The following is a 132,461-nucleotide window of genomic DNA, read 5'->3' on the forward strand; positions in this document are numbered from 1 at the left end:
GGTACACTTTTTCCTCTTTTTTATTTCAAAAATAGACATAAAATTTTCCTTTTTGCAGAACATTTTAAAAATTGAGTTGTAATAAATAAAATTCACCCATTTAAGTATACATTTCGATGAATTTTGACAAGTGCATACTGACACATAACCACTATCAATGTCAGATATAGAACATTTCCATCAACCTCCAAAATTCCTTCATGGCCGTTTTAGTCAACACCTCCCTTGCATCTCCAGCCCCTGGTCAACACTGATCAGTCTTCTGTACTTGGTGATTTGCCTATCACTGTTGTCAGATTAGAGGAATTACAGAGTACTGAGCTTTTAGTTTGACTTCTTTCACCTTGAATGAGGTATCTGAGATTCACCTGTGCTATGCTGTTGTGTCCTAGGTGCATCGTGCTGAATTCCCACGCATGCTTTAGACCTCCTCCACAAGTCTCCTTGCCTCTTCCCAGGCTGGCAACTCCCAGTTCTGTTAGGTTTCCCTCTTGGGCAACGTGACACTACCATCTTCATATTGTTCCACTATACTTAACACACTATAGAAAAAACTGTTTACTTATCTGCTTGTCTTCCTCACTAGGTTGTGTTCTTTGAGTGTAGATCAGGGAGAAAAAACTAGAAAGATCCGGCATAGCTGGTAATATCTGAAGAGAGCAGATTGCATGAGACTCAGGAGAAGGCCCAGGCAGCGAGAGTGCAGCCCGGCAGACCCTGTGCTAGCCTGAGGTCTAGGGGCAAGTACGAAGAAGATCCTCTCTGGCTTTGCCTTCTGTCCCGAGCCTCGGCTTCAGTCACTGATTGCTTGCTGGCTGTTTCCACCTAGCTACCCTGACGCCCTTCAGATGCAGACAAATCCCTTTACTCCCAAAGCAGTGCGCCCTCTAGCAGCCCCACTTCTGTAAACGGCGCCAGGATTTTCGGCTGCTGCTGGTTACTCAAGCTTGAAACTTTGGCTCTTCCCATTTCTTCCCCCCTTGCCTGCCCAGAGGATTCTCCCTGGCTAATGCTCTTCCAGTCTCTTCCTTTCCATTCTCTCAGTCGCCAGCATGGTCCTTGTCCTGAGATGTTCCCACTGACTGTGGGTAACTGACTCCTCTTATCTGTTTCCTTTCCCTCTAATCAATCCTGTGTTTCCTCCTCATATTCATGAATGCACTGAACTATTGAAGACACTGGGATAACTTGCTTAACTTTATTTAATCAGTTGTTTCCCAGACTTTTAAACTGTGGATCTCCCCTTCTTTTTTGGTGGTACACTTATTAATAACCCAATGAACAAGCCTTCTAAAAAATAGTCTTTGGGAATGTGATGCATCAGATGAAGTCAAAATGTATTGGTTTGACACTTTCCCTTATATCTTGCTCCAATTTCATCTCTCGTTATTCCTTTGTATTTGGTGTTCTTGACTGTACTACGCACATGCACTGTCTGTGCAACTATGTTCTCCATGACAGAGGAGTATCATCTCCGGGCTTCTGGCTTATTTACTGGTTTATCTTATTATGTTTAAGCCTCAGCCAAATGTCAACTCTTCCTTCAAGGACACCTGACTCTTCAGTCCCCCAAAGTTATCTTTTCATGGACTCGTGTGTTACTCAGTATGTGTACCACTTGTGTGTCACGCCTAGAAGAGGCACCTTCAATATGGGGACTGTTTTGTCTCTACCAGGGCTGGTAGTTCTCTCCCACTAACCCAACCTGAGCTCAGTTTTTGTGGGACTGCACACCTCTAAGTTTCAGTCACATCCTCCATCAGTAGGGTCTGTTCTCCTTTTGTATGGCAGTCCCTGGCCAGCCCACTGTATCCTAGCTCTGCCATTTTCTGTGTCCCCAAGGATGTGTGACTGTTTCTGGTTCCTTCCACAGCACAGCACTCAGGAGCTACAAGAAGCTTAAGTGCCAACTCCCCGCCCCCACTTCTTCCTGCTAGAGGTCCTCACATCTGCTGGCCTCTGCCCACAGGGAGGATATTCCCAGAATTCTAAGCAGGGATTGGGGCACACATCCTTATGCATCTGGCTTCATCCATAACCTCTTTAACTCCCCTCCCCAGTTTCTGGCATTTCAACTCAGACTGCGTGAGAAGCAGATGCCAAGCTACTTGCTGACATCTTACTCCTCTTCCTTCCCACTTTCCAGGCCAGAGTGCCCTGCTTTCTTCCTCTTCATATCAGGAGGCATTTTCTCTGCCTTGTCTCCTTCTTCTCCCCAAAGCATCTGCCAACCCTTCCCTGATTCCATGAAAACGGAATGACATCTGGAGGACATACTCTTTGTGAAAGAGAAGAATTTTTAAAACACTATCAGTTTAATATTTTTGAAATATTAATGTGTAACATATGTGGCAGTGTTATATAAATTATAAAGCTTGCAAAAATATAAGGGGGCATAATATTATTAACAATTATTTGGAGAAATTGAATGTGGAGAGAAAACATTGAAGGTGGCTTTGCCTTTTGCCCAAGTCCATTCAGGGCTCAGTCAGGACATCGGGGTGATCTGGGAGAACCCCAAGTCCATTGTCCAATGCCCTGCGAAGTCCCAACAGCGGCCACACTGATGTCACTTGGAGGCAGAGGCCGGTGAGCCCGTGTGGCTACTGTCAGCCTCATGGGACCTGTGAAAAGATGCCTCTCGCCATTACGAACTTGTTTATAAATTTCTCATGCCCCAGGCCTAGGGCCTGCCAAGGATAACGCTGAATGTTTCTGTTTTGAGAGCTCCAAACTCAAGAGTCAGAGCGAGTGTCTTGATCCCTTGGCTCTATCACTAAAACAAAGCAGTTCTCCCTGTTACAGGGACATTCTGCGAAGTCTGACTGCAGATCTGTCCCCAGCAAAAACGCCCCCACCACCACCACCAAAAAGACAAAAGGAAAAACACAACACCAGATCTCTCCCCAGCATCTCGTGTCTCATTACTGAATCACCAAAGCCAAAAAGTCAAATGCCTAAGCAAAAAGGAGATTTGGGCCAAAATACCCTCCGGAGCCAAAGCTCAAGTTTCTGAAGAAACAGATTTCTTTCTAAAATTAACATCTTTCCAAATGAGATCACGGTCTGTAAAGCATTTACCGTCACAGGCCAAGAAAACAGGACCAGCATGAATGTGCGTGTTTACTGAAAGACGGTCAGCTCTTCTCAAAAACCAACCAAAAATTCCTAGGGCCAAGAGGATTTGGATAGACCTTCCTCACATAAGAACTCCCAAAAAAGAAGACTCAGAAAGGTCTCAAGCACATTCTTAATTAGCATTCAAGTCTGGCAGCCACCTGACCATTTCGTCATCTTTTGATTAACGAACTCAAACATTCACCAAGTTTGAGAACACGCCAGGCAACGCGCTAGGAATGCAACAGTGAGCAAGAGAGGCCGCTCCTCCAGAGTGTCCGGGGCTGAACAGAGCCACGCTGAACACAGCCAGGCCCTCAGACGCCGCGCTGCTGTGGACGCGGGCGCTGGCACTTTCCTGGACTGGCTTCCACGGCTGTTACGTAGCACCCAAGACTTAAATACACCTTAGGCTCCATCTCCACAGAAACAAAGCACCTCATTCTCTCCATCTCAATCCAATAGAAATTCTAGCAGTAAATGAAGTTCCACTGACATCCAGCAGTTTGTTTCTTTGGCGGTTTATCTGGGTGGACATTCCTCTATTTTTGGACACAGACGAAGTTTGGAAACATTTTGGTTGGTCAAACAAATCGCATTCAGGGGCCGAATTCAAAGGTGGTGTGGCCACAGCCCCATCCCCCGCACCTCCAGCAGCAGCGGCACAGGCTGTCACAGGCCTTGGTGGCTTGACAGCAGCCCCTGACCCTGAGCCCACCCGAGCAACCGTTAGAGCTCCAGGGCAGTTCTCAAAGGTCAGAGCCTGCTTCACTCGGGTCTCAGGTAAGGTTTTGCCTTCGTGCCACAATCCTGAGTCTGAGGGTCAATCTGCCTGCTCTGGGCCTGCAACGGGAGGCCTCAGATCCTTGGCCTGTCTCTCCTTGGAGGGCGTCCACTCCACACCATCAAGCTGGAAAAGAGAAGGAGGAGGTCAAGCCCCACCTGCCGAGTCATCTGTGTTCCAGCCTGTGGGTTGTTTGCGGCTGTTTTTAAAACTGGCTGGTGTCGTACAGATTCAGTCGGGGTATCATTTCTCCCAGGCGATAAGGACCTGGAGATTCTGCTATGGGGACTGTTACTCCCTGCCTTCTCAAAAGCCTGAGGAGTTGATCTCCACGCTTTGTTCGTTGCTCTTGACCAAGCCATCATAAGAACTTAAGAGGGAACCCGAGGGGCACCGATAACGAGTTGCAAACGGCCCATCCTTCGAGTTTTGTGACTCCTCACTCACGTCCTGTGTGTGCCATCCTCTGACTCCCTGCCAGAGTCCTTCCTGGTCCAGGACGCCTCCCAATCGCACCCATCAATCTGAGCTCCATCACTCAAAGACCGTTTCAAATGCCATAAGGAAATGCGAGTACGTTTAAGCCTGCTGAAGACTTTAGAGACTGCCTTACGGGGACCTAACAGACGGTGGACTCGACCCGTTAATGCAGAGTAGAGTCAACCTGAAAACACATTTGGTTTGGAAAACATGTCTTATGGTTTGGAGCTAAGTGTCCATGCTTTATGTCGGTGTTCTTGGTACGGAGGAGTATTTCCCAAACTTTGGTCACTAAAATGTTACCCTTACGATTTTTTACTTTATCTATATACAACCTACACTAACAGTTCCTTAAGGTTTTTTTCTTTGCAATTGTTCCCTTTTAACTTACATTTATTTAAAAGGGTGTCTTAGGTAATTTTCTGTTCTTTAAAACGTTTCCAGTTTTTTTAGTTTAGGAAAATTACATCAACGGAAAAGCAGTATCACTTGTTTTATAGGAGGTAATTTTAAAAATAAATATTTTTTAAACAAAACAATATTGTTAATTACAAATTTAAATCACAATAAATAAGTATTTTCATGTTGAAAGGTAAGCAGTGACGAGAAGAAGGCCAGTTCGCAGGGTGGGAGATGAGCCCTTCAGAGAGGACCATGGAGAGGCAGCATTGGCTTAGGGGGGGAGTAGACCAATGGACAGAAGAGAAAGTCCAGAAATAGGTCCACACAGATGGCCAATTTATTTTCAGAAAAGTACCAAGGAAATTGAGCAGGCAAAGAAAGCCTGTTCAGTAGGTTGTGCTGTAATTTACTAGATACCCTTATGGTATTAAAAAAAAAAAAAAAAGCCTTAATCTCAATCCTACCTCATTCTATACACAAATGTAATACAAAATAGATTTTATACCTAAACATACAACCTTAAATTCTGAATCTTCTAAAAGAAAGCAATATCTTTCTGAACTCGAGGTAGGCAAAATTTCTCTAGACATGAAATGAAAACAAAACAAAACAACAATAAAAAAAAATAACCACAAAATGAAACCTGATAAGCTGGACTTCATCAAAATCAACAACTTCTGTTCATAAAAATGCACTTTAAGAGAACGAAGATAAACTACAGACTGGAAGAAAATATTTACAATATATATATAACTGACACAGTTCTCTAAAATATACATTAGACTTCAATCAGTAAGAAAAAGACAAACAATCCGATTTCAAATGAGTAAAAACTTGAGCAGACATTTCACAAAAGAAGATACATAAATGGCCAGGAAGCACAGGACAACTTGCTTGTCATCAGAGACCATCAAATAAAAACCTCAGTGAGGTATCACTTCATACCCACTAGTATAGATAATAATCTAAAAATCAAGCACTACCTTGCATTGAGAAGTGAGGCATCTTTCATATATTACTCATGAAGTGCAAGATACTAGGGTCGCTTTTGGAATAAAGGTGGCAGTTTCTTATAAAGTTAAACATAATTTATCCTATGTCTTAGGCACTCCCCTCCTGGTATGCAACAAAGAGAACTGAAAATCGATGTCCACAACAAGACACATAGAATTTCATATCACTTATACATTCTATACTATTCCATTGTATGTATGTCCTACATGCTGTTTATCCATCAACTATTGAGGGATACATGTGTTGCTTCCACCTTTTGGCTACTGCGAATAAAGCTGCTATGAACAAAGCTGCTAAGAACCACAATAAAGAATAAAACAGCAGTGGGGGACAAAACACACTAAAAAACCTACTGAAGTAGAGAAACTTATCAGTAACGTGGCCTTTCTGGCATCCTGCTGAACACTTTTCCCGGAGGAACTCTGCATGGTTTCAGTGTTATGCTGAAATATAACCCAAATACACCGCACCAAACGGAAAATATCACTTGAAAATAAAATTCTCTCCTTCTTCCCTGTCAGTTTAAATATGTGGTAGAATTAAAGAAACATAATATACAAGTTCTACTTCCCTGTTAAATTCTCAAAATATTACTTTAAAAATTAATGTTAATGAGTTGAAACCCTATAAAAAGCTTCTGCTGTCCCACCCCTTTCTCATACGGTATACACTTAAAATGACACAGCTTCTTAAGCCAAGAAACTTTGGACCAATAGCTGGTACTGAAATGTTCATATAGCTGATTCAGCAAAGTGAATCAGCTATTCGTATATCCCCATGTCCCCTCCCTCTTGCGTCTCCCTCCCACCCTCCCTATCCCGCCCCTCTAGGTGGTCACAAAGCACCGAGCTGACAGCGTGGCAGGAAGTTGAACTGTTAACATTGTGTGTAATGTTAATTCATTTAATTTCTTCAGTGTATGTCTATTAAATATGTGGTACATGCTGGGAAATGTTCTGAGGAGAGAGTAGTGAAACAAAACAGGCAAAATTCATGTTTTCAGGGAGATTATGTTCTAGCGGGGAGCCAATGTTTAATAAAAGAAGAAAGTCCCACGGATCTGCAAGGAGAAAACTCAATGCTTCGAAAAAATAGGCATTTAAGGGCTTCCCTGGTGGCGCAGTGGTTGAGAGTCCGCCTGCTGATGCAGGGGACGCGGGTTCGTGCCCCGGTTCGGGAGGATCCCACATGCCGCGGAGCGGCTGGGCCCGTGAGCCATGGCCGCTGAGCCTGTGCGTCCGGAGCCTGTGCTCCGCAACGGGAGAGGCCACAACAGTGAGAGGCCCGCGTATCACACACACACAAAAAAATAGGCATTTAATTCTGGCCAGACTTGCCAAGGATTTCGGTTTATGCTCATGTATTTCAGTGGACTGACTGTGCAACAAGCCCTTCCCACCCCGGGAACAGCTCAGTAGCTCTTAGCACAGCTACTACCCAATTTACTAAAAACCTGAAACAGTCAGTTTATGATTGCCGCACACAAAATTTTCAACTCTCTGAGTCTTACTAGATAAAATGTAATCGAGCAACATGTAAAGGCAAGACTTTTTGTGATCTTGCTTGCAGTTTGTTTGACATAACTTTTTAAGAGCTCAAAAGTTCAAAACCTTTTCACCAAATCCTTAAAGATGATTGCTGTTTCGGGAGGATGCACCTACCTTAATGCACAGCCTCTGGATATCATGGCTTGATCCTGACCCCTACACAACAGTTTGAGAAGCATGAGTGTAGAGAGAAAACAGTGACCTTTGGAGTCAGGTCAGCCAGGGTCTGAATTCCAGAGATGCTATTTAGTCTGTCCCTAAAGTGGGGATAATGGTGCCTGCCCCTTATATTTATTGTAGGAATTAAATGAGACAGGTGATGCAGGAAAAGTATCTGGCATAGTATCTCGCACATAGTAAGTGCTCAGTAAATATTACCCATCATTTTGTATTATTATTCAACAATGTTCATTATGCTTCCTTCATATAAACAATGGAAGAAATCAAGGGAATGCTGATTTCTCTATGAAGTAGGGTTTTCTAAGAAGGTCTCTTTGAGAGACTACGCAGTTAGACATGTGGCAGAAAAGCTGAAAGAGAAATGTCCCCTCTTCTGACACTCTTCCAACTTGGTGTTGGAAATTTTTGTTCCACTCTTAACTCCATAGTTTTTTCAGTCAACATATTTCCAACCTCATCTTTTTGCCCATCTTTTCCTTCTCCCTCCCTTCACGCGACATATTCACATTTTGTCTCAGATAACTCGGGAACACTCACACAGGACATTGTGTGTTGGGATTAACTCAACTGTGAGAACTGGAGCCCAGGTAGCCCCAGGGAGGAACCAGTGCACCCTCTGAAGAAGCAGAAAACAGATTCCCCACCAGAGGTGAAACAATGTGATTCTGCTGTTTAGCAGGAAGCTGTGGATTCTTTTGAGATAACCTTTGAATTGGGGGCTTACCGTAATCTCTGCTTCTGAGGGGCAAGGCCAATGATTCCCCCCAAAAAAACCTCTCATGGGGACTTTGGGCTGCTTTCCATGTATGTGGTCCTCGTCGTGAGTCTCAGCTGCTTCATCTGCTTCAATTATTTTGTTTACGGTTTTTCTCTATGTTCCTAATCATTGTTTTTGGGAGAAAAAAAGCCACTTCTTTAAGGTAATTTATCCTCATATTCCTAGACTTAACTTGATTGTGGGCTATGAACACAAAGGATTAATTCTTCTCTTTTGAAAAGAATGTTCTTGAATATACACAGTAGAAAATGTAAGTACTCATGTTTCTTCATTAACCTGAATTAGAAATAATGAGTGTAAGAAAAAAGTCAGTGCAGGAATTCTTTATTTTAAAAGGAAAAAGATGTTTCCGAGAGACATCTCACTCTTGACCTTGTAATTTTAGTGGGAGGGATTCATTCAACCCCATAACATTCAACTGCAATTACTGGAAAGCACAGTAGGCTGGACCAGGACTTTATAAACCAGGGTCCTACTCCCAGGCAGTGCCCCAGTGGTGGGTCTTTGCTCGGTTCAAGTAGTTTGTTCCTGCTCTTCTTCTGAAAAATAGAAATGATAAAATGGCTTCAGTGTACTTCCCAGGTTAGCTGGCAGGGGCGGGGCCAGGGGGACGTCAGAGCCTCCAGGGCCGACTTCTCAACAGAGTCGGAGAGAATGTCTGCGGGAAAATGGGTTGCTTTGTCTCCTGCTTTGATTTGGTTTTAGTTATGCTCTTTAGCTGGAAATTTGAAACATCATTAAGAGAGCTCATAAATAGTGGCGTTTGTCAAAGTGGGACATGGTTTTAAAAGCTTGAGAAACACTGAGTTGGGGTTTGTGCTTTGTGTAAGTGTTCTTATACTAACAGCATTCTAAACATTCTCTTAAGTGAATACAACTGTTTTTCTCAAAAATAAAACACAATTCAAATATGTCATACTTTTTAAATGAAGGCCGAGACGCAGTCAAGTAAGCTTTTTAAGATTTCTGTTGGACTGAAAAAGCTTTCTGGGTTTCCTGAGTTAAATCAAGAACTGCTTCGAATTCCTGCTCACTTGGATTACAGGTGTAAATTTACCATATTGCTCTCTCACCTGGGTGGCTTGGGGTGGTCTAGGGGGTGAGAGCATGATTACTCTGCGGGTGAATAAGAGGTCAGAGGGCTCATCACTTGGGATGGGACAGAAAGCTGAGACACCCGCGGGCCTGGGAGGGTGGAGGCAGAGCAGCAACACGTTATCTAGGAGCAGTTGTTACGGTCAGCTCTCACCTTTCCAGACCTCCACTCCCATCTCCTCAGACAGAGGCTGTCCCCTTGCTTATTTTTACAGGATATCCACGGTTATTCGCCCCAGCCCTGTGCCTCTTTAGGAAAGACCCCGTGAAGGACCCTCTCTCCCCGCTTCTCTCTGCCCATCCACACCAGACCCTTCTGCCGGGGCTTTGTGTCCACTTCCACATCCAAGAAATGCCATTATATTCCAGGAACTGCACTAGGCTCTGAGAATACAGTGCTGACCAAAACAAATGAAGTTTACAATTCAGTGGGAGATACAATCGATTACAAAGATAATTTTAAAGAGAGTGTGATATAGATTTGTTTGGGGCTTAAAACAAGGAGAAAGAGACTCTCTCTTTTTCCCTGTTTAACTTGCTGTCAGTGCCGCTGTGGCTCAGATCTGCTGCTTCCTATCCACTCCACTTACACTCCAAGTTCCACCCCCCTCTCACACATACACTTACTGGCAGCTAAGAATAGTATGAAATTTTCAAGGGAATAAACAGTTCCTTAACTCCTAAGTGTTTTCCAAGATTATTTAAAAATCACATCCATAAATGATAATGTGAGACTAGATTCTCTGCCAAGTTACCAGTTCCTCAGTCACAGCCTGGACTCTGTCAGACTTGCTTTATTTATTAATCACTTAACATCTGGAAAGACTCAGTTGTCCCAGTGAACTTGGACACGGCCACCAAGAAACCACCTGACTTCTTTTCCCTCTGCAATAGTTTTAAGATGGTATTATCTTGTTAGTGTGGGTGATACCTCAACAGTGCTGCTGATATTTCAAATCATCCTGCTTCTTTTATCATGATCCGAGAGTGGAAAAGTCATGGGACAGATGACATGATGGTTCAACCCAGACCAACACTTGGGCAAGATGGATCCTGCAACTTCTCCACGGTGAGAATTTCCCAGCCAAGTGACCTTGCCGCTTTTTAGCACTTGTTCCAATTAAGAATCCACAATTATTTTTTTTGAATTAGTTTATTTTTTATTTTTTTGGCTGCGTTGGGTCTTCGTTGCAGTGCACAGACTTTCTCTAGTTGCGGCAAGCGGGGGCTACTCTTCGTTGCGGTGCACGAGCTTCTCACGGCGGTGGCTTCTCTTGTTGCGGAGCATGGGCCCTAGGCGCGCGGGCTCAGTAGTTGTGGCAGGCAGGCTCAGCAGTTGTGTCTCGCAGGCTCTAGAGCACAGGTTCATTAGTTGTGGCGCACGGGCTTAGCTGCTCCACGTCATGTGGGATCTTCCCAGGCTAGGGCTCGAACCTGTGTTCCCTGCATTGGCAGGTGGATTCTCAACCACTGCGCCACCAGGGAAGCCCAAGAATCCACAACTATTTTTTAAACCCCCAATTCCTGGTATGGTCTATTGATTTGTACACACGACAGATAGCATCTCTCCAGAGAAATGTGTGCCTGTTCGAGCGGAAACAAGACAAGTCCACCCAGCACAAGAAAAAGTGAGGAAGCCCAACCTTCCAGCAGGGCTGCCGTCAGCTCCTCATAAGCCACTTCTTGTCACTAGGGTGTTGGTAGCTTAGGGCTTAAAGATTTGCCCTGAGTATACTACTTTTATTTTAATATGAATATCTAGAAATTTTTAAGACCCAACAGAATGAGGCTAGAAGGGATGGAATTTCAGATACCACGTCAGAAAATGCACTTAGTAAGAAATCTTACATCTGCCATCAGTACTCAGGCATGCAAGTAAATGGTTATTCTCACTCTACAAACAGCAACTAAAATAGTTTCTGGAGCCTCCATGAGGCTGAGGGAGTCATGGTAGGGTCTGGCAAAATCAGCCCTACCCACATGCAAATATACAGGTACATTACTCTACCAAGTGGAATTTTAAAAATTTATCCATGTTCCTGCTCCTGGACATCAGTAAAACAGTCAAATGATGATACTGTAAGTGCTCAACCTAACAGTAGGTGCGAAAGCATCCTGTTGTTGGAATATGAATCATAAATACACAATAACAGACTGAACTCCTGGCCTCACACCGCCGCCTCTCTCAGTGTGCAAGCTCTCTGCCATGGGACTCTGCAGTTCCCGCCATTAGAGGCAGGTGTACTGTCTCCACATAGATGTTGGGCTTGGCCCGTGCCTTGCACTGGCCAGGAGGACTGCGGCAGAGGTGATCTTACCAGAAGCTTGACGTGGGGCTCGTCCTCCCATACCTCTGTTGACCCAGCCAGCTGATGGGTGGAGTAAGAGACAGGTGGAGCAGACCCAGACCCACCTGTAACTTGGAACCAACTAAACAGCCCAGATCTATTGACTTTCAGTCAAGAACATGCTAAGGGAAGTGAAGGATTGCTGTTTTAAACAGCAAGTGCTAACTGATAAAAATGCACATAAGTTATTGGTGGTTCTCCAAGGAGTGTACAATTACTGAAGATTGTTTTCTTCTTTGTCTTTTCTGTGTTTTCTAAATCTGCTGCACTTACGTCAATAAATAAGAGTTTCTGTGATCTCCACTGGCCTTAAGTGACTTAGAACTGAGACGGGCACTGAAAACCGTTAGAAGTTTCTCCTGTGCTGTTTCCCAAGGGCCCTGCTGTATTCCCAGAAGACAACCTTTGAAAACATGTGTAGTCACAGAGACATTTTTACTATTTCCACATTTGTACTATTTTCTCAGATTCGATAGCCACAGTCATAAATTGGATGCTTTGTTTTAAGTCCGAATCATGTACCCACCATTAACTGTTGAATTTTGATTCCAAGAGGTATTTTTAGTGCTTACTTAAGAGGTAGAGGGGCAGGTAGAGGAGGTCTTTCAGAGAAAGGCTGGAACCCCAATACAGATTTCCAAAAGGACCCCAGGTTTAAACTTGACGTTTCATGTAACTTACTGTCTTTCTAAACACCAGCAGCAGTTAAAATGTAATTACAAAGAACTACATGTATAATCGCAATAAAAATATGAGCTCTCGAGGAAGAAAATCTAACAAATTATGTGCAAAATTCTTATGGAGAAAATGATATAATTTAATTAAGATTCATTTAAAAGACCTAAATAGAAAATACACAATGTTCATGGGTAGGAAGGCAATATTATCAACATTTTCCATAAAAATGAATTATAAATTTAATTCAATACCAATCAAAATCCCAAGAGGGTCTCTTTGGTGGTCTTTAGTAGGTCAGTTCTCAAATGTATATGACAGAACAGAAGGCCAAGTATAGTTAAGACAAATGCCTCCTAAGGTTAAAAATCTTACCACATGCAAGAGTGTCACATAAAGTCCTAGAGAATCACTTCAATGCATACATTTCTTAATCTTGAAAAGTCAGCATGAAGTAATTTGATCCAAATACTATCAGGAACTTAATCCCACTCCCACCTTGCTTAGAAGCAGGAAACCGCACGTGTGAACTCCTTCATTCTGTTTGCATTGACCGGCAGGATAGCTGGGACCCAGAGGACAGCTGCCGCTACAAATGTGAAGGCCCGCCATGTGGAAGAACCCCGTCCTCAGAAGCCTGGAGTGAGGAAGGATTTTCTAACTACCAGCGCTTACAGCAACTGAGGTGCAGCCTGTGCAGAAAAAGCTGCCTGCAACAGGCAACCTCTCGTCCCCCTCCAGCCATTCACTAAACAACCCATTCAACAACTGTCCATTGAACACCTGCTGTGCACCGACGTAAACCATGTAGATGCACTACAGAACAAAGCAGACGTGCTCTCCACACACGCAACTCACAGTCTACCGCTGAGGACAGCAGTATAAAGAGACAAACGGACACTGATTACATGCTATAATTGTGTGCATATGTAATTACATATGCACACAGTTATATACATTATTTTAGACTTATATATAATGTATAATGTGAGATATAATATATAATTAAATTAAATATATACTTAAATGAATATATAATTGAATATATATATTATATGGCATATAAGAATTATAAAATACATATAATTAAAAACATGAAAAATATCTCAGTGAAACCAGCAGAACCCAACGAGAGTGGGTAACGAACTGGGGCCCTATTCGGGCCGACGTCCAGGAGAAGTGACGAAGTGACGAGGGAGATGACCTTCGGGAGGCGGCGAGTGCCTGGGCAGAGGAAAGAGAATGAATAAAGAAAGGAAAGGGCTGCGAATTCTCAAGGAAAGGAGAGAAGGCCAGTGTGGCTTGAGCTCAGTGGGCAAAGGGCAAGTGGCAGAAGAGGAGGCTGAAGAGGACAGACGCGGCCTCACAGGCTGCAACCATCAGCTTATTACTCTAAGAGTAGAGGGAAACCACTGGAAGGCCTTAGGCAACTAACGATGCTGTCTGAGTTTTGTGGGCTACAGCTGGAGGGTGGCTTTAGCACTGGGCAGGAGTCGAGTAGCAAGAAGACAGGCTCTTATCATTGTCCTTGGGAAACAGTGATGCCCTGGCTCCAGGAAGACATGACGGTGCCTGGTTCCATGGTGGTGACAACTGAGGGGAAGGGCAGGGAAGATAATGGCGATAAGTGTAAAAGGGATGAGTGTAGGGTGACTGACCGATGGCTCGACTGTCTGTTTCGACAACTACGATATACTGTTGCACCATTTGTCTTGTGTCTATTGTTTATTGACGGCTGCGTTATTTTCCAGGCACAGTGCTGGGGTTACAGTGATTTGTGAGATCAATGCACAACAGTAAGGTGCTCCTGGTGAATAGTATAAAGGAAAAGCATGTGACAGCTCGGGAGATGCCCTAGAATATCTAGGATGAAGTAAGATGTGCTGTAGAGCCACTTGCAGGCTGTAAATAGTAATGGAAGACGGCATGGTTATGTTATGGTGACGGTTCTACAACCTGATTCTCCTGAAATCTTACAATGAAGGGTTACCTTTTTTTTTTTTGGCTCTTCCAGTTCTTTCTTTCTTTCTTTTTGTTTTTTGGTTATCTATTTTAAATATAGCACTGTGTGTACATATCATTCCCAAACTAGTCTATCCTTCCCCACCACCCTTCCCCACTGGTAACCGTAAGTTCATTCTCTAAGTCTGTGAGTCTCCTTTGGTTTTGTAGATAAGTTCATTTGTATCACTGCTTTAAAGATTCTGCATATAAGTGATATCACATGATATTTGCCTTTTTCTGTCTGACTTATTTCCCTTAGTATGATAATCTCCAGGTCCATCCATGTTGCTGCAAATGGCTTTATTTCATTTTTTTTATGGCTGAGTAGTATCCCATTGTATATATGTGCCACATCTTCTTTACCCACTCGTCTGTCGATGGGCACTTAGGTTGCTTCCATGTCTTACCTATTGTAAATAATGCTGCAATGAGCATCGGGGTGCATGTATAATTTTGAACAAAGTTTTTATCTGTGTATATGCCTGGTAGTGGGATTGCTGGGTCACATGGTAGCTCTGTTTTTAGTTTTTTAAGGAACCGCCATACTGATCTGCACAGTGTTTGCACCAATTTATGTTCCCACCAACAGTGCAGGGGGGTCCCATGAAGGGTTACCCTTGAACACCAAAGCACAGGGAGTTTCTCTGGGCTGCCTCTGCCTTCCTCAGACACACACTCCCATTCCTTGGCCTCCCAGCTGCCTTTCAATCAAACTTATTAATATGGAAGCAGATAAATGGCTTAAGGTATTATTCTTTCTTGGAGCTCATGGATTTGAAACATGAATTTTTAAACACAAAATATCTTAAAGTTCAAGAGGAACAAATTTATAATAATCGATAATGGTATGACTTCAGAATGTGCGTTACTAGTACATGTATTTGGAGCAGGTCCTGGGGATTATTTCCTAAATACACCTTAGCTAATGCCCTCGTTGTGTGCAGACCTGCCCCACGTACACAGTAGAAGCCCGCAAAAGAAGCAAACTTGCTGGGAAACAGGCGCAGAGTGACTCCACAACAAAAACATGAGGGCTCTGAGCCCCTGGTTCCCCCAAAGTCACTGTTGGCTGCCAGTAACACCTAAACTCACACTCCAAGATACCTCAGTACCTGGGTATTGAAGGAGGGAGAAAGCGGAGCTAATAGGAGGAAAGGTCCAGAGAACAGAAAGTTTATGATAATAAAAAAGCAATTTGAGGGAGTTCCCTGGTGGTCCAGTGGTTAGGCCTCGGTGTTTTCACTGCTGTGGCCCGGGTTCAATACCTGGTCAGGGAACTAGGATCCCACAAGCCACAAGGCACAGCCAAAAGAGCCACAAAGGCAATTTTTCCTCATCAAGGGAGATTTTGCCTTTATATTGTTCGAGATTTTATAAAATATAGCATCCACATGTTATTTGTATGCTTATAGTTAAATAATTAATGAAAGAAAGATAATACTATTGAGGTCCAATCTATCTATTTGCACACGCACACATATATAACAAATAATCATAAATATTTATAAATAATACATATAAAATTTATATATACATTTTTCAGTTCAGCATTTCCTAGATTAACAACACATTCTCTAGTGAATATGAAAATGTTAGCTTATTATACTTGAATTTTTCTTACTGGTTATTTACAAATCATAATCCATTATATATTTCAAAATTTAATTTCTAATTCTGTGCTTACCTTAATGCTTACTGCAATACCAGGGAGGAATTTCCAAATTAGAAAAAATGCCTAAAAAAACTTAAAGGCCCTTCAAGGTTTTTCTTTTGACTGGTTCGAATATGACTTTCATGGTTGAAAAATATTGTTACCTGGACTGCATTATCATTTGTGATCCCTGTGAAATGTCAGTCAGACTAGCTCTTGCTTTGCATTTGAAGCTTTTGGACTGAGTATGGAAGATCTTAGGGCTGAAAGACATACCCTCCAACAGAGTTACACAGAATTACACAGTTTAACACTGTAATGGTCCCTGTTCAAAATCAAAACCTTAGAAACCTTTCTGGTTATAAGTCAGAGTAGTAACTACATTTAGAATTTTCAAGAAGCTTCAGGGGTCTTGAGTGGAAGCAGAACATGTTTCATATAATTTACAAGGTAGGCTCACAGAAAGAAAAAGTGAGAAACACATTCAGAATTGTTTACAATTTGTCCTGACACTGCTTGGTCTTGTTCAGATCCGAAGCTGCAGAGAAATCAAAGCCGTTGCCAGAATTACACTTCCTCACTGTGTATCTGTTTGTGAGAAAAGTTGAGACCGGGAAGAATCCTGGCGGAGCGCTGAAGAGAGGGCACAGGTTGAGGCAGAGGGGGACGGAGCAGCCACCCTCTCTCTGCTCCAGAGACACGACCTGGAATAGGAAAGTCGCGTCTTCTCCTCCGTGAGTGATGTCTGCGCAGCTGTATGGAGGCTCCCCGGAGGTTTCCCTCAGCGAAGTGCCCACAGGATCAATGAACACAAACGGGGTCCTGCAGTGAGTGTACTTGCGTTTTCCTTTTTCTCCATGTGCTTAGGCCTCCAGCGAGTTTGCTTAGATTATCAAAATGAAAGATCTCAGAAGTTAGTTTAGTTTTGGACATGAGTGATTCTTTTGAAAGAGCATTCCTGCTAAATCTGGCTAAGTTAAAGGAGTTTATTACATTTGCTTTCCCTAGGCCACTAGGCTTGCCTAAGCAACGTAAAGCAGCAGAATTTTTTTAATGGGAAAGAACACAATATAACTCTCCTGTGGAGACCAAGTTCCATCCAAACTACTTGGGAACGGTCACATCAGGGCAAGTGACCTTAGGCTTCATGGGATGCCTGTGGATGCTCTTGAATGGGATGGATGTCACCATGGTAACGGGATGCTATGAATCTCATTTGTAAGGGAGTTCATCTACTCCAACTCATGAAACATAAAGCACATCTGGAAAGTTAATTAATGACAGAACTGATGAAGATTTACAAATTTCTTATTGTTTTTGCAAGTAAGCAGCTGAGAATTGTAAATGGTATTTATATTAAACTATAATTTAGTGAGCATTTAGTAGCAGATAACTTTTCAGGAAATTATGTGGAATCTCTTCTTTAACGTCTTACAGCCCTTCTGGCACAATGACCTAACAGTTCTTCTAAAACCACTCAGAAATGCTTTTCGTTTGGGTGCCAAAACTATTATTCACAATGCGGCATGAAATAAAATGCTCACTTTATAGCCACAGTGCAAATGTGAGGCAGTGTTTTCTTCCACAATGACACTGTGATGCTCTGGATATTTGAAGGGCTCCCTGGCTATGGGAGATCACTTTTTTAACTTGGAATAACTGGGGGAGGCCCAATGTATGTTATTTATTTATTTCAAAATTTCTTACTGGCTGGAAAACTAGATACCCAAACTTGTTAAATGTTATGCAAGTAGAAGTGAGTGAGGACTCAAAGCATACTTGATGAGCAAAGCATATGAGCACAGAATGGCCAACAGTAAAGGGATTCAGCTCGTTACAAGGTAGATGCAGGGAAATATGATACTTGAAGTTCCATAATGTGAAAGAGGGACTAGAGGCCCCAGGGCTAAACTAGGACCAGGAAGAGAAAATTCAGGAAGGAATTTTGGCTCACTCAGAACTATCCAAAGGCAGCCTGAGTTTCCTTTGGTTGAAGGCATCAGGTATTTCTTAGCCCTGAAATGGTCAAGAGGAATCTGGCTGAGCACTAAGCAGTTCTGAAGGAGGAGCTTCTCCATGTGAAACTACTCTCCCTGCTGTGCAAGGGACTCTATCTTTCTTAAGGATTTTGATTGGTCAACCAACTTCAAGCTCTATTTCTCTATGAGCTCCTTCCCACCGTGACTGAAGTTTCTCTCATCCTAGAAACAAACATCAACCCCAACCCTGATGTTGCTCACGTCTCCTGTCTCCTCCAGCTGTTGATATTCCGGCCACGCTTCTTGAAAGCATCGTCTAGACTCCGTCTGCATTACTGCACCTGGAACGCACTTCCCAGGCCAGTCATCCTGGTGTGTGTTTGCACTACTCCTCTGAATCTGACCTTGCCAGGATCATGGATGATGGTTTCCATGTCAGCAAATCCGGTGGACACATCTCAGTCCTTGGGCGGGATGATCTCTCGGCAGCTTCTATGGCTCTACCCATTGTTGCTATTCTTACCACCTCCCTGACCATGACTCGGGTCTCGCTTGTCATCTCTTCCCCCTTCAAAGCAGAGGCACAAGATCTGCATCATCACAAGCATCCTCAGGGGCTCCGACGTGAGGGGTCGGAACTGTTATTGATTTATAACAGTTCTTGGAATTCCAGATACTAATCCTTTGTTAATTATGTGTTGCACATATCTGTTCCCATTTTGTGATGTGTTTTCAATTTCCTTAAGGTAACTTGAGTTTCCGTCATCAACAACACTTGCGAGCTCACTTAAGAAATCTTTTACTGTCCAGGTCTGGAAGACACTCATCTGTATTTTCTACTGGTGTCTCCCTGTTTTTCACTTTTTTAACAAAACTGAGCCGTACCACCACATACACAATTTCAGCTGTTTCTCAAGTTGTGCACAACAGCAGCTGACGTGTTAGCTTTACCAAGGTCACTGGCTTTTAAAGCATTTTTCCTAAATGTGGAATGCAATATCTGGATTCAATCATGTGATTTGACATATCCACCTGTGGGTGAGAACCCCGTCTCACAGGGCTCCTTGCAATGCTCTTCTGTCTACTTGAGGAAAGAGCCAGATTCCTTAGAACGGGCATCCTCAAAATGCACGGGGCACATGGGTTCCCGTGGTGTGTCTTGGGAGCGCTTGGTATGGACTTTATTTCCCTTGCCCTAGAAACCTTTTGCTCAGAATTACTAAAACGGAATGATTTTCAATCCCCTCGCTGCTCATGTTCCAAAATCAGCAAAATTCCTTCTTGCTGTGAAGAGCTTTTTAAAATATTAGAAACAAGGCATTATCTTGATTCATCTCAAAACCAAAATTAGTCTACATAGATGCATACCCTAACATTAGTAGTAAGTTTATTACAAAATGCAGGCAACTTGCACTGTGATTCGCAAGGAATAAGTTTGCTTTCAGCTAGTCAAAGCTTTCCATTCTAAAAACAGCACACACATTGCTTTACTCACTTCAACCAGAAAAACAATAAAGGAAAGGAGTCCAACTAAGTATCTGAATCTTCCAAATTCAATGACTGGAAAATGAAGGCAGATGGGTTGCACCTGTGGGTAAAGTATTCCTCAACCAGCAAACCAGGAAATTCCAGGCTGTGTCAATATTCACAAGAGGTAAAAAGCAGGAGTTCAGATGACCGTGCTTCCCAGATCTCAGAAACACTGGTCCTTTCCAAAATCACTTAACACTTTTTGAAGCATATCACAAATGGGAAAAGTGCATGAAACATAGATGTGCAGTCCAATGAACTATCACAAAGCAAACACCACCCATGTAAAAGAATAGGACCTCGAATTTGAGGTTTAATGTCTTTTATCATATTTTGAAAATTCTCAGCAATATTTTTTCAGATTTTTTTCTGCTTCATTCTCTCTCCCCTCTCCTTCTGCAATTACAATTATAGCCATACTAGATTTTTTTCATTATTTCCCCTATGACTCAATCTCTTTTTCTGTATTCCATATTTTTGTTTCTTCATTCTTCATTCTATAAATTTTTTCCTAAACTATCTCCCAATTCCATTAATTGTTTCTTTAGCTCTGTCTCTATTAATCTCATCCATTGAATTTTTAGTTTTGGCTATAGTACTTTTTTGTTCTAGCATTTCCATTTGGTTCTCATGTCTATTTCCATTTTTCTACCAATATACCAGCCTTGTCTTTTATTATCATTTTATTAAGAATGGCTCTTTTAAACTTGTGCATCTGTAGTTATTGTCTATTATTTCTTTCATTTTTTTTCAATCACTTTATTTGTCTCCTTGAGGCAAGGTTTTTTTTACAGATGTATATTTTATATGTATATTTTATTTTAAAAAAACAGAATGTTTAAGACCTAGGATGAAATTGTATTTCTTGGGAAAATTTTGTTTATTTTTAACAGTCAGCTAGGCTAAGAGCTTTAACAATTGCAGATCACCTTAATGTATTTCTAAGGATTGAGAGGACTTGAATCTGGCTTCAGCCCTTGCAGGAGCTGGTATATTTCTGAATTTCTTTTGTACTAGGTAAATCCCTGATACGTCAGGTCCCTCATTTTCTTGGCAGAAGCTGTATTCCAATTTTCATCCCTCTTTCCCTGAAAGGCTATGCTAAGCTTCTGAGCCTTTCACTTGCCTTTTCAGGAATCAGTAAATGTTTCTGTAGGAAAAGCATCTTTGGACTACCTCCTTTTTCCCGATCTTGGCCCCATAACCTTGGTAGCTCTCTGAGGCCTTCAAGCAAACGTTTTTAACTTTGTCCAGCTTTTCTAGTTGTTGTCAGTAGGCTTTTTATGAATTACCTAGTCTACCACTAACAAAAGCGGAATTCCCCCAAAATAACTTTTAAATTTAACTCAGGAAACTTCTAAATGTATTACATGTTGATTATGTTAGTTATAAGCTTCTGCATTAACCACACTGCAGAGGTGAAAATATACGATGGACCTTGCCTTTTGTGACAGAGGTAGTCAATATTCATTTGCCCCTTCGTTTTCAGGAATAGAATATCTGGCTCTTTTGCTGGGTATACGGCCACCCAAAATATAGCCTAATTTTTCGAGGCTTTCTTATAGCTGAGCATGCTTGAGAAACGTTTGGTCAATGGGATGTGTGTGTGATTTGCAGGCCGTGTCCTTAAAGGAAAGAACACGACTTTCTTCATTTCTTCTGCCATGCTGCTGTCTGGAATGGAGAAGCAATGGCTGGAGCTTCTTTCAGTCAGCTTGGATGATGGGACGACCTTGGCGATGGAAGTCCTTTAAGACAACACAACAGAATGGAAGGAGACTGGATCCTTGACACAATAGACCATTGTGCCAATGTTAAAATTGACCATTTCGGGACTTCTGGGATGTTACAGAGAAGTAAAGGTCTGTCTTATTTAAGCTTCTCTTCTTTTCTTTAACTTGTGGCTAGAATGCCCCCAAGGAGCTTATTTACATGCATGAATTAAAAGGAAACCTGATATAAGATAACATGTGATGTGTGACAAATGGGTGATATAAATCATATGTACTATTAAAACTCACAGGAGGCAATTAGGGTCCTGTAAGTTACTTGAAGGTTTAGTAAGAGAGGAAGAATTTCAGTTTCACTTTGAAAGAGGGATAGGATTTATGTATGCAGAAAGGAATGAATCCAGCAATGAGCAGACAAAGGACATATTTATGACCAGGTAGCTGACCAAACTGGTAGAACAAACAACAGGCTTCTAGCTGGGGAATGTGGCTGGAAGAATTGGTTGGTATGTGATTGGACAGACCCTTGAAAACAAGCCAAAATGACTGGATTCTATTTGCTGAAAACTTATAGACAAAGATCAACCCTGATAAATATTTAAGTATTCTGATAACGGAAGTCATCCAAGGACTGGTCCAAGCCATGAGATACCACCCGAGTCACCTTATGCTAGCGTGCTTGGCATTAACACACTCGTCAAGAGTTTAAGAATGGAGATAAAGGATTTCCAGATCGTGGTGTGGAAAACGGGTCATAAGAATCCCTTAGAGCTGAAGAACAGTGAGGAAAACAGTCAGTGGAATCTTTGTCTCAGGGGAGTCAGAAACCAAATCAAAGTTTCTGATGCAGAGCAAAATTATGATAATTTAAACATTTTTTTCTATCCCTCCAACAGGTTTTATCATTACACTGTCAGATGGGAAAAGTATTTGTTACAAAATTTTGATTCTTTTGCCAAGAAGGATATTTCATGAAGGAAAACCCAGCTTGAGAGATGCAGGCAGAGAGCGCTCTGCTTATAAATTTTACTTTGTAGCATAATCTCTGATTACTGGAGGGAACTGTGAAAATGGGGCCAGAAGAAAGCCAACTCTCCATATAAATATGCTAAATAGTTTCCACAGAAAATTTTCTTGCAGACACTTAAAAAAAATTAAAAATTCACTAGGAAGAAGTGGAATGTTTGTGGTTACAAAAAATATGAAAAAAGGCTGGTATTTGTGAAAAGGCCTATTTTGGAAATTACCACATCAACATAGGAAATGCTATTATTTCAATGAATTCGATTTTTCCCTTCCTCCTTAGGGACGACTTTACAGTTACACCCCCAGACCTGTGGGGCTTCGTGTGTTGTGGGGTGTGGGCCTATGTGACGGAACAGAGACCACCGTTATCTTCATGGAATTTTTGACAAGTATACACAATATGAAAATTTTCACTTGGGTTATGAAGGGAATGTAATTTTGAACTCTCTTATGGAAAGCACTACATTTTGAGGTAAACATAAATACCCCATCTTACACTTACTGCCAACTTCTTCAGTAAATCCAGCCAAAGCCGTCCGCCATCAGTTGAGACAGCCCATTTCCACCACAATTCTGCCCTTTTTAGTCCAGTGGATTTAACTGAGACTGTAGCTGCCCAGACGCCGTGCAGTCAGGTGTGGCCGCGTGACGGCTGCCTGCTGATGGGACGTGAGCCGAGGTGATGCGAACACCTGTGCGTCTGGTCCTTCACGCCCAGCCCGCACGCCGCACCCCCCCCAAGTCCAGCGGCTAGTCCAGTTGGAACAAAGCATCAGCTCCACGCTCCCTTTTGCCCAAGCCCCTCACTTAGTGCCATTTGCTCTTCCAGGATCCGGGGCCAGTGGGAGGTTAGCAAGACTTCTCCCAGAGGGAAGGAGGCCCTGGCTCCTCTGTGACACCTTCCTCAGGGAAAAGGAGACATTGAAAAGGTCAGGCCTGCAAAGAGACCACCATCCAGATGCTTTAGCCTTTTCCTGGATATACAGAGTTCTCCAGAGTTATAACAGGATTTCTCCTCTCACTGGGGGACACTAGAGTCTGAAACGGAGGGGGAGGGTAAATCGAACCTAACACAGTAGAAAATGGCTTCATTTACTGAGCTGTATTAATTTCAGCTAATTTCACAAATAAATCTTTTAAAATTGTAAGTACTTGCTATGTTCTCTAGGTCCTACGTTGAACACTGGACATAAAAAGGTGAGTTATGTACAGAGCTGAACTCAAAATAGTAAGGTAGTTCATTACACAGTGTTTGGGGCTTGTTGACCTCACTGGGCGAGGAAGCACGTGTGCTGAGGAAGAGAAGAGACACTCCGGTTCCTCTTTAGAAATCTCTGTTAAGAAGCTGAGGAGAAAGAGCTTGAAGGCAACTAGGTTGAGAGTACATTTGAGAATGTTTTACACTTGTTTGATGTCTTATTTATTCCCCCTGGGATGTAAATTATTTGAGAACATTAACAACCTGAGGTAAAGAGCTAAGAGAGAAAGAAACGCTGAAGCCTCAAGAGAGAAGAATAAAGTGAAAACGATGCCGGTAGGGAGGGGAGGTTATGGATAGGTCAAGATTCCCGAACGAGCTCTGCACACTCCCCGTCCTCCACAGGCCTCTGCGAGACTCGCTCATCAGCCAACTATACATCCTGGGAGTTTACAGCCCTTTTGAGAATTGTAAAAATGGGGAAACTCGGCAAATGGAAAGAACTGTAAATATGGCTGTTCTTTCAAGTTTGGTATCTGTGACCTCTTTCATGTTTACCATTATGGGACGGGTTAGCATAGCATAGGTAGTAAATAGCAATTCATATATTAATCTGGTTTGCCTGGAAAAATTCAAAAGTCAATGAGAACTTTACGAAAATTCTCCTATTTCAAAACCAAATCAGGGACTTCCCTGGTGGTCCAGTGGTAAAGAATCTGCCTTCCAATGCAGGGGACGCAGGTTTGATCCCTGGTCAGGGAAATAAGATCCCATATGCCACGGAGCAACTAAGCCCGCGCGCCACAACTACTGAGTTCACAAGCTTCAACTGGAGAGAAGCCCGTGCACCACAACGAAAGATCCTACACGCCTCAACAAAGATCCCGCGTGCCACAACTAAGACCCGATGCAGCAAATAAAATAAATATTTTTAAAAAATCACATCAATACTTGCTCTATGTGTCCCTGTTTAGGGGACGGCAGCTTGGACACCTTCTACCACAGAAGGTCGACAAAGAAGGGGGAATGTGATTGGAAGATACAAGGAAGGCAAAACTGAAAGAACATCAGGATCTAAACTACAACCCAGGCTAGTCTCCTTCTGAATTTAGTTGGCTGAACAGCCCTTGCATTTCATTCAATTTTCCTAACATAAATTTGTCAGGAGGTCTGTTCTCACTTTATTTCAGCCCATATGGTTTAAATAGAAATAGGATTCTCCTTTTTTTCTACATTTCCATCTAAAAGAAATTCTATTTTTATTCAAGTGAAAATTTACTGGTGATCAGAGTATGCCTGTTCTAAAGAGAGAGTTCATTGCCTAGAGATTCCTTAGGTGGCCTCACCTTGGAGTGGAGTCTTCAGCCACTGTCCGTGTGAGACAGCGGGTTTCTGTCGAGGGGCCTCTGAGCCATCCAGTGCTACTCTGCAGTCAGACTTCATGGGTCACTTCTTTTAAACAATTGGAAATCAAGAGGTCCTGGATTCACAAAACAAAATATTATATTCGGACCACTTGCTTCTTTAAATTTATGTTAACATTGTCTCTATTTTCTGATTCAGCTGTACAGTCAGTTTTCCTTTCAGCAAAAATGCTTTCAAGGGGGATTCTCTGGTGGCACAGGGGTTAAGAATCCACCTGCCAATGCAGGGGACACGGGTTCGAGCCCTGGTCCAGGAAGATCCCACATGCCTCAGAGCAGCTAAACCCGTGCGCCACAACTACTGAAGCCCATGCGCCTAGAGCCCGTGCTCCGCAACAGGAGAAGCCACCGCAATGAGAAGCCCGCGCACCGCAAGGAATAGTAGCCCCTGTTCGCCGCAACTAGAGAAAGCCCGCGCGCAGCAACGGAGACCCAATGCAGCCAAAAATAAATAAATAAATAAAATCTGTATTTAAAAAATCGCACATATAGTCAACAATAACGTCTTGTGTACTTAAAATTTTCTTAAGAGGGTAGGTCCCATGCTAAGTATTCTTACCACAATAAAATTAAAAACTTTAAATGTTATTTTTTTCAACTCAACAGGAATTTCTACCCTTCTCTGTCTTTAAAGTTTTTCAGAGTAAACTCAGCAGCAACACATAGTTTTAGCTTTTTAAAAATATATTCTCAAATCTAAATTTTTAACATTCTCAAATCTAAATTTTTAACTCTATCCTGTGACAGTGAGATTTTGTACAATATCTTAATATGACAATTTCTTTAGTTAACAAACAAGACCTTATTATCATCATTATTAATTTTATAAAATCACTAAGTTTCCTTATCTGCAAGTGAACATGCATTTGCTTGGCGATTCCATGATGAGTGCCTTAAAGAAAAGCAACTGAAATTTTAGGCCAGATTGGTGGGAAAGAAGAGTTACTTAAATATAAACTGTGCCTTTTGGGCCCATTATTCCTGCAGTCTTTTATATTTTACAAGCTCCATAGAATGCCGAGATGTGAAAGTGGCTGAAATGGGATAACACAGGCTGAGGACAAAGACTGTCTTCTCCTCATTGCCCTTCAAAAGCCCTGATGTGTCCTACCCCCAAGGAAGCATCAACATAGGTGTATGTACGCGGAATAGGTAATTGGACCGCAGGAGATGTTTCAATATTGGGGGGAAATCTATTGGTCTTCCCAAATCCCAATATTACTTATTAAAATAGTTTTTTGACCACAACTTACATTTATTCAATTTACTCCGTGCCAGACAAGTTAAAGTTCTTTCACAAGCTCTGATTTATTAGTTCAAGTTGAGTAGGTAGAGTCCTGATGCCACAGAGTTCTCAAGTGTACAGATGGAGACAAGAGCAGAGGTCTTTCATGCTCTACATGAAAAATGAGAGAAATGTAGAGACACCTGAGGTGTTGGGACTGGATGGTGGGAGGGGCCGGGGGAGGTGAAGATGGCGCCCCGTGGGGCAGCGCAGACACAAAGCTCAGCAAAGGGTTTTTCACTCTCCGTCGGTGAAACCAGGTTTATTTATGCAAATGGAGTGAGACCTCAAGGTCTTGTCGGGGGGGTGCACCTCGTGCTCACAAGGACCAAGGAAGCTGAAGTGGCAGACGGTGGGCCACTTTGAGGTTTAAACGCTCTGGGCTCTTTACTGTGCATCTCATATAATAAGCACCTAACAATTACATGCAGATTGAATAAATAAAAAGTAAACAAATCTATGAAAAGACTTAGGAAAATATATATCAAAACATTACAGATATGATCCCTGAAAGATAGAAATGTAGACTGTTTTAATTTTCTTTGAGTCTACCAAGTTTTCTGCAATGAACGTTTATTATTTTCATGATTATGAAAAAAAAAAAGATTTAAAACCAGCATCAACAACAAACTCATCAAGTGAAAGTAGCATCAGGGTAAGAAATGATGGCAGGCAGGGGCACAGAGGAGGCACCGAACACGCCAGACTCTTGAGCACGGGTGTCCTGGGCGTGCGGGGCTCTCAGGGCAGAAGCTCGGGCTGCGAGGTGACTGCTCCTGGCCAGATGCAGCTGCTGGGCGCTCGAAAGTGCAGATGTGCTGTACGTGCAAAATACACACCAGGCTTCAAAGAAAAGATGTAAAGGATTTTATTATGATCATTCCATGCATTTATGCCTTCTTTAATTCTCTCTGCATGTTTTGTAGTTTTCACTGTACAAGTCTTTCACCTCCTTGATCAATTGCTAAGTATTTTATTCTTTTTGATGCTATTGTAAATGGATTATTTTGTAGTCTGGCTACCTAAGTTTCACCTCTGGGTCAGCACATGTCACTTTTTTTGTCAAAGGCCGTGTTTAAGCCCCCTTAGGGAGATTTTTCACCTTTTAACATGTTATGTGTGTGGGGCTTGGAAGCAGCGAACACAGCTCAGAAAGTTTACCTTCTTTGCCTCCTATTCATCCAGACAGCGGTAGCTTGTGTTTTCGCTTTCGGACCTCTCCCGAGAGACACTGCATGAGGCTTGAATGCAGTCTGCTTGCTGCCAGGGTTGACTCGCTATTACTCACAGGTCTGGCTCCCTACGAGTTACCGCTGGGTCAGAACAGCTTACTGTTTGCTCAGTTTGGTCACAAGTCCCTTGTGCCTGTGTGACTCTACCGTGCGTTGATGGTCTGGGTATGGCTGGGAAGTGTTTTCAAGTCTGCTGTTCTTGACGTGTGCACAGCCTCATCGATGCCCAGAGCTGATGTGAGCCCAGCAGAGCCCCTGCTGTCCCTGGTTGTCTCCACGAAACTTCTGGCTGCTCTGCCATTTTGCTTACAGCATGGAGCTACCAGCCCTCTTCTTAGTTTCTCTCTACCAGGATGTGTATAATAGTTGACAAGGCGCTCGGGCGAGGGGCTTCCGGTGAGGTCAGGCCCTCGGGCGGGCCGCAGAGCTCCTCCAGGTCATGTCCTGCCTGCCTTCTGCACCACTGCCGCAGAGTGGTGTGGGGAGGGGGCCCTCTTTTCCTGGAGCGACACCCCTGCTCTACAAGTGGGTGTCAGGAGGGGGGAGGGGGCAGCCCTGACCTTCTTGCTTGGTTGCCCTCCCAGCACGGAGTCTCTGCCCTCGAGTGGGCTGGGGTGCCGATCACGGGGCTCAGCTGCTGGGGAAGAGCTTCCCTCCTACAGACGGGAACTGAGGAGAGGAGAGACTGGTCCCCTCGGCTGCACCTACTTCGGCCACGTGGTGCAGGGGAGGATGAGACCTGGCGGCAGCTCGTCCTTCCTAGGATGAAACCACAGCCCCGGCCCGGGAGCTGGAGGAGGGGGAGCCCATGTGCTTGGCTGAATCTGCCCAGGATGAAGCCTCTGCAACACAGAGCCTGGGCGACGGGAGGAATCGGCCTGGTCATGGCTCAGATGTCTCTACATTAACATGATAAGAAGTAGGCAGAGAAGTTTTGTTTGTTTGTTTGTTTTAACATCTTTATTGGAGTATAATTGCTTTACAGTGGTGTGTTAGTTTCTGCTTTATAACAAAGTGGATCAGTTATACATATACATATGTTCCCATATCTCTTCCCTCTTGCGTCTCCCTCCCTCCCACCCTCCCTATCCCACCCCTCTAGGTGGCCACCAAGCACAGAGGTGATCTCCCTGTGCTATGCAGCAGCTTCCCACTAGCTATCTAATTTACATTTGGTAGTGTGTATGTGTCCCTGCCACTCTCTCACATCGTCCCAGCTTACCCTTCCCCCTCAGTGGTAGGACGGGAATAAAACACAGACCTACTAGAGCATGGACCTGAGGCAGAGAAGTTTTAAATCATCGTGGCCAATGCCAGTTGAGGCTCAATGAGAAATCATGATATGAAGTCACTATAGAGCCTTGTACCTCAGCCACGAGTGCTTTTGCAGAGCTTTAGTAAGCTGGTCTCAATTTTCTAAGCAGATGAGAGTTTTGACAGGCCCCCCAAGAGGCAAGAGGAAACATGCAGGGCAGGGTGGGCTTCCCTCTGGGACAAGCCGAGGCCCCCAGGCAGCTCAGTGCGCACAGGGGTCCCAGACAGCTCGGAGAGGAAAAGCAAAAGAGCCAGAAGTCATGATGACCTGCTCAAAACTCTGCCCACAATTGACTCGAATAAATCAAGAGTCTCCTGCATTCTTGGATGAAAAATCTGCAAACTTTAAGAAGCTAGAATTTCTTCTGTCTGGAAAATAAAATCATAAATCCTGGTCAGGCAGGTCTGTCCACCCACAGGAAGTTCAGAAGCACTTTCTCTGGCTTGGTGTGTAGGAGCTTCTGGCTTAGATGAGGCGTCCAGTAATGTACTGCTTTTTAGGGAAGATGGAAAATAGCAGGGCCCGGGCCCCTTGGTCTATTAATGAGGCCCAGAGAGGTGAAATGATTTGCTGACGATCCCGCAGGTGTGAGGGTCCAGTTCCAGCTCCAGTCCCTCTGTCTGATAGAGGAGGAGCTGGAGGACGCAGCATCCCTCCAGCAGCAATTGGGCCAACAGGCTTGAAAGTGGAGATGTCTGCTCTCCAGCAGAGACTGTGTTGGACTCAGGAGGGCTGGTTGGTAAGAGAGATTTTCCAAGATTCAAGTGAAATTTTAAATCTTAACACATTAGCAAGCCTAGCCTCTCCCATCTCCGCTTACTTTCTTCCTTCAGCTTTAATTTTTTAAACTCACTCCTTTGGGTTAAAGCCTTGGAAGCTGGTATGAAAAGCCAAAAGCAGGTCACCTGAGTGGCTTGCCACTGTGACCACCATTAACAGCTTGATGTTTAATACTTCGTTGGATTGAAGCCCAGTTGAGGAACGTTTGGGAAAAGGCTCCGTGTGAGGAAGACCCAGGCTGGTCAGTCCCCATGGAAGCCCCCCAGGCAGGTGGTGAGGACGCAGGTGGGGAGATAGACCAGGGCTGTTAACAGAAGCAAGACCACCACGAGCAACTGCGAACTCCTGCCGGGGCCTCCCCCTGTGCCTGGCCCCGTTCTTATCTATGCTTCATCTTACTTAGTCTTCACAGCAACCTACGTCAGTGATATTATTATGATCTTCATTTTGCAGCTCAGTACCTCTGCTGCCTTGCACACAGTGATAGCATTGGGATAAACTCAGGTTACGTTCTGGGTCAAAAGCTATGCTCCGCTCCACTGCCAAAGCAAAGCAAACGCGATGATTTTCCCTAACGCCATCTCCATGGATTATTGTCTCCTGGGGGTGATCCTTATACATGACGCTCAACGACATCCCAAGTTGCCGCCAGCCGCGGTGGGTCCTCAAAGTGCAGCAACAATCGACGAGAGGGGGTAGGGAACTGAACGCACCAAGGTATGGGATCAGAAGGGCACAAGCAACTGATGGTTGCAAGGCAAGTTTAATAACAAAGCACAGCCATATATATACACCTAAAGCAGGGAATTTGCTTCCTCACGCCTTATCGGCATCAGTTGATTGATTGGCTTCTCGGCTTTTCCCTCAAAGGCACCAATTTCCCCTCCAGGGTTGCTTTTCCTAGCTTTAGGGAACAACCAGGGACTCCCAGTAACTGAGCAGGTCCCTGGATTTGGGCAAAGGCCATCTCCTTTTTTACGTTCATACCATAAAGTCCAGGATGCATACCAAGGAGAGTACAATCGGGCCCTGAGGCTTATGAGGGTCTTAATGGCGCCTTCCTCAGAGAGCAATGCTCGCCACATTTCCCCCTTTTATTTTTTAAAGCTTGATAATGCAATTTCAACCCATACACCTCCTGACGAAGAGCAGCGAGACGGCCAACAATAAAGTGTAATAAACAAGGTAATGCAATTAACATCAACAATACACATGACCCCACGGTAATCAATCCTGTGAGTTCATTTTGAAACCAATGCATTGGGTTTAACCATTGAAGCTGATCCAAGAGTCCTTGAATTGTTGGGGCCCGTCTTCTTGTAGATGAGCTTCTTGAATTGCTTGTATTTCCGCATTAAGTTTTTTGTATGTCCAAACTAATGTGTCCATCAGTCCATACACTTAAAAAGTGCATTTTTACTTTGTTCCAATCCCAGTCAGTTTCATTATAAGCGTGTTGAGTCACACAAATCCAAGTATATTTTAGCATGGCAAATCAAACACATTTTCAATTTTAAAGCCATAATTTGGTCTCCTAAACCTATGAGAGCATTTTTTAACTCATCAACCCCAGTTTTTAGTTGAGTATCAATATGACTTTGTAATGCTAATGCAATACTGGTATTTTTAGACAATTAACATAATGTGCTTGTTGTACAGTTTTACTTAATGCTAAACCGGCGGTAGCGGCTGTGGCAGTTAAAGCGGCTAAGGCTAATATGCTACATATTAATATTCCAATGAATCGTTTAGGTCTTTTTAAAGCTTCAGATAATTCTAGCCAAGCTTGCATGCTAGTACTATGATACCATGGTTCAGAAATATTTACAGGCAGCATTACATAGGAAGGTTGTTTTAACATCATAACGGAAAAAGTTCCTTTCATAGGCAGAAGGCAAGTCCTAAAAATACAATTCTGACAAGTTATATTATATCCTAAGGAACCAGAAGTAAACTCAATCTGTAAATCTCCTATTAGCAAGGCATATGAGGGTGTAACACAAGTAATAACTGGTTGATAAGAATAAGACAATGCAAACTTCCCCAAATCCCAATGCTTATAAAAAACCAAACTATTATTAGTAACAGAAACTGAAGAAATTAAAATGGTACCATTATTATAATTTAAGGTGCACCAGATTTGAGAATTCAAAATCAGATTGGGGAAAATCAGAAGGAAAAAAGGAGGGAAACTTCAAACTTGTAACAGCTTTAACTACCTTTAAACTATGGCCGGCCAGTAAAGTCCCTTGTCCTCCTACATATACTTCAACACAAAAATAGTATCTTTGACTTTGCAGCTTCTATTAGAGCTCCACTTTCAGCTTTATGATTAGACCCATCTTTGTTACCAGTCTCATTCTTTCCATTTTTGTTATTGTTGCCCTGTGAAATCATTTTTTCTAGAACAGCAAGAAGATGTAAAGCTTTCTCAGCTTGGTAGGTTAATATATACAGGTCTACGAGCAAAAAACACACTGCTTGGGCAAATTTTTCTTCAAAAGGTTCTATGAACTGATAAAGTTTTTCACCAACGGATATGGCTTCTGTATACTGTCAGACATGATACAGAATGACTGCTTGATTGTAATACAACATACTGTTTTCAAGATCATCTAATCCATCCATTTCTTCAACAGCCGAGTGCACCTGATTCTTCAACTGGTTAAGTGTCTGTCTTAAACTATCTGTTGTTGTCTGGTTACTTTTGAAAAACTCAGCTACTGCCGTATTCAAAATTATTTTATAATTGTCTTTGTTTATATCTTGTAGGCAGGCAAGATGTTGCAGACAGACATCATAATTTCCAGCTGTGAAAGCCTGGAAAGCACTGGTGGACAACTCCTTCTCTTGATCAGTGATCTCAGGTCGCTTCTTGGATACTTTTTGTCCCATATTTTTTTACTTCTGACTATTGCCCCGAGTTACTATCAACTTTACTATGTGGCCACACTTTCACTCTTAACTCCGGGGATTCACCTACCGAGATTCAGATGTCCCTCCTGTCAAGTCCCCATTCAGGCGCCACTTGCCACCAGCCGCGGCGGGTCCTCAAAGTGCAGCAACAATCGACGAGAGGGGGTAGGGAACTGAACGCACCAAGGTATGGGATCAGAAGGGCACAAGCAACTGACGGTTGCAAGGCAAGCTTACCAACAAAGCGTAGCCGTATATATACCCCTAAAGCAGGGAATTTGCTTGGTCACGCCTTATCGGCATCAGCTGGTTGATTGGCTTCTTTGCTTAGTCACGCCTTATCGGCATCAGCTGATTGATTGGCTTCTCGGCTTAGTCACGCCTTATCGGCATCAGCTGATTGATTGGCTTCTCGGCTTTTCCCTCAAAGGCACCAATTTCCCCTCCAGGGTTGCTTTTCCTAGCTTTAGGGAACAACCAGGGACTCCCAGTAACTGAGCAGGTCCCTGGAGCGATTTGGGCAAAGGCCATCTCCTTTTTTACGTTCATACCATAAAGTCCAGGATGCAGACTAAGGAGAGTACAATCGGGCCCTGAGGCTTATGAGGGTCTTAATGGCGCCTTCCTCAGAGGGCAATGCTCGCCACACCAAGTTACAGCCAATGCCATAGGAAAGGCAAGGTGAAGGAGTATTTGACAATGTGCAAATCCATCTCCACCGCTAGAAAAGTATACCTAAGTACCAGGCTTAGCATCAGATCCCTGGTTTCATTTAGTAAAGGGTATGGAGCTTTATATGTTCCCTCAAAGTTTATTCCAGGATATGACAATGTCAGTTTCGGAATGGGCAACGGTAAATCTCCCAGGGCCAACAACTGCATCGCTACAGTTTCCAGCCACCCAAACATCTTCTGGAAATTGGCTTGAAAGATGTAAACTTCAGAGCAGTTGCTTGTATTTCCTGGTCTTTTGCCTCTGGTCCAGCTCCCTGCCAGACCTCCTACGATGACGGCTGCGTTCTACACACAGCAGCTTTTTGTGGACTGAACTGAATTCTGTCTGTAAGAGTAAATACAAAACAATTTTTTTTAACATCTCTATTGGAGTATAATTGCTTTACAATGGTGTGTTAGTTTCTGATTTACAGCAAAGTGAATCAGTTATATATATACATATGTCCCCATATCTCTTCCCTCTTGTGTCTCCCTCCCTCCCTCCCTATCCCATCCCTCTAGGTGGTCACAAAGCACCGAGCTGATCTCCCTATGCTATGCGGCTGCTTCCCACTAGCTATCTATTCTACGTTTGGTAATGTGTATATGTCCATGCCACTCTCTCACTTTTTCACAGCTTACCCTTCCCCCTCCCCATATCCTCAAGCCCATGCTCTAGTAGGTCTGTGTCTTTATTCCCGTCTTACCCCTAGGTTCTTCATGACATTTGTTTTTCCTTAGATTCCATATATATGTGTTAACATATGGTATTTGTTTTTCTCTTTCTGACTTACTTCACTCTGTATGACAGGCTCTAGGTCCATCCACCTCACTACAAATAATTCAATTTCGTTTTTTGTATGGCTGAGTAATATTCCATTGTATGTATGTGCCACATCTTCTTTATCCATTCATCTGTCGATGGACACTTAGGTTGCTTCCATGTCCTGGCTGTTGTAAATAGAGCTGCAATGAACATTGTGGTACATGACTCTTTTTGAATGATGGTTTTCTCAGGGTGTATGCCCAGTAGTGGGATTGCTGGGTCATATGGTAGATCTATTTGTAGTTTTTTAATCAAGACAGTATGGTACTCGCACAAAAACAGAAATATAGATCAATGGAACAGGATAGAAAGCCCAGCGATAAACACACACATATGGTCACCTTATCTTTGATAAAGGAAGCAGGAATGTACAGTGGAGAAAGGACAGCCTCTTCAATAAGTGGTGCTGGGAAAACTGGACAGCTACATGTAAAAGTATGAAATTAGAACACTTCCTAACACCATACACAAAAATAAGCTCAATGGATTAAAGATCTAAATGTAAGGCCAGAAACTATCAAACTCTTAGAGGAAAACATAGGCAGAACATGCTATGACATAAATCACAGCAAGATCCTTTTTGACCCACCTCCTAGAGAAATGGAAATCAAAACAAAAATAAACAAATGGGACCTAATGAAACTTAAAAGCTTTTGCACAGCAAAGGAAACCATAAACAAGACCAAAAGACAACCCTCAGAATGGGAGAAAATATTAGCCAATGAAGCAACTGACAAAGGATTAATCTCCAAAATTTACAAGCAGCTCAATAACAAAATAACAAACAACCCAATCCAAAACTGGGCAGAAGAGCTAAATAGACATTTCTCCAAAGAAGATATACAGATTGCCAACAAACACACGGAAGGATGCTCAACATCAGTGATCGTTAGAGAAATGCAAATCAAAACTACAATGAGATATCATCTCACACCGGTCAGAATGGCCATCACCAAAAAATCTAGAAACAATAAATGCTGGAGAGGCTGCGGAGAAAAGGGAACCCTCTTGCACTGCTGGTGGGAATGCGAATTGGTACAGCCACTCTGGAGAAAACAATTTTTTTTTAATTTTTGAAGTGTTTCTCTCTCCTGGAAATATATAAAACTTGAGCTTGGGAGGTCTTCCCAGAGTCCTAACGGTTTCACCTTGTTGTGCGAAGCGCTGGGGGCTCTGAGTGGAAGGAAGAGCCTGAGGGGAGAGAAGCGCAGACCGCGCGCTACACCCCACACACCACCGCCCAGAAATGAGACGTTCAGGAAAGGACTCCATTTGCACCAAAATCTCTTACTGTTTTACATCAGGAGTAGGGAGATATTGCCTGAAATACCTGTGTGCCAAATCTGTGACTTAAGAAAAAGTGATGAAGGTAAAAAGAGGGTTTTTTTGTTTTGTTTTATTTTGTTATGTGGGCCATTTTTAAAGTCTTCATTGAATCTGTTACATCTTCTGGTTTATGTTTTGGTTTTTTGGCCGCGAGGCATGTGGGATCTTAGCTCCCCCACCAGGGACCGAACCCGCACCCCCTGCACTGGAAGGCGAAGTCTGCACCACTGGTCCGCCAGGTCCGTCCCAAAGGGAGTTTATCTTTATTTTCAGCTGTAACTTAGAAGCAATTCTGCTGTCTTGAGCACAGGGTGCATTGGAAACGCTCTCATGACCTCAGCGGCCCCATCTCCAGGACATGCCCACTTCAGACAACCCCAAGCCTCCATCTGGGACCCGGGGCCGGGGAGCCCCAGTGGCACGTGAGAACTGGAGGAGAAAGGCCTTGGCATCGGCGCCCCTTGGATGGCACGACCCGGGGCCCCTCCCAGTCATCCACAGCAATACGCTGCTTATTAATGACCTTCTCCTCCCCGCGGCCCCCCCAGTGACTCAGGGGCCACCTCCCCAATAAACCACTTGCTCACAGTTAGCTGCAGAGTCATTTGTGACACAGAGAAAAAGCTGTAATTTCCTACTGATGGAACAAGAAGGGCGCTGTTAAGAAACAGTGCCTGCTATTTGCTTCAAGAACTGTTTTTGGTTGGCTTTTGTAGTATTTTCACTGTCTCTCAAAGCCACGTGAATGTATAAAAATATTTAAATATTCTTAAAATCCAACTAACTGGCTGCAAAGTATTCAAAAAGTTAAATGTTAGAGTTCTCAGTCCTTCTCCAAGTGGACTTGAGTGGATGCCATGATCTGGGCGGTGAAGCCACTTTCCTGTGACGATAAAAACTGCTGCTTCAAATTTCTGGAACAAAGCACATAAAAGGAGCAAATCTTAAGTACATAAGCCAATGAATTTTACACACACATACAACCCCATGTATCCAACCCCCAGATCAACATATAGAACCTTTGTGACACCCTCACCACTCATGATTCTGACCTCTACCACCATAGTTAGGATCTTCTGTTCTCAAACCTGGTATCGCTGGGCTCACCCTTTCCAGACTCTTGTGTCTGGTTTCCTTCCCTTTCTGGTTTTCCTTTCCTGAAAATTCTTAGGGTGATAAGCTGGCAATGAGCTGTCCTGTGCCTAAGGGATCATAGATGCTGAGCCACTGAGTCCCATCCAAGAGACTTTGCATGAAAACGACATACACGGGGCTCAGCCTGGTCCTACAGCTGTAGAGTCTTTGGTCCTGTCATCTGCGTGACTGCGGTGGGTCATGTGGACGTGCAGGCACAGGTTCCCCGTTGTTGAAAGTTCACAGTTTGTGGCTACTGCGCCTCCCCTACAGACACAGGCTGGGCATCCAGGTGGTGCCCCCGCTCCCCTCCCGTCCCTTCTGTCTGCTCAGAAAACAGCCTCGGTTCCCATTTCCATAGCACCGTGCTGTCCAAACGCAGCCCCATCATGATTTGATTTATTCCCGTGGTGACCTTGGAGACAGATGACGGGCATGACATGGGTGATCGCCACGGTGAAGCTGAGATAAAAGAAGAGCGGGCTCCTGGCCGACGTCAAGCTGAGGGGCCTGGAGGCAGGGCTGGAGAAGGGCTGTGTCTCTGACTCTGGCAGCGTCTCGGCCTTGCTTTTCCCTGCCCCGCGTGTCACCAGGTGGCACCCATTCCTCCGGGCACCGCCCGCCAGGTCACCAGCAGGGGAGCCCCGACGCCACCTCCCCTGCCTCTCAGGGGCTGGGAGAGGCCCCAGGTAGGAGAGGCCACGTGGAGAGACAGAGACGCGGACACAAGAGTGAGAAGCCGCGCGAGAAGTGGCTCCACCGGCCTCGGCCAAGAGGGTCAGACAGCGGCCCCATCCTTCCCGCACTCCTGACCCAGAGTCACGTGCGAAAGAAAGCGGTTGTTTTAATCCCCTAAGTTTTGCAATAGCTTGTTACAGAGCAATAAATAACCAAAACACACCCTGCTGGGGAGGCGTGCTGCCCACCTACGTGCTCTTCTGAGCGCACCATGCAGCAGGGAGCAAACACCCAACCACTGATCTCATCCCAGAAAAGGCACTTAAGATCTCTGCCTGGGGCTCAGCGACATCGTGTCTTCTGCGCTCTTCCCGTCTCGTCTTCAGTGACGTAAACCTCAGGAGTGGACATCGTGGAAGCTGAGAGGGCTTCCGGTCAGGCAGCTGTGGGCTCTGTCAGCTCCTCCAGCAAAGTGAAGACAGAGGCTCGAGCCTCCTTCCTTAGGAGCAGCCGTGCACGTGCGCAGTGAAGGGCTTGGTAAATGACACCCTGGTACCCAACGGCTCTAATTACGGGCCAGTCTTCCCTTTTAACGGCTTCTAGCTTGAGGCCTAAGGATAACATCCCTGGGGCTGCGTCTGAATCAGCGGCTGACCGGAAGCCCTCAAGGAAGGTGCTGGGTTTGTGGTCCCAGCTCACCTGGAGGCCCTGTGTTTGTGGCCCGAGCAGGACCCCTCCCGGAGGATCAGGTGAGGAAAGGGATCATCCGTCAAGTTCCTTTTCCAGCTGCAAGATGCTCTACACCACTAGGGCCTGTTTCGGCTACTTCTGCAGAACAAATTACTTCAATTAGTGCCTTCAAACAAGCACTTTATTTTGCTTTTCCACAAAACTGGGGAGCCAGGAATTCGGCAAGAACGTGGCTGTGCAGTTTTCACTTGGGGCCTTTCCCGTAGTTGTGGCCCAATGTCAGCAGAGGCCGCAGCTGTGCAAGAGCCCTGGGGCCGGACACCCGGGGGGAGCGGGGAGCTCACTTCTGGGAGCACGGCCGGGCACGGAGCAGAGACCCTCATCCCCACGGGTAACTCCTCCCACGGCCTCCCACGCCGGCTCCCCCACTGAGTGTCCCAGGAGAACCAGGTGGAAACCATGGTGACCCAGCTTTTAAAAAGTGAAAAATTCAGAGTTTATTTTTAAGGACAAACTGGCAGACTATATAAAAATACAGCGAATAAAATAAATTTAAAGAGCAAAATTATGTCATGAACTTTAACTTCAAAAACAAGTTACAATTTCACTGGTTATTAAATATACTGTGAAATTATTTCTTCTTGTGTGGAGCTTTGCCAAGCTCATCCAGACCTGCCGTAGATGCGTCACTTCGCTGGGCTATACGTGCCTGGGGTGCAGAGGGAGGGCAGACGAGAGCAAAAGTGACGGGACCAGCTGGGCCTGGTCCCTACAGGGTGATCCTGAGTAGTACTAAGGCAGGAACAGAGAAGAAGGAATTCCAGCGTGGGAAATGGCTCCAGAGAAGCTGTCCCGGTTGGGAGTTCACTACTTTTACTTGGACTGAGCAGAGTGTCGGAGTGAGAAGGTAACAAAAATGAGTAGTGTAGTGGAGAAGTCAGGAGAAGAGGGAGGAGGCCGGTTCCTGGCACTGGGCCACGTGGCTTTGGGGAAACCTTCAAGGAAGAGCCAGCAGGGCTCCCCAGCCCCGTCCCTCCACCACGACCACACCGACCTCCTGAGTCCCCAGCCTTGGTCTCCAGCTCGAGACATGGCACTTTATGTTTCTATTTTCTTAGGAATTAAATTCGAAGAAGATGGCATTAAAACTGCATTATCAAAAGAGCATTTCATAAACAGAACTGTAAGGAAATGGGAAATTAAAAGAAACATTTTCTGGGGCTTCCCTGGTGGTGCAGTGGTTGAGAGTCCGCCTGCCGATGCAGGGGATACGGGTTCGTGCCCCGGTCTGGGAAGATCTCACATGCCGCAGAGCGGCTGGGCCCGTGAGCCATGGCCGCCGGGCCTGCGCGTCCGGAGCCTGTGCTCCGCAACGCGAGAAGCCACAACAGTGAGAGGCCCGCGTACTGCCAAAAAAAAAAAAAAAAAAAAAGAAACATTTTCTTATTCAAAGGGAAGAGAATGAGAGCAGTGAAATTGCATTAATAAAGGTCACGTAGGCCTGCTTCTCCAGATTCTTCAATCTCTTTAATTTGTCCTAACGTACTCCGATTCCCTGTCCAGAAAGTAAGGGCTTGCTACAAGCCTTTTGGGTGACTGTACGCTTTGGCAGCGAAATCAATAATTTAAAATATATATATATATATTCCTCTTCCACCTTAAAAAAAAAAAAGAAAGAAAGAAAGAAAGAAAGAAAGAAAGAGAACAGGTCTACAGTATCTGCGTCGGTGGCTGGCCTGGGCCTTGTCTCCAGCTGAGCGAGTCATGTGGCTTCCGAACGATAATGACCGTCCCTGGATGACTGAGGTTTTCTTGTTCAGCGACCCAGCAGGGGCTCGAGCGTGCAGCCAGGGAACCCTCTCCCCTCCGGGGCGGAGGAGGGGCTGGTCGGCCTGCTGGCGGCGCAGTCCTCAGGCTGCTGCCTGGGCCGGGCTTCCCTCTGGTCCGGGGAGAGCAGAGGCTCAGCTGGTGCAGAGTGAAATCGCCAGGTCCTCCCTTCTGAACCCCAGAAACGAGGGACCTCACGAGGAGGCAGTATGAGGCAGACGTTAGTCACGGGCCCTAAAAATCAGACGCCGGGCCTCACGTCGGGCTTGCCCACCTCACTTCTGTTTCCTGGTCACTGAGGCGGGACCACTAAGGTGGGGCCGAGGGGGTGTCCCAAGACAGTCACCGGAAGCGCCTCACTGTAAACACGAGCCGCCGTGACCCTGCCTCTCGGGCGGGACCGGCCCGGCGGCTGGCAAGGACGCGGTGGAACCTCCGACGGGAGGGGTCGCCCCCGCCCGGCTCCGGCGTCTCCCAGGACCCGGAGCCAGACTGAACGACAGCCCTGGGCTCCCGAGGCCTCGCCCTTCTTCCCGCCCTGCCAGAGGCTGGTCATCCAGCGCCGTCCTGCCCTCCGGGCTTGGCCCCCACATCCCTGCCACGTGGCCTTCCAAGAAGGTTCGACCAGCGGGTCACAGACAGCCACGGCCTAGGAGGCAGGCCTGCGGGGCTGCGAGGCCGCCAAGCATCCCGGCCCGCGGGTCAGGCAGGCCGCCCGCCTCCGGCCCGGGCTGCACACCGGGGCGATCAGCACCCTGGTGGTGCCCAGAAAACACCAGCTGCTGCGGAACCCGCGGGGAAGCTTGCCCGGTGACGACATCACGACGTCCGCCGGTCTCGCACAAGCCGGTTACAGCCGCCCACACGCAGTGCGGGATCGCCTTCCGCCGCCTTCCAGGGAGGCGGAGGCGGCCGCTGGATCGTCCCGCCCGCACGTGCCTTTCGATCTCCTCTCCCGGTTCCCCACGTTCTCGTACTTTACAAGCTGCAGCGAGCGCGCACTGCATAAAGAAACAAAGCAGGATGTGAAGCTCTGAGGACTGAACCCCTTAAAGCAATCAGCTAAAGTGCCCTCAGTTCCAACAAGGCACATTCTCAGGAGAAGCGTGGGTTGCTTTGTGGGTTTAACGGAGCTTCGTTTTCTGCAGTCACATCACGTCCAACTTGGTTGTTGATTCATAAAGACATTTGAGTTAAAGCTCAGTGTTTACTTCATGTATAATCATCTGAGTTGTCTGTGATGGGCTGGGTGAGTTTACCGGAACAAAGCACAAGGACGGCACAGCTTTTCCTGTCTCCCAGCAGACGGTAAACCCTCCGAGGCCCGTGATAAGTCTCCAGCTCTCAGGGTTGTTTCTCCTCAAAGGTCGAGCGCTGCCTTGCACGCACTGGGTACTGACTGGTTGCTAACCAGTTGGACATTCAGGTTTTCTAAATTGCATGAGCCTCCGAAGATGGGCTGCGGGGGGGGGGGGGGGATGTTGCACATCAATATGCAGCAAATACTGCACATTGAAGGCTCGACCCTCACCGTAGCGGGTGGCAGAACTGTGGGTCACGGCCCGCCCCTGACGACTTTTCAACCGGGCTGAGAGGGGCGGAGCTAAAGCAATCCGACAGCTGCGCAGATCGGCGTGTGATTAACTGTCAAAACGAGTGGGACAGACTCCAGCCGTCATCTCTGCTGGACGGTCAGTCAGACCAGGTCCTAACAGTGTGCTCCTCGCTGCCTTGCAGCTTCTGCACAGCTCTAAGGGGCGGTGAGATGGGACAGTGGTGGCGGGGGGACCACGGAGCCCCTGGGTTCTGGAAAAGCCCTTGATCTGGTTCCCCAGCTGTTTACATAAGCAACACTCGTCAGCTGGACACTTGTGCGCTGTGCCCGTAGCTGTGTGTGATTTATGCCTCAGTTTTTAAAAGTAAAGGGAGAGACGGTGTTTTTAAAGTACGGCCACGTGCACCATTTAGTTCAGGCTGGAAACTTGTGCGTTCCCGCCGCACAAAAGCCTTGCTGGCACCTGGCAGTATCCCCGGGGAGTGACTGGCCGCTGCCGCAGTTCTTGTCTCAGGTGAAGGGCTGACACCGGATTGCGGGTTGCAGGTCACATCGCACAGTGAGGTAAGACCCTGCTTTGATAACAGGCTGCTTTCTCTGCTTCCAGGTGTGAGAACAGCCCTGAGCTTTTGTCTTCGAAAGATGCATAATAAAACAAATGATAGTAAAGGAAATTTTTTCCAGCTTTGAAAGCATAGAAGGTAAAACGCCTCATTTTGTTCCATTAAAGACTATAAATAAATAAGAAAACGCAGCTGAATCTAATTGTAAGTATCGGTTTAGCTTGCTTCCAGAGTGTTGGGGGTACCCAGAATAACCTATGCGCCTGTCTACCAGCTCACTGTACAAGCGGGAAGGCTTATGTCCAAGAGGTAAAATGATGATACCATGGTCACGTGGCAGGACCGAGACAAAATTCCTGGATTCCAAGGCCCTTTTTTCTCAGCTACCACGGCTTACTTAGGGATTGGGCAGCTTTGTCCTTAGTGAGAGGGAAGCTTTAAGTAGCCACTAGCAGTACGAGGTCTCTGGAAAGCCCTACATAGTTGTGGACAGTGACTGACAAAATATTCTGTGTTCAGTGTGTGACTTGCAGGACCCTCTCCCCTCCCTTTGCCCAAGTGCATCTGGAATTATGGAAAGGACCTCATAACAGAGATTAGACAATAGGGAAAAAAGACGAAACAACAGCAAATATACAGCAATATTTTAATGAAAGGAACTAGGACCAAACTTTCCGATATTTTTATTAATACCTCTGGTTTTGTGTGTGAAAGGAGTCAGGGATGGAGAATCGTTAGGCGAGAAAATCCTGCACTTTCACATGGTGCTTCACATGCTCCTGGGAGAACACTGGAAACCATCCAAAGGGGCCGTGAGCCATTAATTATCCTCCACCCTGCGCTTGAGAAGAAGCTTTTGAATTCAGTCCCATTTGCCACCTCACTCCCCCGGGTCTCACTTCCGCTGAATGTGCTGTGAAAGACACTTCTTTATTCCGTCTTCTTTTAAACGTGCTCATGTTCCTCTCTTCTCCCTAAAAAAAAAGACGGAAACAAGCCATTCAAGAGGCAGCACCATCTTTCAGATCCTGTGCGTGTGAGGTCTGTCCACGCCGCGGTCGGGGCTGCCCCTGTGAAAGGAACACCAGACGGGGCCCTTCTCAAAACCTTCCAGCCTTTGCCCATGGGGCTCAGCAAATCCCACCCCGCGGTGTGGCCCCCGGGTCCTCCAGATCTGCTCCGCCGCCCCCGGCCCTTCACTGCCCAGTCCCTCATCTCTGCCCTCCGGGTCTCTCCTTTTTCTCCTTCTGGCCCCCCTCTCTGGACCTGTCACCCCGTCGGTGCCCTCTGGGCACCCCCGCCTGTCTCCCCGCCAGCCAGCTGTAAGGGAAGGACCCCCGATCTTGCACAAAGCAGACACGTGACAAGCCGAGGCTCTGCCATGGATGTGGATCTCGGAGTGATGAGCGCCCTCCCGCCCCCCCAGGGCCCTGCGGCAGGGCGCTCGCTGCCCATGCTTCTCCTCTCAGAGAGGAAGGGTCTGAGTTACCAATTCATGTTAGACATGGGTGTTTCAACACCTGTCACCTGCGCCCCAAAGCCGGGGCCTGGCGTAGACCACAGCTTCTCCTCGCAAGAGCTGCTGGCTTTGCCTCTGCAGGTCCCGCCCGGCCTGGTGAGGGAAAGCTGGCCCGGGGGAGTGTCCCCTGGGCCCCCTCATGCCCAGCTCCCCGCTCTGTTGGGTGAGGACCCCGGCCTGGCCTGGCACTAGACTCTGCTTAGATGGGTGGAGGGTCTGCATATTTCCCTCAGCAAGGAAAAACAAGATACTTGCCAAGCCTGGGGGTCAGGGCAGCCTCTCTTGTAGCAGGGACCCTGGAGCTGAGAAGGGAAGAAGGCGAGGTGCTCACCTGGGGCTCGGTGGGACCTCAGATGGCCCAGTCAGAAGGCAAGCGGAGCGAGAAGGGGGTGAGGGTAGGGAGGGGCCCGGCCACCTGTGGCCTTAGATGTACGGTGACTGTGGAATAAGTGCAAAGCAGGACAGGTCTGAGAACGCAAGGGGCACTGGTGACGGTGGTGCTGGGGCAGCGGGCGGGGCAGGCGCGGGCTCAGCTCGTGGTGCGGAAAGGCGTGCAGGCGGGCAGCGTAGAAGGGTGCTGCGCGGGGAGGTGTCGTGCGTGGTCACTGTGCACTTTGAGAGTGGGTTTGGCGGGTGCTCAGCAGCGCCTGTTTCTGCAGACCTCCCCCCACCCTCCGCCCCAGTCACCGCAAAGAGCTCATCATCGGGGCTCTCCTTCGAGCTCTGCAGGGACTCCAGGCTCACGCGCTCTCCTGTCACGGCCCCGACCACCTGCGTGCCCTGCGCGTTGCCTCCCTGGGTCACACCGTCAGCACCCTGACTCCCAGGGTAAGGTCCCCACGTCACTAGATCTTAGCTTTCTAAGCCGATGACGAGTTTCCGTCGAAGGCGGTGCCTCTGCAGTGGCTTTGTGGCCGGTGTCGGGGGGTACGTGTTTACGGTGAGGAACTGCTTGCTGCATCTCAGGGCGCGCTGACACTCACAAGCCCCGCCCTTGCTGCACACACCCCGGGGGGCGGCTCCCCCCGAGACAGCCAGTGGTCCGAGGCCCGCGCCCCCTCCCTCACGCTTGGTCATCCTGGTGGCCAGCGAAAGCCGGTCTGCCTGCAGGCGGCCCCTCGAGCCGCGGAGCCGAGGAAGAGCGGGCGCGGGGCAAGTTCTGCCGGCAGGACGTCAGCTTCCGAAAGGCGGCCCCGCCCCCGACCCAACGTCCTGGGTGGAAGCGGCCCTGAACCCTTGCCGGTCCCTTTACAGAAATACGTGTGACCCAGGCGCCGCGGACGCTCCCCGCCGCGGAGGGGCTTGTGAAAGAAGAGCTGGTGACCAACGGGCGGGCAGGGGAGGCCCTCGGAGCCCGGGCCCCCTGGCGGCCGGCCCAGCCTGGGCAGCACCGTGCGGGGTCACAGAGCACGCGGCGACGAGAGCGCGTCCAGACTGCGCGGCGTGCGTCGTGCGTCGGAAGCCAAGTGGACTTGGAAGGTGCGTAGGAAGCTCTGCTCTGCTCCCCCCCCGCTGGGAACCGTGCGCGTCTGCGCCAGTGCCGGGGATTCGGCCACACGGAGTCAGCGGAGCGCATGCAAGAGGCCCCTACACTCTCCAGGCTCTTAATCTTCAGCTTTTTTCTTTAACTCATCAGCTCTGGAAAGTCCGCCAGCCATGTAAAACGTTAAAGCTACAACTACCGAGACTTTGCTGGTCTTAAAAGTAGAGAATATCTCCTTGCTTTGTCACCTAATCTGCTGATTGGTTAATCTGTTGATCGGTTTTCTCTGAACTTAACCAAATGTTGAGTAAATGTTGGAGTCCATCTGATTTATACTCTGGAAAGTACTTTGAAAGGTAATCCAGTACATTTATGAAAATATCATGCTGTATTCCACCCACCTCTGGCTTCCGTAGGCTTCCAGTTTCTAATTCGGGGTGTGGGGAACTCCGAAGCCATCGCTCCCGCCTACATAGCAAGAAAAAGCGGAACAACCTGGACATCAAAAACTCATCTTAGACACATCAGACAATTGAGGTCAGAGGGCAAACCACTGGCCCCCCAAACGAGAGACAGACCTGCTGATACAGAGAACCACAGCTAACCAGACAAAAGCTCAGGGGCAGACACCTTCGTGGGAACCAGGGCTGGGGTGGGAAAACCTAATCTGTAATTTATTAATTGATGAAGATTCGCTGTGGACAAAGTTGAGAGTGAAAAACTCCGGGGGGTGGGGCCGGCACCAGGGGGGCCTCACACTTTTGTGACTTTTACCTTCAGGAGTGGACCAGGCGCTCACGGTGAAAATCCCTTCGTGCTTCCAGCAGCAGGAAGAAAGAAGGAATGGTTTTTCAGTACTCCAGAGCACCCTGTTCCTAGCAAGGCCTGCCTCTGGGGGAGCTAGTCAACTAGAGCCTGACCGACCTGCAGGCAGGGAAAGACTCCACTCGAGCCCCCTCTGGCCACCCATCCTGCTTAAGGGGAAGAAGAAAACTGAGAAACACTTGTGAAGTTCAGTCCAGGGACATGCGCTTCTGTAAAGACTGAGGCCTCTCACAGGCCTATGAGCCCCCTCCCCACACCTCACCTCTGCCACATCAGTAGGACCCCTGTACAACAGCGGGGAAATACACTGAAAGACCTGCACACCTCAGACCTTTTTAAAAAAAGAAATCTCTAAGGAAAACCAGAGACAACAGAGGAGGAGAAAACCAAGGGCACAAGAGGAAATTTTAGCCTCCAATACCTACAGCTATAGCAAACAGTAAACATAGCCCAACTCCTAGCCAGATGATCCTAAAAACTAATACCAAAGGCCAGTTTACCTTAGTTTTTTTTTTTTGGCGATACGCGGGCCTCTCACTGTTGTGGCCTCTCCCATTGCGGAGCACAGGCTCCGGACGCGCAGGCTCAGCGGCCACGGCTCACGGGCCCAGCCGCTCCGCGGCACGTGGGATCTTCCCAGATCGGGGCACGAACCCGTGTCCCCTGCATCGGCAGGCGGACTCCCAACCACTGCGCCACCAGGGAAGCCCTACCTTAGTTTTTTAACCAAGTACATCATGTCCAACTTTTAACCAAAAAATTACAGGACAAAACTATAAGACAAAAGTCAAAGTTTGAAGAGGCAAAGTAAGTGTCACTGGAATTATCAAACGTAGAAATTAAGACAACTGTGATGAATATGCTAAGGACTCTAAGAGAGAAGAGGACAACACTCAAGAACACACAGGTAATACAAGCAGAGCGTGGAAATTCTGTGAAAGAATCAGAAGGAAAGTCTGGAGAATTAACCACCATTAACAGAAATGAATGTTTTTGATGAGCTCATCAGTAGTCTGGACATGGCTGAGAGGGAATCAGTGAGCTTGAAGAAATGTCCATAAAAATGTGCCCGACTGAAACGCACTGAAGAAAGAGAATGAAAGAGACTGAACAGAAGCTCCAAGAACTGTGGGGCGGGGTTACAGAAGGGGCAACACGCACACGGTGGGAGGGGCAGAAAAAGAAGAGAAGGAAAGAGAGAAATGAACAGGAAATATTTGAAACAGTTAGCACTGAGAAGTTTTCAAAACTAATGATGCACACCAAAGATCCAGGACGCTCAAGAACACCAAGCAGAGCGTGTACCAAAAAAGTCCACACACAGACATAGCATAGTCACCTGCAGAAAATCAAAGACAACGAACAAATCTTGAAAGAAGCCACAGGCAAAAACTCTCTTACATATAGAGCAGCAAAGACAAGAATTACACCCGACACATCTTCAGAAACCATGCAAGGGAAAAAGCTTCCACTGTGGACTCAAATCAAGACAGCAGAGTAGGAGGACACGGAACTCGCCTCCCCCTACAAACACATCCAAAATGCATCTATGTGTGGAACAATTCTCAGTGAAAACTAACTGGAAACCGTACAACCAAGGCTGCAAGAAAGATCCTCATGGAATCAGGTAGGAAGGGAAAAGAAGCGACCAGGCCAGGACCGAGGCCCCCAGAGAGGCTCAGAGGGACAGGCAATTACTCAGGCGGAGACCCTCCCCGGGGCGTGAGCCGATCAAGCCACATATTGAGCACCTCAGTCCTGGGGTCTGACTAAGGAAAGACTGCCCCCTGGCTGCTTGGAAGACCAGTGGGACTAGCGGGAGGGCTGTGGGAGGCCCCGACCCTTGTGAGGAGCTTGTGAGGGGGGACCCGTGCGTGCTGGCTCCTGAAGCCAGGGCCAGCGCGTGGGCAGAGAGGACGTGTAGAAACAGTGGCTAGCTGACCTGCCCAGGCGCGAGCCCCAGCCCGAGCCCAGCGAACACTCCAGCACCGCTTGCCTCGCTGCTTGCCTCCACGCAGCAAGGGCCGCCGCGACCAAGGGAGAAGCCGGGCCAAAAGCCGTGGAGGAAGCTCAAACCCTATGCAGCGTCCGGGCAGGGAGGGCACAGCCATTGCTGGCGTTTGCACAGGCAGTGACCAGCAGCAGACCAGATCGGTGGGCAGACTGCCACAGCCCATGCCCAGACCCTTGCTGAAAACCCACACCAGCCCCTCCTGCTCCAGCACTGCTCCCCGCCGGGCTCCCCTCTGGTGCCAGTGCCGGGAGGCGGAAGAGCATACATTTAAAGGAAACTGAGCCGAGCGAGAACCCCGCCCCGCAGCTGGCCGCAGCCCGAGCCCCTCCCTCTCCAGCCCCACCTCCCACCAAGGGCACAGCTGCCAGCGCGCCCTGAGGGAAAGGGAAGTGGGGAGGGGCAATATAGGGGTGAGGATTAGGGGACACAAACTACTGTGTATAAAATAGAATAAGCAACAAAGATATATTGCACAGCACAGGGAGATATAGCAATTATTTTGTAATGACTTTAAGTGAAGTATAATTTATAAAAATATTGAATCACTATATTGTACACCTGAAACTAATATGATATTTTAACTATACTTCAATTACGGAAAGAAACCATACAAGCAAAAAGAAAGTAGAAGGAACTATTTAAAGTTTTGAAGGAAAAAAAACCCCATCAACCTAGAATTCTGTTTCCAGCAAATTAACTTTCAAAAGTAAAGGAGAAATAAAGACTTTCTCAGACAAGCAAAATTGAAGGAGTTTGTTGGAAACAGTCCTGCCTTGCAAGAAATGTTAACATAAATTCTTCAGAAAAAAGAAAAATTATAGGTTAGAAATCTGAATCTCCATAAAGAAAAGAATAGTGTTAAAGAAGGAACAACTGAAGGTAAAATAAAATCTTTTATTTATTTTTATTTCGAATTGATCTAACAGGTAACAATTTGCTCAAAATAGTAAACGAAACAGTGTATTTTGTTATAGCTGATGGATGAGTAAATTGAATGACAAATTTTAAAGGACAGGATTTATGTGGGATACTTCGTTATAAGGTACCTGTGTTATTTTTGGTTTACTGTTGGTTTTTTTTTTTTTATAACTTTGTGAAATAAAACTTACTCAGCAGGACACTTCTATATTTTAACAGTTTCCCCCAAAGACTTGGTAAAATTTCAAAGTGTTAGAACCAGAGTAGGGCTTGAGAGATTGTCTTGGCCAATTTTCTTATTTTACAGATAGAGACTCCCAGGCCTGAGAGAGAAGGGCCACACGGTAACACCAGTCCCCATCTGGGATGCAAACCCAAAGCTCTTGACTTCAGTGGGCTTTCTTTCCTTGTGTTTTGACTGTCTTCTGGTTACACCTATGCACGGATGTGTCCTCCTTCATAATATAGCATTATTTGAAAGTGGCCTTGAATTAGTTGTAAATGTATATTATATACTCAAGGGCTACCACTAAAAAGTTATTTTAAAATTGTATAATTGACATGCTAAGAGAGGATAAAATGAAACCACATAAAATGTTAAATTAAAACCAGAGAAGAAGAGCGTGGAAGACCAAAAAACAAAAACAAACAAACAAAAACACCCAAAAAAGGCAAGGAATAGAAAACAGTAACAAAAATGGTAGATTAATCCAACTATATCAATAACCACTTTAAATATCAATGATCTTAATATACACCAATTAGAAGGCAGAGATTGTCAGAGTTGATTAAAAAACAAGGCCCGACTGTAGGTTATGTACAAGAAACTCCCTGGTGGCACCGTGCTTAAGAATCCGCCTGCCAGTGATGGGTTCAAGCCCTCGTCCAGGTAGACCCCACATGTCTCAGAGCAGCTAAGCCCGTGTGCCACAACTACTGAGCCTGCGCTCTAGAGCCTGCGAGCCACAACGGCTGAAGCCCGCATGCCTAGATCCTGTGCTCCGCAATAGGAGAAGCCACTGCAGAGAGAAGCCCGCGCACCGCAACAAAGAGCAGCCCCTGCTCGCCGCAACTAGAGAACGCCCATGTGCAGCAATGAAGACCCAACGCAGCCAAAACTAACTAAATAAATAAATTTAAAATAAATAAATACATAAAGATACAGCTAGATTAAAAGGAAAGGAAAGGAGAAAGATATGTCATGCTAACACTAATCAAAAGAAAGCTTGAGTAGCTATTTTAATTTCAGACAAAGCAGACTTCAGAACACGAAAAATTATCGAGAACAAAGAGGGGCATTACATAATCATTAAAGGGTAAATTCTGAAAGAATATATGACAATCCTGAATGTGTATGTGCATAGCAACAAAGCACCAAAATACTTCAGACAAAAACTGATAGAACTGCAAGGCGAAGTAGCTGAATCTGCTATTTCTGTTGGACTTCAATACTCCTCAGCGAGTGGTTGGCAGATCACACAGGCAGGTAAACAGCAGAGACACAGTTGAACTGAACAACACCATCCATCAACTGCATCTAATTGACATTTATAGAATATGCCATTCAACAACAGCAGAATACACATTCTTCTCCAGGTTACGTGGAACATTCACCAAGATAGATCACATTCTGGGCCATAAAACACACTTTAACAAATTTAAAATAATAGAAATCATACAATGTGTGCTCTCAGACCACAGTGAAATTAAACTAGAAATCAGTAACAGAAAGATAGTTGGAAAACCCCCAAATCTGAGGAGATTAAACAACATACTTCTAAATAACATGTGGCTCTAAAAGAAGTTTTGTGAGAAATTTAAAAATATTTTGACCTAAATGAACATAAAATCCAACTAATGAACTTTTCGAGATACAGGGAAAACAGCGCTTAGAGGGAAATTTACAGCATACATTAGAAAAGAAGAAAGCTCTAAAACCGGTCATCTAAGCCTGCACTTTAGGAAACTGGAAAAAGAAGTGCAAATGAAACCCAAAATAAGCACAAGAAAATAAATATAAAAATTAGAGCAAAAATCAAAGAAATGGAATACAGGAAATTGATAGAAAAAAATCAATGAAACCCCAATGCTGTTTTTTTGCAAAGATCAATAAAATTGATAAACTTCTAGGCAAGTTAACTCTGTGAGTTAACTAAGGAGAGAAGACACAAATCACTAATATCAGAAATGAAAGAGTGGCTATCATTATTGATTCCATGGACATTAAAAGGATAACAAATATGTACAACTCTGTGCCCACAAGTTTGATAACTTAGATGAGATTAGCCAATTCCTTGAAAGACACAATCTATCAAAAGTCATATAAAGAGAAATGGATAATCTGAACAGGTCTATAACTATTAAAGACATTGAATCAATAATTAATATACTTCCAATATAAAAGCACCAGGTCCAAATGGGTTGATTGGCTAATTCTACCTATCATTTAAGGAAGACAGTATACAAATATTCTACAATCTCTTCCAGAAAATAGAAGTAGAAGAAGTATTGCTAACTCATTCTATGAGGCCATCATTACCCTAATAACAAAACTAGACAAAGACATCATAAGTAAAGAGAATTATGACTGATATTGCTCATGAACATAAATGCACAAATATTCAACAAAATATTAGCAAATCAAATTCAACAATGTATAAAAAGAATTATGCACCACAAACAAATGAGATTTATTCCAGGTATGCAAAGCTGGTTCAACATTTGAAAATCAATTACTATAACCTTTCACATCAATAGGCCAAAGTAGAAAAATTATATTCCCACATAAAGTAGATGCTGAAAAAGCATTTAACAAACCCAACTCCCATTCATGATGAAAACTCATAACAAAGTAGGAATTGAGGAGATCTTCCTCAATTTAATAAAGAATATCTAGAAAAAAAAACCCTACAGCTAATATTATACTTAATGGTCAGAAACTAGATGCTTTCTTGCTAAGATCAGAAAAAATGTAAGGATGTCCCCTCTCACCCCTCTTATTTAACATCATACTGGAAGTCCTAGCTAATGCAACAAGACAAGAAAAGGTATACAGATTAGGAATGAGGAAATAAAACTGTCTTTTTCACAAGTGACATCATTGTCTATGTAGAAAATCTCAAAGAATCAACAAGAAGAAAAGATCACTTGAAACCAATAAGTGATTACAGCAAAGTTACAGGAAAGAAGCTTAGTATATAAAAGTCAATTGCTTTCTTATATACCAGTAACAAACAATTGAGACTTGAAATTAAAAACACAAAATACCAGTAACATTAGCACAAAAAATCTTGAACTACTTAGATATAAATCTGTGAATCAAACAAATTATGTACAAGATCTATATAAGGAAAACTACTGAATTCGGATGAATGAAACCAAAGGAGAACTAAATATCAGAAAATGGAGTGATATCCTATGTCCATGGGTAGAAAGATCGATATAGTCAAAATGTCAGTTCTTCCCCACTTGATCTATAGATTCACTGCAATCCCAGTTTAAATCCCAGCAAATTATTTTGTGGATATGGACAAACCTATTCTAACATGTATATGGAGAAGCAAAAGACCCAGAATAGCCAACACAATACTGAAAGAGAAGAACCAAATCAGAGGACTAACACCACCAGACTTCACAACTTACAATAAAGCTACAGTGATCAAGACCATGTGATATTGACAAAGTAATTATCAAATAGATCAGTGGAATGGAATAGAGAACCCAGAAATAGACCCTCACAAACACAGTCAACTGATCTTTGACAGAGGAGCACAAACAATTCATGTTAGTCTTTTCAGCAAATGTTGCTGGAACAACTGGACATCCACATGCAAAAAAGTGATTCTAGACACAAATCTTAACACCTTTCACAAAAATTAACTCAAAATGGATCATAGACCTAAATGTGAAATGCAAAACTATAAACTCCTAGGAGATAACATAGGAGAAAATCTTGGTGACCTTGGGTTTGGTGATGACTTTTTAGATGTAACACCAAAAGCACAATTCAGGAAAGAAAAAATTGGTAAGTGGAACTTTATTAAAATTAAAAACTTCTGCTCTGAGAAAGACACTGTTAAGCAAATGAGAAGATAAGCCACAGACTAGGAGACAATATTTGCAAACCACTTATCTGATAAAAGACTAGGATCCAAAATGTACAAAAAATTCTTAAAACTCAGCAATAAGAAAACAAATGACACAATTTTTGAAAATCAATAAAAGATCTGAATACACTTTTCACCAAATTAGATAGACAGATAGCAAATAAGCATATGAAAAAATGTTCCACCTCATATGTCATCAGGGAAATGCAAATGAAAAGAATGAGACACCACTATACAAACATTCGGTGTCCAAAACCCAGAGCACTGACAACAGGCGAGGGTGTGGAGCCGCCGGAACTCTCACCACTGCTGGTGGGAACGCAAATGGTGCAGCCACTCTGGAAGAGTTTGGCGGTTCCTTACAAAACTAAACGTACTCTTGCCATATGATCCAGCGGTTACACCCCCTAGGTTTTCCCAAATGAATTGAGAACTTTTGTCCACATAAAACATGCTCACAAATGTTTTTAGCAGCTTTATTCTTTTTTTTTTTTTTTTGGCAGTATAGTTAATCTACAATGTTGTGTTTGTTTCTGGTGTACAGCACAGTGATTCAGTTATACATACATATATATATTCTTTTTCATATTCTTTTCCATTATATTGATAGTTTCTTGCAAGATATTGATTATAGTTCCCTGTGCTATACAGCAGGACTTTGTTGTTTATCTTAGCAGCTTTATTCACAAGTGGAAGAAATCCAGAGGTCCTTCAGTAAGGGAGTGGATAAATAGACAGTGGTCCATCCAGACACTAGAATATTATTCAGTGCTAAAAATAAATGAGCTGAAAAGCCTCCAAAAGACATGGAGAAAACTTAAATGCATTTTATGAAGCGTAAGTAGCCAGTGTGAAAAGGCGACACACTGAGTCCAGCTTCATGCCATTGTGGAAAAGGCAAACATATGGCGATGGTAACCACAGACTTTAGTTAAGAATAACATTGGCTCATCAGTTTTAACAATGTGCCATATGGTAGAGCAAGATGTTAATAAAGGGAAAATGCGTGTGGAAGGGTGAGGGATATGGGAACTGGGTACTTTCCACTCAGTTTCACTGTGAACACGTAATGCTCTAAAAACTAAAGTCTATTTACAAAACCACAACTTACCAGATGTGTCTCGTACACCACCACCTTGCTTCCTTTCCCCTTGGGAACCCCCGAGGACAGATCTCTCTCCAGATGTTTCTGAAGGCCTCTGGGCCGTGGGCCTGAGAGTTAATGTAACAGACATCGGGACAGCTCAGCCAGTTATGTCAGTGTTTAAGCCCAAAGGCCAACACGGTTATGATCAAGTCCCCCACATCCAAGTTGAGGGGCTAGACCACGAACAGGGTATGCCGGGAGTGTGACCCCGAGGGCCTGTGAACTCCGGTTCAGGACCCACCTCCAGGCTGGTTAGAGAAGGCTCTGGCGGGGCGGGTTCTCAGCAGGAAGTGTCCACTGGGCTCAGCCTCTCCCTTCTCCACAAAGGTTCTGGGGGTACTTTCCCGCCCTCAAACCAAGTGAAGGGGCCTCAAGATCCATTTGGGGAGCTCGGCCTGAGTCCTGTGCGGGCAGAAGGGATGGCTCTGGCTCTGGCCTGGGAGTCTGAAGGCGAGGCCACAGCTGGCAGGCTGCCCAGCTGCCACCGCCCGTTTGGCAAAACAAAGGATGCGCTTTTCTTCTCATTAGCCGGATGCCGGCACTGGGGACCGCCTGAAAGTCTTCTCCTGAGAGGGCCGTCTGCGGAGGGAGGCCGATCCCGACGGAAGGGAAGCCTCTGGGGGCAGCAGGCGCCCTAAGAGGCGTCCTCCCTCTGCATCGAGGGGCTGCGGGACGCTGGGTCAGGAGAGGCCTGAGGAAGTCACAAAAGCAACCCCAGCTGTACCAGTAAGCAGGGCTTTCTGACGCCTCCCACCCCCCCTCTGACCCTGGAGGACGCCCAGCCTGCGGCGGTGAAGGGGGCAGAGGAGACATGCCCCACCTCACACTCACACCGCTGTCCACAGCTCCTAAGCGCAGTTTCGGGGCCTGATGTAGGACTGGGTCGCGGGGAGAGACCTTTTACCTTCCAGGAGGTCGAGAGCTTTGCCATCCCCAGCACTGGGCTTTCTTCGTGTCTGGAAGAAAGACTATCACTAGAAAAGGGCCCAGGACCACCGGGATCTTGCAGGGTTGCAGCTGTAAGGGAGCTTTGCCTGAATGAATCCGTCTCACTGGACAGGTCGGTTAGAGTGGAAAACAGAAGGGGCTGGAAACCACACAGGGCAGATGAGCAGGTCAAGCGGGTCGCTGACCTGTCCTGAGGCCGGAGCCCAGGCTCGGCCTGTGAGCGCCGAGGCAGGCACAGAGCAGGCACTGCGCCAAGAGGGGCCCATCCCCAAGGCAGCACTTCACATCTGTATACTTTTAAAAATGTTTGTGGGGGCTTCCCTGGTGGCGCAGTGGTTGGGAATCTGCCTGCCGATGCAGGGGATGCGGGTTCGTGCCCTGGTCCGGGAAGATCCCACATGCCGCGGAGCGGCTGGGCCCGTGAGCCGTGGCCGCTGAGCCTGCGCGTCCGGAGCCTGTGCTCCGCAACGGGAGACGCCACAACAGTGAGAGGCCCGCAAAAAAAAAAAAAAAGTCTGTGAAGGCTTTGCATGGCTGGCATTTGATTTTATCTTCATAATCATCTTGAGAAGTAGGCCAAGCACATATTAGGAATTCTCCTCCACATCCGGGGCATCTAATTCAGTCTTAGGTGACAAGCCCGTGTGGGACGCCAGCTCTGTGCCGCAGTGTAGCGCGAGCGCTGGGGCCACCGAGGGGCCGGGATGCCCTGTGCCTATAGGAACCAGGACACAGCCAAAGAAGACGTGCTCCAAGTTTTCCTCCAGGAACCCACGAGGCACAAGGCCAGAGTCCAAGCCCAGAAGAGTGCTCCCCTGACCGCCTGCGGGTCCCCCCAGTCACAGCTGTGAGTGGGCAAAGGAATGAAAAGCTCCAGCTCCCCTGGCTTTTTTAGGGGGAGGAAGAAGTAAATTTTTCATTGAGATCTGGTCTCCCAGCTTTCAAAAGACACGAAAAGAGGGACACAGGCAAATGCTGCCTTTCTTCATAGGTACAAGTTAAAAATGTACCTGGGGGTTGTGGGCATGTCCCCTCCTTCCAAGCAGATGTGGTCCCAGAATTACTCATCCAGACAGAGCAGAGGGTCCAGGTGAGCCTCAGAGAGTCTTGTGAGGCTTCCGTCCTCTTTTGGCCAAAGTATAAAGTACCAGCATGGCATTTATTTCTGAAGCGATTTCACTCTCTCCTGATCACGAAGGCCCCAGGCTTCTCTCACTGAATCCGTAGGTTTCCAGGCTTCTGACGTGTGGGGTCAGCTTCCACCATCAGAGATTTTGTTCTCTCCCCTCAGATCTCAGCCTGGAAATCTGGGGAAGCCGCAGGTGTGGGAGAGGAGAGGGGCGAGGGCGTCTAGGCAGGAGGGTGAGGACGGCAACTGACAAGTGCCTCACAGGGTCTGCCCCACCTGGGGCCTCAGAACACAGGCAGGTAGGTGCCGGTGTCCAGGGCCGCGTGGTCCGGGTCAGAAGAGGCCGCAGGAGCAGGAGACAGAAGTGGGGTCCTTGTGACCAGAGCCGGGGCAGGACCCACGTTTCCGCAGGCATCGGCACAGCACGGGCAGGGGGCTGCCACACCTTAGGGGGCCAGTGACAGAGGTCCAGAGACAAGACCACCAGTCCCACCACATCAGGCACCCACAGAGGAGCCCTTCTCCCAGAAGCCCCGAGGACACACAGACCACACTCCCTGCAGGGGGAAGCGGAAAAATTCCTGGAAGAATGGCCATTTACCCAAAAGAAACAGAGTAACCTTTAACTGACAAATAAAAGTACCATCCATCCCAACATCCATTCCGAACAAGGAAAGAACAGTCAGACTATAAAGAACCTTGTGCTGTGCATTCACAGTGTGTTAAAACTTCTACTCTCGTGTAATTCAGATTTTGCTGTCCACTGAGTGAAGATTGTCTTTCGGGGCCCCAGGCCTCCGGAGTGGACCATCTTTCTCACTCTGATGCTCTCAGCACAATCCTTGTCCCTTGGGCTTCTGTCCAGGCGCTCCATCTGATTAAGATGTCTTCTCCCTCCGTTCTGATCTCTTGCTCTTAAGCATTTTTCAATCCCATTTAGACATTCACTCCTCCAAGCTCCTCCCAGGAAAAATGGACTTCTCCTCCCCCTCCCCCTTCTCCCCCCTCCCCTTCAACCCTCCCTCCTTCACCCCTCCTCCCTCCCCCCTCCCCTCTTCCCCACCCATTTGCCTGCATCTTGTTCTTACCACACTTTTTCTCCGTATCACACACCCCCATCTGCTGGACTAGAGCACAGTACTTACACACGCATAAAGAATCTATATTCTCACTGCAACCCGACCCTCAAGGTGAGGAGCAGGTATCGCCATTCTCATGACACAGGCACTTGGCTCAAAGTTCATTGCTTGTCGGGCTCCAAATAGTGAGTAAAAGAAATATTTGTCAAATTGGATCCAGAGTCAATAAGCTTCCAGATCCCAAGCTGCATACCCAGAGTCCAGATCTCACCCCGAGTCCCAATCCTGTCTCTACTACTGTTCCCCACCAGACAGAAAGACAGATGGTAGGTGATAGATGATTAACAGCTGATACATAGAAGACAGACAGAAAACAAAGTTGTTGATGCATCTGTTGGGGGATGAGTGGTCAGAGGGAACACAAATGACCAAGCCAGTGAGGTAAAACTTTAATAGCTGAATCTAAATAAAGGGTGAAAAGATGTCCTTTGTCCTAGTCTTACTTTTCTGTTAGTTTGAAATTATTCCAAATAAAAAGTTAAAACCACAGCAAAATCTCCTGTTTTATTTTTCATTTCCAGCGCTCCTCCTTGTGCTGGATAACAACTGCCTTTTACGCCACACTACCCTTCCGGAGGCTCCGAGGCAGGTGTGGGGTGAGGCCGGGTCCAAGGCCCCTGCAGCCAGCGCCCCCCATGGGCCACCTGTGCAGCAGGGGGAGACACGGGCAGGACTGAGGACCAGCCACCGCGCCAAGTCGGCCCCCACCAAGATGCACTTCACGCGTCTTCTTCTGAGTTTTCATTTGCCCCAACCAACTCCAGTGGCTTCCAAGGCAGCCCACGTGCTCTTCCTGACACCTTCTTGGGGGTCTTTAGGTTGCTTAACAAGGACACAAGTAGGGGCCCGTCTCTGACCCCAAAGTGGGTCCCTCCCGACTCGCTCTCCCGTCCACCTCTCCCTCCGAGTTGTGCGGGGCCCTCACCCGCTGCCGAGCCCAGCACGGGGGTTACGAGGGAGGGGCCGGGGCGCGGGGAGGGGGATCCCGACGGGGGGCGGCGAGGGAGCGGGGCGGGACGTGGGGCGGATACCCGGCGCCGGGACGGAAGGGCGCTCGGGGGCGGGGGGCGCGGGGAGCGCGGGGCGGGGACGGGATACCGCGGGGGCGGGGCGGCCGCCTCGGGGCGCAACCCGGGCGGGGGACTTGTCGGCGGCCGCCGGGCGCCGCGCGAGGACCTCGGGAGGCGGGAGCCGCGTCGCTGTGCACGGGCTGCCCGGCCCATGTCCGTGCTGCGGAGCCGGGATGAGGGCGCCCGCGCTGCTGCCGCCCGCGCTGCTGACCTGCTGCGGCTGGCTGCTCGCCCCAGTGAGTGCGCCCCCAGCCCCGGCCGCCCTGCCCTGCGCGCCGCCCCTCCCCGGAGGGAGCGCCCCTGCGCCCGGCTGCGCTGCGCTCCCGAGTCCGGCCGCGGCGCTGCTCTCGGGGTCCCCACCCGCCCGCCGGGCTCGCGGGAGGGCGCAGGGCCGCCGGGGACGCTCTGGACCCTCCCCGCCCAGCGCGAAGAACCGACTCCCCGCCCGGCCGGTCTGGAGACGGGCTGGGAGGGTGCGTTTGCTCTGTCCCCTCCGCCGTCCCGGTTTCGCTGGGAATAGGATCCAGTTTCTTGCTCGACGCCCTTCCCAGCGGAGCGGGTCTGGCCGCGTCCTCCCGGAGGCTGTGGCCGGCGAGGACGGTTCGCGGGGTCAAGGGACGCCCGAGTCGGGTGGTGGGTAGAACTTGGTCACCTCCGCCGGCCTCACGTTTCCGAGGGAAATTGGAGTTCGCTTTGTCTTTAACTACTTCCCCTTCCATCTCCTAGTACCGTTGCTGCTTTTTGTCTTGCTTAAGTGTGTGTCAGGGAGACGCGATGTAGCTACAGAAAGTTGATTTTTTAAATCATTATTTAAGAGCACCGGCAGAAACGATATGCTGAATAGAAATTTGTTAAATGAGTGCATTTGTAGACTATTTAATTCTCAGGAATTCTTCCTTTTATTTGAAGATCCTTGAAAAAGACCCCACAGAAACTGTGAACCCTATTTCCTGCTTCCCTCTCTGACAGACTGGAGTCATTGTTGGCGTGTGTACATATTCGCATTTTCTATCGCGGCCAGAGCTCCGTCTGTATTGACTCATATCCCCTCTTAAGGTTGTGAAGCTAAGGATGGAGCTATTTAGGGCCAGTTGTAATTGCTGAGGGTATTTCGGGTTCCGGGAGGGCATGAACCTAGCCCACCCTCAGGGTTGCCAAACTCCCTTGTCCAGTGTGAAGGCAAACCAAGTCTTTCCTCCCGCAGAGGGATGCTGCGAGGATAAGAACCCCCCTACTAATTTTAGTGCTTTGAAAGAGCTAGTTAAAAGTACCAGGAATTAGTACAGTTAATGCTGCTTCAACTTCTAGGATGTCCCCAAGTAAGTCATTGCTGGGCATATCCCAAGAATGTCAGATGTCATGGTGTCTTTTAATACCTTAACAGAAATCCATTTTTCTTTTTAAGGCAAAATAATTTCCCTAATTCTGAAATTTAAGCTATTGACTTGTTCAGGTATGAAAAGTACAGCCTGAAACCAGGAGTTTGTACAGTGGTGGCTGCCCAGTGATGAGCCGGGGCGGGGCCGGGGCCGGGGGGTAACCCAAGCTTCAGATCTTTTTAAAAATGAGGGTAAATGTGGCAAAAGTATTCAGCATTAAGTTTCTTCTCTTAATTTTGTTAGGAAATGTTATTCCTGGTTAGAATTCTATTGACTTATTTCAATAGTAGGCTAATTAAACATAGATGGCCATAATATACTCGAGTATGGTTTTCTTTAACAAAAAGTTTGCTCTTACATGAGAGCTGGGGCACAGCTCCAGCCTGAAGCGTGAATATTTGTGGGTGGTGGGAGGTGGCAAAAAAAAAAAGAGAAAGTTGGACCTTTGTGAAAACAGAGACCAGAGAATATTATCTTCCAAGACTGAAGCAGTATGTGGCTTTGTCTTCTGTGCACGTTGATGGACAACGTTCATCACCATCTGGGTCACATCTTTAGCTCCTGTGCTAGAGCCTGGCGTGAAGTCCCCCACACCTCTTGCTCAGTGGGAGCCTCGGTGCTGTGACTCTCGCCCAGGCCTCTCCCTACTCACCCCTCATCTTTTTGAAAAGCTCCTTCAGGGCCTCCCTGGTGGCACAGCGGTTGAGAGTCCGCCTGCCGATGCAGGGGACGCGGCTTCGCATCCCGGTCCGGGAGGATCCCACGTGCCGCGGAGCGGCTGGGCCCGTGAGCCGTGGCCGCTGAGCCTGCGCGTCCGGAGCCTGTGCTCCGCGACGGGAGAGGCCACAACAGTGAGAGGCCTGCGTACCGCAAGAAGGGGGGAAAAAAAAAAAAAAGGCTCCTTCACACCAAATTCTAAAGTTCAGTTTTGAATATGACCTGCAGCCTCTAAAAATAAAGTTATCCTATTAGGGCTTTCCAGTGAACGGAGAGCCTGGCCTTAGATGAAGCACGCTGGCGTCTGGGGTTGTGGGCTTATGAGTAAACATGTATTTACTTTGATTAAATCAAGGGCTATGAAATGGAGGACTCGAATATTGAAAGATTATTGGATTAAAGAGCTCTATGGCCACCAAATTAGTACTAACAACATAAAATGTATTACGTTAGTAAGTTTGTTTTCCTGCCCAGAAAAAAAATTCTATCAGGTTTTCTATTTGTTTACTAATTCCTTTACAAAGTAAATAATGAAGCTTTTTTTCAAATAACCATGCCAAAATATGAACGTGAATGCTTTGAAATGAGTGTTAGTTTGGAAGCAGTTTAGAACTGTGAGGTTTTGAGGGCTTTTATGTAGAAATTTTGCTTGACTTCCCCCTTATCGTGGAATTTTCAGTTATTTCTATTTCTTTTAACCTTGAGCAGGTGAACAGCATTCACCCGGAATGCCGATTTCATCTGGAAATACAGGAGGAAGAAACAAGATGTGCAGAGATTCTAAGGGCTCAAACAGGAAAATACAAAGGTAAGGCAGATGCCTGGCGAGTGAGACTGTGCCCGGGATGGTGTGGATGAGCTGACATGCAAGTAGCACCTCACTCGGAAAACTGGTGTTTAAGGTCACCTGTGCGTTTTAAAAAAAGTCTGCTTCCACTGTTTTTTAATGAACTGCTGGCAAAACTCATAGCATTGTGAGTAACGGGCAGCGGGGTGTGTTTGGGGGGGGGGGCGGAATCATTCACACAGACCTTTTAAAAGAAAGCCTCACCCCTAACAGTAATAGTTTCCAGGGTCTGAGATAATAGCAGCAGTTACTAAAGTAATTTAATGGGCATTGTTACGCTTTGCAAAAGCAACTCCATTTTCCATGGAATGAGTATTTATCCGATTTCTTGCATTTAAAACTCTTAGTTACATCACAGATGATTTTGATCCAGTTAGGAATGGTGGGAATTTATCAGAAATCAAACAGGAAAATGAGACTTTTGCTTTCCTGAAGAACAGACCGGTTATGAGTACAGTGAGCTTGCTGACTTTGTTTCTCTACGTCCCAGAAGCAATGCCGGGATGGCGCTCCCTCACCTTGGGCACCATCTCGTGTCTGTAAAATTTGAAGGTTCTGGGATAACATCCAGATCATAAACAATAGCAAAAACCTCTTGTCCTTCAGTTTTCGTTTTCTCTGTTCTGTGTCATTATTTTGTTCTCTTCAAGAAAAAAAATTAAAATCAAAGTACAACCATGTGTTAAAAGTCTGGTGTCCTGCAGAGGACCTCGGATGGAAAGTCACAGATGTGGGTGTTGTTCTAGACCAGTGCTGCCCAGTAGAAGCAGGATGCAAGCTTCATGGGTGATCTAGAACTTTCTAGTAGCCACGTTAAAATAAGTGAAAAGAAACATGTGATTTTAGTATATTTTATTTATCCAGATATATCTGAATCATGATCATTTTAACTTGTAATCAGTATAAAATATTGATGAGAAATTTTACTTTTTTGCACATTAAGTCTTGGAAACTCAGTGTGCATTTTGCACTGACGGTGCATCACAGTTCGGACCACGCGTTTCAGGTATTCATAGGTGGCCAGCAGCTCTGCTGTGCCCTTTCCTGTGCCTCTGGAGCCTCCACTCCCTCGGCCGAGAATGAAGACTCTGGCCCTAGGGTCCCTTCCAGCCTTCAAGACCTGTGATTCTGCAGTGCACACGAGATCCCGAGAGCCATGTGTCCAAAAGGTCTGCTCGAACTCTGTCCATAGGAAGGCAAGCCAGGTGGCTCAAACATGGCCTGAGGATCTACCCTGTACAAAGCCACGTGTGACCACTAGCCAGCTACTAGGATCCATGAGGCCGGTTCTTGCCAACCAGGGTCTCAGGACAAGACAGTTGTCATGGCCACTGAGGTCTGTTCCCTTCAGAGAAAATTAAGAGACTTAGGGGAGCTAAATGCCGAGAGGAGACAGGCTGAAACCCTTGGGAGCACCTAGGCGGTGGCAGGGGCCAGGTCCAGTCAGCACAGCACACGGTCCGCGAGGCCTCCTGAATGGAGGGGCACTGCCCGCCACATCCGCGGCGGGTGACCCTTGGCCGCTGTTGGGAGACTCCCGAGGGAGGGGCCTCTGCCCCCTCACGCCATTGTTGGGCTCTGAGGCTGCCCATAAGCGGCGTCCGCTCACTGGCATGGGTTGGGGCAGCCGTGAGCAGGACCCCTCCTTCACGTGGGGCGTCTGCGGGGGCCCTGGGCCACAGGCTCCGTGCACACGCAGACACTCCCGAAGCAGGAAGGGAGGAGAGCTTTCCCACTGACATAACGGAAGGCGGACTGAACTGTAGTCGGTTGATGACTTGATAAATCCTCTGCACACAGCCCGCCTGTCCCTCACGTCCACCTGGGAACTGCTCCCCTCCCCTCGCCCCTCTCATAACTGCTGTCTGGGGGGAAATCTCCCGAAATACCATCTTAGTGTTTCTTTCTTGTCACCCTTCACTTCCCATACTCACCAAGAACGTTTTGCTAACAAGACAAAACTGGCACAGCAGGCGGCAGGGAACGCTTAACTTTTAAGCAGTGGAGTTTGGCCGTGACTCTCCCTTGGAGGAGACCCCCTCGCGGTGGGTCAGGGTTGACCGGGCGTCGGGCGGGGCACCTGCACGTTAGTGTCCACAGCTCACCTTGACAGACGCGGCACTTGGAGGAGCAGGGAGGGTCCAAGGAGGCTAGTTCGTCCCTTGTGAGGTAGGGTGTGTGCTCCTTGATCAGGTTTCTGTAATGAAAAGGCTCTTCATCTCTGGTTGGCTGGTGGATGGAATGTTGCCTTAATTAGCTCAAAACAGCGCCCCTTTACCTCTGCTCGTTCCAGGGGCTCGGGTCTGTCCCTGTTCCCCGGCCAGCGGTGCACGAGCGCGGGCTGTGGCGTGTGGCCGGGCAGGGTGACGTTTGGCCGCGGGGACGTAGGGAATGTCCCTCACCACCCACTTGCTGCTGTGGAGAAACGCAAGTGCCGAACTGCCCAGCTCCCTGTTTTCACAGGACGTCAGAAATGCAGACTTTAGGTAGAGTGTTCCAGTTCTTAAAGTTTGCAACTAGTACTTTTGTGTGTGTGTGCGGTACGCGGGCCTCTCACTGCTGTGGCCTCTCCCGCCGCGGAGCACAGGCTCTGGACGCGCAGGCTCGGCGGCCATGGCTCACGGGCCCAGCCGCTCCGCGGCATGTGGGATCTTCCCGGACCGGGGCAGGAACCCGCGTCCCCTGCATCGGCGGGCGGACTCTCAACCACTGCGCCACCGGGGAAGCCCTGCAACTAGTAATTTTTTAAAAGTTCTGCAGGAGCAGGCAGACCTCCTGTGTGGTCGCTGCCTGAGCTGCCAGGTTGCTCTCTGCGTGGCAGCTGGGCCAGGCGGGCACCAGCTGGAGAGCCCCTCATGGTGCAGAGATGGGCCGGGACGTTTAAAACACTCAGTAGGGCTCCCTCGCAGGCTCTGCTGCCTGGTTCAGCGTTCCTCAGGGTGACCTGTGTGTGACCCACACAGACGTGCTAGATAGTGTGGCCGGCACAGCCCGTGAAGATCTTGGCATCAGCTTGAGCAGAAAGAACGTCTTAGGTAAAGGCCATAAAACATCTCCCCTGTTTGGAGCCGTGGGGAAAGATGTCATTCAGTCTTTGCAATGACAAGTATCACTCCTTGGACATTTTCTTATATTGAAGGCTCTTATTTTAATATTAGCTCGACAGCAAAAATACCTGCCCCTGAGCCCTTTCACCTTGTTTGTTTGTTTGTTTGTTTTGCGGTACGCGGGCCTCTCACTGTTGTGGCCTGTCCCGTAGCGGAGCACAGGCTCCGGACGCGCAGGCTCAGTGGCCATGGCTCACGGGCCCAGCCGCTCCGCGGCACGTGGGATCTTCCCGGACCGGGTCACGAACCCGTGTCCCCTGCATCGGCAGGCGGACTGTCAACCACTGCGCCACCAGGGAAGCCCCCCTTTCACCTTTGACCTGTGGCAAGAGCTCGCGGATCGTGGCCGCCCTCGGGAAGGAGGTGGCGCCACGGTAGCCGGCCTGGCGCCCTTGGCTTTCTGTAGAAAGGCAACTCGTGTTCTAAATTCCCGTTTTTCTTTTTCTCTTTGAAATCTGCATGGCTCGAATACCGAGGATATAAATAGTAATGAGTTACCAGAATGAAGGTACTACAGATGAAGCGAGCTAGGAGCTGAGTGAGGGCCTTCTAGCCGGATGGGATGAGGGCCGTTCCAGGGTCAGCCGTGTGCGCCTGCCTCACGGAACTGAAAGTGAGATGAGATATCGAGGGTCTGTAGGAGGTATAAGAAATTGGTGTGAAAGAGCACCAAAGACGCAAAAAAACGAGTTTTCAGTTCTACTGAGATAATTTGTATGAGTCTAGCAAGGAATTCTTTTTATTACATGTTGAATCCAAAACAAATTCAAACAAACCAACACATACATCTAGACAAAACCAATTTTAATTCTAAACCCCTTTAAGGGGTTCACTTTGTAAAAAAGAAGCACTTAGGAGGTTTTTAGAGCTTTGTGAGTTAATACTGATTCATCGCTAAGACTAACTTAATCCTGCCAATGAGGCAGTCAGGCCACGGATGCCTGAAAATATAGCTCAGGGCAGCTCTGTCCCCGCATGGGGGTGCTGACCACGGTGGTAAGCAGTGACTCAGCTCTCCAGCTCTGCCTGGTGTTCCTGCCTGTGCGTGGGTCACATGGGAACTTTCCTGTGACTTCACATCATTTTTGCCCAGATCGGGGCAGGGAGGGGCGGTGGTGGTGGTGGTGGAATGTGGCCTATATGTCGGAAAGACAAGGAGGTGCCCACGTTTCTTGACAGCTCCGCAGTCTGGCCCGGGTCCTGAAGGACCCACGGTCCTGGGCCGTGGCTGAGGCGGGTATGACAGTGAACATTAGCTCAAGACGGGGGCCCCGGGAGGTGCTAGACTACCGAACTTACTTTTCTCTGACGTTTCTCAAACAAAGAATACTGGACTCATTTTGATCCACTTGTCAAGGAGCTGTGGCAGGTTTGGATTTTGCCCCCTTCAAGCTAACAAGTTACCCTGCGCGGTTTCCCGGATGCCTGCAGGAGGCACAGGCCCTGTCAGAGCATCACCGGAGGCATAACCTGCTTCGGGCAGAGCGGGCAGTGTGGTCACGTTCCCACTCCTGTGGGTTCCCTTCTCCCCGGGTCCCTCAGGACCTGTGTGCAGAGGCCCACAGTGCGTTTTTTTCCTGGCTGAGGAGCCCTGAACTTGGGAGACCCCAGTGTCACGAGGAGGCTGCTGGTGTCCTGGCCAAACTTCGCTCCAGAGAAAGATGCATTCTTGGTTATTGAGATCAGCCTGAGGGCCGCACTCTCTGTCTGCCAAGGCTCTTGCGCTACAGACGTCCTCGAAAAGAGTCCGGAGCAAAGCGGCCAGTGCCTTTTCCCAAGACACGCGCATGCAGAGTCCCCAGCTCCAGGAGGGCGACTCTCGGTAGGCGTGGACGTCCTGCTTCTCTCCTGCAGGGCGTGCTGCGGCCTCTGGGCCATAACGCCCCACTCTGTGCTGTCGGTCCCTCTACCGCATTGTCCACTGTCCTTGCAGCCACAGATCCTGCACAGCACTTGGCACTTAAAAAGGTGTCAAATAAGCTTTTGCTGAACAAATTAATGAAAAACTTCATATTAAAACTTGTGGGGCTTCCCTGGTGGCACAGTGGTTGAGAGTCCGCCTGCCGACGCAGGGGACACGGGTTCGAGCCCCGGTCCGGGAAGATCCCACGTGCCACGGGGCGGCTGGGCCCGTGAGCCGTGGCTGCTGGGCCTGCGCGTCCGGAGCCTGTGCTCCGCAACGGGAGAGGCCACAACAGTGAGAGCCCCGCGTACTGCAAATAAATAAATAAATAAATAAAAGTTGTGATATATGCACATAGAAAAAATGCCGTACATACACAGCATTTGTGTCCATCCCTCTTAGAATTCACGTGTGCACAGTGTGTATGTGCGTCCCCCCCCCCATTTCACTGTGCAGATGGAAGCCAGCTCTGGTCTGTACTTTGTTTTTCTTTTTTTTTTTTTAACTGTAGCAATGTATTTGGCAACCGTTCTGATTTGGTTTATACTTTCCTTTTAAGAGCTATGTAGTATTCTAACAGATTTCCTTAGTCTGTCCCAGGCTCCTGGACTTTTAGGTAGCTTACAAGCAATACTCTAGTGACTGCATTTCTTCATGACAATAAAATGTTTCACCAGCAGTTGAGGGTTGACTTCAAGCCACTATGCATGAAATCAGAACATCCTTCTCATATGACCACGGCGAGGGCTTGGGGGCTTGGGGCAGCACGTTGATTTGGTGAGTCCTCCTTGACTTCCTGGCCGTCAGCTTCCTCACGACAAGCCTGGTTCTCCGTGTATCAACAGGAACCGTCAGAGGCGGCCGGTATTCAGCTGCAGGCAGAGGCCCTGCAGTGCAGGACGTTAAATCAGGGCCCAGAGCGCCCCCAGATGTCTGCACCTTAAACATCGCCCTGGCTGTGACCTGCCCTGGGTAGGGCTCCCGCAGCTCAAGAACTGACACTTCAAGGCACCTCTTATCCATCCCAAGGAAGGGTTACTACTGCTTTTCAAGCAATTTCTGACTTCTTACAGCTACTTCCTTCTCTGCAAGGGAAGGTCTGAGGCCTGTGTGAGTGGACACTGAGGGTGAGGCCAGGCCTCTTGGCAGCCCACTGGGCCCCGGTGACAAGGACAGCACGTGCCTCCTGTGTCCCCCCCGGCAAGCCGCTCTGCTCCTGCATGGCCCTGTGCAAGGCACCTGAGCTCACCAAGTTCGGGGGGGTGGGGAGCGTTTGCTTCTGGGGCTTGTTCCAGAGCTTGGAGCTGGTGGGCTGGCCGCGCGGGCAGGTAGGAGAGGGGTGTGTCGGCACACAGAGCAGCTGGGTCCAGCCACCGGGAGGGCTGGGGACGCGAACACGGAATGCGTGGGTGAAGGAAGGAGGGCAGCGTTGACCCGCAGCCTGGAGCCGGGCCCCAGGGGGATTCTGAAAAGCGGGGTGTCTGCTCTGAGCTGTGTTTCGGGACGGTTCACGGAACAGACAGTTCTGAGAGGAGTTGGGGGGGGTCTCACAAGCGGGTCACGTTTCAGCGGGAGGTGACGCAGGCGTGCTCGACGGAAGGGGACGGGAGGCTGGCGGAGCAGAGGCCAGGCTGCAGGGAGAGAGAGGGTGGCTGAGAAAAGTCCCGCGGCCGCATGGCGGTGACGGCAGCCACCCCAGGAGCGCAGGAGAAAGAAGAGCGCACAGGAGGAGCTGGCGGGCGCCTTCAGGAGCTGCGGGGGGAGCGGCCAAGGGCAGACCTGAAGGGCTTGGCCCGCGGGGACAAGGACGGAGGGGACCGAGCGCCCAGCACAGCTCCCGGGGTGGACGGGGCTGGGGGGCCGGCAGGAAGGGACCCAGGGCACTGAGCTGTGGACGTGCCAGGGGCCCCGGGCCCCCAGCCCTGGCACACGGCCTGGGAGGATGGTCCCGCATGAGGCCGGCCGCGGCCAGGAGCTGTGGACGCCACAGCCAGGCGTCCTGCCCCGGGGGGCACGCGCAGCTGTGTGGCTGCTGTACTGTATGAGGATGATCTGTCTTAGCACTGGTAGACGGATGTCCCGGCTCGATCCCGAGACGTCACCCAAGTCCTGCTCATAAACCCACGGAGGGTTATCCTGGGAATAACATGGCAGGACTCCCCACGCATCCAGTCCCAGCCTGTCGGCCGAGTCCACACTTCCCCCCTCGGACGCGGCTCGGCTCTGCCTGCCTGGGCGCTCATGTGGCACCACCAGCAATGGCCCAAGTGGTCACAGACATTGGAGGGCAGGTTGTTGAGAATGTGTACAAAACACAGCAGCAGGCATCTCGATGGGTGAAAGGCGCAGCATCTGCACAAATTTAGTTCCCCATCAGTTTTCCTAAACTGACTCCGTTGCCGGACCTCACCGGGACTCCCGAGGGCCCCCGTTGTACGGATGTCACAAGAGAGGCGTGAAGGTGCCGGGCCCATCTCGGAGGGATCTGTAGTCAGACCCCGACCGCAGGCACTAGGTTCACTCAGCTCAGTTTGGAGGACATTGTGATGTTTGGGGTTTATTGGATTCAACATATTCTTTAGATGGGTTCAAACTGGATCTCTGTATGTTCCTTTGAAAAATCCTTTTGTTCAGTTAACAGCTTTGGTTAGTTCTGGGTTCTGAGTCTTAGTTTAATGTTAGTTCAAGTCCCCAAATATGACTCCCACCGATGGAATCCATCTGAACTGAAGTTAAACTTTGCTACTTCCATATTCAAAGTTCCAAAGTGATTCGATCGAGGTGCCATCTGGTGGCATTGTCCCCCCAGATGGTCTTTCCCAGGCCTTGGTTCATAGTTCGCCTCTAGCCCACCAAGGGTAGGATCGTTGTAGCACCCTCGTTAGAATATTGGGGTGTCCGGGAGTTGTCTGAAGAATGAGTTCCCCGTAAAGTACTCCTTGCAGCCCTCCAAAGGCATTTGGAGTCGCAGCTCTGTCGTGACGCCTGGGTTTGCCCCTGTGTAAAATCCAGGCTCTCATACAGGGGGCCTAGGAAGCAGCATGGCCCTGGGCCTCGGTCCACACCCGAAGGCTTGACCTGCTGTGTGGACTCAGTTACAAGCTGGGGGACGTTGAAGAGCCAGCCCGCCTTGGTGCCCTTGTCGGCCTGTGAACTTGCAGTGTTCCTGCTGCAGGAAGACCTGCTGAGGCCCTCCTGGCCCAGGTGCTGCCTCCATCAGGTACCTCGGGCAGCCTCAGACCAGTGGACGCTCGCTGAACATTTGTTGGAGGGACGAATGCTCGTCACTGCTAGTTTTAAGAGGGCACGGCTGCAGCTGGTCCAGACGCCGTGCCGAGTCTCGAAGAAAGGACAGTCCGCTGTTTGGAAGATGAATTGTTCCATCTCTGTCTGCACGGGCAGGGGGTCGTTATCAAACGCCCTGAGCTTGTTCTGTAAGTTCCTTTTGAGTCCTGATTGCAGTGGCTCCCCTCCCAGCACGTGGCCGGCTTTCACCTGCACTGACTGTCTCTGAGAAGCGCGCGTGCCAGACATAGGCTGTCATTAGTTCTGGTGGGTTGTCACTCTGGGCGTTTCCCCTCAAAAGGCTCCTTTCCACTCCGCTTCTGCCACTAGCGAGTACTGCCATCCTGCCTGACTGCAGCATTTCTAAAAAGGCGTTTGGCTCCGCACCCAGCATGGACGTAGCTCTCCTTATCTCACTACACGTATTTTAAGAATAAATGCTGTAGATGTGCATCCTTAGAGCCACAGAAAGAAAGACTCTCCTCCATTCGGTAGGGTTTGAGCCTCACTGCGAGTGGCGAGATTAGCTGGACTCTGTAAGACGCAGAGAAACGGATATTTGTAATTGGGCACCTGGACAGGAAGCAACAAAGGTGCCCCAAGAGCAAATCCAAAGCTGAGGGCGGGGCTGACGGGGGCGCGGGCCAGTGTTTCGGAGCTTCCAGATCCAGGGGAGGGTTCTCGGCGTCGCGTCACCATCCGCAGAGCTGGGGGTCTGCACCCGCTCAGCATCACGTCTGCGTCCCCAGTGGGTGCTGAGCCGCTGGGCTGCGGCGGCTGGGACGGCGGGGCTCCCTGTGCTGCCGCCGCGGGGTAACGTCCGACGTCGCGGCCCTGTGCCCCCTGAGGTCAGGAAACAGGCCCCCGGGGTCCTTCTTGTGCTGCGTGGCCAGCTCAGACCGCTGGGGAACGGGGACTTGAGCGTCCAGGAATGGGAGTATTTTGAGGGGTGGTCTCAGCAGACAGTCAAAGCAAGGTGGTGGTGAGGCAATGGCGAGATTTCGGCCGTGACTGCAGCTGCCCTTTGAAGGAGCCAAACGCGGGACCGGGGCTGCGGGTAGAAGTTGCCCACGGCCCCATGTTGGCCGTGGGGCATGGGACAAATCTGACCGTGACCGGAGGCCCCAGGGGGATGGCTGCTCACGGCCGCACTGTGCCCAGGGCCCTGGGAGAAGCGAGAGGGTCGGGGCTGCCCGGGCCACCTCTGTGGTCTTTTGAATCCGGGGCGCCCACTGGTCTGGGGAAGCACGTTTGCCGGTGAGAGTCCTCCCGGCCCCAGGGCCTCCGAGGCCGGCTTGTGTACTCACCTGCAGAAAGCAGTAAATCACGTCCCCCTCTGTCAGCCTGAAGCAGGGCCCTCAGGCAGGCAGGCGGGCAGGAGGCCGCCTGTCCGGTGATTCGGGTCAGGACAAACGGCTGCGCTCACAGGGAAGGACCCTTTTGAAAAAGGATTTTTCCCAGCTCCGTTGGTGAGTCGGTCCCTCAAGTTTTCAGTCCTTTAAAGTGATACTAGGCGTGGGGGTGCCGGGAACAGGAGGTGGGTCAGTGGCTTCGAGGGCCACAGTGGAGATAATTCCTTTCTTTAAAACTGTTAAATCAGAGTTTCAGCGCTCAGCGGAGTCCCCGTACGGGGAGGAGAGGCAGGCGGCTGCCCGAAGGTCAACATTCTGGTGGCTGTTATGTCCCTCCACATCCCATGATGCTGTTTGGTCACCTGCTTAAAAGTGACCTCCAGGATCTTGAAAATGAAATTCTTTTTTCCCTTTGCAACTGGCCGGTGGTCTGTAGGGCTGCTGGGCTTCCCCAGGCTTTCCCACCTCCTGGCTTTCGTGCCCTGTGGATGATTCACGCTTGAATCAGCCAGTATTTAGGGTCCAAAATGTCAACTTTTAAAATTCGAACCATTCTTTACATGTATTAATTAGTGTTCTCTGTAAAGAAGAGCTTTTCCTCATCATTTGGGGAAGAACTACAGTTCCTTCTGAAAGAGTGGGATAAAAGTCCAAGCACCTTGGGGGCACCTATTAAGTACTTAATAACTAGAATTCTGATCAGACAATTATTTCATCACTGCTATTTATATCACAAGTAAAGTGGGTGTTGGAACATGTAGCCATTAAAAATGATGGCACACATCACAAAGGACATGAAAAGTACGAGATGTGTATTGTTAAGCGAGAAAGCAAGGAATAGGCCAGCATATAGGATATCCTGTGTTTATGAGAAGGACGTACGTAACGTCTCTGTGTACGTGGTGTATGGGCAGGTGTATAGGATGTCATCGGGCCCTGTAGGGGCAGGAGCCAGACGCCCGTGAGGGGCCAGGAGGAGGCTGCTCTGAGGAGGTGTTTCCCCAGCACTCTCAGCATGGAAGGCAGAGGGGGCGGGGGCAGGACTGTTTGGGGAGAGGGTTTCTTTGGGGAGGGTCCTTGGAATGCTCTGTCTGCTCCCCTGTGGAGGGGAGGGAGGCTCCCCGCCCAGTGAGAGGACTTTCATGTTGCTGGAGGCCACAGGGATATGAGAGGTGGCTGGCAGCCGTCTTGCTGCAGCTGGGCACAGAGGTCCACTGGGTCTCTAATTGTCCTCTGCTCGGGAGGACAGCCACCAGGGCGAGGGCCGAGAGGGGTCGGGGCCGCAGCTCGGGGGAGGCGGCCTCTGGTCCATGGGAAGAGGAGGTGCTGGCTTCCACCACGAGCATCTGTGCCAAGACCCCTGAGTGCCTCCAAGCCCCCTGGAGCCCCGAAAACCACCACCAGCAGATCCAGACCCCAGTCTGCCCTCCACTCCCACTAGCCTGAAATAAGTCAGGTGGAGAAGGCATGTTAACTACGGAGACCAGACTGTGCCTTAGACCAGAGTGGTCAGAAACACGAGAGGCCTCACCTGAGTTTCCTGCAGGACAGAGGCTGTGCCCTGAGCCAGTGGGACGGGCCCAGCTCCGCCTGCAGCACAGACGCCTCTCCAGGTAGTCCATAAACAGGAGCGGGTTCACCCGCCGCTGCAGGCTGCACACGGGCTCCCAGCACGGACCACACCTCCTCGTGCCTGAACTGAGCACTGTGTGAATGCATGGTCCGGGGCGTGTGCTGCTTTCGCAATTTAAGCTCGCAGGCCTGGAAGAGTCTGTCGAATTTTAAGGGTGTCTCAGTGAGGGGCATGCGCATATCGTCCCCTTAGGTACTGAGAAGTTCTAAGTGGACAGAGGCTGGTGTAACAGGATGTGGCGAAGGCTCTGATGTGCGTGTAATGGGTCTCAAGACCTTGTGGGGGTCACTGAGCCTCTTTAGGTGTGGACCCCCGCTGTGAGGCAGCAGCCAGAAGGTCCTTCCCGACTCTGAAGTTCTGCGGTCTTTTTTTCCTTTAAATTTACTTTATTTTATTTTTTACTTTTGGCTGCGTTGGGTGTTTGTTGCCGTGCGCCGGCTTTCTCTAGTTGCGGCGAGCGGGGGCGACTCTTTGTTGCGGTGCGCGGGCTTCTCATCGCGGTGGCTACTCTTGTTGCGGAGCACGGGCTCTAGGCGTGCGGGCTCAGTAGCTGTGGCGCACGGGCTTGGTGGCTCCGCGGCATGTGGGATCTTCCTGGGCGAGAGCTCGAACCCGTGTCCCCTGCATCGGCAGGCAGATTCTTAACCACTGAGCCGTCAGGGAAGCCCCTCTGTGGTCTATTTAATGACCCCCCCAGCTGGCCCTCTGCCCCAGAGTTCTTGTTCACCAGGCAAAGCCCTGGCACGTATTTAAGGGGCTCACGAGGAGAATGACAGGTGGAGTGAGAAAACATGACATTTCTTCTTAAAGCGCTTTTTGCCTGCTCAGAGGTGTCCAGTAGTTAGTGTGGCCTGAGTCACCCCAGACGGAAGCAAGGGAACAAGAGCACCCGTGGCAACAGATCCTGCTCCTGAGGTGCCGCCCAGCCGGCGCGTGGCCTCTCCATCCTCGGCCCAGCGGTGGGCTCTCGGACCCCACGGCGGGGAGAGCAGCCCTCACCAGGGGCTCCGGGCTCAGGGGCCACCAGTGGCTGGGGGCCACTCTCCACCCAGGAGGTGCGGGTGCATCGGCGACGCTCCATCCTGCCCACCCCCAGGCCGGGCCACCCGCCCGGTGCTGCCAGGCGCGGCCGAGGGCGAAAGCGGCCTGGCTGGCCCGGGCCCCGCCGTGTGCCCGTGCCCCACCCAGCCCAGCCCGCAGCACAGAGGCGCTGTGGGCAGGGCTGGGGAGCCTCCGGCAGCTCAGCCAACCTCCGTTCAATGCCTCGTTTACCCGTCTGTGCGATGAGACCGGGGACACGCCAGGCCTGCGAGTTCGGGGGGTGCAATGAGCTCATGAGGGCGGGACCCGGCCCGCTGCTGCTGTGACCGCTCGCCCCGGGAGCAGTGCGCTCCTCAGTGGGCGCGTGGGATGCGCCGGTCAGCGGCACTGCCTTCTGGGTCTGCGGGGGTGCTGGGCGCCGTCGGGTGGAGCGTCCAGGGACACCCGGGCCTCGGCGGCGGCGTGAGACCAGGAGACACCCCGCCGGCCGGCCAGGCCTCCCTGTCCCAAGCAGGCCCCCGATGAGCCGCCCGGTTGGCTCACCAGCACTCACCCGCCCCGCACGGGAGGAAGCCAGGCTTAGCGAGGTCGGGGCTGTGGCCTGGCGAGCTATGGGCTCCGAGCCCACCCTCCTTCCCGTGCCAGGTGGGGCGTGGCTGCCGTGAGCCCCTGAGCGGTTCAGCACCACCTCAGGGAGGAGGGTCAGCCTGGGTCTCTGGCGCAATGGCCTGGGCTGGGGCACGGGAACTTTCTAACGAGTCGCCAGGGGCTGCTGCTCTGGGGCCCCGCCAGCACCCGCACTCGTAATCCTCGAGGTCCTGTCTAGCGCCTGCACCCCAGGACTCTGGGTCTCGGCCCTAGCTGGGTACACTCTGGAACCTCCAAAAATCTTAAAAACCGAGAAATGCTGTCCGGGAGAATCAGACCGGAACCCTGGCTGTGGGTACTAACAGCGGGCCCCGGGGGCGTGCAGGAAGGACCCGGGCACGCCGTCCACTGCTGCTTGGCTGCCCCGTCACCAGCCTGGGCTGAGGGACACTGACCTGCCCTCTGACGGGATCGTCCACGGGGCACACGTGGTGTCTCCGGTCAGGTGAGCCTTGGAGACTGCGTCGTTCCGGTCACGGCAAATTCTATATAGGGAGGGACCAGGGAACAAGAAGTGCCATTTCTCCACTTTCCCTCGAGCAAGGTTATAAAAATAAAAAGCAAATAAAAATCTCCGTACCGAAGGGACTTGGCCTGGAGGGTGTGCTCGTCGAGGTGGGGGAGGCCAGTCGAGCTGAGCTGACCCCAGACTGAGGCCTCTGCGGGGCTCTTCCCGCCGTCGAGTAGCAGCTGCTCTTCAGTGTCCCTCGCCGTCTCCCCTTGTGTCGTCTTCACGCTGACACCGCACTCGGCCGCCTGCCCCGCGGGGTCAGAACCAGAAGACGGGAGAGGAGGTGACGGGCGCTTGTGCCCACCTCGCCGCGCCTGTTCTCAGCTGGTCACAGACACAGGCGTGGCTGAGGCACAGAAGCACCTGGAAACAAGTAAACGGTGACCAGCGCTGTGTCCGCCACGGCCAGGCGGTTGAACGTCCTCTGACGGGACTGGGCTGGGCTTCCCTGGGGCTCCGGCTTCATCACCGGGGGCACAGGAAGTGGGATGGTGAGACCTCCACCCCAGGAGCTGCGGCTTGAGGGGTGTTTACCCGCCCGGCGATGAGGTCCCCCCAGCGCATCACAGAGGAGGACGGATGGCCCGGGTCAGCACCTGCTGTCTGCGGGCTGGGGATCCAATGACCAGCACGGCTCTGGCCTCGGAGCCCGAGAGCACTTCCTGGGCTTCCCTGCAGCTTCTGATTCTGGAAGAAGCTTTGCCACTTACGACTTCAAATTTAAACTAAACTTTTGAATGGAAGGTGTTATTGGTAATGTTAGCTGTTGCCTGGCCTCATACATTAGTGCCAGAAACAGTTTTATTTCTCCTTTTCCTTTCCCCATGCCCCTGCGTCTGCAGCACTTGCCCCACGCCCCGTCTTGAGCAAGGTGACCCAGGGGATGAGGCCTCCCGCCGCTGGATGCCCGGGTGCTGGTCCGCCCACCCTCTCCTCGCAGGCCGGGCCGCAGGAGCGGAGACCCCTCCCTGGAGCTCCTGGTCGCGGTGGGAAGCGCCTCCGTCACACCGTGTCCACCGTCGAGAGTCAAGCCTGCCTGGGTACCTCCGCTGTCCCACTGCTATGCTGTCTCTCTCTCTGTGCGTTGGTGTTGGCAGGGGACTGGATTTGTCTCTTGGTAAAAATGTGGACAGATTGGAGCACGGCCGCTGCTGGGGATGCCCCAGGAACCTCACCCAGAGAGGGCGGGAGACCGCGTCAGTCGTGGTCACAGCCTCACCTGAGACATCAGCCCTGCGTTCGCTGGACGAGTGCTCAGAGCCGTCCTTCGTCTGCTTGCGCACCTGGACTCGGTTCACGCCTCTGGCTCTGCGTCCAGGGCTTTCATCATAAGACACCTTGAACGTGGAAGACTGGAGTGGTAGGAGCACGTCTCCCCAGGTCCCAGGAGGTCACGGAGGGCCAGTGGGGACAGTGGTCTTCCAGGGAGAGGGCGGTGACAGCAAGACGGGTTCTGGCCCCAACCTCGCTCTGCGAACCCATGAGCAGGAAACTCAGTGTTTGTAAAAGCTCTGCTCTAGACAAAGTGTAACACCTAAGCAGTGAGACTCACCTGATTTTCTTGAAAGTGAATTGCTGTTTATATCATTGAAATAATGAGAAAATAAACCCGGGACTCAAAACAACACGTGTGCCATCGTCTGTGAGAGTATGACTTGCCCGGGGATATTTTGGAGAGAGAGTTGGTTTTTCGGGTACAAGTTTCTTTTCCGGGGTGGTCGGTTCCTCCCACTTCATAAGACCGCGTCGGGCCAGGTGAACTGCAGCTGTCTCCTCTGAGTTCCAGAATATTGACAGGCACGTGTTCTATTAGCAGCCTTTCCTGAGCACAGCTCCTCCATGTCCCGAGTATGTTCCATTCAAGTTGCCGTGAAGTTTAAGAAAGGTCTGGAGACTGCATCGTGCGTAAGCCCAGTTTTTCTGAACGTCTTGATCTAGAATGTTCCTTTCAGGGGACTAAGCTGCCTTCCCAAGAGGCACTTAGGAAGCCACCACCGCCGGTTTACGCTGGGCTCCTATGCGCTCTTTTCCTGCGAAGCCTGGCGGTTGGTTCACAGAGGCACCTCGGTCAGGCCCTGGTCGGGGCTCCTCTGCCACCTCCTCTCTGCAGCTTCTGGGACACTTTGCCAAGTTTACAACGTGTCATTGCCTCCCAAGTCTGTTACTCACCCAACTGCTAAATTAAACAGTATGGAAGCTGAGGAGTACAGAAAAAGCACTCGTTTCTGGGAAAACCAATTTGTGTGCTTTGGAAAAACTAAAAAAGTGAGTTGCTAAGCAGCCGTAGGGTTGGAGGTGAGAATGCCGGCTAGGATGGAGTGTGGAAACCTAGCTCTGCGGGAGCCTAAGTCAGCCCACTTTCAGTGCTCTGAAGTTGGAAATCACCGACACAGGTCAGAGTATGATTTACGCAAGAAAAGCAAAGAGGAGCCCAGTCAACAAGCCCACACGCAAAGGAAAGGCTTTGGCTGTGTGTTCTACGTTTAAGTAATAGAAACACACTTTGTGTTTCAATTAATGGAAGATATTTAAGGCATTTAAAAAGCATCTACTGTGCTTTTCAGTTCCCCAAGCCACTGACCCCCACTTTGGATAAGAGACCTCCTCCTCCTTGTTTTGGGTTTTGAAAGACAGAGAAGATTTGTGTGATAAGTGACAAATAAATTTTTACCAAAAATTTCTCATTCTCATTTATAATTTATTCATAAAATATTTCAGGTAATTTATATGGCCATTTTTAGCTGAAAAACCATGACTTGAAGAAAGTTGCTTCTGTTTGGGCTAATTTGCCCCCAGCAATAGTTTATGTACAGTAATGATGGGTTTGTTATTTTCTCTCTTTGCTTTGTTTCTTGATAGTTTGTTAAGAGTGGCTTTTTAGTTTTATTTTTTGCTCATTTTAGCTACAGCTCGAGGGTGACGCTGTCCTGGGATGATGGAAATGTGTGTCTGAGCTGTGAGATGAGAGCCACCGGCCACATGTGGCTACTGGTCATTAGAAGTATGGCCACTGCAGCTGAGGAGCTGAATTTTCAATGGCATTTAATTTCAGTGGATTTAGGCTTAAACTTAAACGGCCACATGTGGTAGCCACATTGCAAAGTGCAGTTCTAGGATTTTTTTCTCTTCTTTATTTTAGCGAATCTGTTTAGTTCACTTTATCTGTCGTTTTAGCTAAAGCGCTAATATATCGTTGAAGCCTGATGGTGACAGCAAGTGCCCGGTAGGTTCCTGGTTTGGGTTGTACACTGTGCTTAACCATTTCTAATAACAGCTACTCCTTGAAACAAATGGTCTTTGCTATGTTAAGGCAGTCTCAGTATTACATTACTCTATTTTGAGCTTTCAAAAATTAGGAATGGCTGCTGAATGTCGTCAAGTAACTTTTCAGTCTATTGATGTGAACAAAATTTTCCTCTTTTCAGACTGAGCCTTGATTTTATTATCACCGTCTCAGATATCTAGGTTGCTACCAGAACGTAACAAAAATAAATTCTCACGCAGACCCTTCTTGCCTCACCCACGACACTTTTTCTCACGCAGCCTAGACTATTCACCACTTTTCAAACAAGCCTTTTCTCCCCAGTGGGTCTTAGCTGCAGCTGAACTCTGTTGGGAGTGACCTCAGCCCGTCGGCCCTCTCCCCTTTCTCCAAGCTGCCCAGCCCCCGCCCCGCCCGCAGAGTCCCATCATGGTCGTGGTTTACGTTATCGTGATCACAGTTGACCCTGTAACAGTCCCAGTCTCCTTTCTGGCGTAGCTCTATGTTATTCCTGGAACTATAGGTTAGTTTTCCACGTCTCTATCAATGATTAGCATCAAACTTTGTAGCACAACAATGGCAAGACACTCTCGCGATGATCTAGTACACAGGGTGGTCACCGAGTGCTGTTCTCGGAGCCGCTCCTGCGCCCTCCATCCCGTGCCAGGCGGCCTGGTTGGTCCGGGGCTCCCGGGTGCTCCTCCAACAGAGCTTCCAGAAACACCCAGCAGGGCAGGGAAGTCTGGAGTTCTCAGAGTTCAGAATTCAAACTCGACGTGATTCTCCCAAACGTAGGCCGCCTGTGCCCTTTAAGGGCGCCCCCATCGCTCACCTCCTGCGGGCTGGGCTCCTGCCCCCTTTGCTCTGCCTGACTCTTTAACGCACATGCATGCTGTCTGTCTTCAGTTTTATGACATCTCTAGGGACTGCCGTTTCAAATTTCTCAACTGCCATTTTCACGAGATTTGGGAAACGGAGGGAGAAGCTCACACGTCCCCAGCTGTCTGTCTCTTGCCCTCGTGGCACAGGCACATGCTGCTCATCCCAGGCCTGCAGGCTGCACTGCCCACCGGGCTGGAGGTTTGTTTCTAGCGACGTCTTTGTCCTTGATGATGCGTTCTAAGTAATTTTTCAAAAAGCAACATTTTCTTTAAATATGTAAGGATGTTAATATAGTATGAATTTATGTACTCAATCTTCGGTAGTTTCATCTTATTTTTAAAAGCCTTTAGAAAGTATTTTCATCTTTTTTAAGGGTTTTCTTTGTTTGTTTTTTTAGCCGCACCACGCGGCGTGCGGGATCTTAGCTCCCCAGCCAGGGATTGAACCCAATCCCCCTGCAGTGGAAGCGCGGAGTCTTAACCACTGGACCGCCAGGGAAGTCCCTATTTTCATCTTTTTTTTTTTTTGCAAAACTTGGTTTGTAGCCAACTTTTCATTACCTGTGTTCTTAGAAGTAAAACATTCCCGTGGTCAAACCAAAAATGCATAACTTGGACTTCCCTGGTGGCGCAGCGGTTGAGAGTCCGCCTGCCGATGCAGGGGACACGGGTTCGAGCCCCGGTCCGGGAAGATCCCACGTGCCGCGGAGCGGCTGGTCCCGTGAGCCGTGGCTGCTGAGCCTGCACGTCCGGAGCCTGTGCTCCGCGACGGGAGAGGCCACAACAGTGAGAGGCCCGCACAGCGCAACAACAACAACAAATGCATAACTCCATTGATGTGTTTGCACAGTTAACATACAGGTGTGGGTGGCGTGTCAGAGAGCAGAACTGTTGTTTCTTTCTTTGTTTGAATTGAGGCTAGCACCCCGCTCCTCCAGTACTGAAGCTTAAATGAAGTATAAAAGTTTAGAGGCCACAAAATATAGTAGAAACACCTTGGACTTGTAATAAAAAATTCCTGGGTTCAAGCGTGGATTCATTTACCATCTGTTTAACGTTGAGAGGCCCCTGGACCATTCAAACCTCAGTGCTCTTTGCCAGTGAGATGATTAATACAGTGTTGGTATGAATTACTGTCGTGGGATGGTTATTAAACCAACTGAGAGATCTGAAAAGTGTTTGAAGCTATAACATTATACAAATTAAGGTTTGATAACTCCATGAGGGTTACCTAAGATTTCACTGCTAATATGTCATCTTGACTGCTGAAATCAACTAAATCTTTTCAAATATTTAAAGTTGCAAATTGTCCTTGAAGTCAGAACCCAGAAACAGACAAGTGTATGTGCATCTAGGGGACCCTTACCTCTAAGACTTACACAATACCCAGTGTTGCCCATTTTATCACATGGGGGGTGGTGGGGGAAGCACTTCAACAGGAAAAAGTAATGATTCTACTACAATTCAAAAGTGCGCAACGCATGCTGGCTTCCTCAGAAACGTTCTACCACAGATCTGCTTATTCCTCCAAAGCTGATTACAATGACCCCATGCCAAGTATATTCTCAAGACTATCGTGGTGCGAGTTTCACAGAAGAATAATTTGCAGGATAATTACCTACTTAACAGGCTTTCTATCTGAGAAGCTTCTGAGCAGATGCGGTCCCACCACCCTGCGCACCCCACGCGTGGCCTGAGGGTGCTGCCCTTGTGCTGGGCAGAGGACCTCGCTCACCCCTGTCTCCCCTCCAGCCTGCAGCGGCGTCTGGGACAACATCACGTGCTGGCTCCCCGCGGACGTCGGCGAGACTGTCACGGTGCCCTGTCCAAAACTGTTCAGCAATTTTTATAGCAAACCAGGTACCGTCATCTGTGTTGTTTCTGAGCTTTGCGGGGGGTGCACACGAGGGGCCGGCTTCTCCATGAAGGCACAAGAAGCAGGGCGTCGGTTTCCTTGGCCCAGTGAGTCAGGGAGCAGCTGTGCTGAGCTGGCCTTACGGACTGGAAGCACAGAAGGCTTCCTGCCAGGTCGTCCACCCTCCAGCACACACGGTGGGACGGACAGGAGACCCTGGGCAGGAGCCAGACACACAGGCGCCCAGCGCAGACGAGGGGCCGCGGCACCAGGCGGGGAGAGAATAGAAACACCTGCCGCACGTGGGCACTCGAAACCCTCAGAGAGCGCCCTCCAGGGTGTCCCTTCCCGGCCGGGAACGCGCTTTCTCCTTCACAGGAATCATCTCCTTTCCTGGACCGACTCTCTGGGTTCTCAGCCCCACCCTTGATCCGGCCCCCTGTCACCTGAACACCTGCAGTCGCAGAGCTTCCAGCCTCAGCAGGTGCTGACCGGGATGGGCCGCCCCCTCCTTCCGGGGCTTGCTCTGCACACAGGCCCTGGAAACCCAGATGTTCGAGAAATAGACCCGTTTTTTATAAAAAGTTGTAGGTGGGAAATTGGGGGTCTCTCCACACGTCGGTGCATGTTGTCATGCAGCCAGCACATTGCTCTGCTGTCCCCATGCGGGTGAGCCCTGGGGGCCACGTGAGGTCCCCCTGAGCCGGGCTAGGAAAGGGGATGTGAACAGGTGGGTGGGAGACTCTACCTCTCTGGGAGGGGAGAGCCGGGGGCCTGGGCACAGTTCCGAGAGCAGGTCTTTGCAAGGGACAGTATCAAGCCATCAGGTGGAGGAGGGCCAGGTTCCAGGACTCGGAGATTTATTCTGTCGAGTTGGAACCTTAGGGCATCGTGGATGCCTTCAAGTTATTAGTGTTCTCTCAGCTGGGGAGAAGGCGCCTATGCTCTGCGTCCAACAACGACAGGGCCAGGAGCCCGTGCCCTCGGCCAGGCAGCCCAGTTCTGAATTCTGCCCCCACCTCTCCAGAAGCCACCTGGCCAGTCCCCAGAGGGCTGCGAGGGCCCTGGCCCGCCCCTGACTCGGAGCCTGAAACGGCCTGCAACGGGAGTACATCCGGTGGGCCGCCCGCAACCTGGAGCCCACCCATCACTCCTGCCTCGGCTCGAGCCAGGACCCTCCTGACAGGGTCTGAGCCCAGGTGGCCGTGCTCAGGGCCAGACGTGTGACTGTGGCCTTTTCAGGACAGTCACACTCAAACATGCACCTCAGGTCCGAGGACAGGAGTGTGCAGTCAGCTTTAGGGAGCTGGGGTGGGGCCACCTGCACCGCTGCGCCGAGGCCTAACACTGCAGCTAAACGGGGGCCACGGTGGGGAGAGGCATGGAGATTGCGGGGGTCCTCACAACAGGGGACCAGACTTCTGAGTCCTAACCTGTGCCCCACTTTTGTTCTCAGGTCCCTCTCTCACCTCCATGACCCGTCCCTCACCTCCCTCACCCCTCCATCACCTCCCTGACCCCTCCCTCACCTCCCTGACCCCTCCCTCACCTTCCTGACCCCTCCATCACCTCCATGACCCCTCCATCACCTCCATGACCCCTCCATCACCTCCATGACCCGTCCCTCACCTCCCTGCCCCTCTCTCATCTCACCTCCCTGACCCCTCCATCACCTCCATGACCCGTCCCTCACCTCCCTGCCCCTCTCTCATCTCACCTCCCTGCCCCCTCCATCACCTCCCTCACCCCTCCCTCACCTCCCCAGCCCCTCTCTTTGCTTTACCGTCTCAGGCAGTTCCTGGAAGCCCGCCTTCCGCTCTTGCCTACGGTTTCACTGAGGAGTGTGAAGCCGGGCAAGTGACAACCCTGGGGCGTCTCGACTTCATAGGACGAGGTTTCTTTAAACATCTCCTTCAGTGTTTGCCATGTAATAAGTGAGGAGTGGCCAGCTCAGCACTCCCTGCCCTTCCACAGAGCTTAGGGAACAGGTCCCAAGAGCAGGTAGGTAGCAGGTGTGCTGTGCAGGTGAGGAGCTGACTGCCCAGTTCTGGAACGGGCACCTCGCTTGTAATCTGCGTAGCTTTGGGCGGGTGACTCCGCTTCTTTAAGCCTCAGGCTTCTCATCTGTACAATGGGATCATCAAAGGGCCTCCTCACGTAGCTGTCCGTATCGCATGAGTTAAATACGGAAGAGCCGGGAGGAGCCGGCGAGCCCTAACGCTGCCGACGCCACGGTGGTTCTTGTTCTTTCTCGTTCCCGGCTCTGACGGGCAGGTCATTCTCTTCTGTGGGCCTCAGTCTCCCTTCTGTAAGGTGTGGCAGGGGAGCCAGACCTCAGCAGCCTTGCCCCTTTCAGGGCTCTGTCTTGCCCACTGCACTGCAGTGCCCGTGTCCGAGCCGCCCGCCGGCCCCCCGGGAGCTGGAGCGGGAGGTTTCGGGTCTGGAATCAGAGAACCCAGGGGATGGTGGTGTCGGAGTGAGGCTGGGCCGGGAGAGCCCAGGTGATGTTTTCCTGGGGCTTTGCTGAAGCCGACCCAACCCACTCCCTCTCCAGTGGGCTGGGGCCTGGACGCCCCGGGCTCTCCCCACAGGGAGCAGAGCGGCTGATGCTCACCTCTTCCCCAGGGTGCACGCACACTGTGTTCTTGGTCTCACCTGAGGCATCAGTCAGAGCAGGTGGACAGGTGGGCCGCCCTGGGGTAGAAGAAATGAGGGATTTTTAATCACAGAGCTCAGTTGTTACCCTCAGAGCCTCACTTTTCCATCTATCAAATGGGAACAGTGGTGCCACCAAGTGTGCAAACCAAAAGAGATGGTGTGAGGGAACGTGCGCTATTCTGAAAGCCCAGGGCCTGTGGTCCCAGCAGGAAGCAGAGACGGCAGGGCCACCGCGCCAGCCTGGGTCCGAGCTCCCAAAGCCCACCCAGCAGGTCCACCCCCTTCCCCTCACCGCCCTGTGTGTCATCTGCTCAAGACGCCTCTTCCTGTGCAGGGGACCCTGCATTGCTGAGTCTGACGTGCAAGTTAGGTTCTTAGGAGCAAACAGTGGGGTTGTAAGAGCAAAGCTGCCTTTATTTCATGCCACGCAAATCTGACGTCCCCGGTCTTTCCTGCAACCACAGTGGCCAGCGGTGCCTGGCCTGGCTGCTCTGGTCCCTGTGCCTCGGGGCAGCGAGGTGAGGACTGGCGCAGGGGAGCACAGGACTGGCCCGGGAAAGCGCAGGGCAGAGCAGGGCAGGACCGCCAGGGTCCGCCCACGACGCCTCTCACTGGACAGAACAGCCCGTTCGCTTCCGCCCCGCTCCCGCCCGCTCAGTAGTGAACAGAACACACCTGCACCTCTATCCCATGGTAACCGCGCCCGTGCTTTGGCGCAGAGTCCACTCCCTCCAGCCGCCGAGGCCCCGGGGCTGCAGGGGCCGCCGCCCAGGCCTCGTGGGTGAGGAGGCCAAGGAGGGGGTCGCACCCTGAGCAGCAGCGGCCCCGGGTTCAGGCCCGGGCCCCTCGCCGGCCGCGAGGGAGCGGGAGCCTCTCAAGCCGGCCAAGGTGCAGGCGGGGGCCCTGGCCCCCCGGGCCAGCGCTGCTGCGCAGATCAGACACCTGGCCTTCACCTTCCAGGAAACATAAGCAAGAACTGCACCAGTGACGGGTGGTCAGAGACGTTCCCGGACTTCATGGACGCGTGCGGCTACGACGACCCCGAGGATGAGAGCGAGGTAAGGGCTGCGTGGGCCTCCCTTTCTGGTCGTTTTTCCGAGGTGCCTGGTAAACCGCGACCATTTGCTGCTCCAGGCCTCACTCGGGTGTGCTTCCGCTTCCGGCCAAATCCCGCCAGGTCCCTGGTTTCCGTTCAGCCGCCCGGCCTCTGGAATTACGCGCTGGTTCCCTAATCTTGGAGCTGGGAAAGGCTGGTTTTCTCCACCTGCCGTGGCGTAGCTGGAAGGTGACACCGAGAGTGGCTCTGCCTGCCGAGCTGAGCTTAGCCAGTGTCCCTTCTGCCGTGAGGGTCTCTTTGCTCCCTGTAAGGTGCTGCCACCCGTGGGCTGTCGAGAAGCCATGCGTTGCTCTCTTAGCCCCGAGCCGGCAGCGGGGATGGAGGCAAACTTGGAGCACCTCTGCAGACTTAGAGCCCGTGTCGCCGGTGTGGGCTGCCCAGGCTCGGCGGGCCGCTGGCGCCTCTCTCGGGCCGTGGCGGGGACCCGGCGTGGGGCAGGCGTGGCGTGAGGAGAGCCTTTCTCCGGGAATGCGGTCCTGTACGCGGTGAGCACCCTCAGCCCGGCACCCGCGCCCGGCCGCGCCCCGTGGTGGGGTCTGATTTGTTTGCCACCGGAAAGCCAGGTCAGTGTCTCCCCTCGACCCCCATCGCTCGCCCTGTGACCCCGTGTGGACGGGTAAGGGCCTTGGGAGCCGGGAGCCGGGCTGTTTCAGACGCGCTCCCCGACGACGGGTGTGAGGCCCTGGAGGAGTGCCTGCGCCCCACGCCTGAGCCCACACGGTGCGGGCAGACCGTGTCTGTGCCGCCGAGGCCCGCCTCCTGGCCCCGCCCATGCCACCTCGCCTCCGCCACCCCTGGGTCCTGCCCCCAAGTGAGGCCCTTAGGGATGTGGCCGTGCCATCACTCTTCCTGGGTAACGGAGGGGCTTTCTTTGCTCTCCGCACTGAGTTACAATTTTTTTTTAAAAGACATTTGATAACTTTATTCTGCCAACATTGTTTTATTCTTTTGAAATTCATCCTTTACTGGGTCTTCAGACGTATTTTTGTGAGTTTAGAAAGACAGCAGCTAGCGAAAGTCATTGAACTGGAATTCCCTGTTCATCCCCTTTCTGTCAGTGATGATATGCTTCCAATTTTGTTGGATATCTTGTTCTGTCTCTTATCTTTGGTTTTCTTTTGAGTATCTCCTTTATTTCTCTTCTCTCACTTGCTATAGATAGGATTTCTTTTGCTCAGTCCATGTGATGGCTGGATACCAATAGTCTCAGACTTTTATGTGTTACAACATCAATCACTTTGGAAGGGAGCGATCTTGGCAGTGGTCTGTTGAGGAAAAGAAGCCTTGATTTGTGGAATTTCCTGATTTCCATGTGTAAGTGCTTCCACCATGTCTAATTTCAAGCTACCAAAATGGCATCACTGAACACGGAGGTGGAAAAGCATCAGATCTTAAGTGTATATTTTTTAAGTGTACATGTCTACACAAATGTAGCTATACCTCATTCAAGATATAGAATATTTGCATTTCTTTAGAAAGTTCCCTTGTGTCCTTTTCTAGTCGGTACCTCACTCTCATGCCAAGGCATCCACTGGTCTGATTTGCATCACCATAGGTTAGTTTTGCCTGTTACTGAAATTTATCTAAACACAAGCAGAGATTACAGGCTTTTTTGTTTCTAGTTTCTTTTGCTGAACATAATGTTTTTGAAATTCATACATATTGTTACATATTTCTGTAGTTCATTTTTTTTGTCTAAGTAGTATTTGTGTGGGTATATTACATGCTGAGTCTCTATTCTGTTGGTGGACATTTGGATTGTTTCAAGATTGTGGCAATTATGAATGAAGCTGGTATGAATATTTTTGGATATGTATTTTTATGGACATATGTTTTTATTTCTCTTGGATAAATATCAAAAGAGTAAATTGCTGGGTCATGGGTTAGGTGCATGACAACAGCTGTAAACTGTTGTCAGAAATTTTTGTATAGTTTTATGTCTCATCCTGGATATATGCCATTTTTTCCAGATCTTTAGCAACTCTGATATTGGTATTGACAGTCTTTTGAATTTTAGCCTTTCTAGTGTGAAGTGGTATCTACTGTGCTTTTATTTTGCATTTCCCTGAAATTAATATTGCTGAATATCTCTTCTTGTATTTGTTGGCCTTTCATATATCTTCTTCTGTGAAGATATACAAATCATTTGTTTACTTCTTCTGTTATTCATGTTAATCTGTTTTCTTATTGAGTTATTTCTCTTTTTATTATTGAGTTGTAAGATTTTTTTATATACTCAAGATAAAACCCTTTGTCAGATGTACACATCACATATATTTTCTCCGAGTCTGTATACCACCTTCTCTATTTTCTAAATGCTCAACAAGTTTTTAATATTAGTTAAAATCCAGTTAATCCTTTTCATATACTTTTTGTAACCTTTTTAAGAAATATTTGCCTACTTCATGGTCATCAAAATATTCTCCTAGTTTTCTTCTAGAAACTCTAAATTTAGCTTTATGTTATTTTTCTGATCTCAAATAATTTTGGTGTTTGCTGTTTGGTAGGGGTCAAAATACATTTCTCTCCATTTATTTATTCTGGTGTTCTAGCGTTACTTGTTTAAAAGACTTTCCTTTCTCTCATGACTTATCGTGAGAATGAGGAATATTGTTTGACCACATGTATGTGGGTGTATCTCTGGATTTTCTGTTATATTCCATTGATCTGTTTGTCTGTTTTGAAACCAGTACAATGCTTTTTTGGTAAATGTTGCTTTGCACTGAGTTTTGAAACATGATAATGTGACTTCTCCAACTTTGTTCATTTTCATGTGTCTTGGCTCTCTTAGTTTCTTTGCATTTCCATATTGATTTGTCTATTTCTATAAGAGTTACAATTTAAAGCCGATTCTTTTCCTACCAAATTAGTAAACCCTAGCAAAGGAAGTTCCTTGTATTTTAGCCAGTATCCCTCCAACTGGATGACAAGTGACCTGTCACCAGTGGTCAGTGAGGGTAACCGTGGTGGTGCAGCTCTGAGCCCTGCGTCGTGTGCTTCTTACTGATGGACGTGGTATATATTTAACGTACATGAGGTGATGTTCTCGCATGTATACAATATGAGATGATTCCTCAGTCCATCGCCTCACAGATTCCCTTTGCTTTTATATACATATATATAAATTTTATTTATTTACTTATTTATTTATTTATTTATGGCTGCACTGGGTCTTCGTTGCTGCACGCGGGCTTTCTCTAGTTGCGACAAGCCGGGGGCTACTCTCCGTTGCGGTGCGTGGGCTTCTCGTTGCAGTGGCTTCTCTTGTTGCGGAGCACGGGCTCTAGGTGCGAGGTCTTCAGTAGTTGTGGCGCACGGGCTTAGTTGCTCCGCGGCACGTGGGATCTTCCTGGGGATCGAACCCGTGTCCCCTGCACTGGCAGGCGGATCCTCAACCACTGCGCCACCGGGGAGGCCCCTCCCTTTGCTTTTGGTGAGACACAGAGCCTATTCATCTTATCACTGCAGGTTTGTGCTTGTTAACCAATGCCCTCCCCTTTGCCCACCCCTCATCTCATTTAGTCTGGGTGACAACCCACTTTACAGATGCAGAAACTGAGGTTTAGAGAAATGATGTGACGTGGCCAAGGGCCCCGCCATTCTGACTAGAGCCAGCCCCTTTGACGCCCTCCTCAGGGGCCGCTCCCGGGCCCCCTGCTCTCCCTACACAGGTGGAAGCAGCAGCAATGGGCCTGGGACACACCTGGGTGGGCAGCCAGGCCAGGGCTGTGCTGACCCTTCCCGGACATTGTCCCCCCGTGGACTTGTGCCCCTGGGGCATTCTGCGCGAACCCCTTTTGTTCTGCGGGGTCCCACAGAGAAGGCCCAGCTCCCCGTGGGCGTGGCCAAGAGGCAGGTCCCTCGTGGCCCTCATGACAGCAGCACAAATGGTAAAGCCGCCACAACACTGGGCCCGAGGCTCGGGCAGCGTTTAGCCTCCTCTGCCGTCGGCCGCCACCCCCACGCCCACCAACCCCGCTCCCTGGAGGATGGGCGTGAATGCCACTGGCCACGGGCTTGCCGGTGGCCGGGTGCACAGCCGGGTCAGAGGCCACTCGTGGGATCAGGGTCCGAGCACGTTTTCATGGGACAGTGAGGGGGTCTCAGGTTCCAGACTCGTAGCAAACTGCTGTTCAGCTACTTAAATGTGTCCAAACCAGGAAGCCGTCCTATTGGTGTCTAAGAATAAGACCTTAACTCGTGTAGAATTTAAGCCCAGTTTCAGGGCTGTTTCCGTAGAGAAAAGCGTCCCAGGCCCCGTTCTGAAGACCCTGAACTCTGACCAGGGGTGATGACAGCCCCACGGTTGCCGGGACCCTGTCACATCCCGCCTGCCTCCCAGGTGGCCCTGCGGGTCGGGGGCAGCGGCTGGAGAGTGTCCAGACCTCTGTACGGGTGGGTGGGGCGGGGCCCCGGCAGCCGCCTTCCATCACCCACGCCTCCCTTCTACCTCGGCAGCCAGCCCAGCGTTCGTACCTCCGAGGCCTCAGGACACACGTCAGGGCGAAGAACACAGCGTCCTGAGGCCTTGCCAGCAGCATTTATTCAGAGCTTGTGCTTGTTCCACGAGTAAACATTTCCCGGAACTGCGACGTCCCGACTCTGTCCTCGCGTTACAGAGAGCCCAAGGTGGTGGTAAAGGACGTCATCGTGGGAACCGTGTCAGCCCAGAGCCCATGAGGACAGAGCACCTGTCATCTCCTAATGCTTTTCTGTCTGGTGCGAAGAACTATTTTTGTTCTCAGTTAAACATTTCAGAGATTCTGCAGTTATTATGAATGCACATTCCCTGCTAATGGATTAGAAACTCAAAATATTTTAATATGCAAAGGCAAAGAAAATAATGGCACAAGACCAAGATGAATAATTGTCTTCCTGATTGCAGCTTCCACCGCTCTCACATTTCGAATTCTCGGTTGTTTAAGGAGTCGCTTGCAAGATGAAAACCGCAGCGCCCTGAGCTGCCCAGAGCGAGGCCGGGCCGGGTCTTCCCCAGGTGGAGGGAGGGGGCGGCCCCTCGGTCCTCGGGGACTCCTGCTTCCACGTCACTCTTCATCTCGTCAGCCACTCTCTTTCTTCCCAGTTTTACGATTTTAATTGGATTTCCTGTGCTCGTGCTGCCAGACTCCGCCCTGGGTGCCGCCGTGTGTGCAACCTTTGTTGGTTTCAAAATTAATTAAATTCAAGGGAGAAACTTCGCTTCCACAAAAGCCACATACAGTGAGGGAATTGAGAGACAAAGCAGTCGGGAATGGGAGTCCCGTGAAGGAAAAAAGAGTTTGAAGACCCCAGAGGACCCCTTGGACGACGCGGGAGCTGTGATTGTGAAGCCGCAGAGTCATGGGGGTGGGGGGTGGCGGTGGCCCGGGCCTGCGCGTCCTGGCGCAGTGAAACCCCGACGCCAGCCAGGCTCGGCTCGGGGCGCCCCGTCACCGCATCCCGCTTTCCGTAAAGCAGGGTCTCCCCAGTCTGTGTCCCTCTCCCAGCAAAACCTGCCTCAGGTGTGCACATCTTCGTCTTAGGCCTTTTTTCTTTCAATCCTTGGATAAAGGGTTTAATCCCATTAAGAGGCTTTCCGGACCCCCCTGCCAACCCGAGACCCACGAGGGCCACACCGGCAGCTCCTCTCCCCCTTTTCCCTTGTCCCAGCCTGCTGAAGCCTGCGGGGAGAGCAGCCCAGCCAGAGACCACGAGCCCCTCTCACTGCCCCCACCCTTATCATGGGAGCCTACGGGTCTCCGGAGCTGAAGATGCTGTCCTGGCATCAGGGTCTCAGCCTCAGGCGGGCGGCGTTCCACCTGGTGTCGTCTGCCTGGTCACCTGCCCCCGCCCCAGGCCCCCTGACCCATCATGCCCCAGACCCGGGGGCTCTCCCGACCCGGTGGTTCCTGCTGCAGCCCGTCGGGTGGGCCCTGGTGTCCCGACTTCCTTCCTCCACCGACAGCTGTCTGGAGGCTTCTGGTCAGAGCGCTCCCTGGCCAGCCTCCCTGCCTCAGTGTCCCACCCGCTGCCCAGTGTTCCCGCCTCTCTGATCTCCCAGGGAGGCTGAGAGTTGGCAAAACATGGAAAGTGCTAGAAATGAGCACCCGTGACAAGTCTCGCGGGCCCAGGGTGGTCTCCTTTTCCCTGTTACTGGGAGTCTCCCAGATGCATCTAGAAGGACCCCAGGGCTGTCCCCACTCCATGGCCACCACCCGCGACTCAGTCGCCGCATAGGATTCTGCGCCCGGCCTGCTGCCCCGCCACCCTGCCAAAGGACAGCGGCGTCAGTGACGCGCAGGCACCCTGTGCTGGGTGGACACACCAGGCAAAGCAGTCCATACGTCTCCTGCATTATATATTTGCTGCTGTAGTTCTTAAATAAAGAGCACTTCTGCTAAATTTAGCCAAGAGAACTGTTTGGCATTTCAACCTTCCCATGCTTCGAGTGAACACATTTCTTCCATGTTATGCCATATGCCTAAAAATATTTTTGCAGTCTCTTCTCAGCTTTCAGACCATTGCAGTAACTCTTTCCCACTGACCGCTAACGCCACCTCCCCAAGGGTCCCCATTCCTTGCGTGCTCAGTCCTTCCGTGTCAGGCGCCCTCGACCTCTCACTCCCAGGCCCTGCAGGACCCCTGATGTCCCCTGCCAGAGGATGGTCGGGCAGGGACATGCTGAGCAGCCTGTGGGAGCTGGAGGCCAGGACTGGACCAGGAGTGGAGCACCTGGAGGTGCCGGAGGGCCACACACTCACCTCCGTTACGGTGGCTGATTGCGTTCTGCTTCCAAACAAGCACCAGGGGCGGTGGCTTTGCTTCATTTTGCATCAGAGAGCGGGAAGGAGCTTCGCCGTGGTTTTCAGGGGAACGTGAGGGCCACGCTCCGCATGGACCGCTCATCAGACGATGGTGAAAACCCATTTTCCTCTGACCCGTCCACACCAACAAAGGCGTGCTCCGCGTAGCGACTGAAAACAGGGGCGGGTTGGGTCAGCGGCAGCGAGGCAGGCAGGGCAGGACCTGGGGGTTCAGGACGGGGGAAGCGGTGCCAGCGGGACTGGGCGGCAGCCGTAAGCAGCGCTACACACCACGCTGCCCGCTGACGCTCCAGGCAGAGATGTGGCTGCCGGCTGAAGCGTGATCAGAAGATGCGCGAGACAGACACGATTTCTAGTCAGTTTCACCTGAACCTGGAAGCGTGATGCTTAACACGTGCCCGGTAAAGGAGTGAGTCTTTCCAAGGCCGAAGGAGAAACAGGGTGAGGGAGAGGAGGTGAACCAGGAAATCTACAGAAGCGTGGTAGGTGCCTGGCTCCGGGAGGTTCTCCTACAAGAAAGGAGATGAGGGCACAGAAATTAGTGTCGAATAATGGAGAAAACGCTCAGGAGCGCGTGGGAAGCAATACAGGTATCCCGGGAAATACAGAGAAACAACCCGTCTTCAGGGAAGGCGAAGCGGGGCGCCTGCGAGGCAGGCAGCCCCAGCCTTGCAGGGGTGCGGGGGCCAAGCCACGAGCCCACGCCACTGCGGACACCAGGCCGTTTCTGTAAGACAGCCACGGGGACCAGCCGTGTCCACAGGGCTGGGGCAGCAGGCAGGAGTCGGGGCTGGGGGCCCCAGGCCGGTCTCAGCCAGGAACCCGTCTCTGAGGGAGGGTCCGATCTCCCTGGTGCCCCGCTCTTCTCTGGGCTTGTGCATGACAGCCTTGCCTGGGGGAAACAGACATTTGGGGCCCGGGCAGCTGGTAGTCGGCGAAACTGGGCGCATCAGCCGTCCCAACCAGGCCCTCGAGGTGGGGACAGGAGGGAAGGCACCGTTTCTGGGGCAGGTTGGGGGCAACCAGGACGTTCGCTGGACAATCCGGTCAGTTTCTCCATGTGACGTACAACTTCAGGACTAAAAGTTTGTGGTCCTAAGAGATAACTGAAGAAACTATGGAAATTAGCAATATTTGCTTTACTGGGTACTCGCAATCTCTGTTAAAGACCTGGAGAAAAGAAGACAGAGTTTTGGAAAGGTTCACCTACCAATTGTCAAGTTGACACCACCTGTCACGTGGGTGTGATTTGGGGAATTCGAGCGGCTGGACATGGGCCTGGAGAGGCCGCAAGCCAGGAAATGTGCTGATGGAGGACAAACGGTGGCCTCGTTACTGCAGGTTCCCTTTAACAGTTTGGCTATATTTTCTACTTTCTCAAAAATCAGCAAATACTTTACTCTTGTGTTCAAATAAAATCAAATTTTAGGTACCCCCGAAAACACTTCAATTTATGCTGTTTGACAAATCATTTCTCAGTGACATTTGCTTCCCGCCAGGGACCCTGACAGGACAGCGAGGAAACTTCCCTCCGTCGTGCGTTTCCTGAAACCTGTTTTGAAGCGATTTAGTAGCCGGGATGGTGCGGCGGAGCCGACTGGCCGGGGCGCCCTGCGGCCTCCTCGATCTGTGCGCGGGTGCGTGGCGGGCGTGGACGCGGACGCGGACGCGGACGCGGCACCCGAGCTGCACACGTGCACCTCCTCAGCTCGTCAACGGCGAGGCCGTCTTTACTACAGGAGGGTGTGCTGTGATGTAGCCTCAGCGCCGGTACCAGAGCTGGGGGCCTTCGAGTTTTACACAGCCGTCATCTAACCCGCTCACTCGGTCCCAGGATGGTCCCCGGGGCACGTCCCCCGGCGCGGGGCGGCGCGGGGGGCGGCGCGGGGCGGCGCGGGGGGCGGCGCGGGGCGGCGCGGGGCGGCGCGGGGGGCGGCGCGGGGCGGCGCGGGGGGCGGCGCGGGGCGGCGCGGGGCGGCGCGGGGCGGCGCGGGGCGGCGCGGGGCGGCGCGGGCGGCGCGGGGCGGCGCGGGCGCGCGCGACCCAGCCTCTTCCCGCCCCTCAGCCTTGCTCTATCTTTCATGCGTCGTGTTTGAAGAACGTCGGCCTCGACCTCACAGACCTCACAGGCTCTCCGAGGGGTTTGTTGACGTTTCTAGAATCGGATGCGGGTTATCTGCCAAAGGTGAGGCCAATTGGTAGCAAAACAAAGGCTCCCAGTCCTTCTGTCGGCTGCCTTTTCTTTATCGTAAACTCTGTGCTGTGAATAGGTCTCAGTGGGGGAAACTGCTCCAGAATATCTATGGCTGTTTCTTTGCCTCAGAAACGTCGTATTTGGGTTTTGAAAAGGAAATCCATTTTCCTCTAACACGTTCGCGCCAACAAAGGAGCGCTGCCCGTAGCGACTGCAAAGGGGCTCTTTGCCAGCCAGTCACACAGTCCTGGCGACGGTGCCGACAGCTCCAGACCCGCAGCCCCAGCTCCACCTGCTCTGAGCTGTCCCCGCCGGGCCCACGGCCAGAGCTGCCAGGTCCCCCGCTCCCAGCTACACGGCAGTGCAGCTTCCGTGGGGAATCAGCCCTGGGGCGGGCGGGCCTCAGTCATGGTGCCCATCTGGACGCCCCCCTCCTGCCCCTCCATGCAGCATCCGACACCTCCCTGACGTCTCCGCTCGTCCTCAGGAGAGAGGTGATCTCGGGGACAAGGAGAGCCACGTCACCTGTGTGTCACTCAGAGTGGCTGTGCGGGCGCCTGCTCGCTTCCGCCCGGGGCAGTGCTGTCCAGCGCCCCCCGACCTGCGAGCACAGCGCCCGCCGGGGTCAGTCCGCTTCCTCAGGCGGCCCTGAGGGCTGCAGCGAGCCTGGAGGAGGCCCCAGCGCGAAGCCAGTGCGCTTGCGTCGCCCCCGTTGGCTTCCCGCGGTGCCTCTGACCACCCACAGACTGGAGCGGGCGCCGCCGTGGGCAGGAGCTCTGCCCGTCCGCCTGTCCTCCGTCCGCCGGTCCCTCACCCTCCACCGCAGCGCTGGTCAGGGCCGCGCAGGGGTGGGGGCTCCAGGTCCTCTGTGAAGCAGGCTGTGTCCAAGGCAGGCTTGACTCACGAGGACTCGGGTCGTTGGACTTAGTAACCTTGAAGATCTCCTTCGTCGTAAAAGTGGTCTTCGTTGTAAACTCAAACCCAGTAACTTGAGTCACTTAGGGCATTTACGAGGAGTGTTTACGAGCTCTTTACACGGATTATCTCACTTAATTCCCCCGACAGGCCCCTGGGGTAATGTGCTGTTTTTAATCCTCCTTTTATGGTTGAGGGAAAGGAATCCACAATCTCATCAGTGAACAGAATTTAAACCACAAGCCCCAGACGGTCCCCACCCACGCTCCCGTTCGCTGTGGATGTTACTCTGTGGATGTCGCGTTAGTCCAGCTTGATGATACCACGGTCTGTGCTTAGGAGCAGCTTATCATTTGCCCGTTTGCCATCCGGTCTGTTCTGTGGCGAGGTGCCTGTTAAGGTTTGGGGCCCGTTTTTAATTGGGTTGTTTGTTTTCTCATTGTTGAGTATTAAGAGTTCTTTGTATGTTTTGAATAACAATCCCTATCAGATGTACCTTTTGCAAATATTTTCTCCCAGTCTGTGGCTTGCCTTCTCATTCTCTGAATTTCTTTCACAGGGCAGAATTTTTTAATTTTGTTGAGGTCCACCTTATCAATGATTTCTTTCACAAATGGTGTTGCCTTTGGTGTTGTATTTTAGAAAGCATCATCAACTCAAGGTCATCTAGGTTTTCTCCTATGTTATTTATCTTCTAGGAGTTTCACATTTTTGCACTTTACATTTAGGTCTATGACCCATTTTGAGTTAATTTTTGTAAAGGTGTAAGGTCTGTGTCTAGGTTCATTTTTTGCATGTGGATGTCCAGTTCTTCCAGCAACATGTGTTGAAAAGACTTTCCTTGCCCCATTGTATTACCTTTGCTTTTCTGTCAAAGGCCAGTGACCGTTTACATGGGTCTGTTTCTTTACTCTACTCTGGTCGTTGACGTGCTTGTCTGTGCTTTCAGCCTCACCGGTGTCTTCATTCCTGCAGCCTAACAGTCAGTCTCATGACTCGGCCCTGGGGACCCCCAGCCCCTGCTGCTGCCTGTCTCCCCACTGTCCGGGGGCAGCTGTCTGTCCTGCCTCCTCCCTCCTCTCGTGGACCCAGGGAGATGGTTGGTCTTCCAGTCCGTTCAGAGTTCTACTCATTGTTAGGAGGCAGTGGTGACGGCCACGCTCCTTACATGCAGAACTGACCGATTCCTCTTAAAGGAAGAAAGCGGAAACAGACAAGCAACGTCCCCCAGGGAGGGCACCCTCTGAGGGAGGGGACGCTGGGGTGCGGGTGGACCCTCAGCCCTGCACCTTGGTGGCCTCGTGTTCTGAAACTGACCTGTCACCCCCAGACTCAGGTCCCCCACCTGCCTGGGGGACCGTGGCAAAAATACTCTGTCTGCTCCTTCACAGGCCGTTGCGAGAAGTGAATGAATTAACTTCTGTGTTACGTTTTGTAAATTGCAAAGCACCCAGCACTATTAGGTTACGGTTACAGTCTCCTAAGCAGAAGAGGTGGGTCTTAAAAGATATTTGCTGGGCTTCCCTGGTGGCGCAGTGGTTGAGAATCCGCCTGCCGGTGCAGGGGACGCGGGTTCGTGCCCCGGTCCGGGAAGATCCCACATACCACGGAGCGGCTGGGCCCGTGAGCCATGGCCGCTGAGCCTGCGCGTCCGGAGCGTTACGCGGGCGGCTCACTGTTGTGGCCTCTCCCTGTATACACACACACACACACACACATAACTGAACCACTTTGCTGTACACGTGAAACTAACACAACATTGTAAATCAACTATAATTTAAAAAAATGAAGATCAAGTAGGTACATCAAACAGCAGATCAGATACAGATGAGAAGGGAATTCTGGAACAGGGAAGGTAGATCCAAAGAAACTGCCCGGATGCAGCAGAGGGACGAGGGGGTGGGAAATAGAGCAGTTTCTGGGCATCAGGTGGAGGCCCAGCGTCAATCTGATCACAGTCTCAGCAGGAGAAACGGAGACCCCGACCACCCCAAGCACCGGGAATAAAAGAAAATCCACAGCCAGGCAACTGTGATGAAACTAGAACATACCACACTGCAGAGAATCTTGAAGACAGACTGCCCACCCACAGATGGCGCGGACCGAAGGGGGGACTCGTCCTTACCCAGAACCCACCCGCGGAGCTGCCGCTCAGAATTGAAAGAGACACAGAAGCCGATGGGTCCACGCCCGGCTGACCCCCACTAAGCGTGCGTAAGGAGTGTGCTTCGGGGGAAAGAAGAAACCGGAAGGAAGAACTGAGAATCAAGAAAAGTGTAAGAAAAAAAGGTAAACATGGGGAAACCCAGCAAAGACAATTCAAAGCAATAATAAAGGGCGGGTAGCTAAAAAGCAGGGTGAAACGGCACAGGACAGCAAGCAGCGCAGCTCATGAGGGTGGAGGCGCGTGTGCAGAAGAAACCACCCAATAACCCCGTCAAGACCGCAGCACAGACACACGCGTGAAGGTGTAAAGGCACACGGGGGGCGGGGTCGGCGATGGGCCCCCGTGGTTTTACTCAGTTGCCGGTTTGGTTCTGGCGTCTGTCTGCAGGTGCGTGTGTGGTCATCACGTTGTTTTCTGTGCTTTCACTGGTTTTGAAATATTTCCTTTTCCAACTGTTTAACCTGAACTGTTGCCGCAGATGACGCAGTGGCAGCTGCTCCGAACACCCCAGTCCTGCCTGTAATCCTGCATCAGGAGGAGAACAGGAGAGGGACAGAAGCTAAAATCAGGGTTTCCAAGGACAGTTCAGAAGCCCAGCTCGCCCTCTGCTTTCTCCCCCGCAGGCTGGAAGCCACGGAGCGACAAATCCCACACGCCGACCTGCGAGGCCTCAGACGGGGTCACTCGAGGCGGGATTTGCTGTTTCTTCACACTTAGCTCCGCCGTCTTGGCTGACTTAAGACACAGATCACACCAGGAATTCACTGGGGGAGCAAGAAGGCGCCCTGCGGGAGGCAGGCGGCAGTCCCTACGTAGGGCACTGTCTTCCTGGTCCAGACCCGCCCCCGGAGGTTAAGACGAGCTCGGCGGTTTTCCTCTCTCCCACCGGGAGGGCTGAGCGCGTCCAGTCTGCTGCTTCGGGGCGGCGCCTCGACGCCTCCTCCGAATGTGGTCCCCACGTCCTTGCTTCCTTTGCTAACCCAGGCGGCTCCCTCCAGGCAGGTTTGCTTTATGGAAACCATCCCAGGTTGTTCACAATGAATTACAGGGGAACAGGTGGGTGTTTAGAGTGCCACTTTTGGCTCAGGATGGAGGTGGAGCTCCAGGACAACGCTGCCTCGTGTGTTCCAGCATCAGCAGCCCGTAGCCCGACCTGAAGGGATCGCACGGTGGGATCAGGAACCCGGCCCGTTGTCCAGTGCCGGCCAACAGTCGCTTACAGATGCACTTTCCTCTCTTTCAGATCACGTTTTATATTCTGGTGAAGGCCATTTATACCCTGGGCTACAGTGTCTCTCTGATTTCCCTTACAACCGGAAGCATAATTCTTTGCCTCTTCAGGTAAGTGGCAGAAATGAGCAATCCTGCCAAAAACGTGAGGAAATCATCCATTTAAGCCGTCTCGGCCCATCAGAGGAGGGCAGAAACCACTGGCTCCCAGCCCTCCTCTGTGCCAAGCCAACCAAAGTCCCTGGGAAAATGCCAGCTTGAAATATGATGCTAATGTTGACATCTGTATTTAAATACTCTGCATTTCTCATATGAGGAGACAGTACTGACCATGGATAAGAATGCAGTTCAACTGTTATTTACTAAACAGCAATATGCAAATGCTTTGAAAATACAGAGGCACCCTGCCCTTCCCCTCCCACTCAGAAGCACCCACATCTGGGCCTCACAGTGGGTGCTCAGTTAAGAGACACTGTCATGTGTTCAGGAGCATGAGGACAGGTTCAAATCCTGGGTCAGTCTCTTAGCAGCTGTGTGACCTTGGACAAATTGCTTAACCTCTCTGTGCGTCCACATGGAGGCCGATGGAGCCTACATGGCATGTGGGAGGTGCTCTCTGAATGGCGCCTGTTTTTCCCCTGCTCCTGGACCCTCCTAGGTCTGTGCCAGGTAGCTAATGGCAGACATTGTGTGGCTGGTGGTCAGGGTTCAAGGGGGGAGGTCGACACTTCTGTCTGGGAAAAGGTTCCAGTTTTTAGGATTAAATCCATGTCTTAAGCATCAGTAGCCTTAAGTAAAATGGGTGATATGCAGCTTATTTTAACAGGGTTTTGATCACCTGTCAAAAAGTGATCTGTAGAGAACAGAGAGCATTATTCGGGGTCTCAGGAATTGCAATTCGAGAAACACAGATTCAGGTAAAACTGAGAGGGTTCCAGGGAAGAGAAGGAGTCGGGGGCTTGTAAAGGCAAAAGCCACAGGTTGTTAAAAGTTGTCTGGCAAGAGTTAGGATTGGCTCTGATGCAAAAGGAAATATTGTCCTTAAGGGACAGGCTGTCACGAGTTGTTCAGGGGCTGGGGTCTGATATGTATCTGAGTTTCTGGAACACTGTGCAGACTTTCTGGACGCCTCGTGAGGACACTGAGTGGTCAGAGCTCAGATCCCGTCCGGCTGAGATGCGCTGGCCTCACTTCCTCGTGGCCTCTGGCTCCATCTGGAGGTTCTCTTGGCAACACCAACTCCACTTTTATTTTCCTCCCACACACCACATATCTTATGTCCCTTTGCTAAAATATAGTTCAAATGTTGGCCAGTCTTCATATAAAATCAGCGATATAACAAATGGAGTGTTTTTAGAACATTAGGAGATCCATACTTGGAAGAAAAATGAGTGAGTGGAGGTGATGGAGCAGGTAGCGGAGATCTCAGCAGACGTTAAGCGGTGTTCCTCTAGTTTCAGGCATCTCGGCTGCGTCAGGTTGTTGATCATTCTCAGAAAGAATGAGACAATGCCTTTAATCCAGAACTGCACTTTGAAAAGTGTGGGGAAGACCTATAATATTTTATATGATAAAAAAAAGTTCTTAAAAAAAAACACTGGTATTATATTAATATTTGTTCTGCTATCTTCTGTATTTTATTGTACATTTTTAAATCTTGAAATTGTTAAATATAAAAAAGAAAGGAAACATTTAGGGAGGTAAGCCAGCACAGGGTAACTTGAATTAGGAAAATTTCAGTTTGTTTTTAAAGAAGTCCTATGTTGAGCAATCCATATTCTTGACACAGCAATTGCCCTCAGGTTTGTGCTTCATGACACATTTAAGTAGCCAGCAATAGCATTTTGGAATTATTGCAAATATGGTCATGAGCCATTAAGAGAATCTCACATGGTTTTATGCATATCACAGTCTTTACACGGACATCATTCTTCACCTGCAGGTGACACTTCTTAGTTAGAAAAAGGATGTGTCTGCATTGGCTGTCATTCTGCTGGTTCAGTGTGTAATGATCCCAGGAAAAAGTGCCCAGAGCCCAGGGCTGGAGTACAGTCCCAGGCTCTGCCTTCAACTCGGGCACCCTTCCCACTTCCTTCTGCTGATACCACCTCCCTGAAGAGCTGAGAGACTGAGTTAATTCTGAAATCCATGTTATAAAAATAACACGCTCCGGGGGGAGGGGGAAAAAAAATAACACGCTCCAGGAGGGAGGGGGAAAAAAATAACACGCTCCATTGTCCTGGTGATTTACACCCAGGAAACAGAATTCTTTGCAGTCATCGAACATTTATTCTCCAAAATATAGCCCATAAGCTAAGAAAGCATCAAGCAACCATGTTCTTTTTTTTTTAAACATCTTTATTGGAGTATAATTGCTTTACAATGGTGTGTTAGTTTCTGCTTTACAACAAAGTGAATCAGCTATACATATACATATGTCCCCATATCTCCTCCCCTTTGCATCTCCCTCCTTCCCGCCCTCCCTATCCCACCCCTCTAGGTGGTCACAAAGCACCGAGAGCTGATCTCCCTGTGCTATGCGGCTGCTTCCCACTAGCTATCCACCCTACGTTTGGTAGCGTATATATGTCCACGCCACTCTCTCACTTTGTCCCAGCTTACCCTTCCCTCTCCCTGCGTCCTCAAGTCCATTCTCTACACCTGTGTCTTTATTCCTGTCCTGCCCCTAGGTTCATCAGAACCTTTTTATATTTTTTTAGATTCCATATATATGTGTTAGCATATGGTATTTGTTTTTCTCTTTCTGACTTACTTCACTCTGTATGACAGACTCTAGGTCCCTCCATCTCACTACAAACAACTCAATTTCGTTTCTTTTTATGGCTGAGTAATATTCCATTGTATATGTGTGCCACATCTTCTTTATCCATTCATCTGTCAGTGGACACTTAGGTTCTTACTTTACAGCAGAGAAATGGAGCATCTCATTTCCTCATCTCTCTCTTTCCCGAAGGCCATGCAGACTTGGGTATCAAACGCAGGGCCTAGTTCTGCATGGGAGTCGTGGGTGGTCACTGATGCTGGCATCCTCGAGCACGGCCTGTGGTCCAGGCACCGACGAGGCAGCCCCGGGCCTCACAGGCCCAGGAATAGCAGCAGTAATTGCTAACACACTGTGCCATGCATTTCATAGAGGCTTGTTAATTTGGTCCTTCCAACACCTCCACCAGGTAAGTGCTCTCACGTCCCAGCTTTACCAGTTAGAGAAGGAGGCCTCGGAGGTGCCACGTGTCCCAGGCTGCTGAGCGGAGGAGCGCCGGGCCCCGATCCACCACCACCTTCACCCCGTTCACCTTCGGGAGTCCATTCATGCCACCATCAGGGGGCGGATTCCAGCCTGGCTCATCTGGAGACACACTTTCAGTTACATCCAGCATCCGTTAGATCTGTACCTGGAAGTGGAACTTTAAATGTGTGGTGAAGGCGTCGCTGAGAGACCCGGCGGCGTGACTCGTTTGGACAGCTTGCTGACCTGGAGGGGCTGTGCTCACCTGGGGGACAGCAACAAACCCCAGCCGCACTCAGTGGAGAGACGTGGTGAGAAGGAAGAGGAGCAGAGGGAAGAAGAGAAGAAAGAAAAGGGTTTGGAGAGATGAGCGCTCCCAGCACGAGAAGCACACGAAGCCGAGGCAGCGTCGAGCCTGCAGCCGTCAGACCACAGCGCAGGGTCACTGAGCTTCAGAACTGCTCCTGTGTCGTATGTAATGTCATCATTACCGAGGCCCGGGGTCATGCTGAATACACAGAAATAGACTTTTCGGAGTGAAGTGTGCGTGCAGGGGCGTGGGCAGGGCTCCACGTGCAGCGCGATGCTTGTCCCCAGAGCGCCCAGCGCCCAGGTCGCAGTCCTGCAGGGCTGGCACCAGGGGCCAGTCTCCAGGCCGCTGCGTGTCGCCACCACCCGCTTCCCGAAGGCGACCGTTATTCAGAGTTCTGACACCACACGCTGCTTTTGCCTAGTTTAGAATCTTACAGAAGGAACGCCCCAGTCTCCGCAGTTCAGCCTTTTGCAGGGAGGTTCATCCGAGTTGTTGCGTGTGGTTATCCTGTTCGTTCTTATTGCTGTGTGAAGATAACACAGCTCATTTATTCATTCAACGTCCACGGAGAAGTGGGGGCCTCTCGGTTTGGGACGGCCACAAGCAGCGCTGCTGTGAACATTCTCGTGAGTTCGCTCCTGCACGCGTGTACGCAGTTCTTCAGATGTGTGTGTGTATGTGTGCACACTTATATTTGTGTTCACACTTATTTTACGTTTATATGTCTTTCCTGGCGTAGGCCATGCACAGGTGTAGTCTCTCTAGGTACTGCACGTGTTCACCTGCCTTGCGGAGATTCCTTCCACTCTACCTCCCACCCCCATTGTCTATAATAATATAGAATTGTGTTTTTAATTTGCATTTCCCTGGTGAATAATGATATAATGTGTCTGGTAACTTTTTTTTCTGCAGGACCATTTCAAGTGTTTGCTCATTTTTCTATTCAGCTGTCTCTCTTTTTTAAAGTTAGTTTTTAGGAGTCCTGTAAGAGCAGTCTTTCATCAGATATGGATATCACAGATTTTATCTCCAGCACTGTGGTTCGACTTCACACCCCCCTAATGAGTCTTTTGATCAGCGAAAGTTCTTCATTTTAATGAAGCCTATTGACCATCTGTCTTTATGGTCAGAGCTTCCTGAGCCTGTTTAAAATATCTCTGGCATGTTCTTCTTTGTTATCATCTAGAAATTTTTATTATTTTAACTTCTCATGTGTAGGTTTATGATCCACTGGTGATTTATTTTTTGTGTATGGTGTGAGGTAGGGGTTCAGGTTCATTTGCTTTCTCTATATGTGTATTCAGTTTCTCCAGGACCATTACCTGGAAAGCCCACCTGTGCCAGTGCGTTGCAAAGGCATCTTTGTGACTGTGTATCAAGGGACTGGATGCCCTGTTCTGTCCTATTTCCCTCTTTATCTATCATGTGCCATTTTTACATTGCTGTAATTGCTGTACCTTTATAATAAGCCCTGACTTCCAGCAGTGTAAATCTGTCATCTCTTCTTTCTTACTAGGAAGAGCTTGGTCATTTGCACTTACATGTGAATTTTTTTAATCAGCTTGTCAGTAGCCATTAAAAAAACTCTTCTGGGATTTCATTTTGAATTGCATTGAATCTGTAGATCAGCTTGGATAGACTGGACATCTTTACAGTTTTTAATCATCCAACCAGTGATTATAGTAGATCCTTCCATTGGTTTGGGTTTTCTTAATTTCTTTCAATAATATTCTGTGGTTCTCTGAGTAAACATCATGGACGTCTTTTGATAGTCATGCTGAGGTATTTGTTTATGCTGTTGTATATATTTGTGTATACATAACGTTTAGAAAAGGAATTGATATTGATATATTGATCTTGCTTCAGCAGACTTGCCAAATTTTTGATCTTGCTTCAGCAGACTTGACAAATTTATTTATGAATTTTATAATTATTCTGTAAATTCATCTGGATTCTTGTTATATGCAACTCATGTTTTTGTGAATCACAGTATGAATAGAAGTGATGATAGAGGACCACCTTTTCTTATTTTTGAGCTCAGAGTGAAAGTTCTCAATATTTCACTTGTAAGCGTGACGTTTGCTGCAGATACTTTGAAGATACTCTTTACCAGATTAAGAGCATTCCTTTCAATTCCCAGTTTTCTGAGTTTTTAATCATGAATGGGTGCTGAATTTATGATGATTTTTCTGCATATAGTGAGATGAGAAGATGGTTTTTATCATTGTTCATTTAATTTGAAAAAATATATAGGTAGATTTTCTGATATTAAATCCACCTTTCATTCCTAAAATTAACCCTATTTGGTTGTGATATATTATCCTTTTACTATATAACTGGGTTTAGTTTACAAATGTCTTGTTGAGGATTTTTGTGTCTACATTCATGAATTTGATATAATTTTCCTTTCTTGTAAGATAGGCTTTGATATGACCGCTGTGCTGGTCCATAGGTGAATAAGAAAGTGCCCCCCTTTCCTATTCTGTGGAATAGTGTGGGTTAGATAAGGTGCTATTTCTTCCGTAGCGTTTGTGGAATTCATCTGTGAAGCCATCTGGGCAGAGAGTTGTCATGTGGGAAGGGTTTCTTTTTAGGTTCAAGTTTTTAAAACAAACATATGACAATTCAGATTCTCTGTTTCTCCTATGTTAATTATAAGTTGTATTTTTCAAGGAATCTATTCATTTCATCTACATTTCTGTATCTCTTATTATATTTTTCATGTATTTAAGAGCTATACTTATATCTCCTTTTTCATTCCTGGTATTGGTAATTTTTATTTTCCTTCTTTGTATCTTGATGAATCTTGCTGTATAAAGCTTTATCAGTTTTATCAGTGTTTTCCAAGAACCAACTTTTGACTTTAATTTTCTCTCCTGTATGCTTATTTATTAATTTACTGACTTGTGCTCTTATCTTTATTGTTTCCTTCCTTCTGTGTTCTCTGGTTTCGATTTGGTATGCTTTTTCTAGCTTCTTAAGTTAGGTATATGTTCAGCCTTCCTTTGTTTAAAATGCATTTATTTATACCTACACATTTCCCTCTCAGACCTGCTTTAGTTCCATCTTTTAAGTTTAAATATGTGTTTTCCATTATCATTGAGTTCTAATTTTTCTAAACTCTCTTTTTTATTATTTTTAAACTCGTAGGCTATACAAGACTATAGATTAATCTCTAAGCTGAATAGAAAATTAGTAACAAGTTGGATTGTGGCGTAATTCATGGTAATCTGGCTTAATTCATGGTAATCGGAGAGCATACCACATGAATTAAATCCTCTAAAATTTGTTGAGACTTGATTTATGACTCAGAATGTGGTCTATTTTAGTAAAAGTTTCATTTTCATTTGAAGACAATATAATTTCCACAGTTATTGGTTTGTATGCTACATACGTCATTTACATAATTTTGTCAATCATGTTATTTAAATATTCTAAATTTTACTATTTGTTTTAACTACTTGTTCTATCAGTTACTGACAGACATGTATTAAAATTTCCAACTATAATTGTGGACTTGTCTATTTCTTCTTTTATTTCTTTCACTGTTTGCTTTATATATTTTAAGCTTATGTTTTTAGGGGCATACCCATTTAATGTTTTATTTTCCTATTAAACTGTCTATGTTTAGTAATGTCCCTTGACTTTAAAAAAATCTACTTTTATATTAATGTAGTTATATTAGCTTTCTTTCATTTGATATTTGCAAGATATATTTTCTGTGCTTTTACTTTGAACTTCCCTGTTTTACATTTAATTTGAATGTTTTACAAGCTCCATTTATTTTTTTTACAAGCTCCATTTAATTGAGATTTGCTTTTTATTTCCAGTCTATTTTTATTTTTACATACAGTATTTTACACTCACATTTAGACTAGTTACTGACAACTTGGAGTTTCAATCCGTCTTCTATCTCTTTGCTTTCAATTGTCTCAGCTGCTTCATTGCTCCTGTACTCACTTCATGTTTCTTTTTAAATTGTCAAGTGTTTTTATTATTCCAATTTTCCCCTTTCAGATTGTTAGTTATATATTCTATTATTCTTCTTCTGGTTTTCACCCCATATTAACAACATGCATCCTTGTCTCATAGGTGTTAACCTCCAGTTACTATTTTTTACTGCTTCCCAGTCAACTCAAGACTTCACAGCATTTTATAAGTACCACAAGGCATGATTACTGTTGTTGTTTGGAAGTCAGTGTTAATTTACAGTTGCCTGTCTGTCTGTCCTGGTGCTCTTCATTCCTTCTTAAATTTTCATGTTTCCATCCAGGATCATTTTCTTCCTGCCTAAAGATCTCCCTTTAGTGCTTCCTTCAGCACAGGCCTCCCAGGAGTGAATTCTTATGATTTTTGATTGTCTGAAATCATCTTAATTTTGCCTTCATTTTTGGAGGATATTTTTGAGAGTATTGAATTCTTTGTTGGCAGTTATTTTCTTTCCTCACATTAAAGCTGTACTTCATTAGTTCTTTTGAAAAAGTCAGCTGCCAGTCTCACCATTATTCCACTGAAGGATGAGTCTTCCTCTGGGTGCTTTGAAGACTTTTTTCTTTGTCTTTGGTTTTTAGCAGTTATACTATCATGGGCTTTAGTGTGGTTTTCTTTGTAATCCTCCTTCTTGGAGTTAGTGGAATTTCTTTAATCTGTTATTGTATTTTATCAATTTCAAAAATTCTTGGCTAGTATCTCTTCAAATACTGCTTCTACCTTATTCTCTCTCCTCTCCTTCTGAAACTATTCTCACGTATGTTTAACATTTTCATCATTTCCCATATATTTCCTATTTCTTTATATTTTACATTATTTTGTTTCTCTCTATTTTTGTCTGGACATATTCTACTGATCTATTTTCCAACTTATAATACTCTGATTTACAGTGTCTAATCTAATGTTAGACCCAGCTATTTAATTCTTAATTTCAGGGTTATTTTTTAAGTTTTCAATTTTCCATTTCATTTTTACAATTAATTCCATCCTCTAATAAGGTTCTCCATATCTTCACCAATTTTCTTGGATATATTAATCAGAGTAATTTTACAGTCCATGTCTTAAAATGCCAGTGTCTGGATCTCCTTCTATTCTCTGTTTATTTTTGTTTTTGTTTTTTTTTCCTTTTTAACTGTATTTGATCACTTGGTACTGTTTGTAGCATACTTATTAATTTATTGAAATTACATATAATTAAGTTGTAGAGACTTTAGATGATCTCTTACTACAGAGAGGATTTAATTTTTCTAGCAAGATGGGCAGACCAGCCTGAGCCAGGCAGGGACTGAGTTGACTTGAGGCCGTATTTCAGGCTCTGTAAAGGCTGGTTTGTCATTATCCCTATGTCATAGCCTTTTAGGGGTTTCAGATGAAAACCTGGGAATCTTTCTACTCATCCAACACATGAACACCTTAGGAAATGGAAAAAGGAAAGGAAAACCTCAGTAGATAACTGCCTGCTGAATTTTGGGCTCTCTGTGTTTTCCTTTTCTCCAGAATCATTGCTCCTGGAGTCTGTTAACTTGAAAGCCCTTAACTTCCTTTGTTGTCCATTCCATCCAGTGACGATGTTATAAGCTCTGGGCCCCTGCTCTCTAATTGGCTGCTGTGCCCTGAGACATGGGTTAACCAACAGCCCAGGAGACAAGAGGAGGTGGGTGTCCGAAGAGCCTCAGTGCCTCCCTCCTCACCAGCGCCCTGTGCTTCGAGTCCTAGCTGCTTCCGCTGCTCTCCAAAGCCCATAGATAACTTTTTAAATCACTTTGACCCCCTAGTGGGAGGGAAGTCAGATAAGCTTCTCTTCCTAGCCACAGGTGGAAGTCTATTTTAGTATACTTTTTTTTTTTTTCTTGCGGTATGCGGGCCTCTCACTGCTGTGGCCTCTCCCGCCGCGGAGCACAGGCTCCGGACGCGCAGGCGCAGCGGCCATGGCTCACGGGCCCAGCCGCTCCGCGGCTGTGGGATATTCCCGGACCGGGGCTCGAATCCGCGTCCCCTGCATCGGCAGGTGGACTCCCAACCACTGCGCCACCAGGGAAGCCCTAGTATACATTTTTAAATGTTCTTCAAAATTTTTAAACTTTACGTAAACCTGAAGAGTTATGTTTAACAATGTTGGAAGTGCATCTGTGTGGAACAGCTTGTTCTTAAAGACTCCAAACAATTAAAAGTCAGAGTTAAAGCAAATATCCAATTAAGTCTTCTCCAAAGCAGAATTTAAGTGTTGTAAATTAACTATAAACAAAATGTTCTGAGCATTTCTTAGAGAAGCAGAATATCACATAAAGTTAAGTTCAGAGACAGGTCCTTTGATGTGGGTCTTGCAGGAAATTTGCTGCAAAGATGGGTGGTCTGCACATCTGTGAAGTGAGGGCATGCCACTGCAGGCTCGACGCAGCACGGCTTTGCTGAAATCCTTTTCTAGGACTCTGATCTAAGGCGCTAAGTCAGAAATAAGGGAAAAGGTTTATGCACAAAAATATTTATCATAATGCAAAGCTGTAAACATCTTAAATATACAATAAGGAATAGTTAAATAAATGATTAACTTCCACAAAAAAGAAGCCTTAAGCGTAAAGCCACACAGGCAACTATGAAAGTGTGGCCCAAATCAGTGTTTGATTATCTATCTCCCCCCCTCCCCCATCATCCTCTCCCCTCCCCCCACCGCCTCCCCCTCCGCAGGAAGCTGCATTGCACCAGGAACTACATACACCTGAACCTGTTCCTCTCCTTCATCCTGCGAGCCGTCTCGGTGCTGGTCAAGGACGACGTTCTGTACTCCAGCTCAGGGACTCTGCACTGCCCCGACCAGCCGTCCTCCTGGGTAAGGCTGTCCCTGTGGGCGGGGTCCTCTCATGGGGGGCGGTGCCTGTGTGAACTCCAGCCCCACCGACCTCCCTTCCCCCCGCCCATCCCTTTGCTCCAGACCCACTTGGCATCGGGAAGAAGTCCCAGAGCCGGTGGTCCCCGTCAGGGTGCGGGAGCGGGCCTGAGCTCGGAGCAGGCCCACGGTGGCCAGAGACACAAGGTGGGCACGTGGGCACTGCCCGGTGGGAGGCCACGGCCGGAGTGCTAACCCCAGGCAGAGCCGGCCTCCCACTGCCGCGAAGCACCAGCGGCAGCTCGAGCCGGACGACCCCGGCACGGGTGGGCACGCACGACGCCGTTTTCTCCGTGAATGTCTGGGATTCTGAGCAGTAGATGCCTCCCCCGACTGCTGGGTGGAAATCACCTGCGCGGTGAGTGCGTCCCCGCAGCACCTGCTGGGAGCGCAGTGCGTGCCCGTGACGTGCGTGCCCGTGACCCGCGGGCCCAGCTCTTTGCACGAGGATGAATCACCTGTTAGTTTCTACAGTGCAGGCTTGGCTTGTGGCGGACATGAGCGGGCCTTTGGGCGTAGTTCAGTTTAGTGCGTTTATATTGAGCTCCTCTGAGGTCACGTCCTTCTACCTGGTCTTCTGACACCCAGTCGCACCCTCCGCCTGGGTTCTACCCATCAGCTAGTCCCGGTCACAGCTCTTCCACACTAGCCGGAATGCTGTTCTCCGCCCGCATCCCAAGCGGATGGATTCACGTGCTGGCACCGTTGCTCTGGACTGAGCAGATTTGAGTCAATGTCATTTTAACAGAGTAAAGCCTTTATCACGCCAAAGAACCTCAGCTGCTGCTTAGGTCTGCAGGTGCAATGAGTATCCATATACTCCTGGGATCATCTTGACCAGGAAGCATGTGGGCCGAATATAATAAAGAAATTAGCAACAAGATCCTCCTTAGCAACAAGATCCTCCGCCCGGCAAGTCCCAGCCGCAGGTGGAGGTGCGGCCCCTGGGCTCTCGTCCCTAGATCGAGCCTCCACTGCACAGCTGGGGGTGCACCCGCAGGCCTGGAGCAGGGGTGCCTGGCTGTCCTCCCGCTGAGGAGCCTTCGGTCCCGTCTCTGCGTGTCTCAAAGCTCTGCTCGAAGCAGCCCTCCTTACTTCGCTCTTCATTAAAGGAGGTAGTAACCCTGCCGGAGCCACAGACGGCAGGCCCTTGACCTGGAGCAGCGCTCTCAACTTTCTCCTGCTGTGTAGACGGAGGGTCTGGCTGAGGGACGGGGAGAAACAGGGGCCTGGGTGTCCCTGCCCTGAGTCCCACCTGCCTATAGGGGTAACCTCGGAGGCCCTGGGCTCTGCAGTGAGGCCGAAGCATCTAAACAGGGATGCACCCGGCCCAAAGCTGAATGCTGACCAGGCTGCTGCTTCCTGTCCCGGGTGGGCTGGAGGCAGGCGGAGAGCCAGAGACAAGGGCTGGAGGCTGGGCTGGGGGTCTGCACGTTGCAGAGAGTCCTGGGCCCACTGAGCCGCGACGGCCCACGGCCCGGGTCAGAATACGGCAGAGGGGTAGGAGAAGGGGAAGCGCGAAGAGCCCATCAACGCACACAGGTGCACACGTGCACACACACGCGGAACACATGCACACAGAGGTACGCAGGCACGCAGAAACACACAGGCGTATGTACGTTCACTGGGAGACCCAGGTGCACAGACCCAGGCGCACACACACCCTTCAGGCTCTGTCCCATCACGAGTTTGGCTCCGTCCCTGGAAAGACGGCTCCAAAGGAAGGGGCTTTGCATGGTGCTGGGGGAGCCCACGTCCTCGAGTGTGGAGCAGCTGCGGACACGGGACGAGTGAGACTGCACACGTGGGCATCAGCACGGCCATCACCTCCGCCGCTCGCTGCACACTGAGGGCTGCAGGCATCAGACCCACAGAGGCAACAAGGCCCATAGCCTGTTGACTTGCTCTTGCCCGGCACCTACAGACGCTGTAAGTCTCCCCAGCACTCTAGGGAAATGCCATCTGTCCCCGTAGAGCCTGAGAGGACACGTATTTCCAGGTGTGACACCTGATTTTGCCTTTGACAACCTTGGTGGTAGGTGCTGTTTTCTCGTCCTTTTCAAGGAGTTGGGCCTCAAAGAAGCCAGTGTCTTTATTGGATCAAAACGTGGACCAGGAGACAGAACCCCTGCCTCCGTCCCCACCAAGGCCAGCCCGCACATGTGTGGGCGCCTCGTTCTCTGCACCTGTTGGTCTGGGTTTCATCTAAATCTGTGGAAACCGTGCTCCAGTCTAGAGAAAATGAGCGACCAGAGGGCCACCTGAAGCGGACCTTCAGGACCCCCGCGGACAACGGAGATCGGCCCCCTGGACATCTGGCCGTGAGCAGTGATGGAGCCTCCGAGACAGGGGACGGGGCTGGCTGAGCCCCTGCTGGGGTCTTTGCGGGGCGCTGTCCCGGCCGCATGGCCATCGGCCTCTCCACGCTAAAGAAGACGCGGTCAGCTGATAGCCCGTCAAACCCCCAAACCTCCTGTCCTCAGAGCGTGTTGAAGGTGGATGAGCAACAGGAAAGAAATGCAGACGTGGTGTTTTAAACATTCTATCAAGAAAATGGAATTGGAACCATCTTAAACACACTGTGTCCTCTTTCCTCCTCCAACAGGGTATCTTGGAAATCCTCTGAGTCTAGCGGTGTCTCAGGGTCTGCTTTGAATCTAGCGTGCAGGTGTGACATAATCTGTGCGACCGTCCCACCAATAACAGGCACACCGTGCTTTTGTATTTCCTGTCCCCACAAGCGTCGGTGTACGTGTGTCTTCGTGCACGAGTGCTCTCACCTCAGTCAGGTGGGTCTGGAGAGAGACAGGAGGGACCAAAGGGCACATGTGTTTAAATTGCAACAAATAGTGCTAGACAGCTTTCCAAAGGCGGAGGTGCCACGGGTGCTGCGTGTGCGGGACGTGCCCTCCTGCGCCGGCCAGCAGGGCTCACCAGATTCCCTCCGCCCGTGGGTATGGAGCTCTTCCTCCTCGACACCCAGCACACGCCTCTGTCACTGTTCCAACGAGGTCTTGGGTTGCTTCTCCTGTCCTCACGGTAGTGCTGTCGTGTGCGTCTTTCCACTTACGGCGGCCCAGCCCCGATGTCCAGTGGGCTGCCTCCACATGCAGACCCCCTCCCCGCCCTCAGCGTCAGGAAACCGTAAGCTCCTTAGAAAGAGACGGAACCACACTCCACTTAGGAGAGAGACCTGGTGCGAGGTAAGGGGGTGGAGCGTCCTGGAGAGGGTGGAGCCGCTGTGAGTCAAAGCTCCTCACAGCCCCGGGGAACCAGCTTGAAAGGCTGCCGTGCATTTCCTCAACTCTGTGCACCGCATACACGTGTATGAGTATGTCCACATATACGGAAGTACATCCATCCCATCCACACACACACACATATTAGGGGAGGCGGCTGCAAAGATACGGAAGAATAGAAATAAAAGTACTGTTCTTTTTTTCAGCTCACTTATATAAGCTTAGTGATTTAAAGCCTCAATTTCATGTTTGCTCATGATGTGGAAATACCTGATATGTTTACTTATATGAAGGTCTGAGAGGTTAAAAATGCATTTATTTTATGTAATACATAATTTTTCCCTTTCAAAACTCCTGGGGAAATAATTTATTTGGTGGGTTTCTCTTGTTTGTTCCTTTATTTTTTCATCTCTTGTTAAGAGTGCACAGTGAGGAAGAACAGAGGAGGAAAAGTGGAAGTGAGTGGAGGGTAGGATGCGGGAGGAGAGGGCGATGCGGGAGGAGAGGGCGATGCGGGAGGAGAGGGCGATGCAGGGAGGAGAGGGCGATGCGGGAGGAGAGGGCGATGCAGGGAGGAGAGGGCGATGCGGGAGGAGAGGGCGATGCAGGGAGGAGAGGGCGATGCAGGGAGGAGAGGGCGATGCAGGGAGGAGAGGGCGATGCAGGGAGGAGAGGGCGATGCGGGAGGAGAGGGCGATGCGGGAGGAGAGGGAGGTCAGCCAAGCGTGCCAGGCCCCACATGGTCACTCCCAAAGTTACGTGTCACCCTCAGGGACACTGTGTGCATCTGCCTGGGCCCCATGCTACCCTCCGGCGGGTTCCAGGGCCTCACCTGAACAGGCACACATCTCCAGGCAGCACCTCTGTGTTGGGTTTCCACGCGCCTCGTGCAGCACGGGCTCGCGTTGGGACCTGGAGCCGGCTGCCTGCCCTGCAAGTCCTCATCCAAGCGCAGTGTGCTCTCTCACTCTGTCTGTGGCATCCAGGTGGGCTGCAAGCTGAGCCTGGTCTTCTTCCAGTACTGCATCATGGCCAACTTCTACTGGCTCCTGGTGGAGGGGCTGTACCTCCACACTCTCCTGGTGGCCATCTTCAACCCCAGCCGGCGCTTTGTGGCCTATCTCCTGATCGGATGGGGTAAGGACTCCCCCCCGACAGCCCCCTGCCACCCCCAAACCCACCAGGTTCCTGATTCCTGTCCTCTCTGACCTATAAATGCAGATGCTTTCAGCTCAGAAAAGTGATGTGCCGCCCCTGTAGGAAGAGCTTTTCTACAGCCAACAGCGTAGTATTTCTGGGAACCAGGACCTGATTTAAAACTGCTCTGACTCCCATTCCTGGGGTGAACCCTGAAGGTGGCCAAGTGAGAAGGCGGGGGCCTGGGAGGAGGAGGGGCAGGGAGACCGTCCATCGTGAGGTCCCACTACCGTGCCCACCAGCAGGGCCCTGCCTAGCTGCGGGACCCCCACCTTCACAGCGAGGGAACTCCCCTTCAGGTCTTTGCCAGGTCTGAACACAGCCTCTCCAGCACGTTGATACCGACACCCAGAAACACAGAGATGCGTCTCAGGACCGTGAAGCCTTCAAACACATACTCAGTTACCTTCACTGCTTAGTAAGGCACGCGCGTAAGCCTGTATGTATCTATGAAGAGTTTCCACTTAACCTTTTCATCAGAAAGCCCTGTCCTGGACCGTCAGGCAAACGAAAGCCCCCACCTGTGCCCCTGCTGGCCTGGTCCAAGTGACTGGCGTGGGGTTGTGTTCACCAGGCGTCTTTCCGCAGGCATCCCCACCGTCTGCACAGGCGCGTGGACTGCAGCCAGGCTCTCACTGGAAGACACAGGGTGAGCGCTATGCCTGTAAAGAGAGATCGAGCCACACTGCGGTCCTGGCATCCCTGGTCTTGGGAAGCCAGAGAGAAGCTTCGTATCTGGTCAGAGGCAGCCTTTGAACACCAATGGGGAGGACATTGAACTTCATGGGGAGGAACACGGGTTGGAGTGCTTGGAGAAGAGCCAGGGACAGGTGGGGCTGAGCTGGGCCTGGCAGCGGAGCTGAGGCTGGGTCAGCCAGGCAGAGACGGAACAGCCAGCCCAGCGAGGAGGCCGGGTTGAGGCGGCTGGCTGGGGCACAGCTCTCTGAGGTAGTGCGTTTGGACCAGGGTCCGGAGCACTTGTGCTCCGTGTGTACAGTGAGCCAGACGGTGGCCCAGACTCGGGCACCAAGGGCTCCTACCACCGGTGCTGTGCCTCACGCAGGACCCCAGGGTCTACCAGTCGCCCGCTGCCAGTAACGAGCCACCCAAAGCTGGGAGCTCACATAGTCCCAGTCATCTGGTGTGTTTCTGTCCCTGGCACTCGGGGCAGTTCTCCTGGCCTCAGCCAGGCTCACTCACACGCCACAGGCGCCTGCAGGAGCAGCCAGGGCCGTGGGGCTAGACAGCGTATGCTGGGTTCCAAGGACTCCACATCCTGCTGTCAGAACCAGCTAGGATCCAGGACGAGGGTGGGTCTCTCCCCCCGCTGCGAAGGGGTGTGGGTAACGGAGTGAGCCGGAGGCATTTTACAAGCCGCCCACCCCAGCTTGCTGCTGGAGAGAGCGCGTGGCAGTCAGGAGGGGCCCCCTAGCAGGCCGCGTGAGCCAGAGCGAGAGGGCTCCCGGTCGGGGGGCGCTTTGTTTGGCGAGCCCGAGTAAAGGGTGAGTCTGCGATGTGCTTATCCTCCTGCGCTTGTTTGTAGATGGAGTTGGCGGTAGCGTGATTTTCCTTCTCTCTTTTCAACAGTTGCTGGGATACCAACGACCACAGTGTTCCCTGGTGGGTTATACGGACACCGATTTTGATTTCTATTATAGTAAGTCATTTCTGTACTGAGACGTGAGTTGCGTGCCGGGTTGCACACTTGGGCAGAGAGCGAGCCCACTGTCTGGTAGTAAATACAAAGGGCCCGTTCTACTAGGTCTTCTGAGACAAGGACCCTGAGGCTGAGCTCTTGCACGGTGGGCTGGGCCCGCCTTCAGAACGAAGCCTCAGTGAAGCGGAGGGCGAGGAGGAGACAGTCCTCCGGGGGAACCTCGGGGTGGGAGGGGTCACAGGTCCCCCAGGTGTGCGGCCGTAGAGCAGAACTGGATTTCCACCTGCCGGTTTCATGTCTCAAAATTAATTTTCTCAACTCAGCTGCCGCAGCCTGGCGTCGGAACGTATGTGATGCAGCAGAGAGACGCTGTCCGGCTCTGACTCAGGGGGGCGGGGCAGGGAAGAGCAGAACCGGGGGGCGGGGCCCTGGTGCTTCTGAAACAGCGGCGCCTGGAGCCCCGTTTGGGGCGGGGCTGAGCCACACCCCGCCCCCGGCCACACCACCTCCCTTTGCAGGGGGACTTCACACACAAACGTGTCGTCTCTTTTCTGTGCAGGTCAATTTCATCCTTTTTGTTAGTATTATACGAATTTTACTGCAGAAGTTGACATCCCCAGATGTCGGCGGCAACGACCAGTCACAGTACAAGTGAGTATTTGTTTAGATCCAGCTCTGAGCCACCCTCACCAACCTCAGGCAGCCTGGAAACTTTGGGTGTATGTGTGGAGAGCAGAAAAACTGGGGTGCGAGGACCCTGCGAATGACCCCAGCTTTTCTCCTTTAGTCGCAGGAGTGAGCTCTTGGCCACTTTACAGGGACCCCCGGAGATGGACTGTCTTGTCCAAGGGCCAGCGTTGCCACGGCAATTATTCAAGCCGTGTTCCTCTCCTTCATTCCAGCGAGGGTGTCCTCTAGAGAGCTGCTTATTGAAGTGTTCTGCCCACTCTCCTGTTTTGTAATCTGACTTCTTTCTCCCTGGCCACACGCTGTTTGTATTTTATGTTTAATTCTTTCTTCCCCGTCAGACCACAGGGTCCAGGGGACACCTCATGTCGGGCCTTGTACTTCATAATAACTCAATTGATGTTTGTTGCCTGAATAACATGAAGATGGCTGCAATCATCTCCCTCATGGGAAAGAGAACAGAAGTTAAGTAAATCACTCCCAATCATCCAGCTAATTAATAAGGATCTGAGTACTCTGTAAAGGAACTTGAAGATCGTATAAATTTCTATCAAGAATTTATAAAGAAAAGATAAAGCCCACAGCTCGAGTACAAAATAAAGCTAGTTTAGTGTGGAGTGGTTGGTCCAGCTGATAGGAGCCTTGGGTTCAGGCAGATCGGGGTTGGAATTGCAGCTTCAGAAGCTGCGTGACCCTGGGCGGGTTACCCGACCGCCCCTACAGGGTGGGCCCCCCCTCAGCTGTCTCCTTCCCTCCCCTCTAGGCAGCAGGGTGCACCCGGGGAGACAGGTGGCATGCCCTGTGGTCAGCAGCCCAATGCTGGGTTATGTACCAGTTGGAGGCCTGGGGGAGGTAACTGCACTGCTCTGCCTCGGTTTCCTCACCTGGAAGTGGAAATAATAATAATAATAATAATAATAATAATAATTGTCATAAGGTTATAAGGATTGATAGAGTTAATATTCAAAAGACATTTAGTGGCTGGCACCAGTAAGTGTTGCAATAGAGTTTGGTAAACATATACATACAACTGTGCCCTGAGGTGTGACAGTCTCTGCCCAGCCCGCATTAGAGGTCAGGCCTAGAGATAGGATTCCACATCAGACCACGAAGGACAAAGTGGTTTCAGCCATACCTTCCAAGTTGCATTTTTACTGCTCAGGTGAGAAGCTGGGCTGGTTCCTGGACTCACCCCATGCCTGCGGCTCAGGCTACCCTTCCAACTGAACTTGCAGTTTCTGCACGTCTTATTCAGGGCCACGCTGACCTTTCCTTTGGGCTCTTTGGTAGTGTTCCTAAGTGGATCTTAGAGATGGATGCTTTCATTCTGGAAACAAAATAAAGTGGGGATGATAGAATCTATTCTTTTTCCAGGATAACAAAAAGGCAGAGCACATCTTTTCTGTGTATCTATCTCGTAACAGTAGTGGCAGATCTCCAGGCACAGGGCCCCAGGGCTCCAACTTCTAAATCCCTTTTCTAGAGACTAGCACAACAGCAAATTCCAGATGGATCAATAATGAGAATCCAGGGCTTCCCTGGTGGCGCAGTGGTTGAGAGTCCGCCTGCCGATGCAGGGGACATAGGTTCGTGCCCCGGTCCGGGAAGATCCCACATTCTGCGGAGCGGCTGGGCCCGTGAGCCATGGCCGCTGGGCCTGCACGTCCGGAGCCTGTGCTCCGCAATGGGAGAGGCCACACAGTGAGAGCCCCGTGTACCGCAAAACAAACAAACAAACAAACAAAAATAATGAGAATCCAGGCAGGTTCTCTCTAACATTTAACTAAAGGGCAGCTCCCTGCAGAATCCCAGCCTTCACTCACTGGGCTGACAGAGACCCGAGGTGGTGAAGGCAGCAAGTGCACCGTGGGTGTTACAAAGTCAAATGTTCAAAGCTGCACGTTGCGGCGGCCGGGTGGTCAGTGAGGCCCTCCCTGCCCACCAAGGCCCAGGGCGTGCTCACATCTGGTGCAGAGCGGCTGGGGTCCCGAGTTCGTGCAGATCGCCCAGTACAGAGGAAATCTTCTTGTTGTAAATGCCACAGTGCCTCAAAATATGTAAAGAAAATGGTGACTTTTTTCCAAGTGTCGGCTGGGGTCCACCAAGCAGAGGAGATGCCGGAGGAGCACGGAGGCCCCTCCCGCCTCAATTCCCACAGCTCAGAGCTGCAGGATTAGGCGGGTCGTTGGAGCAGCTGCTGGTTTGCGGGGGTCACCCAGGGGCCTGGACATGCACACGTACCACCTGGGGGCCCAGCCCCTGCATTCCTGACCGGCCCCCTGGTGGTCCCAAGGCTCCTGATCCTCAGAACATGCTGGGCTTGCTACATCAAATATGGCCAGGTCGAGTCACCTGGGAAGCTGCTGGGCCACCTGCGGAGACCTGATTTAATTGCATGAGGGGCAGCCTGGACTTGAAGAGTTTGAAAAGCCCCGCAGATGATTCTCATGTGCAGCCGTGAGAGTCAGAAGTGGCTTATAGAAGTGGTCTTCAAAGTGGGGTTCCAGACAGCAGCCTCAGCATCTCTGGGCACCTGATAGAAGAGCAAATTCTCAGGTCTGCGTTTTAACGTGACCTCCAGGTGGTTCTGGTGCAGGTGGGGCCTGAGAAGCCCTGACTTAAAAGAATGTGACCTGTACCTGCTCAGGGAGCCGAGGGGCTTCGAAGGCGGGGCGGGGCGGGGGGAGGACTGAGGTCAGCTATTTTATGTTCAACACCAACGCAGGGAGAAGAAAATCTGCTCTTTGATTAGGGAGGGTAAGAGCTCTTTGATAGGCAGAGAAATTAGATCTGGTCCGGGTTCCCGATTCCTCAGGCTGTGCGTGCGCTCCAGAGCAGGCTCGCCTGCGGGAACACTTTCTGTCACGCTTGTGCCAGGGGGCCACCCCGGCTGCGTCTGCTCTTTTCATCTGAAAGTAAAACTTGCCCCCATCCTCCAAAGGCTGGGGGTGGGTCTACGCTATTAAAACCAGTGGCACACGGGGCCGTCAGACCTGCTCAAACCAATGTCCTCCTTGGCAAACTAGTCAGGATTTCTTGTAAGAGCTTTGCTGCTTTATGAGGCAAAGTGGCGGTCATCGTCGCGTTTGCACACTCTGTCCGTGACGCGGTGGGGCGGTGTTAAAGTTAGGGGCTCCTGGGCTGGCCAGCAAGTGCCCAGCGGGCCACCTCGGGAGCTCAGGCCTCTCTTTGGTGCAGGAGGCTCACCAAGTCCACCCTGCTGCTCGTCCCTCTCTTCGGAGTCCACTACATGGTGTTCGCCGTGTTCCCCATCGGGATCTCCTCCAAGTACCAGATACTGTTCGAGCTGTGCATCGGATCCTTCCAGGTGCGGGGGAAGGGGCTGGGCGTCCCGGGGAGGGGTGGCGTGAGTGAGCTCTGACCCACCGTCCTTCTCGCCTGCAGGGCCTGGTGGTGGCGGTCCTCTACTGCTTTCTCAACAGTGAAGTAAGTCCTTTGACCTCCTCGGGAAGCACAGGTTCTCGGCTTGTGGGGGGGGGTCCCTGAAACGCCCCTGAACACCCTGGGGAGGGCCCTCCCCGCCCCGACCCCGCCCTCGCCCTCGCCCTCGCCCTCGCCCTGCTGTGGGGTCAGTGCCGTTGCCCGGCGCCCGCGGCGCTCGGCTTCGTCTTCCCCGCACACCTCGGCCGCCAGCCGACCCGCACCGTCCCAGAACCTGTCAGCCTGCGAGCTCCCGGCCAGCCCCTCCCCCGGCCAGCCCCGCCCGCCAGGCCGGCCCCGCCTCCCCGGCCAGCCCCGCCCCCCGGCCAGCCCCGCCCGCCAGGCCGGCCCCGCCTCCCCGGCCAGCCCCGCCCGCCAGGCCAGCCCCGCCCGCCCGCCCGCTGCTTTGCCTCTGCCGCTGCCCCGTACCCTCGCCTCACCTGGGCGGCGGCTGCCTCTCCAGCGGCGTGCCCGGCGCCTCGCGCGTCTTCCTTGTCGCCCCGCGCGCTCCTCGGGGTTCCCTCCGTCCATCGCTGGCCCGGGCCCCACCCCGGCTGTGTCCAGCCCTCTCTGCTCCCCGGGACATCCCGGCGCGGCCTCCCCAGGCCGAGCCGGCGTCTGCTGCGTGCTCGTGCCTCCCTGTCCCGTGTCGTCTGAGCGGCTCCTGCACGCGCCTCCCCTCGTTGCTTCCGGAGCCCGCTGACACCCCCGCCCACCGGGAGCCGGGGAGCAGAGCCAGGGCTGCCGCGCAAAGCGCTGGGGCCCCGGCTTCCGCGGGAGGTCTTTGATGGAGAGCCGAATTAGCCCTCTCGGTTCACCTCTGGGTGTAGCGGCCGCTGCCTCTGGATTGAAGCCTTGGGCTCCGTAGTCTGACCACCTTTCTTGTTCCCTCGTCTGGTCCCGCACCCTCCGCCTCTTCCTTCCCAGGCCCGTCTGCCCCCGCCCGCGCCCACGGATATCACACCCTCCACGCCCAGAAAAGGGCGAAGGGGAAGCGTTCATTCACGGGCATTCGCTCTAGGGGGAAGCCGGGGTCTCGGTTCCAGCTTGCCCGACCGCCTGAGCCCCGCCTGCTCTCGCCCCCGCCCCAGGTGCAGAGCGAACTGAGGAGGATGTGGCGGACTCTGTGCCCCAGCCGGCCCTCCGGCCGGGACTGCAGGCTGCACAGCTGGTCCATCTCGAGGAACGGCTCGGAGGGCCCCCTGCAGGTCCCCCGCGGCTCTCGCACCCTGTCCTTCCTGCAGACGGAGACCTCGCTCATCTAGAGGTGCCACCACGCCGCAGCCCAAGCCCCAGCCAGGAGTGCCTGGCGTGAATCAGCTCGGACCCACTGGAGCTGGGCTTGGCTCATCCCACCCGTGGAACCGGCTTCCCTTGTAACCGCCCGGGGTTTAAATCTAACGATTGCGACACCCCGGCATTCAGGTAGTTTTGTTCTTTATGTTGTTCGGCCGCGCAGACAGACCCATTTTCAAAGAGACCAGGAAAGATCAAGGTGGCAGTAGCCCAGGACTTGGGTCCAGCGACTGTGGAAGAACACGGGGTATTTTGTGATCTCAGTGCCTGTTCTCAGGGGGCACAGGCCTGAGCTGGGATGCCGGCCCTGAGTGACGTGGTCACCCTTCCTCTGCGTGCCCTGCATCGCCGGCCCCGGCCTCCAGGTCCCACGGGGCAGCCCCTTGTGTGCAGGACACACAGGCGCCCGCTGAGGGCTTCCGTGGGACCCTCCCGCAAGCCCAGGTGGGCCCCGCCTGCCCCAGCCCTGCTCACACCGCCATCCAGGCTCTTCTTTCTCTGCCGCTGCGCCCAGTCCTCCAGCCCCTTTATGATACTGGTCCCCTGCAACAATGAGGCCACAGTCTTCGTCCTGAGGCATCACAGACCTGAGCGCAAGTGCCAGCGATCGGATGACTGGCTCCGGGGAGCGAGGCCTGGCAGGCAGGGCCGGGCTGAGGAGGCGGGCTGGACGTCCGAGGGCGGGGGCCCTGCAACGTCCCTCTGGGGTGTGCGCCCAGGCCCCCCGGGAGAGGAGCCTGGTCAAAGAGTGGCAGCAGCATCCACCTGGAGCCCCCGACAACTGGCTCCCCAGCTCAGACGACTTGCCGCGGCCAGATCTGCACGACCAACTGAAGAGCCAGCTCCCAGGGCGCCCGGGAGCCAAGGCCACGAGCCTGGAGCTGGGCCGTCTGGCCTGACTGACAGCACTGTTAGCAGAGGAGGGGGTGACCAAATAAAATGTTGTAAACGTGTGTGGAATGTCCCCAGGCCGCCACGTGTGACCGCCTGAGTAAAACCCATTTCATGTCTGTTCGCTGGGTAACTCTGACCGGCAAATCCTGGGGCCCCAGGACCTCAAACTGAGGACGTTCGGAGGAAATCCCCCCGTGTCTACGACGGAGCCTGGATGGCGTACGGGGTGGGAAGGGGGGCACGTGGCAGCTTGTGGCCTTTGGAAGCAGCCACCTTCCCCAGGACGCTTACGCCGCCTGCCTGGACGTGCTCCTTACAGCATCCGGTCAGCGGTGGGGGTGATGCACGGGGCGCCCAGCAGCCCTGCAAGGGTGGGGGGCACCTGCGGCTCCCAACACACCCACCCCCACAGCTCCACAGAACCTGAGCACCTGCTAATTAGGGCCAGGGCTGAGCCCACGCGTACTCGCGTATGTGCACGTATGTGTGCGCGTGCCTTCTGGGAGCCCCGAACTGCATTTGTGCCACACACACGTACAATCTATTTCTAATCAACTCCACGTTCAACCAAACTGCTTCATTCCACGAGGAATACCGCACACGGCTGAAAGTCAAATTCTTCAGAAGCTGACTTAGAAATGGGCGGACCGACCAGCCTCTGGTGAGTTTCTGAGAGCCCCAGGCGCCAGGTGATGGTACGTTGTCAGCTGTCCGCTGGTGGAAAGAGCTGCATGAGAATTTGCTTCAGGTAGGAACGCGTCGCATTCGCAAGGAAGGGAAGTGAATACGTGATGTCGCAACGGGCGTGGGCCCGGGAGACGCGCTATAGATGGAAATAAACGAGCACCTTCCTTTCTTGGCAAGAATGGCGTTTTTTCAATGGTGCTTTTTTTTCCAGGTTTTTAGGTTAGAGAAATTTTACAGAGGAGTTACCAAACCTCAGATATTATATCCAGATTTTACCCAGAAAGTGAAAAAGCTCTAAATTTCATCCTCCGTCTGGCTCTTACTGCTTGAGAAGTAAATGTCAAGAGTGAATGATCTTGTCCCCAATAGTTTCCTCTACGTCTATGCAAACCTCTCTCCCTCCTGCTCTTTCTTCTTTTTCTTCGTGGCAAGTAGGTCACATTGTACAGAAGTTTCCGCAACCTGCTTTTGTAGTTGAGACAGGCTGTGTGGGTCTTGCCCGTCTGCACACAGATGTGCTTTGCTTGTAACAGCTGCGTGAAGTTCCACGGCACGGATGTGCTTGGCTTGTTCCACGCCTCCTGTTGACGAATGTTTGAGCGCTTCTGCGTGTGCCGGAGCATCCCCACAGAACACCGTCCCAGACGTGGGAATGGGTTCCAGGCCTGCGCATTTGGCTCTGCGCGGGTACGGCCCTGGAAGAGGCGGCCTCAGCGCCCCTCTCACCGAGCTGCGGTAGACACCGGCATTCCTGGGGTTCCCATCTCTCTTCGGCCCAATCGGCTGTCTTTAGTCTCGGGGACAGCGAGTGTCTCTTCTTTACAGAAAGCTTTCACTTTAGTTCTGAGCCTCAGCCTGACCCACTGACGTAGGCGTCAGGTAGCCAGGCCCCTGCTCCTCCAGTCGGCTGCCCCACCTGAATGCAGGTCCTGCTGAGAGTTTACAGATTAACCTCCTTATTCGTGGAAATGGGGACAAGGCTCAGCAGAGGTCATGGGCGGCGTGTCATCGCCACCTGTTTGCATCGCCGACCGCCGGGCCCTGTAAGAGGCCCTGCTTAGCTTGGGGACGTCACAAAGGACTTAGGGCATCGTTTATACCGAAGAGTGTTCTTTGGAAGACGGAGAGAAAAGGGCCTGTCACTTCCATTATCTTCTCTAAAGGTTTAATGAAGAAAGAGGAGCAGCCAGAGGCGGTGGGTGGCCCCCTCACTCGTGACAGCAGTCCCACCTACCCCTGCCCAGGGGCGCCCCGGACTGAGCCCTGGACGGCAGGCCTCAGTGCCAACAATGACCCCAGAGCTGTTACTGGGATCTTGGTTAAAGCTACTTATAGTCAACCCCTGATGCTGGAGAACCAACAGGGGGAAGTAAACTATTGGAATATAATTACGAAATAATGAGGCCAAGTAGCACCAAACTCTCTTGGAGATTCAGGACTTTATAAATCCTTATTATATGCTGAATGCTACAGAGAGCCAAGTATAAGCAGCAAGTAAACTCAATACACCTGAAAAACACAAGCTTTCCTGGTTTTAATCATTATAATCATGAATCTAGAATATGCAAAACTGGTGATTTTCAAGTCATAACAAAAATAATTAGGATTCATTCAGATTGAAAGGCACACGATGTAATAAAACCCCGTCACAAGGTGGCTCATCGCTCTGCAGACGTGCGCATGCGTGGGCACACGTGCTCTCCCAAACCTGTCAGCCTGCTGTGAAATCCCAAGTGCCATCTGTTCTTGGCTCTGTAGGAGCCCCATCTCTGTAAGTTTAGACCCGGTCTCGGTGCGCGCATGAAACACTCATGAATGCTGGACGAGGCGTTTCCGGAAGCAGCCCCGACCGCCTCCCTGGGGCCTTTGGAAAGGGTTTTGGCTGGCTTCCCTCCCCCTGAAGACTCCCTCCTTGTCAGACAGGCTTAGGGCCCGGGGACGGGGTCTGGAAGGGAGAGAGGAGATTGACAGAGAAACTGGTCACAAGGAAGGACCCCAGGAACATGCCGTCAGGTGCCCTCACCTGTCTGCCCCTGGCCCCAGCCAGGCTTGGCTCAGATAGGAGTCTTGAGCCCCAGTAGAGACAAGTCCACCAGCTGGAGCCGAAGAGGGAACCGAGGAGCCACCCTGCAAGCGTAACAGGCACCCCAACATCTACCGACACTTCACAGGTCACGGTGTGGCACACTCGTGGAATCTCACGCCCACAGCAAGATAAGGAGGAAAAATACATCACTCCCATTTCACAAGTGGGATGTAGGGTCTGAAGAAGTGAACTGACTGGGCCAGCGACAGGGAAGCTGGGAGTCCAGGTCCTCTGAGTCCCCACCGCTCACCTTCCCGCCTCCTCACCCGCTTCGTGCACAAAGGCCGAGGAGACAGAGGGGACGTGCGCTTCTCTGGGTGCCGAGAGACCCCATGCTGGCTTCTGCCTAAAGGTTCCCATGTAGGGCTTTGCCCCCGCCCCAGAGTGAGAGGCCCTGACCTTCGGTGGACACATTTCTAGCTTCCCTGCAGGATGGCACACCCCTGAACGGGAGTGGGTTATAGGATGTACCCTACCACCGTAGACGGTACACATGCTCCTGAACAGAAGTGGATTATAGGACGTACTCTACAACTACGGACAGTACACACTATCCTGAACAGGAGTAGATTATAGGACGTACTCTACAACCATAGACGGTACACACGCTCCTGAATGGAAGTGGTTATGGGACATACTCTACAACTTAGACTTTACACACACTCCTGATCAGAAATGGTTTTAGGGCGTACCCTGCAACTGCAGACAGTACACATGCTCCTGAACAGTGGTGGATTATAGGGCATACCCTACAATTGTAGACGGTACACACACTCCTTTGGGAACTAAGGGAAGTTTTTCCTGCATCTGGACGGATTTTCTTGCTGTTAGAGGCTCTGTTTCTTGGCTGCAGACTGAAATCTTAGTACAGTGCCCGCTGGACTGCAAAGCACAGCCTGGATCACGGCAAATAGATCTGTGCGAACTATAAACACCTGTGGAAAACAGCTCAAAGGGCGGGCACTGCAGAGAACGGGTCAGGAGTTTCCTTCATAAATAATGGGGTTGAGCATTATGGAACGGGTATGTTGGGTGATTTTATTTAAGAAAAATTATGCTTCACTAAGACTTAACACTGCCGCTAGCATTATTTGATGCTCTTTTTCTTAAGAAAATAAAAGTAACATTTCTATATGCCTCTTTGTGATATATATTTAAAAACACAGGATCCTTTGGAAATGTCTTCAAATCTTACTTTCCATCCTCACCTCTACCTCCTAAGATCACCCCAAAATACCAGTCTAGAAGAATTGAATGTCCCACTTGAATGGAGACCTTGGTGTAGCAACACAGAACTATTAACTTTCTCTTGAGGAGAGAGGAGGCTGTCTAAAGATTTAAGGCAGGTGCTCTCTCTGGGCATTGCATGCTGGGGGCTGCTGAGGAGGGATGGCCTTCACCAAGGATGGACCAAATACATCTTCAACAACAAAGAAAGGAACAGGGAGTTGAATTTTCATGTCCTGAACAGATTTACTATACACATCCTGACTGCATCCGCATGTGTGTATATATCTCATTAAAAAGACTATGGTATAGCCACATTCAAAAGAATGATATTGGGCCCCAATCTCACACCATGTACAAAAATTAACCCAAAATGGACCTACAAACTAAATTTAAGACCTAAAACTAGAAATGTTTAAAAAAACGAGCAGTAAGTCTTTGCAATTTCTTGTTAGGCAGAACCTCTTACACATGACACCAAAAGCACATGCAACAAAGAAAAAAAAAATGGATTTCATCAAGATTAGAAACTTGTGCTACAAAGTAAACCATCAAGAAAGTGAAAAGACAACCCACAAAATGAGAGAAAATATTTGTAAATCATATATCTGATAAGAGACATATCTAAAATTTAAGAAAACACTTACTATTCAACAATTAAAAGATAAATAGCCCAATTTTAAAAATGGGAAAATGATCTGAATAAACTTTTCTCTAAAGAGAATATACAAATAACCAATTAGCACATGAAAAGGTGCTCAACATCATTGGTCTTTAGGGACACGCAAATCAAAACCACAGTGAGATACCACTGCATACATGCTGGGATGTCTATCATCGAAACGTCAGATGGTAAGTGTTGGCAAGGATTCCACTCTGAGGTGTGTACCCAAGTGAAATGAAAACATGCATCCACACAAAAACTAGTACACAAACATTCCTAGTATCGTAATAGCCCCAAAGTGGAAACAATTCAAATGTCCAGATGAATAAATAAAATGTGGTAGATCCATACAATGGAATAAAAAGAAATGAAGTACTGATACGCAGATGAATCTTGCAAACATTATTATGTAAGTGAAAGAAGCCAGTCATAAAAGACCACATATTATATGGTTCCATTCATATGAAATGTCCAGAAGAGACAAATCTATAGAGACATAAAGGAGATTAGCATTGACCTAGCACTGGTGGGACTGGGGGGGATTGGGGAGAGTCTGCTGAAGGACACGAGATTTCTTTTCACAGATATAAAAATGTTCTAAAACTGGATGATAGCAGTGATTGTATAACCCTGTGGTTTTAACACTCAAAGCCACTGAAGTGCACACTTTATATTTTTAAAAATATTTATTTATTTATTTGGCTGTGCTGGGTCTTAGTTGCAGCACACGGGATCTTCATTGCAGCACGCGGGATCTTTAAGTTGTGGCATGCAAACTCTTAGTTGCTGCGTGCATGCAGGATCTAGTTCCCCGACCAGGGACTGAACCCAGGCCCCCTGCACTGGGCGCATGGAGTCTTACCCACTGGACCACCAGGGAAGTCCCAAACTGCACACTCAAAATGGGTGAATTGTATGGTATGTGAATTGTATCTCAATAAAGCTGTTTTAAAAGTGCAAAAAAAAAAAGACACTGGAAATAAATGTAGTAATATTAAAGAGTATTTCCCTCTGGGCGGTCCAAGTACCATTATCCTTTTCTCATATTTTTAATACAATTCTCAATTATCTTCAATAAGCACATATTACTTTTTATAATTTCAGAAATAAACCCAATTTTAAAAGAATATATACTACCCTTGACGCGTGATAGGTTATGTCTCTATTCTAGTAAAACTGGGAGTGGAGTCACGATGATGGCAGGCATCTCCCCACAACTAGGGTGCCTGCCGGACACTAGTGTGGGACCTCGAAGCCCAAGGAGATGGGAGGAACCCTCGAGCGACCAGGCAGGATCAAGGGGAATTGATGGGGGAGGAGAAGTGGAGGCCAGACAGGACCAGCGCACCTGAGGGGTGGCTGGGAGGGGGAGCGGTTCCCACACCTAGAGGGACCCCCAGGGGCTCAGAGGATCATGGGGAGTGCGGCTAGCATCTCCCCTGCCCAATTAGGCCTGGCCTGCTGGGCTCTCAGGCCAGGTCCCCCGCCCACTGGGCTCCTGGGCCTGGTCTTCCATTCTCTGGGGCCCCCTCCGGCCCTGTGGGTCCTAAGGGCTGGGAGAGAGGGAGGGAGGAGGAGGGAAGACAAGGAGAGACAGATGGTGGTGGGGGGACCCTCCAGGACCAGAGGATCAGGGGAGGCATGGCAGGCATTTCCCCCCACCCATTTGGGCCCCAGGAAGCCTGCTGGGCTCCCAGCTTGGTCCTCCATTCTCCAGGGCCCCCTTCGGCCTCATGGGTCCTAGGGGCATGGGAGGGAGGGAGGGAGGAGGAGAAGAAGAGAGGCCAATGGGGAGGGGCCCTCCAGGATCAGAGAATGGGGGAATGCCTAGCATTTCCCCCGCCCACTCAGGCCCAGTGAGCCTGCTGGGGTCCTGGACCCAGTCCTCTGCCCTCCAGGGCCAGAGGCACACCTGGGCCCTTCTGCTGCAGTCCCTCCTGCTGCACCTAAGCCCCACATCCTACACCCCCAGGGCCTTTTCCCGCCCTGGGGGTCCTAAGCATAGGCCCAACCCACCACCTCAACCCCGCCCCTTCCTAAGCCCCGCCCCCACAGCCAACGTCTTGTCCAGCTTTTTTTTTTTCTCTTCTTTTTTACTACTGTAGGTCTGTTTTACTTTCTGGTTGTTGTTTCATCTATACTCTTATTTTTAAAATTCTTTTTAACATATCTCTTAAGTTTTCTAACCTAATTTTATTTTTTTACCCTTTGTTATCGCTCTGCTCCTTTTTTTCTTTTCTCTCTCTTTTTTTTTTTCCTGCCCCACGTGGCTTGCAGGATCTTGGTTCATGAACCAGGGTTCAGGCCAGAGCTCCTGTGGTGGGAGCTCCGAGTCCAAATCACTGGACTAACAGAGAACCTCAGACCCCAGGGAATATTCACCAGAGTCAGATCTCCCGGAGGTCCTCATTACGCCACCAAGACCCAGCTCTACCCAACAGTCTACAAACTCCAGTGCTGGACGCCTCAGGACAAACAACCAGTAAAATAGGAACACAATCCCACCCATCAAAATAAATAAATAAATAAATAAGGTGACAAAAAAATATGTCACAGATGAAGGAACAAGGCAAAAACCTACAAGACCAAATAAATGAAGAGGAAATAGGCAACCTACCTGAAAAAGAATTCAGAGTAATGATAGTAAAGGTGATCCAGAATCTCGGAAATAGAAAGCAGGCACAGATTGAGAAAATACAAGAAATGTTTAATAAAGACCTAGAAGACCTAAAGAACAAACAAACAGAGATAAACAACACAATAACTGAGATGAAAAATACACCAGAAGGAATCAATAAGAGAATAACTGAGGCAGAAGAATAAGTAAGTGAGCTGGAAGACAGAATGGTGGAAATAACTGCCGAGGAGCAGAATAAAGAAAAAAGAATGAAAACAATTGAAGACAAAAAAGAATGAAAACAATTGAAGACAGTCTCAGAGACCTCTGGGACAACACTAAATGCACCAACGTTTGAATTATAGGGGTCCCATAAGAAGAAGAGAAAAAGAAAGAGATTTGAAGAGATTATAGTGGAAAAATTCCCTAACATGGGAAAGGAAAGAGTCACCCAAGTCCAGGAAGCACAGGGAGTCCCATACAGGATAAACACTAGGAGAAACACAACAAGACACATATTAATCAAACTAACAAAAATTAAATTCAAAAAAAAAATACTAAAAGCAGCAAGGTAAAAGCAAAAAATAACATACAAAGGGATCCCCATAAGGTTATCAGCTGATTTTTCAGCAGAAACTGCAGGCTACAAGGGAGTGGCAGGATATACTTAAAGTGATGAAAGAGAAAAATGTACAACCAAAATTACCCAGCAAGGATCTCATTTAGATTCGATGGAGAGATCAAAAGCTTTACAGACAAGCAAAAAGCTAACAGAATCCAGCACCTCCAAACCTTTAGCATTACAACAAATGCTAAAGAAACTTCTCTAGGCGGGAAACACAAGAGAAGAAAAAGACCCACAAAAACAAACCCAAAACAATTAAGAAAATGGTAATAGGAACGTACATATTGATAATCACGTTGAATGTAAATGGATTAAATGCTCCAACCAAAAGACACGGACTGGCTGAATGGATACAAAAATAAGACTGATATATATGCTGTCTACAAGAGACCCACTTCAGACCTAGGGACACATACAGACTGAAAGTGAAGGGATGGAAAAAGATATTCCATGCAAATGGAAATCAAAAGAAAGCTGGAGTAGCAATATTTGTATCAGATAAAATAGACTTTAAAAAAAAGACTGTTACAAGAGATAAGGAAGGACATTACCTAATGATCAAGGGATCAATCCAAGAAGAAGATATAACAATTATAAATACTTAACGCACCAGACATAGGAGCACCTCAATACATAAGGCAAAGGCTAACAGCTATAAAAGGGGAAACTGCAGCTCCCCTGGTGGCACAGTGGTTGAGGGTCCGCCTGCCGATGCAGGGGACGTGGGTTCATGCCCCGGTCCGGGAGGATCCCACGTGCCACGGGGCAGCTGGGCCCATGGGCCATGGCTGCTGGGCCTGCGTGTCCAGAGCCTGTGCTCTGCAATGGGAGAGGCCACAGCAGTGAGAGGCTCACATACCGCAAAAAAAAAGGTGGGGGGAATTGACAGTAACACAATAACAGTAGGGGACGTTAACACCCCACTTACACCAATGGACAGATCATCCAAATAGAAAATAAATAAGGAAACACAAGCTTTAAATGACACAACAGACCAGACAGATTTAGTTAATATTTATAGGACATTCCACCCCAAAGTGGCAGAATACACTTTCTTCTCAAGTGCCTATGGAACATTCTCCAGGATAGAGCACATCTGCGGTCACAAATCAAGCCTCAGAAAATTTAAGAGAATTAAAATTGTGTCAAGCATCTTTTCTGATCACAGTGCTATGAGATTAGACATCAATTATACGAAAAAAACTGTAAAAACCACAAATACATGGAGGCTAAACAGTGTACTACTAAATAACCAAGGTATCACTGAAGAAATCAAAGAAGAAATTTTTTTAAAAATACATAGAAACAAATGACAACAAGAACACGACAACCCAAAACCTATGGGATGCAGCAAAAGCAGTTCTAAGAGGGACGCTTATAGTAATTCAATCTCACCTCAAGAAACAAGAAAAATCTCAAATAAACAATCTAACCTTACACCTAAAGCAACTAGAGAACAAGAAACAAAGAAAACCCAAAGTCAGTAGAAAGAAAGAAATCATAAATATCAGAGCAGAAATAAATGAAATAGAAATGAAGAAAACAATAGCAAAGATCAATAAAACTAAAAGTTGGTTGAGAGGATAAACAAAATTGATAAATCTTTAGCCAGACTCATCAAGAAAGAAAGAGAGAGGACACAAATCAGTAAAATTAGAAATGAAAATGGAGAAATCACAACTGACACCGCAAATATACAAAGGATCATAAGAGACTACTACAAACAACTATATGCCAATATTCTTGGAAAGGTACAAATTTCCAAGACTGAACCAGGAAGAATTAGAAAATATAAACAGACTTATCACAAGTAATGAAATTGAAATTGTAATTAAAAATCTTCCAACAAACAAAAGTCCAGGACCAGATGGCTTCACATTCACATTCAAATTCTAGCAAACATTTAGAGACAATACCGATCCTTCACAAACTCTTCCAAAAAACTCCAGAGGGAGGAACACTCCCAAATTCGTTCTACAAAGTGATCATCACCCTGATACCAAAACCAGACAAAGATGTCACAAAAAAGAAAATTACAGACCACTATCACTGATGAACATAGATACAAAAATCCTCAAGAAAATACTAGCAAACAGAATCCAACAACACATTAAAAGGATCATACACCATGATCAAGTGGGATTTATTCCAGAAATGCAAGGATTCTTCAATATATGCAAATCAATCAATATGAAACACCATATTAACAAATTAAGGAATAAAAATCATATGATCGTCTCAATAGATGCAGAAAAAGCTTTTGACAAAATTCAGCACCCATTTATGATAAAAACTCTCTCCAGAAAACGGGCATAGAGGGAACCTACCTCAACATAATAAAGGCCATATATGACAAACCCACAGCAAACATCATACTCAGTGTTGAAAAACTGAAAGCATTTCCACTAAGATCAGGAACAAGACAAGGATGTCCACTCTCTCACCACTCTTATTCAAAGTTTTGGAAGTTCTAGCCACAGCAATCAGAGAAGAAAAAGAAATAAAAGGAATGCAGATTGGAAAAGAAGAAGTAAAACTGTCACTGCAGATGAAATGATACTATACATAGAAAATCCTAAAGATGCCACCAGAAAACTACTAGAACTAATCAATAAATTGGGTAAGGTTGCAGGATACAAAATTAATGCACAGAATCTCTTGCATTCCTATACACTAACAATGAAAAATCAGAAAGAGAAATCAAGGAAACAATTCCATTTACCATCACAACAACAACAAAAAAAATACCTAGGAATAAACCTACCTAAGGAGGTAAAAGACTTGTACTTAGAAAACTATAAAACACTGATGACAGAAATCAAAGATGACATAAACAGATGGAGAAATATACTATACCATGTTCTTGGATTGAAAGAATCAATATTGTGAAAATGACTATACTACCCAAAGCAATCTACAGATTCAGTGCAATCCCTATCAAACTACCAATGGCATTCTTCACAGAATTAGAACAAAAAAATCTTAAAATTTGTATGGAGACACAAAAGACCCTGAATAGCCAAAGCAGTCTTGAGGGAAAAAAACAGAGCAGGAGGAATCAGACTCCCTGACTTCAGACTATACTACAAAGCTACAATCATCAAGACAATATGGTACTGGCACAGAAACAGAAACAGAGATCAATGCAACAGGATAGAAAGCCCAGAGATAAACCCATGCACCTATGGTCAACTAATCTATGACAAAGGAGGCAAGGATATACAATGGAGAAAAGACAGTCTCTTCAATAAGTGGTGCTGGGAAAACTGGACAGCTACATGTAAAAGAATGAAATGAGAACACTCCCTAACACCATACACAAAAATAAACTCCAAATGGATTAAAGACCTAAATGTAAGACCGGACACTATAAAACTCTTAGAGGAAATCATAGGAAGAACACTCCCTGACATAAACCACAGCAAGATCTTTTGTGACCCACCTCCTAGAGTAATGAAAATAAAAACAAAACTAAACAAAAGGGACCTAATGAAACTTAAAAGCTTTTGCACAGCAAAGGAAACCATAAACAAGACCAAAAGACAACCCTCAGCATGGGAGAAAATATTTGCAAATGAAGCAATGGACAAAGGATTAATCTCCAAATTATACAACCAGCTCATGAGCTCAATATCAAAAAACCAAATAATCCAATTCAAAAATGGGCGGAAGACCTAAATAGACATTTCACCAAAGAAGACATACAGATGGCCAACAAACACATGAAAGAATGCTCAACACATCACTAATCATTAGAGAAATGCAAATCAAAACTACAATGAGGTATCACCTCACATCGGTCAGAACGGCCATCATCAAAAAATCTACAAACAATGAATGCTGGAGAGGGTGTGGAGAAAAGGGAACCCTTTTGCACTGTTGGTGGGAATGTAAATTGATAGAGCCACTATGGAGAACAGTATGGGGTTCCTTAAAAAACTAAAAATAGAACTACCATACGACCCAGCAATCCCACTACTGGGCATATACCCTGAGAAAAACATAATTCAAAAGGACACATGCACCCCAATCTTCATTTCAGCACTATTTACAATAGCTAGGACATGGAAACAACCTAAATGTCCAACGAAAGATAAATGGATAA

General features: G+C 49.5%; 1 protein-coding gene and 1 long non-coding RNA gene across 2 annotated transcripts; one reads left to right on the forward strand and one right to left on the reverse strand.

Moving 5' to 3' along the window:
* Positions 1-58,146: 58,146 nt before the first annotated feature.
* VIPR2 (vasoactive intestinal peptide receptor 2) lies at positions 58,147-121,316 on the forward strand. Its single transcript, XM_059074663.2, has 13 exons — positions 58,147-58,336; positions 60,905-61,004; positions 80,419-80,526; positions 84,140-84,237; positions 97,619-97,716; positions 107,841-107,982; positions 112,265-112,415; positions 113,064-113,124; positions 114,063-114,132; positions 114,692-114,783; positions 118,018-118,147; positions 118,225-118,266; positions 119,352-121,316. Exons 1-13 carry the CDS (start codon positions 58,274-58,276, stop codon positions 119,523-119,525), a joined length of 1,329 nt encoding a protein of 442 aa, XP_058930646.1. The 5' UTR covers positions 58,147-58,273; the 3' UTR covers positions 119,526-121,316.
* Positions 109,557-112,901, reverse strand: LOC136794814 (uncharacterized). Its single transcript, XR_010842018.1, has 2 exons — positions 112,111-112,901; positions 109,557-111,435 (listed from the first exon to the last, which is right to left on the reverse strand). It is a non-coding gene; the product is annotated as an uncharacterized lncRNA (long non-coding RNA).
* Positions 121,317-132,461: the final 11,145 nt, after the last annotated feature.

The sequence above is a fragment of the Kogia breviceps genome, chromosome 9 (assembly GCF_026419965.1).
Source record: "Kogia breviceps isolate mKogBre1 chromosome 9, mKogBre1 haplotype 1, whole genome shotgun sequence".
In the NCBI taxonomy this organism is placed as follows: domain Eukaryota; kingdom Metazoa; phylum Chordata; class Mammalia; order Artiodactyla; family Physeteridae; genus Kogia; species Kogia breviceps.

Excerpts from the sequence above, each read along its gene's own strand:
- VIPR2 (XM_059074663.2), top strand. The coding sequence starts at position 58,274 with ATGAGGGCGCCCGCGCTGCTGCCGCCCGCGCTGCTGACCTGCTGCGGC. Across the intron at positions 112,416-113,063 it reads CTATCTCCTGATCGGATGGG|GCATCCCCACCGTCTGCACA; the intron begins GTAAGGACTCCC and ends GTCTTTCCGCAG. Across the intron at positions 118,148-118,224 it reads TGTGCATCGGATCCTTCCAG|GGCCTGGTGGTGGCGGTCCT; the intron begins GTGCGGGGGAAG and ends TCTCGCCTGCAG.